The following is a 144,179-nucleotide window of genomic DNA, read 5'->3' as shown; positions in this document are numbered from 1 at the left end:
TTTTGATTTCATCGGGTTTTTATTATATTATTTTGTACAGCTTTCTTAGTGACTTTTCTTAGTATTACAATACACATACAGAATTTATTGTCTGTTGTTAACAGCATCTTAACAATTCAAGTGAAGTATGGAAACACTTTCATTTCAGTTCTTTTATCTTCACAACTTTTGAAATTTAATGATCTTAAAGTTTTCTTCTACATGTATTTAGCATCACAATAGGTAGTGTCCTAATTTTTTTTTTAATATCAAGTTTGATTATTAAAGAAACTCAACCCACTATTTTTTATCAATTTTGTTTTTCATCTTTCCTTTCTGGAGGTTCCAATCTTCTTCTGTTATCATTTACTTTCTAAATATATGTGCTAGTGGCAAATATTATTATTTTCCTTCATCTGAGAATACTTTATCACTTCTTTATTTCTGAAGGATACTTTTGTCAGATATAGAAATAACGATTGACAGCTCTTTTCTTTCAGCCCTTGAATGTATATCATTGCAATCTGACCTCCATTGTCTCAAGATAAATTCACTGTCACTCAAATTGATATTCCTTTATAGGTTTCTCTGGCTGTTTCAAATCCTTTTTCTTTAGATTTCAGAATTTGATGAAGATTGTCTTGGATTGAATTTATTTGAATTTATCTTCTTTTGGATTTACTTAGCTTCTTAAATCTTCAGGTTTTATATCTTACTGAATTTTGGAAGTTAGCATCCATTATTCCTAGAATATTTTTTCCATTCTACTGTCTTTCTCCTTTCCTTCTGTGATTCAGAGGTTATTAATGTTAACTGTTTTCTTGTTGTCTCACCCAACTTTAGGTCTCTGTTCTCTTTTTTCAGTCAATTTTCTCCCTGTCATTTTGATGGAGTAAATTATATTGATGTGCTCCTCCACTGTACTTTGTTGTTGTTCAGTCACTCAGTCATGTCTGACTCTTAGTGGTCCCATGGACTGCAGCAAACCAGGCTTCCCTGTCCTTCACTACCTCCTGGAGTTTGCTCAAATTCATGTCCATTGATGCCATCCAACCATCTCATCCTCTGTTGCTCTCTTCTCCCCCTGCCCTCAGTCTTTCCCAGCATCAGTATCTTTTCCAATGAGTCAGTTCTTTGCATCAGCTGGCCAAAGTATTGGAGCTTCAGCTTCAGTATCAGTCCTTCCAATGAATATACAGGGTTGATTTCTTTTAGGATTGACTGGCTTGATAACCTTGCAGTCCAAAGGACTCTCAAGTGTTCTTTCCAGCGCCACTGTACTACTGGACCTGTCTAGTGAGCTTTTTGTTTCAGCTGCCTTATTTTTCTGTTTTATAATTTTCATTTGTTCTTTCTTATACATCTTTGCTGAGTTTTTCTATTCTTAATTTGTTTCCAGGAAATTCATAACTGATTTTGAGACATTTTTATCATGACTAATCTTCTTTTCAGGTAATTTCTATATCTGGTTAATCTCGTTGTTGGCACTTGTTGATTGTCTTTTCTCATGCAAGTTGTGATTTTTTCTGGTTCTTGATATGATAAAGTATTTCCTATTGTTTTCTGGATACCTTCAATATTATGAGATCCTTTTTTGTTGAAAAAAAGAGCAACTTCTCATTATTCTTTTTTCTTCTTCCTTATCTCCATATCCTCCTCCTTCTCTTCCTCTTCATGCAGGGAGTCCCCTTGTTAGGCATAGTACGAGGGTGAGGTGAACGTTTATATTCATCTCTCCTCTAAGTACCACTGATTCCAGTCCTTAAAAGTAGAGCACAGCCCCATACAGCCTCATTGCTAAAAAGGGAGTGGAAATTTAGATCTGTACTTAGCCCTTCTTACACTTTCTTAATAAAAATGGATCACCAACTCCTGTCAATTTTTTAACCTCCACTTGGTTGTGTGAACAGCTCTATATTGAACCCTGTTGACATCAGATAGAACTAAATAACAGGGATAACTTAACTACCTTCTTGTTACACAGTGAGAGTGGGAGTTCATGTCCACTCTGGCTCACCTGAAACTGAGGATGGTGAGGATAAAGAAAAGTGGAAAGCAAACTAACCTCATCTCCCACCACCTCATTCTGTCTGGTTTTATCTCTTTGAAGCAGGTAGGCGTTATTCTCAGTTCTCCACTCAGCATGGTAACATAGGCAAGAAAGAAGTGAAATACAAATCTTACCATTTCATACAACCTCCTTCATTGAAGCCATATGATAGTGAAGGCTCAAGTTTCCACCTGATCCCACTGTATTTGGTATTTGGGATGGGAGGGCAATTTCTGACTAGTCCTGCATCACACTACCTGGTTCAGTCTTATAGCTGTCAAGTGGGTATGGAAGTTCATCTCCCTATTGATCCCTGCTAATACCAGGGGTGAGGGGAAAGTGGAAAGGTGACTAGACCTGACTCAGACAACCAGGCTCAGTCTTATTGAAGACCAATGGAGGCTGGAGAATCAGTTCACCCCTGAACCATGCTAATGCTACCCTGGCCATAGAATCAAAGCACCACCTGGTTCCATCAGAGGAGGATCTAAAATCAGATCTCTGCTCATATCTGCTGACTTTAAACTTGAAAGAGATTTGAAGCCCCATCTTATTATGCTTGAGTGGGAATGGAAGGTCAACTCTCTGCTTGGCCTGCAGACGCCACCCAGCTGAGGAATCAGAGTGCCGACTGCATCTGTAAGGTTAGGGATAGAATATCAACTTCTTGTCTGTTCCTGAAGGGAGAATCAGAGTAATATAATTTGGTTCCACAAGGAAGGGAGGGAAATCAACCCCTCAGTCAAAGCTCCTGAATTCACTAAGAGGGTGTGATGGTGGGGGAGTAGGGAGGGTTTGCCACTGGTATTTGGATGGAATAGGGTAGGTATTGTGAAAAACATTTTCTATTCTGTTAAGCCATCCTTTTCTCAGGGAAATAGGATCTTTTTTTTCTTCTTCTTCTTCTTTTTTTTTTTTGTTCTTGTTTGTTTTCGTCTGTGTCTGTTGGTGGTTTGGAATCAGAGACTTCTGAAGGGCCTTGTTTGGAATGTATGATAGACAACTGGAAACCCCATGGAAATTGTCACCACGTTATTCCTCGAGTTCTGAAGTCTCTGGACTGTCCACTTGCTTCTACTTTTCACAATGTCTGTTTGTTGTATTATTTCCAGATATTTTAAAAGATATAAGTTATAAAAGGGAAGATCTGTGAAGGATGTGGCCAAAATGAAGACAGAATCAGAAGGGTGCAGTCTATATTTAACCAACCAACCCGGGAGTTTCTAATGCACAATGACATTTGAAAACCATTAGAATAGCCTAGAAAATGGTGTTTTTAGAAAGATGGAACTCCTGAACAAAAGAAAAAGTATAAACTAGTTAATATGCTGGGGAGGGGGCAACTTGATGAGATTTCAGTGTGTAAAGTGAGGAATATGGGAAGATACGTTTCACTGGAAGTAATATGAAAACACACAGATAGAAAGGCTAGGTTAGTCAAAAGTTTTAGGCAAAAGCCTGGCATGTTGGCTAAGAAATGTTATGGTTAAGAGTACAAGCTCAAGCTCTAGTGCAAACTTCCTTTGTTTTAGGAAATCCCAACTCATTTAATTTTCACCTATAAGAACTTTGAACAAGTTGCTTAACTCATCTGAGGTTTTATTTCCTGAACTATAAAATAAGAATAATAAAGACACCTACTTCAAAGTGTTGTGAGGGTTATGTGAGGTAATATATACAAAATAGTTATTCAAGTAATTTGTACATACTGTGTGCCCAATACATGATACTTATTGTTAATATTTCAGTAATATTAGACTGTTACTATCATTCAGGATAATTTCATAAAGATGGTTCGTTTAGGTAGAATGTCTATTGGAAATTATTGCAAATGAGAAACGTTGCCTGCTCTATTAGTAAACAAAGGATTTTTAGTCATCAAATGATTATAGCCATCACTGATGGTAGTCCTGAGGGAACTCAGGATGGAGACAAATGGGCTGCCCACTGCCAAGCTCTTACCTTCTGCAACAACCCCAACAGTGCACTCTGAGGGGACTCAGGATGGGGAAGAACAGGATACTGGTCCTAGATAGCTAAAGTGCCTATCAAAAGAATAATTTTAATGAGCCCAGACTTTCGCATTTCCCATACATGGAAAAACACTGTCCTCATTAACTTGCAATATATGGTTGTCTTTAATAACAGCAACCTTTTAATGTTCCTACTATCTGGTCTTTGTTGCAATACTCCTATATATCCTGGCACCTTCCTTAACTCTTTAGAGCAGTCTCTCAGAGCTATCTGAGAAACTATCTTCCAGTCTTGAAGTCCTCAGAAACTCTGCCAAATAAAACATAACTCTTAACTTTTGCATTTTTTTCAATCAACACTGTAGTTCAAGTATCACTTATGTGAATTTCTTTTCCAGAGGAATACTGTAAAAATTGTGAAAAAGGTGCAGTGTTTGCTAAGCGGATCTTTGTATGTCATGTTTAAGAAGCAGGTTCTAGGAGAATTTTCTCAATTCTTTCCAGACTGGACAGTCTAGATTATATGTGTGGTTTCTATTTGCTCAGAGTTTAGTTTTTACTAGAATGGAGGTATGAGATGGGAGTGGGGGGCAATGTCGGATCAGCAAAGTATCATGTATTTCATCTGTGGAAACATATTGGTTTCCTTTATGGAAAGCTAGCTAAGAAAAGAAAATTAGGAGATACGATACACATAAGCAGGGAGAGAATTGACTTTATTATTGTATTAAGTCATTTAATGCTCACAACAATCATACGAGGTATAACAAGGAATAACAAATATGATTCCATGTTAGATCATTTAACCTTTGTTTTCTGTTTCTTTTACTACAAGTAAATCATAAAAGGATCTGCCTATAGCTTAAAGTAAACATAATTGTCCATCTCCAAGAACACTGTCCCTCATGCCTGAATGTAAAACTAAAATACTTTTGTTCAATTCATAGGAAACATCTTGACACTATTCTCCTGTGAATGGCTGAAGGAAAGAACAAATTAACATATCTCCTGGAGTGTGGCCAAAAATGAGATATTTGCAACAATGTATGGTGGTTCTGTGGTAAAGAATCTGCCTGCCAAGCAGGAGATGTGGGTGCAATCTTTGGGTTGGGAAGATCCCCTGGAGAAGGAAATGGCAACCCATTCCAGTGCTCTTGCCTGGGAAATCCCATGGACAGAGGCCCAGCCAAGCTGCAGTCCATGGGGTCACAAAAGAGTATGAAGACTTAGCGACTAAAAAAAAAAAAAAAATTACCTTTTGGCTTTCCTTCCACATAACTCTTCATCTTTGTTCTATAAAGTAAATTAGCATCCAGACCTTGGGAAGATGATTCTCTAAGACATTTGTCTGCCATCTTCTTGGGCTCCTGATTTTCTGAATAGCATCATTATTCCTTGACCCAATACCACATCTCCTGATTTTTTGGCCTGTTGTGTGGTGAGTAGACAAGCTTGGACGTGGTAACAGAGGCAGATGCTTTTATTGACCCCGAACTGTAGATAATGCACAGAGGATTTACAAAACTATCCAACAGCCACAAAGCTACTAAATAACCTGATGAAGCTAGAATTTGGGTGTTAGTTCTAAAAGGTCTTGGAGGTCTTCATAGAACCTTTCAACTTCAGCTTCTTCAGTATTACTGGTTGGGCCATAGACTTGGATTACTGTGATATTGAATGGTTTGCCTTGGAAATGAACAGAGATCATTCTGTCGTTTTTGTGATTGCATCCAAGTACTGCATTTTGGACTCTTTAGTTGACCATGATGGCTACTCCATTTCTTCTAAGGGATTCCTGCCCGCAGTTGTAGATATAATGGTCATCTGAGTTAAATTCACCCATTCCTGTCCATTTTAGTTCGCTGATTCCTAGAATGTCGAACTTCACTCTTGCCATCTCCTGTTTGACTACTTCCAATTTGCCTTGATTCATGGGCCTGACATTCCAGGTTCGTATGCAATATTGCTCTTTACAGCATCGGACCTTGCTTCTATCACCAGTCACATCCACAACTGGGTGTTTTTTGTTTTTTTTTTTTGCTTTGGCTGCATCCCTTCATTCTTTCTGGAGTTATTTCTCCACTGATCTCCAGTAGCATATTGGGCACCTACTGACCTGAGGAGTTCCTCTTTCAGTATCCTATCATTTTGCCTTTCATACTGTTCATGTGGTTCTCAAGGCAAGAATACTGAAGTGGTTTGCCATTCCCTTCTCCAGTGGACCACATTCTGTCAGACCTCTCTACTATGACCTGCCCGTTTTGGGTGGCCCCACAGGCATGGCTTAGTTTCACTGAGTTAGACAAGCCTGTGGTATTAGTGTGATTAGATTGACTAGTTTTCTGTGAGTATGGTTTCAGTGTGTCTGCCCTCTGATGCCCACGTGCAACACCTACCACCTTACTTGGGTTTCTCTTACCTCGGACCTGGGGTATCTCTTCATGGCTGTTCCAGCAAAGCGCAGCCACTGCTCCTTACCTTGGACAATGGGTATCTCATCACCGCAGCCTCTTCTGACCTTGAACGTGGAATAGCTCCTCTAGGCCCTCCCACCCGCACAGCCACCACTTCTTGGAGGTGGGGTTGCTCCTCCTGGCTGCGGTCCCTGGCCTTGGGTGTGGGGTAGGTCCTCCTGGCCGCCACCCCTGGCCTTGGGCATGGGGTAGGTCCTCCTGGCTGCTGCCCCTGGCCTCGGACGTGGGGTAGCTCCTCCAGGCCACCTCCCCTGGGGCATGAGGTCCTCCCGGCTTCTGCCCCTGACTCGGACATGGGGTAGCACCTCTCAGCTATTTTTGCTTTGGCTCCATCCCTTCATTCTTTCTGGAGTTATTTCTCCACTGATCTCCAGTAGCATATTGGGCACCTACTGACCTGGGGAGTTCCTCTTTCAGTATCCTATCATTTTGCCTTTCATACTGTTCATGGGGTTCTCAAGGCAAGAATACTGAAGTGGTTTGCCATTCCCTTCTGAGAAATGCAAATCAAAACCACAATGAGGTACCATATCACACCAGTCAGAATGACGGCCATCAAAAAGTCTACAAGCAATAAATGCTTGAGATGGTGTGGAGAAAAGGGAACCCTCTTACACTGTCAGTGGGAATGCAAACTAGTACAACCACTATGAAGAAGAGTGTGGAGATTCATTAAAAAACTGAAAATTGAACTGCCACATGAACAAGCAATCCCACTACTGGCCATACACACCAAGGAAACCAGAAGTGAAAGAGACACATGTACTCCAACGTTCATTGCAGCACTGTTTACAATACCTAGGACATGGAAGCAACCTAGATGTCCATTGGTAGATGAATGGGTAAGGGACTGTGTTACATATATACGATGAAATATTACTCAGCTATAAAAAAAGAATATATTTGAATCAGTTCTAATGAGGTGGATAAAACTGGAGCCTATTTTACAGAGTGAAGTAAGCAGAAAGAGAAACACCAATAGAATATATTAACACATATATATGGAATTTAGAAAGATGGTAATGATGATATTATATGCAGGACAGCACAGGGGAAAAACAAGTGTAGAGAACAGACTTTTGGACTCTCTGATAGATGGCGAGGGTGGGATGATTTGAGAAAGTAGCATTGAAACATGTATATTACCATATGTAAATTAGACAACCAATGCAAGTTCGATGCATGAGGCAGGGCACTCAAAGCCAGTGCTCTGGAACAATTCAGAAGGATGAGGTGGGGAATCAGGTGGGAGGGTGTTTCAGGATGGGGAAACACATGTATACCTGTGGCTGATTCATCTTGGTGTATGGCAAAAAACCCCCACAATATTGTAAATTAATAGCCTCAAATTAAATAAATTAATTTTTTTTAAAAATCTCTTGGTTTAATGATTTTTTTCCTAATTTTAAAACATTTCTATTCAGTTTATTTCCTCTGTGACCTTTATTACTTTCTTCCTTCTGATGAGTTGGGTTTTGATTTCTCTTTTTTTTTCTAATTATTTTTGGAGGTAGATAGGCTTTTTATTTGAGATGTTTCTTGTTTCTTGAGAATGCCTTTATCATTATCAGCTTTCCTGTTAGAATTGCTTACATTGCATGCTATAGATTTTGTAATGTTGTGTTTTCATTTTGTTTATCTTGAGGTATTTTCTGATTTCTTCTTTGATTGTACTAGGGACTCTGATGTTTTGGTACCACATTGTTTAGTCTTCATGTGTCTGTTATTTTCTTCACTTTCCTTCTGTGGTTGATTTCTAGCTTCCTACTACTTTATACAGAAAAGATGCTTGAAGTAATTTCTATCATCTTAAATTTGTTGAGGCTTGTTTTGTAACATAGCATGTAGTCTACCCTAAAAAAAATGTTTCAGGTACACTTGCAAAGAATGTGTTTTCTTTTTCTTAATCGTTCACTCTTCTATAGATATCAATTAAGTCCAAGAAATCTATTGTGTCATTAGGACCTCTGGTACTTAATTGACTTTCTGTAAGAATGATCTGTCCATTAATGTCAGTATATTATTTTATTATATTATTGTCAATTTCTCCTTTTATGTCTGTTAATAATTGTTTTATGTATTTATGTCCTCCTATATTGGGTGTGTTTGTTAAAAATACAATATTCCCTTCTTGTATTGATTCCTTTATTATTATATAGTATAATTCTTTGTCTTTTTTATGGACTTTGTTTTAAAATGTTTTGCTTGATATGAGAATTTCTAACCCTATTTTCTTCTTGTTTACATTTATATGGAGTATCATTTTCCATCCCCTTACTTTAAATCTATGTGTGACTTTAGCTTATAGATGAGTCTCCTGTAGGCAGCATATTGTAGGTTCTTTTTTAAATCTATTCTGCCATTCTATTTCAATGTAGAATTTAGTCTACATTGGCATTTAAAGTAATTATTGCGAGTATCTATCACCATTTTAATCCTTGTTATCCAGTTGCTTTTATATCTCTTCTTTGTTCACTTCATCTTTATATTTTTTCTTTTGTAGTTTAGCTATATCCTTTTATGGTATTCTTGAGTTCTTTTCTTTTTGGATTTTCTGAATCTGTTGTATATTTTTGATTTGTGGTTACCACAGAGTTCAGGGACTTCCTAGGTGGTGCTAGAGGTAAAGAATCTGCCTGCCTTTGAGGTTAAGTATGTCCCATTTATTTATTTTGTTTTTATTGCCATTACTCTAGGAAACGAAATATTGCTGTGATTTATGTCAGAGTGTTCTATGTTTTCCTCTAAGATTTCTATTGTTGCTGGTCTTACACTTAGGTTTTTAAACCATTTTGAGTTTATCTTTATGTGTGGTGTTAGGAAATGTTCTAATTTAATTCTTTTACACATAGCTGTCCAGTTTCCTCAGAACCATTTGTTGAAAAGACTATCTTTTTTCCATTGTATATTCTTGCTTCCTTTGTCAAAGACAAGGTGATGTGAGGATAAACAAGGTGAAAAGACAACTCTCGGAATGGGAGAAAGTAATAGCAAATGAAACAATTGACAAAGGATTAATCTCCAAAATATACAAGCAGCTCATTCAGCTCAATACCAGAAAAACGAATAACCCAAACCCCCAAAAAATGTGGGCAGGAGACCTAAACAGATACTTCTCCAAGGAAGACAAACAGATGGGTAATAAACACATTAAAAAGGTGATCTATATTGCTTATTAGAGAAATGCAAATCAAAACTATAATGAGGTATCACCTCATATTGCTCAGATAGCCATCATCAAAAAATCTACAAACAATAAATGCTGGGGCAAGTGTGAAGAGATGGGGAAAGTGTGAAGAGATGGGAATCTCCTTGCACTGTTGATGGGAATGTAAATTGATGCAGCCACTATGGAGAACAGTATGGAGATTCATTAAAAAACTGGAAATAAAACTACCATATGACCCAACAATCCCACTATTGGGCATATACCCTGAGAAAACCATAATTGAAAAAGACATATGTATCCCAACGTTCACTGCAGCATGATTTATAATAGCTAAGACATGGGAGAAACCTAGATGTCCATCAACAAGTGAGTGGATAAAGGTGTTGTGGTACATATATACAATGGAATATTATTCGGCCATAAAAAGGAATGCATTTGAGGCAGATCTAATGAGTTGGATGAACCTAGAGACTGCTGTAAGAGTGAAATCAGAAAGAGAAACATATATCTCATATATTAACACATATATATGTAATCTGGAAATATGGTACTGATGAGCCTACTGGCAGCACAGCAGTGGAGACACTGACGTAGAAAAACAGATTTGTGGACACAATTAGTAAAGAAGAGGGTGGGGTAAATTGGGAGAATAGCACTGAAACCCATATTTTACAACATGTGAAATAGACAGCCAGTGGGAATTTGCTGCACGATGCAAGGATGTCAAATCCAGTGCTCTGTGGGGTAACCTAGAGGGGCGGGATGGGGTGGGAGGTGGGAGGGAGATTCAAGAGGGAGAGGATGTGTGTATACCTATGGTTGGTTGATTCATGTTGATGTATGGCAGAAATCAGCACAATATTGTAAAGCAATTATCATGCAATTATTATTAAAAAATAATTTAAAAAGAGTAATTAAAGATCCTCTTGATGAGGGTGAAGAAGGAGAGTGGAAAAGTTGACTTAAAACTCAACATTTAAAAAACTAAGATCACGGCATCCAGTCCCATCACTTCATGGAAAATAGAAAGTGGAAAAGTAGAAGCAGTGACAAATTTTATTTTCTTGGGCTCAAAAATCACTGCAGACAGTAACTACAGCCATGATATTAAAAGACACTTGCTCTTTGGAAGGAAAGCTATAACAATCTTAGCACATTAAAAAGCAAAGAAAAGACATCACTATGCTGACAAAGGTCCATATAGTCAAACCTATGGTTTTGCTAGTAGTCACGTACAGATGTAAGAGTTTGACCACAAAGCAGGCTGAGTGCCAAAGAATTGATGCTTTCAAATTGTGGTGCTGGAGAAGATTCTTGAGAGTCCCTTGAACTGTAACAAGATCAAACCAGTCTATCCTAAAGGAAATCAACCCTGAATATTCATTGGAAGGACTGATGCTGAAGCTGAAGCCGTGGTACTTTGGCTACCGTATACAAACTGCCAACTCATTGGAAAAAATCCTAATGCTGGGAAAGATTGAAGGCAAAAGGAAAACAGGGCAGCAGAAGATGAAATATTTAGATACATCACTGATTCAATGGACATGAATTAGAGCACACTCCAGGAGATAGTGAAAGACAAGGAAGCCTGGCTTGTTGCAGTCCATGGGATCACAAAGAGTCAGACATGACTTAGCAACTGAACAATAGCAGTATTAAAAAAATATATATATTGTAAAATTAAAATAAATTTATATTTTAAAAAATGCATATTTAAAAAAAAGTCAGTCTGCCAATGCAGAAGACACAAGAGACTCAGGTTTGAGCCCTGGGTCAGGAAAATCCCCTGGAACAGGAAATGGCCATCCATGCAAATATTCTTGCCTGGAAAAAACCATGGACTGTGGAGCCTGATGACCTACAGTCCACAGGACTGGAAAGAATCAGATACAAATAAGCACACACACATTCACACACACACATGGAGTTCAAGTATACTGACCCATAAATATATTTTCTTGCTTTAAACTGATACTCATTCAAGTTGAGATTCATTCCAAAAGATCAAAAATTTTATACTCTCCCCAATGTTTTTTTTTTTCTAATGTCCTGTTTCACATCTTCATACATATCTTTTTGCTGTTAATTGTACTATACATCACAGGAAATTCTGTTCAGTGCTCTATGGTAACCTATATGGGAAGGAAATTAAAAATCAAAATATTAAAAATAAATATATATGTATTTATATATATTCTATATATATGTCCCCCTTTTTCTTAATTTGCTTCCCATATATATACATATCTGATTCAAATGACTGAATATATATATTCAGGGACTTGAATTTGAAGAATACATATGTGTGTGGGTATGTGTGTATATATATCAGCTGGCAAATAATCTGCCTCCAATGCAGGAAATCCTGGTTTAACTTCTGGGTTGGGAAGATCCCTGCAGAAGGGATAGGCCATCCACCTCAGTATTCTTGGGCTTCCCTGGTGGCTCAGATGGTAAAGAATCTGCCTGCAATGCAGGAGACCTGGGTTGGATCCCTGGGTTGGGAAGATGCCCTGAAGGAGGGCATGGCAACCCACTCCAGTATTGTTGCCTGGAGAATCTCCACGGACAAAGGAGCCTGGCAGGCTACAGTCCATGTAGACTCAAAGAGTCAGACATGATTGAGTGACTAAGCACAGCACAGCATATATATATATATATATATATATATATATATATATATATATATAATTCCCTTAATTGTAGTTATAATTGCTTCCACAATTTTTGCTGTTTTTAAATATATGTAATGACTTGATAAAATGATCTTCAAGCCTTTTATATATTTGCCTTTCCTGTTCCTATTGTCATCTCTCTTTTCTTGAGATTCTTGGTTCTTTTCTATTTAGATAAGGCCATTCAATATTTCTTTGAGAGTATGCTTAATACTGCTGGGTTCTTTTAGGTTTTGTTTGCTTAAGAAATTCTTTATCTCTCCTATTCTGAATGATAATCTTGCTGGTGAGAGGATCCTTTGTTACAGATTTTTCTGTTCATGTGTTTGAATAGATCATGCTACTTCTTTCTATGCTACAAAGTTTCTTCAGAGAAATCAGCTGGTAGCCTTATGGAGGTTGCCTTGTAACTCTTTGTTTCTCTCTGTCTTTCCTTTTTTCTTTCCAAGTTTTTAAATTGGAATACAGTTGTGTTACACTGCTCTATCAGTTTCTACTATACAACAAAGCGAATCAGATATATATATATATATATATATATATATATATATGATATATGATTGTTGTTCAGTTGCCCAGTTTTGTCAGACTCTTAGCAACCTCATGGACTGCAGCATGCCAGGCTTCCCTGTCCCTCACCATTTCCAGAAGTTTGCCCAAGTTCGTGTCCATTGCATCAGTGATACCATCCAGCCATCTCATCCTCTGACATCCTCTGACATCTTCTTCTCCTTCTGCCCTCAATCTTTCCCAGCATCAGGGACTTTTCTAATGAGTCACCTGTTCGCATCAGGTGACCAAAATACTAGAGCTTCAGCTTCAGCATCAGTCCTTCCAATGAGTATTCAGTATTGATTTCCTTTCGGATTGACTGGTTTGATCTCCATGCTGTCCAAGGGACTCCCAGGAGTCTTCATCAACACCACAGTTCGAAAGCATCAATTCTTTGGCACTCTGCCTTCTTTACAGTCCAGCTCTCACAATCATATGTGACCACTGGGAAAACCATAGACTTGACTCTATGGACCTTTGTCAGCAGAATAATAGCTTTGCTTTTCAATGCACTGTCTAGGTTTGTCATAGCTTTCCTGGCAAGAAGCAGTTGTCTTCTGATTTCATGGCTACAGTCACCATTTGCAGTGATTTTAGAGCCCAAGAAGAGGAAATATGTCACTACTTCCACATTTTCCCCTATTTGCCATGAAGTAAGAGGGCCAGATGCCATGACCTTAGTTTCTTTAATATTTATTTTTAAGCCAGCTCTTTCACTCTTCTCCTTCACCAGCATTAAGAGGCTTAGTTCCTCTTTGCTTTCTGCCATTAGATTGGTATCATCTGCATATGCAAGACTGTTGATTATATATATATATATATATATATATACATATATATATATATATATCTCCCAGCTTTTTTGGATTTCCTTCCCGTAAAGATGATCACAGAGCACTGAATAGAGTTACCTGTGATATATAGTAGTTTCTCATTAGTTATATATTTTATACATCAGTTCAGTTGAGTCAATCAGTCATGTCTGAATCTTTGTGACCCCATGAACTAAAGCACGCCAGGGTTCCCTGTTCATCACCAACCCCCAGAGCTTGCTCAAACTCATGTCCATCGAGTTCGTGATGCCATCCAACCATCTCATCCTCTGTCGTCCCCTTCTCCTGCTTTCAATCTTTCCCAGCATCAAAGTCTTTTCCAGTTAGTCAGTTCTTCACATCAAGTGGCCAAAGAATCCTGGACAATCATGAGCAAGTCTGGGTCAGTGTCTTGTGGGATCACTGCTCTTCTCATCTGGGTCTTGGTGCATGCAAAGTTTTGTTTGTGCCCGCCAAGACTGGAGTCTCTGTTTCCCTCAGTCCTCTGGAAATTCTATAATTAAATCCTGCTGGTCCTGAAGGCCAAATTTGGGATTCCCAGTCCCTTTTTTGTATCCCCAGGCTGGCATGTCTGACGTGGGGTTCAGAGCCTTTACAAGACTGTGAGAACTTCTTTGATATTATTGTTCTCCAGCCTGTGGGTCACCCACCTGGCAGGTATGGGATTTGGATTTATCATGATTGAGCCCCTCCTACGATCTTGTGGATTCTTCTTTGTCTTTGAATGTGGGATAGCTTTATTACTATTTTTTTTTTTTTTGGTGGGTTTCAGCACCTTCCTGTTGATGGTTGTGCAACAGCTAGTAGCAGTTTTGGTGCTCTCACAGGGGGAGATGAGTGCACATCCTTGTACTCAGCCATCTTGAACTGGAAGCTTCATTTGTAGACTTTTTGATGACAGCCATTCTGACTGGGCAGAAGAAGAAACCCCAATAAGACAGTAGGAGGGGTGAAATTGCATTTAGAATCAAACCCCATAACCACCAGGGATGCTCAGAGGGCTTAAAAAAAAAAAATCTTGTGCTTACCAAGACCCAGAGACCCCATAGAGTCTGAGCCAGACCTGTGTTCGAGTGTCTCCTGCAGAGGTATGGGTCAGCAGCGGACTGCTACAGGGACAGGGGCTCTGGGTACAGAAGACCTGGGTATGACATAAGTCCTCTTGGAGGAGGTCACCATTAACCCCACCATAGAGCCACCAGAACTTACACAAGACTGGGGATACAGTCTCTTGGAGGGCACAAACAAATTCTTGTGTGCACCAGGACTCAAGAGAAAGGAGCAATGACCCCACAAAAGACTGACTCAGAGTTGCCCATGATTGTCCAGGAGTGTCTGGCAGAGGCATGGGTCAGTGGTGGCCTGATACAGGGTTGGAGGCACTGAGTGTAGCAGTGTGCACATGGGACCTTCTGAAGGAGGTCGCCATTATTTTCATTACCTCCACCATAGTTTGGCTTCAGGTCAAACAACAGGGAGGGGACATAGCCCCACCCATCAACAGAAAATCGGATTAAAGATTTACTGAGCATGGCCCCACCCATCAGAACAAGACCCAGGTTCCCCCTCAGTCAGTCTCTCCCATCAAGTAGCTTCCATAGCCTCTTATCCTTCTCCATCAGAGGGCAGACAAAATAGAAACCACAATCCTAGAAAACTAACCAATCTAATCACATGGACCACAGCCTTGTCTAACTCAATGAAACTATGAGCCATGCTATGTAGGGCCACCCAAGACGGACAGATCATGGTGGAGAGTCCTGACAAAACGTGGTGCACTGGAGAAGGGAATGGCAAACCACTTCAGTATTCTTGTCTTGAGAATCCCATGAACAGTATGAAAAGGCAAAAAGATAAGACACTGAAAGATGAACTCGCCAGGTCGATAGGTGCCCAATATGCTACTGGAGATCAGTGGAGAAATAACTGCAGAAATAATGAAGAAATGGAGCCAAAGCAAAAACAACACCCACTTGTGGATACGACTGGTGATGGAAGTAAAATCCAATGCTGTAAAGAGCAATCTTGCATAGGAACCTGGAATGTTAGGTCCATGAATCAAGGCAAATTGGAAGTAGTCAAAGAGGAGATGGCAAGAGTGAACGTAAACATTTTAGGAATCAGCGAACTAAAATGGACTGGAGTGGGTGAATTTAACTCAGATGACCATTAACTCTACTACTGTGGGCAAGAATCCCTTAGAAGAAATGGAGTAACTATCATACTTAATTAAAGAGTCCAAAATGCAGTACTTGGATGCAATCTCAAAAATGACAGTATGATCTCTGTTCATTTTCAAGGCAATCCATTCAATATCACAGTAATCCAAGTCTATGCCCCTACCAGGAATGCTGAAGAAGCTGAATTTGAATGATTCTATGAAGATCTATAAGACCTTCTCGAACTAACACCCCAAAAGCTGTCCTTTTCATTATAGGGGACTGGAATGCAAAAGTAGAAAGTCAAGAAATACCTGGAGTAACAGGCAACTTTGGTCTTAAATGAAGTACAGAATGAAGCAGGACAAGGGCTAATAGTGTTTTGGCAAGAGAACACACTGGTCACAGCAAACACCCGCTTCCAAGAACACAACTGAAGACTGTATATACAGACATCACAAGATGGTCAATACTGAAATCAGATTGATTATATTCTTTGCAGCCAAAGATGGAGAAGCTCTATACAGTCAGCAAAAATAAGACCAGGAGGTGACTGTGGATCAGATCATGAACTCATTTTTGCCAAATTCAGACTGAAATTGAACAAAGTAGGGAAAAGCACTAGACCATTCAGGTATGACCTTAATCAAATCCCTTATGATTATACAGTGGAAGTGACAACTGGATTCAAGGGATTTGATCTGATAGACAGAGCGCCTAAAGAACTATGGTTAGAGGTTCATGCCATTGTACAGGAGGCAGTGATCAAGACCATCCCCCCAAAAAAGAAATTCAAAAAGGCAAACTGGTTGTTTGAGGAGGCGTTACAAATAGTTCAGAAAAGAAGAGAGGTGAAAGAGAAAGGAGAAAAGGAAAAATATACCCATTTGAATGCAGAATTACAAAGAATAGCAAGGAGAGATAAGAAAGCTTTCCTCAGAGATCCATGCAAAGAAATAGAGGAAAGCAATAGAATGGGAAAGACTAGAGAGAATGAGAGATACCAAGGGGATATTTCATGCAAAGATGGGCTCAAGAAAGGACAAAAATGGCATGGACCTAACAGAAGTAGAAGATATTAAGAAGAGGTGGCAAGAATATGCAGAAGAATTATACAAAAAAGATCTTCATGACCCAGATAACCATGATGGTGTGATCACTCACCTAGAGCCAGACATCCTGAAATGTGAAGTCCAGTGGGCCTTTTGAAGCATCACTATGAACAAAGCTAGTGGAGGTGATGGAATTGAAGTTGCGCTATTTCAAATCCTCAAAGATGATGCTGTGAAAGTGCTGCACTCAGATCAGATCAATTGCTCAGTCGTGTCCGACTCTTTGTGACCCCATGAATCGCAGCACGCCAGGCCTCCCTGTCCATCACCAACTCCCAGAGTTCACTCAGACTCATGTCCATCGAGTCAGTGATGCCATCCAGCCATCTCATCCTCTGTCGTCCCCTTCTCCTCCTGACCCCAATCCCTCCCAGCATCAGAGTCTTTTCCAATGAGTCAACTCTTCACATGAGATGGCCAAAGTACTGGAGTTTCAGCTTTAGCATCATTCCTTCCAAAGAAATCCCAGGGCTGATCTCCTTCAGAATGGACTGGCTGGATCTCCTTGCAGGCCAAGGGACTCTCAAGAGTCTTCTCCAAAACCACAGTTCAAAAGCATCAATTCTTCGGCGCTCAGCCTTCTTCACAGTCCAACTCTCACATCCATGTATGACCACAGGAAAAACCATAGCCTTGACTAGACGAACCTTTGTTGGCAAAGTAATGTCTCTGCTTTTGAATCTGCTATCTAGGTTGGTCATAACTTTCCTTCCAAGGAGTAAGCGTCTTTTTATTTCATGGCTGCAGTCACCATCTGCAGTGATTTTGGAGCCCAGAAAAATAAAGTCTAACACTGTTTCCACTGTTTCCCCATCTATTTCCCATGAAGTGATGGGATCAGATGCCATGATCTTCGTTTTCTGAATGTTGAGCTTTAAGCCAACTTTTTCACTCTCCACTTTCCCTTTCATCAAGAGGCTTTTTAGTTCCTGTTCACTTTCTGCCATAAGGGTGGTGTCATCTGCATAGGTGAGGTTATTGATATTTCTCCCGGCAATCTTGATTCCAGCTTGTGTTTCTTCCAGTCCAGCATTTCTCATGATGTACTCTGCATATAAGTTAAATAAACAGGGTGACAATATACAGCCTTGACGTACTCCTTTTCCTATTTGGAATCAGTCTGTTGTTCCATGTCCAATTCTAACTGTTGCTTCCTGACCTGCATCCAGATTTCTCAAGAGACAGATCAGGTGGTCTGGTATTCTCATCTCTTTCAGAATTTTCCACAGTTGATTGTGATCCACACAGTCAAAGGCTTTGGCATAGTCAGGAAAGCAGAAATAGATGTTTTTCTGGAACTCTCCTGTTTTTTCCATGATCCAGCGGATGTTGGCAATTTGATCTCTGGTTTCTCTGCCTTTTCTAAAACCAGCTTGTACATCAGGAAGTTCACGGTTCACATATTGCTTAAGCCTGGCTTGGAGAATTTTGAGCATCACTTTACTAGCGTGTGAGATGGGTGCAATTGTGTGGTAGTTTGAGCATTCTTTTGCATTGCCTTTCTTTGGGATTGGAATGAAAACTGACCTTTCCCAGTCCTGTGGCCACTGCTGAGTTTTCCAAATTTGCTGGCATATTGAGTGCAGCACTTGCACAGCATCATCTTTCAGGATTTGGAATAGTTCAACTGGAATTCCATCACCTCCACTAGCTTTGTTCGTAGTGATGCTTTCTAAGGCCCACTTGACTTCACATTCCAGGATGTCTGGCTCTAGGTCAGCAACCACACCATTGTGATTATCTGGGTCATGAAGCTCTTTTTTGTACAGTTCTTTTGTGTATTCTTGCCATCTCTTCTTAATATCTTCTGCTTCTTTAGGTCCATACCATTTCTGTCCTTTATCGAGCCCATCTTTGCATGAAATGTTCCTTTGGTATCTCTGATTTTCTTGAAGAGATCTCTAGTCTTTCCCGTTCTATTATTTTCTTCTATTTCTTTGCATTGATCACTGAAGAAGGCTTTCTTATCTCTTCTTGCTATTCTTTGGAACTCTGCATTCAGATGTTTATATCTTTCCTTTTCTCCTTTGCTATTTGCTTCTCTTCTTTTCATAGCTATTTGTAAGGCCTCCCCAAACAGCCATTTTGCTTTTTTGCATTTCTTTTCCATGGGGATGGTGATCCCTGTCTCCTGTACAATGTCACGAACCTCATTCCATAGTTCATCAGGCACTCTATCAGATATGACTGTATGATAGTCATATCTGATCTCCTGTACAATGTCACGAACCTCATTCCATAGTTCATCTTTCACTCTATCATATATGCACTCAATATGCCATCAAATTAGGAAAACTCAGTAGTGGCCATAGGACTGGAGAAAGTCAGTTTTCATTCCAATCCCTAAGAAAATCAATGCCAAAGAATGCTTAAACTACCACCCAATTGCACTCATCCCACACATTAGCAAAGTAATGCTCAAAATTCTCCAAGCTAGGCTTCAATAATATGTGAACCGTGAAGTTCCAGATGTTCAAGCTGGATTTAGAAAAGTCAGAAGAACCAGATATCAAATTGCCAATATCCGTTGGATCATCAAAAATGCAAAAGAGTTCCAGAAAAACATCTACTTCTGCTTTACTGTCTATTCCAAGCCTTTGACTGTGCGGATCACAACAAACTGTGGAAAATTCTTCAAGAGATCTCCCTAAAGGAGATCAATCCTGAGTATCCATTGAAAGGACTGATGCTGAAGCTGAACCTCCAATACTTTGGCCACCTAATGAGAAGAAGTGAATCTTTTGAAAAGACCCTGATTCTGGGAAAGATTGAAGGCAGGAGGAGAAGGGGACACCAGAGGATGAGATGGTTGGATGGCATCACTGACTCAATGAGCATGAGTTTGAGTAGGCTTCAGGAGTTGACGATGGACAGGGAAGCCTGGCATGCTGCAGTCCATGGGGTCATAAAGAGTCAGACACGACTGAGTGACTGAACTGAACTGAACTGATTCTGGCAGTTGTGAGGTGATACCTCATTATAGACTTGGTTTGCATTTCTCTAATAATTAGTGATGTTGAGCATTTTATCATGTTTGTTAGCCATCTGTACATCTTCTTTGGAGAAATGTCTATTTAGGTATTCTGCCCATTTTTGGTTGGGTTGTTTGCTTTTTTTCTTATTTAACTCCATTAGCTGTCTTTAAGTTTTGGAGATTAATCCTTTCTTCACTGCTTCATCTGAAAATATTTTTCCCATTTTGAGGGTTGCCTTTTCATTTTGTTATGGTTTTCTTTGCTTTACAAAAGCTTTTAAGTTTAATTAGGTCAGATTTGGGGAGTTTTGTTTTTATTTTACTGTAAGCAGTGGCTTGAAAAAAAGATCTTGCTATGGTTTGTGTCAGAGAGTGTTCCGTCTATATTTTTCTCTAGGAATTTGATAATATCTGACCTTACATTTAGGTCTTTAATCCAGCTCGAGTTAAGTTTTTTTTGTGGTGTTAGGGGGTGTTATAATTTTATTCTTTTACATGTAGTTGTCCAGTTTTCCCAGCACCACATATTGAAAAGACTGTCTTTTCTCCATTGTATATTCTTGCCTATTTTGTCACAGATTAGTTGGCCATAGGTATGTGGGTTATCTCTGGGCCTTCTATGTAGTTTGATCTATATTCTGTTTCTGTACCATTACCATACTTTCTTGATTACTGTAACTTTGTAGTATATTTTGAAGTCAGAGACCCTGAGTCCTCCAGCTCTATTTGTCTTTCTCAACATTTGGCTATATGGGGTCTTTTTGTTTCCATACAGATTATAAAATTTTTTGTTCTGGTTCTTTGAAAAAAGCCATTGGTAATTTGATAGGCATTACATTGAATCTGTAGATTGCTTTTGGAAATAGAGTCATTTTCACACTATTGATTTTTTCAGTCCAAGAACATGGTGTCTCTCCATCTGTTTCTGTCATCTTTGATTTCTTTCCTCACTATCTTTTAGTTTTCTGTGTATAGGTCTTCTGCTTCCTTGCTACGCTATGCTATGATAAGTTGCTTCAGTCGTGTCTGACTCTGTGCAACCCCATAGACAGCAGCCCACCAGGCTCCCCATCCCTGGGATTCTCCAGGCAAGAACACTGGAGTGGGTTGCTATTTGCTTCTCCAGTGCATGAAAGTGAAAAGTGAAAGTGAAGTCGCTCAGTCGTGTCGGACTCTTAGGGACCCCATAGATTGCAGCCTAACAGGCTCCTATTCCATGGGATTTTCCAAGCAAGAGTACTGGAGTGGGGTGCCATTGCCTTCTCCTAAGTAGGCTTATTCCCAGGGATTTTATTCTTTTTGTTGCAAGTTAAATGGGATTATTTCCTTAATTTCTCTTCCTGAACTTTCATTATTAATGCATAAGAATGTAAGGGATTTCTGCATATTAATTTTGTACCTGCAACTTTATTACATTCATTGATTAACTGCAGTAGTTTTCTGGTGGCATCTTTAGGCTTTTCTATGTATCTGAAAACGATGATAGTTTTACTTCTCTTTTTGTTCCCAGTTTGAATTGCTTTTAGTTCTCTGATTGCCATGGCTGGAACTTACAAAATTATATTGAATAATAGTGTTGAGAGTGGACACATTTGTATTGCTTTTTATCTTTGAGAAAATGCTTTCTGCTCTTCACCATTGAGAATGATAGTCATTGTGGGTTTGTCATATATGCCCTTTATTATGTGGAGGTATGCTCTGTCTATGACCACTTTCTGAAGAGTTGTGTTTTTTTTTTTATCATAAATGGGTATTGAATTTTATCAAAAATTTTATGCATGTATTGAAATGATCATATGGCTTTTGTTCTTCAAATTGTTAATATAATACATCCCTTTGATTGATTTGTATATATTAAAAAATCCTGCATTTCAGGGATAAATCTCACCTAAGCATCGTGTATGATCCTCATAATACGTTATTGAATTTTGTTTGCCAGTATTATGTCGAGGATTTTTGAGTCAATGTTCATCAGATATTGTCTGCAAATTTTGTGTGTGATAGCTTTGGTTTCAGTATAAGGGTGAAGGCAGCCTTGTAGAGTGACCTTGGCGGGTGTTCCTCCCTCTGGAATTTTTTGAAAGAGTTTGATAAGGATAGCTGTTAGCTTTTGTCTAAATGTTGAATAGCATTTGCCTTGTTTGTTGGAAGATTTTTTGTCACAGTTTCAATTTCATTACTTGTGATTGGTCTGTCAGTATTTTCTACTTATTCCTGTTTCATTCTTGGAAGGTTGCTCTTTTTCTAAGAATTTGTCCATTACTCCCAGGCTGTACAGTTTATTAGCATATAGTTGCTTGTAGTAGTCTCCTTTACTTCATATTTTTGTGGAGTCAGTTGTAATTCTCTTTTATTTCTAACTTTATTGAGTTGAATTGTCTCCCTTTTTTCTTGATGAGTCTGGCTAAATGTTTATCATTTTTTTTAATCTTTTCAAAGAATCCACTTTTAGTTTCTTTGATCCTTTCTATCATTTCCTTTGTATTTTTTTTTTAATTTCTTCTCTGATCATTATGATTTCTTTCCGTCTACTAAATTTTGGGTGTTTTGTTGTTCTTTCCACAGTTGCTTTAGGTTTAATGTTAGGGTGTTTATCTGAGATTTTTATTGTTTCCTGAGGTAGAATTTTATTGCTATAAGTTTCCCTCTTAGAACTACTTTTGCTGCATTTCATAGGTTTGGATCATCGAATTTTCATTGTCATTTTTTATAGGTATTTTTTAAAATTTCCTCTTTGATTTATTCAGTGATCTCTTCACTTTTTGGTAGCATATTGATTAGCCTCCATGTGTTTGTGTTTTTTTACATTTGTGTTTCCTTTAATTGATTTCTAATATCATAGTGTTGTGCTCATAAAAGATGCTTGATATGTTTTAAATTTTCTTAAATTTATCAAAGCTTGATTTCTGACCCAACATGTGTTCTATCCTCTAGAATGTTCCATATGCACTTGAAAACAAAGTGTATTCAGATGCTTTCAGATTGAATATAAATTAATTTAAAAAACAAAAAAGAAAAGCAGCAAAAAAAATTCTGCCTTGAGTAACATCAGAGGAGTGAATAAATATCTTTTTTCCTTGGAAAAAAATATCAATTGTCTGTTTGGTCTATTGTGTCATTTAAGACTTGTGCTTCCTTATTAATTTTCTGTCTTAATGATCTATCTATTGGTATAAATGGAGTGTTAAAGTCCCCCACTATTATAGTGTTACTGTTGTTTTCCCCTTTTATGGCTTTTAGCATTTGTCTGATGTATGAAGGTGCTCCTTTCTTGGGTGCATAAGTATTTATAATTGGTATATCTTATTCTTGGATTGATCCTTTGATCATTATGTAGTGTCCTTCATTGTCTCTTGTAACATTGCTTGAAATTTATTTTGTCTGATATGTGTTTTGTTACTGCAGCATTCTTTTGATTTTCATTTGCATGGAATATCTTTTTCCAGCCTTTCATTTTCAATCCGTATGTGTCCCTAGGTCTGAAGTAGGTCTCTTGTAGACAGCAGAAATAGGGGTCTTGTTTTTACATCCATTCAGCCAGTCTGTGTCTTTTGGTTGGAGCGTTTATATCTTTTAAATTTAATTATCAATATTTATGTTACTATTACCATTTTGTTAATTTGGGGGGGTTGTTTTTTAGATTTTTTTTCTCTTATATTTTTTGCCTAGAAATGTTACCTTAGCATTTTTGTAAAACTGATTTGGTGGTCTTGAATCTCTTAGATTTTGCTTGTCTTTAAAGCTATTGATTTCTCTATCAAATTTAAATGAGATCCTTGCTGGGTAGAGTAATCTTGGTGGTAGGTTTTCCCCTTTTATCACTTGAAATATATGCTGACACTCTTCTTGCCTGTAGAGATTTTTCTTTGAAAAATCAGCTGATAACCTTATAGAGATTCAGTTGTGTATTATTCATTGTTTTTCCTTTGCTGATTGTAATATTTTTCTTTGTATTAATTTTTTGTTAGTTTGATTGATATATGTCTCAGTATGTTTCTCCTAGGATTTATTCTGTGTTGGGCTCTCTCTACTTCCTGGACTTTGGTGACTATTTTCTTTTAGGAGGACTATTTTCCTCCTAAGGGAGCTTTAGACTATAATCTCTTCAAATATTTTCTCAGTTTCTTTTGCTTGTCTTCTTCTGGGACTCTTATAATTCAAATGTTGGTGCATTTAGTGTTGTCCCAGGGATCTCTGAGACTGTCTTAATTTCTTTTCATTCTTTATTCATTATTTCCACCATTCTGTCTTCCAGCTCACTTATCCATTCTTCTATCTCATGTATTCTGTTATTGATTCCTTCTAGTGTACTTTTCATTTCAGTTATTGTGTTCTTCACTTACTGTTCTTTAGTTCTTCTAGATTATTGTTAAACATTCTTTTATTTTCTGGATCTGTGCCTTCATTCCATTTCTGAGATCTTGGATCATCTTTACTAACATTACTCTGAATTATTTTTTAGGTAGACCGCCTATTTCATCTTCATTTATTTGACCTTGTAAGTTTTTACCTTGCTCCTTTGTCTCCAACATATTTATCATCTCATTTTGTCTAACTTATTCTCTTTAGGTCTCCTTTCTGCAGACTGTAGGATTATAGTTCCTCTTACTTCTTGTGTTTTCCCTCTGGTGGTTGAGTTTGGTTCAGGGGCTTGTATCAACTTCCTCATGGTAGAGACTGGTGTCTGCCCTCTAGTGGGTGGAATTGTGTCTTGTCCCTCTGATGCTCAGGACCATATCAGGTGGTGTGTTTTGGGGGTGTCAGTGAGCTTAGTATGTTTTAAGCAGCATGTCTGCTAATGGGTGGGACTGTGTTCCTGTCTTTCTGGTTATTTGACAGTGAGGTGTCCAACACTGGAGCCTACAGGCAGTTGTGTGGAGCCAGGTTTTAGTGTCAAGATGAATTCCAATGGGAGAGCACATACCAATTAGTATTTCCTGACCCCAGGAAGTCTCTGATAGTCCAATACCCTGGACTCAGTGCTCCCATCCTGGAGGCCCAGGATTGATCCCTGGTCAGGTAACCAAGTGCCCACAAGCTGTGCAGCATGGCCAGAGAATAAAGAGGAAAAAGGGAAAAGGAAACAAATATAGAAAACTCAAGACAAATAGCAAAAATAAAAACAAACAGCAACAACAATGCACACACATCACCCAAACTTACAAATCAAGCACAAGACAAATGACAAAACAAAACCAAATAAACAAAAACAAAGAAACAAACATAAAACAAAGAAAGCAAAAAATAACCAAAGAAAGAAGCAAATCAAAGAATTTAAAAATGAAAACAGTCAATAAAGACTAAATTAACAAGAGCAAAAATTGCAAATCAAAACCAGAAAGCAAACTGAGAAAAGCAAGGAAAATAGAAAACAAAGTCATAAAAATGATTTTAAAACAAAGCAAAGATCAAAAACAGGAAAATAACTAAAAAGTAAATAAAATAGAAAAATACAAAATATACATTAAGAAAACCTTTTAAAAATAATAAATAATAAAGACAACAGCATTGGGTAGGTCTCTGGACCTGCTGTGGACACTGGGAAGTAGCTCAGACTTTGGCCTGGCCCATTTCCTGTGTGTACTACTTCCCCAACTTCCACTGCTACTAAAGCTAGACCTGTCTCAGATTTGGCAACACTTGTTATATATTCAGATATTCCACAGACACAGGATTTAGCAAACTGATCACAGAAAAATTTTTTTTCAGATTCGATTTCACATCTTCCTGTTACCTTCCTATCTCTTTTTTGAGTTTCTGTATTTCTGTTTTATAATGGTTCCTCATACCTTTGGGCTTCCCTGGTGGCTCAGATGGCAAAGAATCTACCTTCAATGTGGGAGACCTGGGTTCAATCCTCGGGTTGGAAAGATCCCCTAGAGAAGGGAACAGCTACCTACTCCAGTATTTTTGCCTGGAGAATCCCATGGACAGATAAGCCTGGAGGGCTACAATCCATGGGGTAGCAGAGTCATGATCACAGAAATTTAAGCCACAGTTCACGCAGCTATATAGAGATTTCTATTCCTCTTCCTCAGTCATACCACCCAGGGACTTAGCTTTGATTTTGACTCCATCTTTACATGTGTGCCACCCTCTAGCATCTGTTCCCTGCCTTGGGCAGAGGGGGTCAAAGTGGGTCTGACTGAGGCACATTTGCTCACTCAGGCTGAATAGGGGTACAGTGGTCAAAACTGGGGTGTCTACCAAGTGCCTGAAGCTGTGGAGGCAAACAGGCAGTTTAAAAAGACAGAGGGGTGCTCCCTCTGGTAGTTCTTCCCAGTGCCTATGAAGTCAAGAGCTGGTGTGTGAGGGTGGGAGTGGCACCATCCCTTGTACACCACTAAACAATGTCACCTTATTTCCTAGCCAGACTCCACTTCCTCTAGGGGAATTCCTGGCCATGGAACCCTAATTCTCATCCTCTCTGTTGTAATATTAAGAACAAGCAGTGGTCTTCTCCTCAGATCCACTCTCCTAACCCCACACTTTAGCATTCAGCCCCTGTCAGTATTAGCAAAGTCCCATCTCAGGCAGGAGTGCCCGAGACTGATTCCTGAGGAGGCTTTGTCATGGGCAATACTCAGACCCCAGAGCCTATGTGGGCAGAGGAGTCCTTGGTTTGAAGGATGGACAAGCTTTCTCAGATGGGTGCCCCTCTGAGTGCCAACAGAAGCAGAAGTGGGCAGGTGGGGAAGGGGGTTGCAATGGCAACCCCACCCATTGCACACTATTCAACAATGACCACTTTCTTCTGTGGTGTCCCAGGCTCCTTTTGCAAATATTACTGGTTATGGAGCTCCTTACTCCTATCCCTTCCAGTTGTCTTTTTGGAACCAACAGCTGTTTCCACCCTGGTTCTGTGCTCCAAATCCCACTTCCCAGCAGCCAGCCCCCATCTGCAGCAAGAGACACATGACTCTGGCTGGGGTGTGCCAGTCTTTGCCATGGACCACATACACAGTTTTTTTTTTTTTGTCCTGCCTTCCACAGACCATCCACTGTGTTCCCTTTCAATCCCCTGAAGATCCCTTTCTGTCCCAGTTGATTTCCCCGCCATGAGAGGGGTTTTTCTGAGTTTTTCTCCTCACCTTTAGCTCTTTCCAAGTTTGCTAGTCCCTTTTTTGATGCTTCTTTTCTTTCTTTCACCCTGCCTGGTTGTAAGGGGATTTTTCTTGTCCTTTTAGATATCCAAGTCAGTCAATCGTCAGTTCAGTCGCTCAGCCATGTCCGACTCTTTGCAACCCCATGAAGCGCAGCACGCCAGGCCTCCCTGTCCATCACCAACTCCCGGAGTTCACTCAGACTCACGTCCATCGAGTCAGTGATGCCATCCAGCCATCTCATCCTCTGTCGTCCCGTTTTCCTCCTGCCCCCAATCCCTCCCAGCATCAGAGTCTTTTCCAACGAGTCAACTCTTTGCATGAGGTGGCCAAAGTACTGGAGTTTCAGCTTTAGCATCATTCCTTCCAAAGAAATCCCAGGGCTGATCTCCTTCAGAATGGACTGGTTGGATCTCCTTGCAGTCCAAGGGACTCTCAAGAGTCTTCTCCAACACCACAGTTCAAAAGCATCAATTCTTCGGCGCTCAGCTTTCTTCACAGTCCAACTCTCACATCCATACATGACCACTGGAAAAACCATAGCCTTGACTAGACGAACCTTTGTTGGCAAAATAACGTCTCTGCTTTTCAATATGCTATCTAGGTCATAACTTTCCTTCCAAGGAGTAAGCGTCTTTTAATTTCATGGCTGCAGTCACCATCTGTAGTGATTTTGGAGCCCAGAAAAATAAAGTCTGACACTGTTTCCACTATTTCTCCATCTATTTCCCGTTAAGTGATGGGACCAGATGCCATGATCTTCGTTTTCTGAATGTTGAGTTTTAAGCCAACTTTTTCACTCTCCACTTTCACTTTCTTCAAGAGGCTTTTTAGTTCCTCTTCACTTTCTTCCATAAGGTCTTCCACTAATATTTAGCAGGTGCTCTGTGAGAACTATTCCACTTGTAGATGTATTTTTGATGTACTTGTGAGGAGAGACAAATTCCACATCCTCCTATTTCACCATGTTGATTTCTCCCTCTCTTACTGAGTTTAGTATCCTTTCTTTAAAATTTTCCATTTTAATTATAAGTCTTGGTTGAGTCTGTTTGGGTTAATTTTGGAGGGACTCTCTGAGTCTCTTGTATCTCATAACCATAATTTGTTCAAACACATTTTCAGCTCACTTCTTTCTTTCTTCTCCTTCTGGAATCCCTATTATGCATATTTAATATTATCCCAGAGATCTCATTTCTTACACTCGTTTTTTGCTTGTCATTCTGTCGCTCTTTCAGAGAAGGCAATGGCACCCCACTCCAGTACTCTTGCCTGGAAAATCCCATGGATGGAGGAGCCTGGTAGTCCATGGGGTCGCTAAGAGTCGGACACGACTGAGCGACTTCCCTTTCACTTTTCACTTTCATGCATTGGAGAAGGAAATGGCAACTCACTCCAGTGTTCTTGCCTGGAGAATCCCAGGGACGGGGGAGCCTGGTGGGCTTCCGTCTATGGGGTTGCACAGAGTCGGACACGACTGAAGCAACTTATCAGCAGCAGCAGCTGTCGCTGTTTTGATTCTGTGATTTCCACTATTCTTTCAGATCACTTATTTTCTCTTTTGCGTAGTTTAGTCAGCTATTCATTGTTTCTAGATTGATTTTTACCTCTGAAAATAAATTATGTATAGTTTGGCTTCTATTTCTTGTTTCTTGCTCCTTGCTACAGTGATCTGCATTTATATCAATAATCTTTCTTAATTCAGTTAGCATTTTTATTACCACTTTTTGAACTTGGGGTCCAGTAGACTGGTGAGCACTGTTTCAGTATTTGTCCTTTCAGGGGATTTCTTTTACTCTTCTAATTGGGAATAACTACTCTGCCTTTTCGTTTTACTTAACTTTCTCTGTTCTAATATTTGGAGAAATGGTTACCTATTGTGGTCTTGAAGGGACGTTTTTATGTGGGAATATTCCTGTGTACACTGTGCGTGTCCAATGTTTTTGGTATGAGGGCTGGTTTTGATATGGATGCCAGTCACAACTTTCCTCATGAAATGCTGACCATTATCATCTTGATAGGGGGTGTGGTTGGTGTTGAGGAATCTAATGCCTGTGTAGGTTGTGTGGTGGGACTTCTCTGCTTCATGGCCATTGCAGCACTGTCATGATGAGGCCAGCTCCCCAGTTGTTGGAGTGGAAGCCCTGCATGTTGGATTCAATCAGGCTTCACTTCCTGAGTAGGTGCCTTACTTCAGGGAAATTATTGCTTAAGCAAGTGAGATCTGTGCACTCACAGAAGACCTGTGTGCCACCTGTGTAGGCTTCTGTGGCTCTGCTCAAAGGCAGCCTGGATTTGTATCTCTTACTCTGTTTTGTTCATCCCAGATCTAGCTGCAAGGCTGTGGTACTTCTTTAGTTTCCTTTAATATAAAATAGCATCACCTGAATTTTATTGTCTTTCATAATATTAACATTTTTCAAGAGCCCACATAGTTGTTTTGCAAAATAATTTTCAATTTGGATTAGTATAATTGTTTCATTGTGATTGTATACATCTTGTCAGCTATACCTCAAGGATACATTTTAATTAATCTTTGTCCATTAATTTTTGCCTTTATCTTTGGTATCCTAGCCCTATCCTTGATCTACTCTATTTTTCCAACAGCAGACTAATCATTTAAAAATGCCAACTGGATTTCATCACCCCATACTTAAAACCTATCACTAGCTTCTGCTCCTCTTTAGAAAAATATCCAAACTTCTTAACATTTTACTCACTACTCCCCTCCCCTAGGACCTTATTGCCATTTAAAATTATACCAGTTTATACATGCTTCGAAATCTTTTCATTAACTGTATGTTCTTTTTGAAATGTTCTTCCTCATTTTTTTACCTATCTCCTCCTCATCATTCATATTTCACTTTAAATATATCCTTAGTGTCCAGGTGGAGAAGGAAATGGCAATCCACTCCAGTACTCTTGTCTGGAGAATTCCAAGGACAGAGGAGCCTGGTAGGCTACAGTCCATGGGATCACAAAGAGTCGAACATGACTGTGCAACTAACTTAGTGTCAGGAAGAATCCTAACCCTGCCAGAGAAACAAGGTACTGATTTGTCTTATCTTGATACACTGATTATAACTTGGAAGTGTGTATTTGTGTAATTACTTATTTAATGTGTATTCCATGAGAGCAGTATGAATCTTTTATTCACCACTATATTCTCATGGTTTGCCAATGCCTAGTATGTAGTAGTGATCTCAGTAAATAGTTGTTAAATGAAGGGAAGAGTTTGGTGGGAAATGTTGTGGACCTTGAAATTGCTTTTAAGCACACAATTACGGTCATAAACATCACTCGATTTGTCCATGAGGTAGAAATATTTGAAGAATCCTGTTCACAAGTCTAGAATTTTCTATTGCACACACTCGTATTTTCTAAAAAACTTAAGTCAGTATCACAGTTACCGTTTGAAACCCAAAGGCCTATCTAGGTTATGTCAAAACTTTTTTTTTTTTTTTTTTCAAACACTTCCATGTGACTTTCAGACCTCCAAGTGCAATGTCTCCCAAACATCAATAATATCTGGACCCTCTTAAATTAAAAAAAAATATATTATAACACCACAGTTGACTTAAATTATTTTTATTATAATGGTATTTAAGGATGTACAAACATGAAACTATACACAAATTCTTTATGCTTTTAGTTCCAAAACTATAAACCAGATATATTTCTAAGTTAAATAAACCCTGCACAGTTAGTAAAATTCAAAACAACAATGTTATTTTTGTTTACAAATAATTTACCATTTGCAAGATGAATATATATTATTGACTATTATGGAGCATGTTACTTTGAATGCTAATCCCTGTACCACTGTACCACTGAAGCTCTATTTTCTCACTGTATTTTTCTATTCCAGCTATTGTGGCACTATTACTTGTATAGCCAGCTATCATGACATTTAGTCTTCCCTTGGTGAGACTATGTCATTTACATAATCACTTCACTGCCATTCTAATCTTATTCTACTATTAACATACTGAAATATATAATTAAAATAACATGTATAAAACAGATTTCAAAATTGATGGCAGTATTGGTTTGTGAAGTGGTCAACCAGATGATCCAGAATGTGAGTTTATAAAGCTATATTATTAGAATAAAAATACATGAAGATGAAATTATTATAGACAACTTGCTGCAACCTGTGATTGTGTTCATGGATCCCAAGATGGTCCTGAGCACTTCAGAGAAACAGAACATGTAAGGCTTATAGATTTTTATAATCCAGATGTAACATTTTAATAGATAAATTGATATTTTTGAAAAAAGATTGCTTTTACTATCAAACAGATCAGCCTTGATGATGGGTTGAGCATTTGGACCTGAGAGGGTAACAGGCAGGAAGGCCAGGGGTCTCCAAAGGGAGGATATGGGCTGCAAGTGTTAGACATTTCTATCTCTCTTAAGCGGCAGGAGGAAACAAACTAGCAATATTTTTTTGTCCTTCTCTATACAAATTTAAAAGGAGATTTCTCTTAAAATACTGTGTTGCCATAATGACACCTGGTTTCACCTGAAGTTAACTATTCTCAAACCTGGAGTTAACCAATGCATTTTTCTTATAGAGATGTTTGTCTTAAGCTATGGTAATGTACTGTGCATTTACCCCAGATTCTGTCTTCAAGTCGGTTCCACCTAATGGCTCAGAACCTACTTGACAAACCAGTATGTTATACTCAGATATTGTTTCCCTAATCTATGTAAACGAAACTACTTGTATGGTAATCTGCCCTTCTACAAGATTCAAGTCAATCATTTTCAGGCTCCGGATGACTCGTCTGGTGCCAAGATTATCCCAAAATACATCTTATGGATGAGGGGCCTGGTGCCATTCTGAGTTTTAAGATATTCCTCTCTTTCATTAACAAATAGCTAGTGACTGTATAACATTCAGCTGAAGACTAGCAAGGGGGTACTCTTTCTGCCCCCTTCTGATGCCTATGTCAGAAGCTTTCTTTATCTCCTTTATACTTTAATAAAACTTTATTACACAAAAGCTCTGAGTGATTAAACCTCCTCTCTGGCCCCAGATTGAATTCTTCTCCTCCGGAGGCCAAGAATCCCGGCATCTTTTTGTGTTTCAACAACAACCTTTCATCTTGGGGGCTTGTCCGGTATCCTTCAGGACAAAGTAAGGATGTTTGGAGCTCTAGTTCTTTGTTCTCCTAGCAAACACGTTTTCTGCTGTACTTTACTAACTCTACAGTGTGCTTGTGTGAATGAATGACACGCCCTGTGTGAAGGAAGTAAGGAGCCCTGCTCTGTGGTTCCATGGTGATCTCATACGGCTTATGGCAGAAACTTGTTGGGGGTTTATACCGACCTGCCAATGCCAAGAGGCACCCAACATCTCCTTCTGGGACCGACCAGAAATGGGCAAAGCATGTGGACTGAACTCTCCTTTCTTGGTCAAACTTTTTGGTCTCTTTGACCATTTCATAACGCCTTGGGAATTAGAAGTACTAACCTAATCTGTCAGATCATAGACTTTCAAGGGACTTGTGATCTATGCTGTTACTGTGTACTGTTACTTATGGCCCAAACTTAGATTGGTAGTCAGGAAGCATCTAGCCTTGCTAGGAATCGAAAGTTCGGAAATTAGATAGAGCTCTAGCTCCAAGAGCATATTTGAGGTTAAAGGTTACTCAGATTGGAATTACAATGTTTTTTTTTTTTCCCCCCTTTGGTAACGCTGGCTCTTAGTGGATCAGAGGAGGCTCTTATACTGATGTGGTGACACTTGGAAGGAACATTTCACTTTTATGTTCGTACCGATCTTATTGTGGTCAGGAATATACTCAGGGTCGTGCACAGGCACTCAGGTGACGAATGTTTCCCTCAGTGGTCTTAGCCTGGGAGGCATTCTGGAAGGTTACTCTGATTGCACCCCGAGTGGCATCAAAGGCAAGCAAGGTTTTAATGGTGAGGAGCTGGACGTCAGTCAGAGATGCCATCAGGTCTACCCCTGGTGCATCCCCACCACATCTTGGTGGTAGAACTGGGAGGGACGAGTATGACGCCTGCATCCATAAGGGACAGACTAAGTCTGACCAGGAAGGAAAAACTTTGGTGTAAAGTCTGTCTACACACCCATCTAGAGCAGGAAGGGATGCCTCCAGTAGAAAGATGGCGCTGGTCACTTTTTTTCTCTCTTACAGATCAGTCAGTTCAGTTCAGTCACTCAGTCGTGTCCGACTCTTTGCGACCTCATGAATCGCAGCACACCAGGCCTCCCTGTCCATCACCAACTCCCGGAGTTCACTCAGACTCACGTCCATCGAGTCAGTGATGCCATCCAGCCATCTCATCCTCTGTCGTCCCCTTCTCCTCCTGCCCCCAATCCCTCCGAGCATCAGAGTCTTTTCCATCGAGTCAACTCTTTGCATGAGGTGGCCAAAGTACTGGAGTTTCAGCTTTAGCATCATTCCTTCCAAAGAAATCCCAGGGCTGATCTTCAGAATGGACTGGTTGGATCTCCTTGCAGTCCAAGGGACTCTCAAGAGTCTTAACCAACACCACAGTTCAAAAGCATCAATTCTTCGGCGCTCAGCCTTCTTCACAGTCCAACTCTCACATCCGTACATGACCACTGGAAAAACCATAGCCTTGACTAGACGGACCTTTGTTGGCAAAGTAATGTCTCTGCTTTTCAATATGCTAACTAGGTTGGACATAACTTTCTTTCCAAGGAGTAAGCGTCTTTTTATTTCATGGCTACAATCATCATCTGCAGTGATTTTGGAGCCCCCCCCAAATAAAGTCTGACACTGTTACCACTGTTTCCCCATCTATTTCCCATGAAGTGATGGGACCAGATGCCATGATCTTCGTTTTCTGAATGTTGAGCTTTAAGCCAACTTTTTCACTCTCCTCTTTCACTTTCATCAAGAGGCTTTTTAGCTCCTCTTCACTTTCTGCCGTAAGGGTGGTATCATCTGCATATCTGAGGTTATTGATATTTCTCCCAGCAATCTTGATTCCAGCTTGTGCTTCTTCTAGCCCAGCATTTCTCATGATGTACTCTGCATAGAAGTTAAATAAGCAGGGTGACAATATACAGCCTTGACCTTTTTCTATTTGGAATCAGTCTGTTGTTCCATGTCCAGTTCTAACTGTTGCTTCCTGACCTGCATATAGGTTTCTCAAGAGGCAGGTCAAGTGGGAGTTAACAATTCCAGCCTCACTCCTTTGAACTGTATCCTGAAAACTGGGATAGATTTGATCCCCAGGACTTAAAGAAGACACACTGGTCTTCCTATTTGATACTGCATGGCTGTAGTACCCACTGGAGGATGACAAACGGTAGCCAGTTGGAGGGTCTCTTAAGTATATTAGAGCTTTTAAAGGTGTTACTCTGCTTTATGATCTTACTTGAAAGGATGTGATATGTGTGTCTGGGGACAAATGCTGACTCCTGACTCAAAAGTCGCATCTTGGGAAAAGTGGTTGCTTATGGAGATGAATGGCTTGGTAATGAATCAGTAAGGAAGAGGGAGGACGAGATAACCACCCTCCCCACTGGGAATCAGGTGGTCCATTTACAGAACCAGATTGGGATTACAACACAGCAAAAGAAAGATGGGATCAGAGTCATTTTGTCAGATATATTCTGGAAGGACTCAGGCAGGCGTGTGCTAAGCCTTTAAACTATGGCAAATTGGCAAACAGAACAGAAGGAGTAGGAAGCTCCTGGTAAATTCCTAGATAGACTGAAAGAAGCCCTTCATGGATTCACTGAGATTGATCCCAAAAGTGAAGAGGGAAAAGTGATCTTAAAGGTTAGATTTCTCACTCAGTCAGATCCAGATATCTGCCATAAACTATTAAAATGGGCATATGGACCAAATCAGTCTTAAATAATCTGTCACAACTGGCTCAGCCAGTCTATTACGGTAGGGAATATGAGGAAAAGAAAGAAAGGCAGAAAAAGACAAAGGAACAGGTGGAAGCTTTCGCAATGGCTGTAAGAACCGTTCTTAAACAGCCTCAAAAAACTGTCCAGAGGGACCCAGGTGAAAAGGGATGGGCTTGCTATTACTGTGGAAAGGAAGGGCACCTCAAGCAGGAATACCCTCAGGCATCTAAGCCAGTCCTGGCTCCATGTCCCATCTGCAAGGGACCACACTGGAAGAGAGACTGCCCCCAGAGGCGTAGGTTTCACAGGTCAGACACTCAAGGCAATCAGGTCTGAAGGTGCCTGGGGGTCCCCACACAAGCTCCCATCCTAATTACACCTGAGGAACCCCAGGCATTAATAACTGTGGGAGGCCAACCCATCGATTTCCTTTTAGATACTGGGACAACTTATTCTGTGCTTACTGAAGCCCTTGGCCTACTTTCTTCCTGATCCACTTCCATAATGGGACTGTCTGGACAAGTCAAAAGGTATTATTTCAGTTATTCTTTAAGTTGTAACTGAGATTCTGTGCTATTTTCACACAATTTTCTGATCATGCCAGAGTCTCCCTCATCCCTTTTCGGGAGGGATATACTGGGCAAGGTTCATGCCTCTGTTTTCATGAATATGGAGCCCTCCCTTTCTCTCCCTTTAATTGAACAAAATGTAAATTCTAGAGTATGGGCTGATGGAAAATCTGTGGGTCGAACACAAAATGCTATTTCTGTAGTTGTCAAGCTCAAAGACCCGCACTTATTTCCACACAAGAAGCAGTATCCACTGAGACCTGAGATTAAAGAAGGGTTAAAACATATCAAAAATTTAAAGGAGCAGGGACTATTAGTTCCCTGTAACAGTCCACGCAACACTCCTATTTTGGGTATAAAGAAATCCAATGGTAAATGGAGACTAGTTCAAGATTTACAAATAATAAATGAAGCTGTAGTTCCTTTACACCCCATGGTGCCTAATCCTTATATTCTATTGTCTGAAATTCCTGAAAGAGCCAAATATTTCTCAGTAATTGATTTAAAAGATGCCTTCTATTCAGTGCCCTTGGCGGAGAAACTCAATTTCCACTTGCCTTTGAGGACCCTAGGCAGCCATCTTCTCAGTTAACCTGGACAGTTTTGCCCCAAGGATTTTGCGACAGTCCTCACTTATTTGGACAAACTTTGTCACAGGATCTACAAAACTTTAATAACTCTGAAGCAGTGGTGTTACAATATGTAGATGATATTTTACTCTGTGCTGAGACAGAGGAAGCTTGATCATGAGCCTCAGAGATTTCTTAAACTTTCTGGCAGGCTGCAGTTAGAAGGAATCAAGAGAAAAGGTTCAGTTTTGTCAGCAATCTGTTAGATATCTAGGCCTAATCATATCAGAAGGGACTAGGACCATAGGCCCTGAGAGAATTAAACCTATACTAAATCATCCTCTACCTATGACTTTAAGACAATTGAGAAGATTTTTGGGAATCACAGGCTACTGTAGCATTTGGATTCCAGGTAATGGAGAACTTGCCCTGCCTTTATATAAACCTTTAGCTGAAACTCAGCAGGCCCAAACCGACAAACTGGTTTGGTCTCCAGATACTCAAAAGGCTTTTAAGGTTCTTCAGACCTCTCTCCTGCAAGCTTCCACTTTGAGCTTGCCCACAGGGTCAGAATTTAATTTGTTTGACACTGAAAGAAAAGGCACGGCCTTGGGAGTTTTGACACAACCCCGAGGGCCTCACCAGCAACCTATTGCTTATCTAAGCAGAGAATTAGATGTAATTTCACGTGGGTGGCCCCACTGCCTAAGAGTAATTGGGGCAGCAGCTTCATTAGCACCCAAAGCTTTAAAAATAATTAATGGATGAAACCTCACTGTACTGACTTCTCATGATGTGAGTGGAATCTTAAATTCTAAGGTTAATACTTGGATGACAAACAGTAGGCTTCTTAAATATCAGTCATTGTTGTTAGAAGGACCAGTAACTAAGCTTAAAGTTTGTGGAAATTTAAATCCCGCCACTTTCTTTCCTGAGAAGAAAAATGAAACACATGATCACGATTGCTCCCAATTTCTAACTTTAAACTATGCAGCTTGGGAAGATCTAATGGATACCCCATTAGACAATCCTGACATGGAAATATTTACAGATGGCATTTCTTTTGTTCGAGATGGAAAGCATAATGCAGGTTATGCCATGGTGAATGCTGTACAGGTTTTAAAAGCAAAATCTCTCCCCCCAGGTAACCAGTGCTCAGTTAGTGGAGCTTGTGGCACTGACCTGAGCTCTAGAGTTAAGCAAAGGCAGCGAGTAAATATCTACACTGATTCTAAGTATGCTTATTTGACTTTACAGGCTCATGTTGCACTATGGAAAGAAAGACAGTTTAAAACAGCAACAGGAGAACCTATTAAGCATTTCAGAGAGATCCAGAGACTTTAACTAATATATTTTCCTAAAAAAGTAGCTGTTATGCACTGCAAAGGGCACAGCAGGGATGGGAGTAAAGTTGCCAAAGGCAATCAGTTGGCTGACTGTCAAGCCAGAAAAACGGCACTTTACAAAACCCCTTCACTGCAGAGGCCTTTGATCTAGACAGGTCCTGTGGAACAGGAAAAACCACAATATAGTGAGGAAGAAATAGAAAGATATGAGAAAAGAGGAGCAAAGATTACTGATAAAAGATGGTTACAGTCCGAGGATGGACAATTAATACTTCCTGAAAATGCTCAGTGGAAAATTCTTAAGAGTTTACACCAGAGTTTTACTTTGGGTGCAGAGAGTACTTACCAGATGGCTTCTCATTTGTTTGAAGGTAAAAATGGAATGAAAACATTAAAGAACATTATCAAAAGGTGTGAGGTTTGTCAGAAAAATAACCCAAAGACTGAAAAGCTAGCAAAATCTGGATTACAACTAAGTGGGAAGTATCCTGGAGAGAACTGGGAAATTGATTTTACTCATATGCCAAAATCTTATGGATATTCTTGCTGACAAGTTTGGGTGGATACTTTTACTGGATAGGTTGAGGCTTTTCCCTGTCATAGTGAACAGGCTAAGGAGGTTATAAAGATTTTAATCCATGAAATTATCTCCAGGTTTGGGCTGCCACGGAGCCTTCAGAGTGACAATGGCTCCACCTTTAAAGCTGCTGTAACTCAGGGGGTATCTGAAGCTCTAGGGATAGAATATCACTTACACTGTTCCCGGAGACCCCAATCCTCAGAAAAGGTTGAAAAAGCTAATGACATTATCAAAAGACATCTGCACAAATTAATTCAAGAGACACAGGACAATTGGATTCAAGTTCTACCCATAGCTTTAATGAGGGCTCAAACTTCCCCCCAGAAGGAGGGACTGTCCCCCTTTGAATGTATTTATGGATGGCCTTTCTTACATACAGACATTGTTATAAACCCTGAATCCTTGGAATTAACTAATTATGTAACTCAGCTCTCAGCATTTCAACAGGCATTAACAGAACTCCGAGAGACGACTCCTGACCCAGCCTCTGAGTCAAACAAGCCTCTATTCGAGCCAGGAACCGAGGTCCTCATAAAAACTTTGGGGTTTGGGGGCCCATCCCTCGTGCCCCCTGGTAACCCTTACCAGGTTATTCTTTCTTCTCCCACAGCTGTCATAGTGCCAGGAATTGATTCATGTGTACATCACACTCGAGTTAAGAGGTGGCACCCTGATTAGAATTCAGTGACTTCATTTTAAGTCTTTCAGATGGGCCTGATAATCTATGTGAGTCTACTTCTGCTGACTCCAAAAATCCTGAGTCTGTTGTTTGATCCTCCAGACAATGCCTTCTTGTCCTGGGCTCACTCCTACACTGCATTCCACAATCAGTCTAACGGCTTAGTCTCCAGAGCACTCCCCTCTTCATCAGTGAAAGACTTCCCATGGTGGACATTTCCACTTCAAGGAAAAGACTTTCTCCAAGTCTGTGAATACCTTCTAGAACAATCATATGTGATGCCTCTTCATCTGATGACATCTAACAACCCTAAGATGGACAGGTGCAACACTTTGTATTTTAACTATGGACATAACGTGACTTTTAATTTTGATTATACACTGTCTCTGTTTAATGACTATTTTGCTACACATAAGACAATTAGGTCTAGAGCTAATGGTTTTTTACCTGAGGTTTATCAAACATGGGATGAGGTTATATGGGTAATTCCTGAAAAAGGACATCTAATGTATACTGCCCCTATATGCTGGGAACAAACAGAGCCATCCCCAGAAGTTAGCCAACAACTTAATTACAATGATTGGAAACAATTGAGATTTTTGCCTCAGAAAATATACAATGTAATCATTCCTGCGTTTTCCAACCCCAGTTCAGGTCCTCCCTTTGTCTGGCCAGGCACTGACTGGGACTAGATATCTCAGTTATGCTGGCTTGCTCCAAACAGGACTTATTGGATATGTGGCTCTTACCTATGGGCATGGCTTCCCCTTGGTTGGATAGGGAGATGCACCCTGGATCTAGCCTTTACTCATGGCTTTATATTTTCAGAGCTTCCAGAAGAGCCTGCTAATTTACTCCACCTTAAAACTCGGTGGGCAAGGTCTGTATTTCACTGGTATGATTATTTGGCTACAGTGTTTGTTCCCTCTTTGAGAACTACAGATGTTATGCTATGAGTGGATGCTCTGACTAATTTTACTCAACAGACATTACAAGATTCTCAAAAAGCTATTTCAGCTCTTAATGCTTAACAAGCACAAATTAGAAAGGTGGTTTTATAAAACAGATTGGCTTTAGATATTCTGACAGCTGCACAAGGAGGAACTTATGCCATATTCATACCCAATGCTATACATATATACCTGATATGAGGACTAATGTTACTCATTTTACTAAACACATGAACAAGATGATTGGGGATATGGCTACTCCTGAAGCCTCAATTGCCTCACTTTGGGAGACGTTAACTAGTTCCCCATGGTGGAAAACTATCTTAATTACAATAATTCTGATTGTTTTGCTTTTGCTGTTTGCTTCCTGCATCTGTAACTCTGTAACTGGATTTGCTTCTAGTTGCATGAAAGCTTTTAAGTTACAAATGGTTGCTCAAACTCCTGCTACTGCTGCAGCTTTTTCCAACTACTACTTGGGGCCCCTGGATCAGAAATCCTCAGTATGAGGGTTTGGAGAATATATTGCCTCATCAATTTGGGGACAATGCCCCTTGTCAGCTTGGAAGCAGTTACAGAACGAAAACGACGCCCGTTTTCCCTAGACAACACAATTCTCTTAAAAGAAAAGGGGGGGATGAGAGGGTAACAGGCAGGAAGTCCAGGGGTCTCCAAAAGGAGGAAATGGGCTGCAACTGTTAGACATTTTTATCTCTCTTAAGCGGCAGGAGGAAACAAACTAGCGATATTTTTTTTGTCATTCTCTACACAAATTTAAAAGGAGGTTTCTCTTAAAATACTGTGTTGCCATAATGACACCTGGTTTCACCTGAAGTTAACTATTCTCAAACCTGGAGTTAACCAATGCATTTTTCTTATGGAAATGTTTGTCTTAAGCTATGGTAATGTACCATGGCAAATGTTTACCCCAGACTCTGTCTTCAAGTCGGTTCCACCTAATGGCTCGGAACCTACTTGACAAACCAGTATGTTATACTCAGACATTGTTCCCCTAATCTATGTAAACGAAACTACTTGTATAGTTATCTGCCCTTCTACAAGATTCAAGTCAATCATTTTCTGGCCCTGGTTGACTCTCTGGTGCCAAGATTATCCCAAAATACATCTTATGGATGAGGGGCCTGGTGCATTCTGAGTTTTAAGACATTCCGTTCTTTCATTAACAAACTTCTAGTTTGTTTTATATATATATATATATATATATATATATATATATATATATATATATGCTTTCTATGTCAGAAGCTTTCTTTATCTCCTTTATAGTTTAATAAAACTTTATTTCACAAAAGCTCTGAGTGATCAAGCCTCGTCTCTGGCCCAGGATTGAATTATTCTCCTCCAGAGGCCAAGAATCCCAGCATCTTTTTGTGTTTCAACAACAACCTTTCAGACCTTACCTATAATAATTAGAAAAGTGACTATTAACAATTTAGTGATCATTGAAGTAGATCAAGAAGGTGGAGAAGTAGGATGTGAAACTCACCTACTCCCCACAGATACATCAAAAATACATCTACATGTGAAAAGACTCTCACAGAACACCTACTGAATACTGGCAGAAGACCTCAGACCTCTGAAAGGGCAAGAAAATCTCCATGTAGATGGGTAGGACAAAAGAAAAATGAAAGAGAAAGAAATTGCAATGTCATCTGTGCCCCTGAGAGGGAACTGTGAAAGATGAAAGGTTTCTACACACAGGGAAGTCCACTCATTGGTGGGGAGGTCAGTCCGTATGCGGGCATGTATTTTGGAGCCTCAGAAGAGAGCACAGTAACAGGTTTATGAAAGCAAAGCATAGAGAGACTTCATAGAGGATTTAGTGCTGACTGGCACTCCCTAGCCTGAGATGCTGGTCCGTTGGGGCAGGGCAAGCTGGGTAGTGAGACTGGGGCTTCAGAAGGTAGGTGAGGGGAGAGGACTAGGATTGGCTGTTCGAAGATAGCCTGAGGTGGCTGGGAGGTACTACACCACAACAGAGGAAGTCTGGGAAGAATCCTGGGCCCAGCAGAGATGCAAGGTACTGTTGTTGAGGGGCACATGAGGAGATGGGCAGGACCATCATAGGAGCTTCTTTTGTGGCAGGGCACTGCCTGAATGAACTATGGGGAGAGCATGAGCCACTGTTGCCATCTCAGAGTCCAGAGGTGACAAGGAATTCTGCCACCACTGAGGGTCCTGTGAGGAGGTACAGGTCACAGCCTTCACTGTCCCAGGAGTGTGCATAAACTGCCAAAATCAAGGGTCCTGTGACCTGGTGCCAATCTCTGTTCCCACCTGCTCAGGAGTATGTGCAGCCAGCTCCCTCTACCTAGGGACCCTCAACCAGCAGCCAACTGCTACCAGTACCTTCTTGAAAGCAAGTGTTCTGACCATGCACCTGCACACCCACTATTAAGGGGATAATGGCTAACACATGCTGAGGAAAGGGATGGCAAGCACCCAAACCAAAAAGAGCCCTCATGTCAAAAAATATTAATATTAAACTCACACAAGCTATTCAGGGATGCTGCTGCTGCTACTGTTGCTAAGTCGCCTCAGTTGTGTCCGACTCTGTGCGACCCCATAAGTGGCAGCCCACCAGGCTCCCAGGTCCCTGGGATTCTCCATGCAAGAACACTGGAGTGGGTTGCCATTTCCTTCTCCAATGCATGAAAGTAAGAAGTGAAAGTGAAGTCGCTCAGTCGTGTCCGACTCTTAGCGACCCCGTGGACTGCAGCCTATCAAGCTCCTCCATCCATGGGATTTTCCTGGCAAGAGTACTTGAGTGGGGTGCCATTGCCTTCTCCGTATTCAGGGATACTCACACATATAAATAGCCCTTCAGACTATAGTCAATGTTTGTTTTCTCCCAAACTCACAGAGTAGGAGAATAAGCAAAATAAAAAAGTAGAGGAATCACTCTCAGTTAAAAGACCAAAAGAATTCCTCTGAAGGAGCAAATAATGAAACAAACCTCTTCAATCTAGCAAAGTTGGCTAGATTGTTCAGCTGGCTGGCTGTAGTTGTTCAGGCACTAAGTTGTGTCCTGTTCTTTGCAACCTCATTGACTGCAGTGTGCCAGGCTTCCCTGTCCTTCACTATCTCCTGGAGTTTGCTCAAATTCATGTCCATTGAGTTGGTGATGCTATCCAATGATATCCTGTGTCACCCTCCTTCTCCATTTGCCTTCAGTCTTTCCCAGTATCAGGGTCTTTTCCAATGACTTGACCCTTTATATCACATGGCCAAAGTATTGGAGCTTCAGTGTCAGCATCAGTCCTTCCAACGGATATTCAAGGCTGACTTCCTTTTGGATTGAACGGTTTGATCTCCTTGCAGTCCAGATGACTTTTGAGGGTCTTCTCCAGCACAATAGTTCAAAAGCATCAGTTTTTCAGTGCACAGCTCTTTTTTTAGTTCAACTTTCACATGCATACATGACTACTGGAAAAAAACATGGTTCGACTATATGGATCTTTGTTGGCAAAGTAATGTCTCTGCTTTTTAATACACTGTCTAGGTTTGTCATAGCTTTCCTTCCAAGGAGCAAGCATCTTTTAATTTCATGGCTGCAGTCACCATCCGCAGTGATTTTGGAGCCCAAGAAGATTAAATCTGTCACTGCTTCTACTTTTTCCCCTTCTATTTGCCATGTAGTGATGGGACTGGATGCCATAATCTTAGTTTTATAATGTTGAGTTTTAAGCCAGCTTTTTCACTCACCTCTTTCACCCTCATCAAAAGGCTCTAACAGATATCAGTTTTAAAATGGAGGTAATTAAAATGAAAATACTGAATGAATTAAAAAAGGCTATTGACAGAAATACAAGTTACTGTAAAAATGAACTAGAAACTATAAGGAGGAGACAAGAACATTTTTAAAATTCATTTGCTGAGATGAAAGCTTAGCTCAAGGCAATGAATAGTAGAATGAATAATACAGAAGAAAGAATAAGTAACCGGGAAGATAGAATAATAGATAATACTCAGTCAAAACAGCAGCCTGAAAGCCAAATGAAAAATGACAACAATAGGAGACATACGAGATAATATAAAGTGGACCTATTTATTTGTAATAGGGATTTCAGAAGGAGAATAAAGAGAAAAGGGGATTGAAAATGTACTTGAAGAAATTACGACTGAAAATTTCTCAAACGTAAAGAAGGAAACAGTTATCCAGATACAGGAAGCATAGAAGGCCTCAGACAAAATGAAACCAAACGGGTCTACACAAAATATATCATAATAAAAATGGAGAAGGTTAAAAATAAGGAGAGGATTCTAAAGGCAGCAAGAGAAAAAGAGTTAATTATAAGGGAACTTCCATAAGGCTATCAGCTGATTTCTCTAGAGAAACACAGCAGACCAGAAAGGAGTGTCAAAATATATTCAAAGCCCTAAAAGAGAAAAATCTGCAACCTAGAATATTCTAACCGGAAAGCTTATCATTTAGATTAGAAGGATACATAAAGGATTTCTCAGACAAGCAGAAACTTGTCTGAGAAAAGAAAAGAGCAATACTAGGTTATCTCTAAATAGAAAAGAATCAAGAAGATATAAGAAGGAGGAAATCACAACAGGAAAGTAAATCGCTTAAATTAGCCAGTATACAGATCAAAAAAAAAAAAAAGCTATTTTTGAAAACAACAATGAACACAAGGAACAGCAAGAGGATAATTTGTATGGAAATACAAAAAACCTTGAATAGCCAAAGCTATCTTGAGAAAGAAGAATGGGACTGGAGGAATCAACCTACCTGACTTCAAGCTCTACTACAAAGCCACAGTCATCAAGACAGTATGGTACTGGCACAAAGACAGAAATATAGATCAATGGAACAAAATAGAAAGCCCAGAGATAAATCCATGCACATATGGACACCTTATCTTTGACAAAGGAGGCAAGAATATACAATGGATTAAAGACAATCTCTTTAACAAGTGGTGCTAGGAAAACTGGTCAACCACTTGTAAAAGCATGAAACTAGAGCACTTTCTAACACCATACACAAAAGTAAACTCAAAATGGATTAAAGATCTAAATGTAAGACCAGAAACTATAAAACTCCTAGAGGAGAACATAGGCAAAACACTCTCTGACATAAATCACAGCAGGATCCTCTATGACCCACCTCCCAGAATATTGGAAATAAAAACAAAAATAAACAAATGGGGACCTAATTAAACTTAAAAGCTTCTGCACAACAAAGGAAACTATAAGCAAGGTGAAAAGACAGCCTTCAGAATGGGAGAAAATAATAGCAGATGAAGCAATGGACAAACAACTAATCTCAAAAATATACAAGCAACTCCTACAGCTCAATTCCAGAAAAATAAATGACCCAATCAAAAAATGGGCCAAAGAACTAAATAGACATTTCTCCAAAGAAGACATACCGATGGCTAACAAACACATGAAAAGATGCTCAAAATCACTCATTATCAGAGAAATGCAAATCAAAACCACTATAAGGTACCATTTCACGCCAGTCAGAATGGCTGCGATCCAAAAGTCTACAAGCAATAAATGCTGGAGAGGGTGTGGAGAAAAGGGAACCCTCTTACACTGTTGGTGGGAATGCAAACTAGTACAGCCACTATGGAGAACAGTGTGGAGATTCCTTAAAAAACTGAAAATAGAACTGCCTTATGATCCAGCAATCCCACTGCTGGGCATACACACTTAGGAAATCAGAATTGAAAGAGACATGTGTACCCCAATGTTCATCACAGCACTGTTTATAATAGCCAGGACATGGAAGCAACCTAGATGTCCATCAGCAGATGAATGGCTAAGAAAGCTGTGGTACATATACACAATGGAGTATTACTCAGCATTAAAAAGAATACATTTGAATCAGTTCTAATGAGGTAGATGAAACTGGAGCCTATTATACAGAGTGAAGTAAGCCAGAAAGAAAAAACACCAATACAGTATACTAACGCATATATATGGAAATTAGAGAGATGGCAACAATAACCCTGTATATGAGACAGCAAAAGAGACACTGATGTATCGAACAGTTTTTTGGACTCTGTGGGAGAGGGAGAGGGTGGGATGATTTGGGAGAATGGCAATGAAATATGTATAATATCATATATGGAACGAGTCACCCGTCCAGGTTTGATGCACGAAACTGGATGCTTGGGGCTGGTGCACTGGGACAACCCAGAGGGATGGTATGGGGAGGGAGGAGGGAGGAGGGTTCAGGATGGGGAACACATGTATACCTGTGGCAGATTTATTTCGATATTTGGCAAAACCAATACAATATTGTAAAGTTTAAAAATAAAATAAAAATTAAAAAAAAAGATATAAAAAGGGATATCAAAATCATAATATATGGGGAAGAAGGGTAAAGAAAAGTCAAAGAATTTTTCTTTTTTCTTTTTAGAATGTGTTTGAACCTATATGACTATCAGTCTAAAGCAAGCAGATACAGGAGGGGGTTAACATACTTGAAAAACAGGGCAACCACAAATCAGAAACATACAGTAGATTCACAAAACCTACAAAGAAGAGAACACAAACATAAAATAAAAGGAAATCATTAAACCACAAAAAGGAAAAAAAAAAAAAGGAAAAAGAAGAAACAAAAAATCAACTAGGAAAACAAGGTTTGAAATATCAATAAATACGTATGTATCAATAATTACCTTAAGTGTCAATGGACTGAATGCTCCAATCAAAAAAGACATAGAGTGGTAGATAATATGCCAAAAATCACATAATGATACTTCTTCATAAATAACTTTACTCACTTATCAACTGACTGTTCAGTTCAGTCCTCCTTCAACTTTGTCCAAGATAAAGAATTGGAAATTACAGACTTGCAAAACAATTTATTACCTAGTGTTTGGAATCATTCACCTTCTCAACATGGACACAAATATATTTCAAATTTCCCCTTTATAAATAAACTCAAGGTTTTCATCCCCAGAGGCAATGCAACACTGTCAAATCTTAGATACATGATAGAAATATGCCTTTAATTTATAAAGTGGGAACAGGTAAATTGCAGAAAAAGGAATGCATTTAACTGAGGGGCATTTTCTGGCAGATTAATTTTAGGAAAGAAACCATATGGAAATTGAGTATCTAGAAATTGATTCTCTTTAAACTACTGTCTTTAATGTCCTACAACTTGAAAAGACTTTTTGTAGCCAAACTCAATTTGAAGCCTTGCCATAGATAATACTGCTACCACTACTATATCTGCTGTCACAACTGATTTTTACCATTGAAATCACGTAGAATCCTTTGGGGCTCTGGATCACAAAAGCCTTTCTGTGTCCCTTGTTTCTTTTTTGTAGAAAATAGGTTTCATTCCACCTCCATGGATTTCCCTGAGTTCCAAAGGGCTGATTCAAACAGATGCTAATCTGGCAAAGGAGAGGATGTAGAGACAAGGGAGAAACAGTCAAGGAACCATATGCAGTCTTAGGGCAGAGTCTTAGTTTCCCTAAAGAGATATACATAGCAATATACTTGAGATATTTTGCAGGTAATGAAATCCCTGCCAGGTGGAAGAAGTATGCTGCCCACAAGCACACAGACTCCAGACCAGTTGGAACCAGGTTGATGATGCTGACTCCCGAGCACCTCACAATCAACCAATTAGAAGAATGTCTATGAATTGATTGTGCCCTCCTCCTTGAACCATTACTATAAAGCTCCTCACTACCTCCTCCAGATTGGGACACACAGTTTTGAGAGCATTAGTTCATTGTTGTCTGCATTTGCCTGGCAAAGAAATAAAGCTATTATTTTCTACTTCACTTAAAACCGTCCCTGAGATAAATTTGATACCAGAGTATGGAGGCCAAGTTTTGGCTATACCATCAAAAATTGACCATACATTTGTAAGAGTTCACCTTTCTTAACTGTAGTATCTTTGTTTTATCCTCCAACCATCTACAGACCACAAAGTTTTCCTATAATCATTGCATTCTCTTTGATTTGTACTTGCAAAGTTTTGCTACTGAGTTCAAGCTTGCTCTGCTCACCACACAGCAGGCCATTTAACTGAAAAGGGAAGTGTTAAAGCAAGGAATAAGACTTTATTCTGAAGGCCAGTCAACCCAGAAGATGTCAGACTAATGTCTCAAAATAACCATCTTGTCTGAGTCTGCATGCCAGGTTCTTTTATAGAACAGAGTGGTGGGTAGTGGGAAGGTGAGGAAGCAAATAAAAAGGCCACTAATCTTGCAAATATCTCCTGGAATGGCAAGCCTCCGGGAATGGATGTGTTAATTTCTCCTTTCCAGTAATCATTCACAGGTTGACAGAGTTCTGAAAAAAGCCATTTCAGTTTAACATTCAAGCAGAGAAACAGGGTACCAGAGGCAGACCATTGTGTATAGACAATATCCTTTTATGAACAAAAGCAACAGAAAGCAAGATTAAAGTAAAACAAACAGATCCAACATGGAGTCATAATTGGCTCTTTCCTGTAACATTTTCAGTATCTGATGGATTTTTGACTGCAACATTAAAATCCACAAATAAATGTCATCTACAGATGTCAGTCTGAAGACTTTAGGCTATTTAAAAGTAAATACCCACAGTCTTCTTTAAAATTTACTTGTAATTGGAAGGTAATAGCTCTACTTCTGCTTGATTGACTATGCTAAAGCCTGTGACTGTATGGATCACAACAAACTGGAAAATTCTTCAAGAGGTGGGAATACCAGACAACATGACCTGCCTCCTGAGAAATCTGTATACAAGTCAAGAAGCAACAGTTAGAACTGGACATGGAACAACAGGCTGGTTCCAAATTGGGAAAGGAGTTCATCAAGGCTGTATATTGTCACCCTGCTTATTTAACTTATATGCAGAGTACATCATGAGAAATGCTGGGCTGGATGAAGCACAGGCTGGAATCAAGACTGCTGAGAGAAATATCAATAACCTCAAATATGCAGATGACACCACCCTTATGGCAGAAAGTGAAGAACTAAAGAGCCTCTTGATGAAAGTGAAAGAGGAGAGTGGAAAAGTTGGCTTAAAGCTCAACATTCAGAAAACTAAGATCATGGCATCTGGTCCCATCACTTCATGGCAAATAGATGGGGAAACAGTGACAGATTTTATTTTGGGGGGCTCCAAAATCACTGCAGATGGTGATTGCAGCCATGAAATTAAAAGACGCTTGCTCCTTGGAAGAAAAGTAATGACCAACCTAGACAGCATATTAGAAAGCAGAGATGTTACTTTGTCAGCAATGGTCCATCTAGTCAAAGCTATGGTTTTTCCAGTAGTCATGTGTGGATGTGAGATCTAGACAATAAAAGATGCTGACCACCAAAGAATAGAGGCCTTTGAACTGTGGTGTTGGAGAAGACTCTTGAGAGTCTCTTGGACCACAATAATTTCAAACCAGTCAATCCTACAGGAAATCAGTCCTGAATATTTATTGGAAGGACTGATGCTGAAACTCAAGCTCCAATACTTTGGCCACCTGATGAGAAGAACTGACTCATTGGAAAAAAACCCTGATGCTGGGAAAGATTGCAAGCAGGAGGAGAAGGGGACGACAAAGGATGAGATGGTTGTATGGCATCACTGACTCCATGGACATGAGTTTGAGCAAGCTTCGGAAGTTGGTGATGGACAGGGAAGCCTGGTGTGCTTCCATGGGTTCACAAAGAGTCGGGCATGACTGAATGACTGAACTGAACTGATGGCCTCATAATTTTCACAAATACACCATTATAATTAAATCAACTTACGGAATTCTTGTGTTCATGTTATCTTGTTGCTCCTTTCTTAAGTTTCAACTAATTAATGTTGTATTCTCAGTAACTGAGGCATGTTAATTTAACTGCTGAAATGTTCATTTTATTTAGTTGTAATTTAAAACATTAAAATTGATAGATTTTGGAATAAAATGGAAAAAAAAAAACATGATATTTAAGTTAAAGAAGAGAACTCAAGAAAATGTGCTTTTGGCCAAATGTGTTGAAACAGAGAGTTAGAATAATGGTTACCAGAGGCTAGCAGATGAGGGGAGATGGGGTGATAGTGATCAAAGGGTATGAACTTACAAGTTCCAAGGATCTAATTTACACCATGGTGATTATGGTTAATAATGCTATATTGTATATGTGAAAGTTACTAAGAGAGTAGATCTTAAGTGTTCTCTCCACAAACAAGAAAAGGTAATTGTATGATGAAAATAAACTAGAGTGCGTGTGCCTTTGTCTTTAGGGGCTTCCCTGGTGACTCAGTGGTAAAAATGTGACTGCCAATGCAAGAGACACAGGTTCGATCCCTGGGCTGAGAAGATCTCCTGGAGAAGGAAATGGAAATCCACTCCAGTATTCTTGCCTGGGAAATCCCTTGGACAGAGGAGTCTGGTGTACAGTCCATGGGGTGTAAAGAGTCAGAAACAACTGAGAAACTGAAAAACAATAGCCCTTCTCTTTGACCAACTTAGCCCGAAGCAAACAGGTATTGGGGAAATTTTCTGAAGACTCTAATAGTTTGTTGAAGTGTTTCAGGCCCTAACTCTGGTCTGTGATTTAATTTGGAAGGATGTTCAAGTATTTCTACCTACTTGTTTCACTTATGAGGAAAAACAGAGAATCTGCTCAGGGGAAGCTTGCCAGAGACCAACCCAAATGTTATGCTATGGGTGGAGATGCAGTCCCAAATAGGAATCCCTTTGAAATTATAATTCCCTGGAGGGAACAGAAGCCAGGAAGTACATGATCAAATGTGTATTAGAAGGTATGAGAAAGTGTATGAAAAAGTCAGTTAACTATGAAAAGGTTAAAGGAATGACCCAAGAAGAAAAAGAAAATCCAGTCCTTTTTCGCGGGTGGCTTGTGCAGGCCTTTAGGAAATATACTAATATAGATCTCTTCACTTCTGAAGGTCAGTGTCCTACTGGGACAGCACTTATTAGTCAATCTTCCCCTGATATTAGGCAAAAACTCCAAAAGTTATAATTTAGCACCCAAACGCCCATGCCCCAATTCCTAAATGTAGCCTTTGGGGTATTCAATAATTGTGACCAAGCTCAGCAGGAAGAGAGAGCCCAACGTGAGGAAGGATAGGCCAAGACTAATGAAAAGCTGATAGCTGTTGCTGTCAGCCATGCTTTGTGATCTCAGGACAACCTGAGGGAGCCAAGAACATCCAACTATCTGCATGGAGGTAAGCCCAATAAGAGGGAATGCTACTAATGCAAGTCAATAGGCCACTTGGTCTGAGATTGCCAGAAAGAACTCCCCAGGCTATGCCCAGCCTGCAAAGATGGCCATGCTGGACTACTGAGGCTGCCCAGGGATTCTGGCAGCTTCCCATAACAAGATGTCTATTTCTATCGAGGAGTTCTGGGTAATCTTTGATGTGGCAAGTAAGAAAATTGATTTTTTGATTGATACGGAACTCACTTATTCTGACTTAATTTCTCACGCTGAATCTCTCTCCTCCAAAAGCTGTACTGTGACTGGTGTCAATGGAAAGCCTCACACCCACCATTTTACTTGCCCTCTCATTTGCCAATTTGAGCAGAGGTTGATTACACATGCCTTTTTAGTTGTACCTGAGTAACCCACCCCACTACTGGGGAGAGACCTTCTGAGATCCCTCAGGGCCATACTCCAGTTAGGAGGCTCTAAGCAAGCCCCTTATCTTGACTCTGATTAAAACAGACCAGCTGGAAAAGCAAGGTCTTATTCCTAGCCATATTCTACAAGCAGTGAACCTTTCAGTATGGGACAAAGAAATCCCTGTAAAGGCCATAAATGCCCAAACTGTAAGAATTAGTCTTAGCCAGAAAATGCTTAACCTAAGACGAGACAATATCCCGTAAAGTTGAAAGTGAAAAAGGGTTTACAGCACCTCACAGATAAATTCTTAAGGCATGGCCTCTTAGTACTCTGCCAGTCTCCATGCAATTCTCTTATTCTGCCAGTTGTTAAGCCAAATGGATTGCTTAGGATGGTTCAAGACCTTAGAGCAGTGAATGCAGTGGTCCCTATATATTTCCTCATGGCCAATCCTTATAGCATATTAACCCAAATCTTAACCCAAATCCCTGAGGATGCTAAATGATTTACTCTACTCAACCTCAAGGATGTCTTCTTTTGGATCCAAGTTCATTTCTTATCACAATGTCTGTTTGCCTTCAAGTGGACTAACCCCAACTCAGGCCAAATGCAACAATATACCTGGACAGTATTGCCTCAGAGCTTTTGGGACAGTCCCACACTTGTTCACCCAGGCCCTAGGAAAGTAACAAAGTGAAATACACCTAAAAGAAAGTGCTATTCTACAGTATATAGATGATATTTCAATATTTAGTCCCTCCATAGAGACCTCCGGAGAAGGTAATGGCACTCCACTCCAGTACTCTTGCCTGGAAAATCCCATGGATGGAGGAGCCTGGTAGGCTGCAGTCCATGGGGTCGCTAAGAGTTGAGCACGACTGAGCAACTTCACTTTCACTTTTCACTTTCATGCATTGAACAAGGAAATGGCAGCCCACTCCAGTGTTCTTGCCTGGAGAATCCCAGGGACGGGGGAGCCTGGTGGGCTTCCGTCTATGGGGTTGCACAGAGTCGGACATGACTGAAGCGACTTAGCAGCAGCAGCAGCAGCAGTAGCATAGAGACCTCAGATCAAAATACCATTGAAATTCTTTATTTCCTTGGAACTCAGGGTTATAGAGCCTGTCAGACAGAGGTACAAATCTCAAAGCAGTGAGTTAAATATCTGGGATATATTATAAACCCTAGAAGTAGACAGTTATCTCCAAATAGAAAACAAGATATATGAGGCCCAAGCAACCCAAATACAAACAACTCCATACCTTTTGGGTATGTCAGGATTTTGTATAAATTAAACCTAAGCCAAGTCCAGAAAGCTATACAAGAATATGGCAAAAGAATACAGCCTGCTCTAGATGACAGTCCCAGTTAAAAACCCTGGGGACTAGGTATTTTTAAAGACCTGGTGGACAGCTGCTCCCAAAATAGAAGGGTCCTTACCATGTCCTGTTGAGCACCCCTACAGCAGTTAAACTCTAAGGAGTCACTAGCTGGATTCTTCTGTCCAGGATTAAACTTGTCTCCACTGATACGTTACAGGAACCTGAAGTTCCACATTCCAGCTATTTCTGTGAGTCCATCCCTTCCTCTGAGTCTCTACAGGACATGGAATTCACAGGACAGCCTGAAAATTCCCAGGTGAGCCACTACAAGACCTGAAGCTCCTATTCAAAAAGACAAAAGAAAAAAAAAAAAAAAAAACACCTTCTTAGACCCTAGGCTAAGTACGCATAGCTACTATTTTCCTTTTGCTTCTAAGTACTTTAATTAACGTACAGAATAATTGATATGCTCTGGTGCATGCATGCTAAGTCACTTCAGTCATGTCCAACTCTTTGTGACCATATGGACTGTAGCCTGCCAGGCTCCTCTGTCAATGAGATTCTACAGTCAATAATACTGGAGTGGATTGCTATGCCCTCCTCCAGGGGATATTACCGACCCAGGGATCAAATCTGCGTCTCTTATGTCTCCTGTGTTGGCAGGCTGGTTGTTTACCACTGGTGTCACCTGGGAAGCCCATGCCCTGGGCTTCAGTAGATTCAGATAACTACTGTCTTCTTCACTCTCACCCTTTCTCTTTGAATTCACTGAACTTCTCTGCTCACGCTAGGTGATTTATATATGACCATGATTGGTGTTACTATGAATCTATTAATTGCCTTAGCTTTTCTGGGCAGACTTCCTTTAGCCACAGGATGGGCAGACAACTCTCTGGTTTGCATTGCACAAACTCTTGCTTCCACCACTTGGTTGACAGAATGCTGGATTTGTTTACCCTGAGGTAAGACCATTATGGGTCATAGCGGCCCCATTTTCCATCCCATAAGGAATTTTAAACAAGTTCCTAATGGAAAAATGGTTTTCTACCAAGAATCCAAGGCTCAGGAACAGTAATGTACAGAGTCAGAATTGTTCATTTTCCTACTGAAGAAAATTCTAATGTCTCTTGCCTAACTCTCTCCTTGGAAACAGAAGGAGAATATGAAGTCAAATTGGAAGGATGAAGAATTGGCATTTAAACATCCCAGAGTTTTACAATGGCCCCTCATAAACAAGAACTCTAGTTACCTATTTGCACTCAAACTCTAACTTGCTACCCAATGGAAGAAGGATCCACATTTAAGGAACAGTTATCAGGATGGACATGGATGGAAAGTTTTCAGTATGTAGTTGAAGAACATTTTTAGAACTATAGCATTGAATGGCTAGGTTTTAAAACCTTGGGTGAGTTAGTCTGTTTTGTTCCACCAGGATACATGTTCTTATGTCAGATAGATAAGAAACCATGGCTAATAATTGCCTATGTAATAACTCTACTCTCACACAGTGTATGCTGGGAACCTTGATTACTTTTATCTTAATCCACTTCTTAAATGAATCCAAGTACTGGGCAAGTTCATTAAAACTGTTTACTCAATTAACCTGGTGGCATCCCAGACAGAGGTGCTTATTTCTTTGGGTACATCTTGTTATGATGGTAGGGGGTAGCTGCCCACCAACATGTTCTTCAAAATTTATCTCTTACTCTCACTGCTATAACTAATACTGCTAATTCTTTTACTAATTTACAGAAGTCTCTAGATTGTCTGTTCAAGGTGACACTTAACAACCATCTGCCCCTGGATTATCTGTTGGCAGAACAGGGAGGAGTATGTGCAATTGCCAACACTTCTTTTTGCACATACATTAACACCTCTTTCTAAGTAGAGACCAACACTGAGAAAACTCAACAAACCACCTGGCTTCAACAATTAACCATCAATCCTTGCAATTCAGTATGGGCTACGACATTGAAAACTGGTTCTCTAACTTGTTCTCCTTGATCCCAAAAGGTATTAAAAACTTTATTATGGGAGGTTTCCATTTTCTTATAACCTTCCTTTTCTCAGCCATACTGCTTTACGTTATATTTTGCCTAGTGCTTTCTTGTCTCCCATACTATTGCAAATCTGCAACTAATACCTTTCAGTCCAAGAAGGAGGTCTGGGACAAACAGGTTCAGACCTTCCATTTTAGACATAGAGAAATACACTAAATTTTAAGCTCGAGATTAACAAAGATATGCTGACCTTGTATAACCAGATTCCTACCCTTGCTTGAGCCTCTGGTTATAATAGTCTTTAACCAGTCTTCAGCTCCAGCTTCTCTAATCTAATTATTTAGTTTGTTTTCTCTAGGACATCACAGGACAATGGTAATGCAGGGACTCCAGCCACTCCCCACAGCAGATACTGCTGAAATAACAATAGAAATCACTATGGGGCCAATTTAAAGAGACAGGGTGAGAGCTCTGTGACTCCAGCTAGGTAGGATCTATGAGCCCCTGACTAGCTTGAAGAAGCTACAGAAGACAGACTTTCACTTTTCATTTTCCCAATAAATATTTCATGGCATCTATGTCTCTCAAGGGGGATTTGAGGCAAGAAGTAGCTGCCCCTACACCAGGGTAAAGTGATTGGAGATTCATTCCCTGTGAACCAAAACTCCAAAATATCAGTAGCAGGACAAGTGAGAGAGGAAGCTGGGCCTTGCCCAGATAGAAGATAAGAAACCACATATTTCTCATTCTTGAAGTCATGGGACCTCAACAACTATACATTCACAGAAAATCTTCTTGGAGTTCGGAAGAGGAGTGATGCCAAGCTACTTATAGGCTTCTTTGGTGGAACCCATCTTGTATAAGCAATGTGTGTGCACACATGGGAGGATCCTGAGATATACCAAATATGAACTTTGAACCAGGCAAATCAAAATGAGTGGCCAAAGGAAACCCAGAAGAAATGCCCCATAAAAACAATCCACACTATCACGAAAGCACAACTCTGCAATTCTCTCTCTCTTGGAGTCTGCCTGTGTGTCTATACACATGTACTGTGCTCTTTTTTCCACCTACCTAAGCACTTTACTTATTTCACTACCTTTTGTCCTTGTGGAAATTCTTTTTAGCAAAACCAAAGAGCCAGGACCTTGTCACTGACAATTGGTCCAGTGGCTAGGGATTCTGTGCTCTCACTGCTGTAACCCAACATCAGTCTCCAGTTGAGAACCAAAGACTCACTTCAATCTGTTGCAGGTTGAAACCACCTGAGATCTATCTGATTATGTTGCAATGGTAATCATTTTTCATTATATAGATATATCAAATCAATGAGTTGTACACTTTAAATTTACACAGTGTTATATATCAATTCAGAGAAGGCAATAGCACCCCACTCCAATACTCTTGCCTGGAAAATCCCATGGACAGAGGAGCCTGGTAGGCTGCAGTCCATGAGGTCGCTGAGGGTCGGACACGACTGAGCAACTTCACTTTCACTTTTCACTTTTCATGCATTGGAGAAGGAAATGGCAACCCACTCCAGTGTTCTTACCTGGAGAATCCCAGGGATGGGGGAGCCAAGTGGGCTGCCGTCTATGGGGTTGCACAGAGTCGGACACGACTGAAGCGACTTAGCAGCAGCAGCAGCATATATCAATTATATCTCAATGAATCTGAGGTGGAGGGAGAAAACAATGGCCAAAATAACACTAAATCTGTACCTACTGAGCCCAAACTGTGGTCCACCTCCGTCTCCCATGGGGAGAATCTCTTTGACAAAGTCTTTCAACTTCTCAGATACTACCCTCTATGGAAGAATTCAGGATGACTGCTATTTAACTATTTATTGTTATTTCTGCTCTCTAAGAAAAAGTTTACAGTAGGGGAAAAAAAAGAAATATGCTTATAAGAGAATTCAAGAAGAGAGTATGTTTCTGCTCCTATTCTGTGCTCCTATGTTTTGCTGTATTCTTGTGAGAGACTTCTAAGAGAATCACTTAATTATAATAGTTTATCTATTTAACTTGTTCTTCAAAGAACTTCTTAGATTTTCTTAACACATTTTATTTTTTGAATTTGTTAATTCATTAATGTTTGATTTTATCACTTTGTAGCCATCACCCTGCTTCTCTCTTTACTCTTTTTTTTTTTTTTTTTGGTCCTCTGTATTTGAATATCTAATTAATTTATTTTCTATCTATTCTTTGGAAGTTAAGATCTTTGAGTGCATAGATTTGACTCTGAGTTCATTTACATAGTACCCAGTAAATCAAATACCATTAAATTGAAGCTTGGTAAGAATGCAGATTTCTGAGCACCATTTATATTTTGATAGGTTTGGAGTGGGGTCTAGAAATCTGTATTTTTAAATGAGATCCTCAGATCACACATAGGGAAATCCCATCATATTATGAACGTTTATGTTCTCATTACTACTATTTTTATTACTACTATTTCCCTAAATTCACTCTAAGAACTTTCACTTGTATTTTGTCCCCAAAGTGTTTAATTCTGTTTTAATTTTCAAGTGGTTTTTCATTCACACTTTCATTAATGTCGAGTTTTATTCTACTGAGATCAAAGAAGATGACCTGTGATATTTGCTTAATTTTTCTTTTTTTTTTTTGAAAATTAAAAATCTAAAAAACACAACAGTTTAATCAAAAAATGTCCCTATCACCTAGAATTAACTCTTGCTTTTTTGCCATATCTGCTTCCATATAAAAGAGGAAATACATTTTTAGTGATTTAATTAAATTTCCTTTTAATTACTGTCCTGTGTACCATTTGATTCCCTCTTCCTCATGGGTGCAAATTTATGGTATGAACCATTCTAGTATATTTTCAATAGCTTCATATATATATATATATATATATATATATATATATACACACACACACACCATAGAATGTTGTTCTATTTAATTAGGTTTTTGAGATCTACATATATAAATTTATTTAGATCTAGTTCATTCCCTTTATCTTCTGTATTCTATTAATCAGACTATATTAATACATTCCCCTCTTGATAGACATCACATACCTATTTTTTTTTTTCTTGAAGGTTACTAAAGTATTTGTGTCCTAATGCTTCAAATGCTATTAAATGCTGGCAGAAAACTAGGGGGAAAAGTACTTTTTTGCATGGTATAAACCAGAATTAGAAATTTATACATAAATTTGAAGTTATTTGTTTTATTATTCAAGTGCTAGATCTTTATTTCTTCTACTTAATCTGTAATTAAGTTAGACAAATATGTTAATAGCTGCCACTACTATTGTATGCCTGTCAATTTCTACCTATAACTTCCCACCAAAATAACTTCTCATTTTTTAAAATTGTAAAGGCAAAGCATACTTATAAAAGCTGTCAGAAAATTAATACTTTTATTTTAAAAAAGGAACAATTATTCATAATTTCAGTACCAAGTAATAACCACCATTAACATACTGGTGTATAGTGTTTCAGGGTTCTTTTTACACATTCACCATCTTTAAAGACAGTTTACACATACTAACTGCTTAGAAATAGTTTTAAAATAAAAATATACTTGCTGTATTTTTTGGTATTGAGACATAATGATTGTATAATTTCTAACTGTACAGAAATATAAATATAAAGCTGACAGTGAAAATACTATGTACTTTCCCTATTTCATGTACAGTTTATATCATACAAATAACCACTTATTTTTTAAACAGTGCATATTTGTATGGTAATATAATATATCTGACCAATCCTGTGTAAAGATATACTGATTATCTTTTAAAATAATTTTTTGAATGCTGTAGTGCATGTACATTTTTACATATGTATTTTTGCATCCTTATCCAATTATTTTCATAGATGAGGTCTCTAAATGAGGCACTTCCAAATAAAGGTGGAAATATTTAAAATATTGATATATATGTTAAAATTGCCTTACACAACCTACACTTCAAAATTAACATTAGAGGACATTTTCTCAGTTCTCTCTCTCCTGAAGATAAGGCCTATTATTATTTTTCATCTTTTCCAATATAAGACAGAGGAAGAATCTCATTGTTTCAATTTAATTTCTTTGCTTGCCAGTGAGCTTAATGATTCTTTCATATGCCCATTGGCCATTTGCATTTCTTTTGTAAAATGCAGGCTCTGCCCAGTTCTCTTCCCTTCTAAGGGTAGTGTTCACCTTTCCCTTTTTGCTTTGTCAGTGCTCTTTATTTTTCATTTTTGATCTTTTAATTGGGGTCGGTTCGATTCAGGCTTTCACCTGTTCACTTTACTGCTTAATGGAATATATATATGTATATATATATATTTTCCATTAGCTTTTAATGTCCTTTATAGAAGCTGGCTTCCCTTCCTCTCTTTCTTTCCCTCTCTTTTCGCTTGTCTGCTGTTGTCCTTTCGTTTCTTTCTCTCTGTTTCTCTCCCTTATTTTCTTTTTTTACTACATAAGTTTTTAATTTTGACCGAGTTGCATCTATCATTCTGGGCCTGGCGCCGCCTCAGTAGGGGGGGCAGCGGGGAGGAGAGCGCGGAGCTGGGGGAGGGGAAGGGGCGGGGAGGAGCGGGCGGAGCAGTTGCAGAAGCTGCTGGGAGAGCGCGCGGTGGGATCACACGGCGGCCCGGCGGCGGCGGCGGCGGCGGCGGCCCAGAGACCGGAGCGCCGAGACCGCGGACCGCGGCCTACACGGAGCCTTCTTTTCACCGGAGGACCAGTGATCTGCAGTCTTCAACACAGAGGTACCGTGCTCCGCGCTCCCCGCCCGGTCCGGCCCAACCTGCAGTGGCAGTGCCTCCTTCTTTCCTCTCTCTCTCTCTCTCTCTCGCCTGCCGGCGCCTTCCCTGACTGCCTGCGTCACCGCGGCCGCCATGGCTGAGAATGGCGAGAGCAGCGGCCCCCCGCGCCCCTCCCGCGGCTCTGCTGCGGCCCAAGGCCCAGCCTCTACCCAGGCCGAGCCCAAAATCATCAAAGTCACTGTGAAGACCCCCAAAGAGAAAGAGGAGTTCGCAGTGCCCGAGAACAGCTCAGTCCAGCAGTTTAAGGAAGCGATTTCGAAACGCTTCAAATCCCAAACAGATCAGTTAGTGCTGATTTTTGCCGGAAAAATCTTAAAAGATCAAGATACCTTGATCCAACATGGCATCCATGATGGACTGACTGTTCACCTTGTCATCAAAAGCCAGAACCGACCTCAGGGCCAGTCCACACAGCCTAGTAATGCCGCAGGAACTAATACTACCACCGCGTCGACTCCCAGGAGTAACTCCACACCTATTTCCACAAATAGCAACCCGTTTGGTTTGGGGAGCCTTGGAGGACTTGCAGGCCTTAGCAGCCTCGGCTTGAGCTCGACTAACTTCTCTGAGCTCCAGAACCAGATGCAGCAGCAGCTCTTGTCCAGCCCTGAGATGATGATCCAAATCATGGAAAATCCCTTTGTTCAGAGCATGCTTTCGAATCCTGATCTGATGAGGCAGCTCATTATGGCCAATCCACAGATGCAGCAATTGATTCAAAGAAACCCAGAAATCAGTCACCTGCTAAACAACCCAGATATAATGAGGCAGACCCTCGAAATCGCCAGGAATCCAGCTATGATGCAGGAAATGATGAGAAATCAAGACCTGGCTCTCAGCAATCTTGAAAGCATCCCAGGTGGCTACAATGCTTTACGGCGCATGTACACTGACATTCAAGAACCCATGCTTAATGCTGCACAAGAGCAGTTTGGTGGTAACCCATTTGCCTCCGTGGGGAGCAGTTCCTCTTCTGGGGAAGGCACACAACCTTCCCGCACAGAAAATCGTGATCCACTACCCAATCCCTGGGCGCCACCACCGGCTACCCAGAGTTCTGCGACCACTAGCACAACAACTAGCAGTGGCAGTGGATCTGGCAGTAGCTCCAGCAGTGCTACCGGAAACACAGTGGCTGCAGCCAATTATGTCGCCAGTATCTTCAGCACCCCAGGAATGCAGAGCTTGCTGCAACAGATAACGGAAAACCCCCAGCTGATCCAGAATATGCTGTCTGCACCATATATGAGAAGCATGATGCAGTCTCTGAGCCAGAATCCAGATTTGGCTGCACAGATGATGCTGAATAGCCCTGTGTTTACTACAAATCCTCAGCTGCAGGAGCAGATGCGTCCACAGCTCCCTACTTTTTTACAGCAGATGCAGAATCCAGACACGTTATCGGCCATGTCAAACCCAAGAGCAATGCAGGCTTTAATGCAGATCCAGCAGGGGCTACAGACATTAGCCACTGAAGCTCCTGGCCTCATTCCAAGCTTCACTCCAGGTGTGGGGGTGGGGGTGCTGGGAACAGCTATAGGCCCTGTAGGCCCAGTCACACCCATAGGCCCCATTGGCCCCATAGTCCCGTTTACGCCCATAGGTCCCATTGGGCCCATAGGACCCACTGGCCCTGCAGGTCCCCCTGGCTCCACTGGCACAGGCGCACCCCCTGGGCCTACTGTGTCTAGCTCTGCACCCAGTGAAACCACGAGCCCAATATCGGAATCTGGACCCAACCAGCAGTTCATTCAGCAAATGGTGCAGGCTCTGGCTGGTGCAAATCCTCCGCAGCTGCCAAATCCAGAAGTCAGATTTCAACAACAACTGGAACAGCTCAACGCAATGGGCTTCTTAAACCGGGAAGCAAACTTGCAGGCTCTAATAGCAACAGGAGGCGACATCAATGCAGCCATTGAGAGGCTGCTGGGCTCCCAGCCATCGTAATTACATTTCTGTACCTGGAAAAAATGTATCTTATTTTTGATAATGGCTCTTAAATCTTTAAACACACACAAAATTGTGCTTTACTTTCAGTTTGATTCTTTCAACTTTGTCTAGTTATAAATTTAATATGCATTTTAAGGTGGAGTCCTTTCCTCCCTCTTTGTTTCCTCCCTCCCTCTCTCCTTCCTTCCCTCCCTTCCTCTGTTTTGAATGGTGAGAATCAATGCTGTTTTACTCAAAGGTGTTGCATGCAAACACTTCTTTATTCTGCATTTATTGTGATTTTTGGAAACAGATATCAACGTTTACAGTTGGGTGAACAAGTTTTGTCCTACAGATGTCCAATTTATTTGCATTAAACATTAGCCTATGATAGTAATTTAATGTAGAATGAAAATATTAAAAACAGAAACAGATTAATTGAAGCTCTATAATTTGTGGTACAATATTGCTTATTGTGACTTTGGCATGTATTTTTGCTAGCAAAATGCTGTAAGATTTATACTATTTGATCTTTTTTTGATATATTTATACACAGTACAGTAAGCACAATTGGAACTGTACATCTCGATAAATTGCAGCAGAATCTCTGAGCAGATATGTATAACCAAAATGAGAAAGAATATAAGAAATATTTCTGGAGCTCGGTATATCTCACAATTTTGTAGAATCTTACAGCATCTTTGATAAACTTCTCAGTGAAAATGTTGATTAGGTAAGTTCAGTTAAAATATAGTAGAAATGTTTATCCTGGTATCTCTAAGTATACATTTAATTGTACAGAAAACAGTGTGACGTGTCAACATTTGCAAATTGATTGTATATGAACTTAATCTTAGTGCAGCCTGAAGGATCAGTATAGTAATGCCAGGAAAGTGCTTTTTTAAGACTTCCTTCTCAGCTTCTCCCATAAAGAGATCCCAGTACGCATTTTGGTTTGTAATTGGAAATGTAACTTTCACTGAAAGTGTCATGTGATGTTTGCATTACTTTTAACTGCTGTGTATAAAGAAAACTGTATCTTTTGACTCCATCAGTTATTTCTCTTGTGCACAGGGAAAATGCATTAAAAATGACTAAAAAAATAAAAAATGAATAAATTTTTTTCTTTTTGCCTTCTGTCCATAGGATCATGTTTAGAAGGATTGCCCAACCCAAGGATTATATAAATCTTGTCCTGTATTTCTCTAATTTTAATGGTTTCATTTTTTATAAAAAAAAAAAAAAAGTACCTTTGCCCTGTCTGGAATTATTTTGGTGAATAGATTTACGTATTTTACCATTTTTCCCTCAAGTTTAGACTGTTGTTACCTAGTATTTATTTCATTGTCCACATTCCCCCTGCATTTGAAATGTCATACACACACACACACACACACACACTTTATTCTGTTTGAATTCTCTTTAGTACCACTGAACATTGTAGCCCCAGTACACCAGCCTGTAGTTATTGAGTTAGAAATATGACTTCATATCTCTTAGGGCACATCCTCCTTTTGATCTCTTTTATTTTTCACAATTTTCTACTGATTCCAACATGTTTATATTACCAGATGAACTTTATAGTTACTAGATAGCCACTCCCCCCAAATAAATTGGTGATTTGGTTAGGATTGTCTTAAATTGATAGGATAGTGAGAAGTACAGAATTACAATGCTTTCCAGAAACATGATATATTGCCTCATTAAAAAAAAAAAAAAACACTTTTTACATCCTTCAAGAGTTTTATTTATTTAAGCCCCATATAATTTGTAATAAATATATTCCTAGTAATACAGATATATAGGAAACAGTTGTGGAGTTGGGAGTTCTTAGTGTGTTATCCATGTTGTGCATTTTTGCTTTATAAGGGAAGAATGTATTTTCATAGATTAGTTTTAAGTTGACAGTTTACTGAAATCTATTAAAAGGTTTTCAGTTGATCCTTTTGAGTGTTTTCTGGTAATCATACCAATGGAAAATTTATAATGATAGATTATTTTCAAAATTTATAACATAGATTCTAACAGCATGGGTTAAACAATTCATGCTAAAGAAAAAATTAGTGGCAGTGACATTCTTGTATTATTTCTCATTTTAACCAGACTATGTTTGCTGCAGCAATTCTTTTTTTTTTTTTTAATTTTATTTTATTTTTAAACTTTACAATATTGTATTAGTTTTGCCAAATATTGAAATGAATCCGGCACAGGTATACCTGTGTTCCGCATCCTGAACCCTCCTCCCTCCTCCCTCCCCATACCCTCCCTCTGGGTCGTCCCAGTGCACCAGCCCCAAGCATCCAGCATCGTGCATCGAACCTGGACTGGCGACTCATTTCATACATGATATTATACATGTTTCAATTTTTGAAGAACTATTTCCCTGGGACATGGTCTAATAAGTTTGCAAAATGCTGTACACTATAGCCCCTCTTGGACAGTCATTATGTAGTAAATTTTGACCTAGTATTATTTTCTTAAAAGGAGTATGTTCTTCAGTTTAAAAGAGTAAAAACTATTTAAACTTTTACCTAACTCAACATTGCCTAAACTTACTTGAGTAAAGAACTACTTTTTCCCTTTTAAACACAATAACATCCGGCATATCAATATTGCTTAGAACACCAACTGAGGAAATGGTGTTTTATTATTTCACTGCTGTATGAAGCTGTATGTTTATGGTAATTATAATAACAAAATCTTCCACAGTAAATTAAAATTATGATGAATGATTTTATACATCGAATCATATCAGTACAAAAATAAGCCAATAACATAGAAAATAGCAATAAATCAATAGCCATAGGAAAAAGTGGATGGATGTTTTCTGAGGCCTGGCTCAGATAATTTACCAGGTAAAATTCTTTCAGGCGTTGAAGGAATTACTCTTACCAGATGTTTCTCTGCCTTTTAATATGTTTCGTTTTCTCCCTGAAAAAGTCCACGTCTTTTAATATATTAATGCTGTTTTTTGTTGTATTTTGCTTTCCAGTTTATTAATTCTTATTTGTAACTCTACTCCCTCTTTTAAAATTTTTTTATACTGTTCTTTCTCCATCTCTTACATGATATAATTTCCTCTTATTATCTTACAAGTTCATTTTATAGGCTCTGTTTTTGTTTTGGATTTTCTGTATTTACTATTAATTCATAATTTATCCATTTATTCACCATTGAATAAGAAGGGGATATCCTAACCTGCTTTCTGTCCCTCCAATAAGAGTGGGGTAATTATCTTATGCTTTCATTATTTAAGTGATTGTCACCCCCTCCCTAAGCTTACACTAGATGGCTAAATGGTACTGACTTTGTGATCCAGCAGGATGAAGTAGTGGGGAGGGAGATAGGCTCAGGGGCAATCCCAACAGGAAAGGTTCACCTTAAGATTGCATTCCTCATTTGTTCTTTTGGCCTCTACTTCAGGTGTGTGATGTCATGTACAGTCACCACTTGTGTGTGGCCAGTTGGGGATGGGGTCATGGAATGGATATACAACATTGAAATAAGTCCTGCTGGTTTATTAATGAGGACTCACATCAGGTTGAGACCATCTTGTTTAATGATATACCGTGGTCAGAGACACTGAATTTGCCTTCTGAGAAGGGGCAGCCTGCTCCAAAATCTCTTCATGTACAATGTCAAAATAGCAACAAGAGGAGTAATTCCTGTCAGAGCCTAGCCCAAGAATTGGGATTAGGGTATTAGGAGAGCCCTTTGGCCTGTGTTTCATGTCCACAAGAATACCTCAAATTCAGAATTTTAACATTATTCTCTAATGAATTTATTATTCTAGCCATACAACTAAGACTGACCTGATAGAAAATGTTCATAATATGGCTTAATTTAGTAAATATAAACTTTTAAAACTATGTGGCAATTTTTATATTCCCAACTTGGCATTATTTTATTAAAGAATACATTGGGAGATTTAGATAAAGGAAGTTACTCAGGCTTACCTCAATTTATGAGTGGTTCCCATGCCAATTTTTTCACTGCCTGCCCCCACCTTCATTCCTTGCTCCTTTAAGCTAGATTGTATTAGTGGTTTTCTGCCAGGATTTTCTTGATTTATAAATATATCACAGAACTTCAGATTGGTGATATCTTTCAATATGGCCCCATCAATATCATGTCTTAAAGATATTCCTTGAGAATTCTAATGCCCTTGTTGTTTGTACAAGTTTTGCTCAATTTTTGTTTGCCTATGGTAATTTCTATTGATTTTTGGGAGGGAGGCAAGAACTGGGGACCTGTTCCATTGCTACCATCTTCCCAGAAGTCTGTTAGGAAACTTAGGGGAAAAACAATTTTCTAAAAATAGAAAGGTGAAAAATGATTTGGCAGACATCAGACTGAAACCACCTCAAAGAACAACATTGTCAGGTGGTGTACATTCTTACCAAGGCTTTAAACATTTTGATATTAATTACCATTGGCAAAAGTTAATTCTAAACCAACACATCCAAAGTTTGAGTGAGCCACTCTCAAATAAGGAATTGTTTGTCCTGATGTACATAGACAACATTATTCATCAGATGGATATGTATTGATGCATATAGCTTCAGCTATACTGAGATATCTATGCACAGATTTGGATTCCCTAAACACTTCCAAAATTCAACTTCAGAACTTCTTAGCCCAATGTGAAGATTAGCGAGTTTAAGGTAATTTCAGGGAAGATGCTGTAATTTATTATTAAAAAATAGTTGATGAGCTTGATTACTCAGCTCTAGCATGGATTTCATAAGATTGTTTCTGTCAGATTAGAAGGACAATAATAGCTAATATATTCATGCTTATGTTCAATTTTCATAGCAATCCTATAAGATAGTACTACTATTATTTTCCCCAGTTTACAAATAAGGAAATAAACTAAAAGAGGTTAATTTTCTGGGGTCTCATAGCTATTAAGTGATAGAGTAAAAATTTGAGCCCAATTCTGAGATTCCAGAGTGTGTACTGAACCAATTGACTCTTTTGCTCTCCCCTGAACCTATTAAAATACACTAGCTTATTATTATAAAAGATTTTATTATAAATTATGTACTCACTTACCTCCTGGGTGTTGTGGCAACATATTAGTTGTTTTTAAATGAAGCATCTCTGCTGCTGTTCACCCTGGTACAGGTTACATAAAAATGCATGTGTGAGAATCAACTCTGTCATTATCAAAACTGCAGTTTGGAGGTTTGGCTTTCTGACTTTTGAGTTATGGCTAATATTTAAGACTATCCTTTAGTACATCTGTCCAGTGTCCTAATACATATGGTATGCCTCCAAATTGGCAATCACATGGGCCACTTGTGCTTCAGCTGCTCTGAAGGATGCCTGCCTTTTTGTTGAGCTGCCTCCCAGAGACCTCACAAGGCAGTAAACATTGTGTACCTCACCATGGTATTTGGCAGTTTCTCAAAATGCCCTTAAGAGCAAAAATATAGTAACATGAGCTAGATAATAACAGGCCAGTAGATGGGTTAGTAAATTGAAAGTGCCAAATGATGTGTCAATGTAAACAAGAGGTTTCTAACTTCAGTTCTGTCCCATTGAAGTTATTTTTCTATGACTAGGTATGAAAGTATAGCTTGCCCATCCAATGGCAAATAGTATAGCATTAGAAGGCAGAATGCACTGGATGTCACTAACAAGATCCAAAAGTCCTTAGTAGAATGAAAGAAATATAGACAAATTTAACAGGATTAAATTGAATAGGATAAAATGTAAAGCCCTGTGCTTGTATCAAAACTTCAGTTAATAAAGGAAAAGGATTATATAGCTTAAAAATAGCATTTGTGAAGAAGACTCAGTAGTTTTAATTTACTATAAGTTTAACATGAGCCCACCATGTGAGCACACAAATGTACTAAAGTCTCAGGCTTTATTAGTAGAGGCATGATGTCCAGCACAGGGAAGTCCTTCATAATGTTTTATTCTGTACTTGACCATTCATGTTGGGAGATTTGGATCATTTCAGAGTGCCACAATTAAGATGGACACAGATAACGTGAAAAGTGACCGAGATGGTAACTCATTTACAAATAGACCCAGAACAATTATAAAAAGCTTCACGAGTGCTTTAGTCTAAAGACTGGGGTTGTGGATATTTTTCTTTAAATAATTAAAGGCCTTGTCAGATAGAAGAGGGGTAACATTTACTTGGGTAGCTCCAGAGGGCAAATCATTTCAGATTTACAATAAGTTGGATTTTTGGCTTACTTTTAGGAACTTTCTAGCAATAAATTGAAGATAACCCTCTTCACTGGAGCTGTTTAAATGGAAGCCGATTTGCTGGAAATGTTCAAGAATAGTTTCATACATTAGGTAGAACTCTGGATTAGAAGACCTTCAAGATTCCTTCTAAAGCTAGTATTTTCCCAATGGACTCTTCAGCTTCTCACTGAATTTGCAAGGTCTGAGGTCAAAGTTGTTCCCAAATGAAGTCATGTTACAAACTTCTATCCCGAATTTCCTACTTTAATAAATACAAATCAGACAGCACATCTTTGTTGACAACAAATTTAGATAAACTCACTATTTTATTTCATGATGCTACCATGGGAAAAGGACTCAAATACAATCTTAAAATGAATATCGGAACATGCTGAGAGCTTGGGTGGAGGAAATAGGAGTGGATGCCTGAAGTTAAAGGATTCTGGTTTGAAAATGAAGATTACAGTGGCATTCTGACCTCCTGTTTCTCTTGATAATAAACACCATGGTGGTTAAAGTGATATGTGGAAGTTGAAATTAACAGTAGTATGTACGATGTGATATGATAGCAGTGTGTGTATCTCTGTGTGTGTGTGTGTGTGTATGTAATTCCATATATAATTCTTTAGTTAGAGTGATCCTTTTGGAGCATAAAAATGTTTGTACTGATATGTTTTACATGATACCATGGATTTTATTCCACAGATGAATGACATCAAGATTTTGAGTTATTATGCTTTGTATTCTTTATAAGTTAACCTAGGACTCCAAAAAGTCTAGAAAAGAGTATCCTCGTACTGGAAACACATCAGTTTCCTTATTAAACAAATGTAAATTGAATCTCAAATGTGTGTGTATGTGTAAAACTGCTTTTGCCAGCTAAATCAGGGTCCCCTCCACATATGCCTTTTCTGATAAATTCTCCTGATACATTCCCCATGTAGATGTTTGCCTTCTCCATGAGCCTTAACCTGGGTTAACCACATATCATGTGACCAGAAGCTATAGCAAAATTGTCTTGGCCTTCTTGCTTCCCTTACACCACTGCTTCCATTTCTGGATGTATTCCTATGTCTAGATAGTTTTTAAATAAACTTTTTATTTTAAAATAGTTTTCAATTTACAGAAAAATTAGGAGGACAACATAGAAAGTTCTTATATACCCCAGACTAAATGTCCCCTATTTTTCACATCTTATAGTATATTTGTTACAATTAATGAAGCACTAATGAAGCATTACTATTAACTCAAGTCCATACTTTATTCAGATTTTCTTAGTTTCTATATAATGTATTTTTTCTCTTCTAGTTATCCCATCCTGGATACCACATTGCATTTAGTCATTGTTTCCTTAGGCTGCTCTTGCCTCTGATATCTCAGACTTTCCTTGTTTTTGATGATCTTGATAGAATGAAGAGTACTAGACAGGCATTTTGTGGAGTATCCCTCAATTGGAATTTGTCCAATATTTTCCTCATGATCAATCTAGAGTTAAAGATTTTGAGGAGGAAGATCACAGCAATAGAGTACCATTTTCATCACATTATGTCAAATATACATATTATCGTTATGATGTATAATTTTTTATATGACCTGATCACCTAGCTTGAGTGAATGTGTATCAGTTCTATCCACTGCAAAGATACTTTGCCCCTCCTTTCAGTACTGTACACTTTGGAAGGAATTTATTATATGCAGCCCACACAAAGTTGAGAGTTGTGCTCCAACTCTCTGAAGGTGAAATATCTACACAGTTTATCAGAAATTATTCTGCATGAGAGATTTGTCTCTTTCCTAATTTATTAACTAATGTATTTATATCAGTACAGACTCATGGATATTTATTTTATACTTTGGATTATAATCCAATACCACTTTATCTTATTGGTCAAAATTGTTACAGCTTTGACCATTGAATGCTCTTGGGTTGACTCAAGGCCTTTTGACATACTTCCATCATTTTATTTTTGAGCATTTACTTTCTGGCATTGCAAGAAACTCTAAGCTCAATTATATATTTCTTGGGTCAACCTCTTCTGGGAACCGTAGTTCCATTTATTGGAGAATGATATTAAAAACCATGACATTGGTGCTGGATGTGCTCATTATTATTAGGACTCCATTGCTTTGAGGTCCTCTCAGCAGACTGAGCAAAGAAATGTGTGTGTATACTAAACCACGTATATATATGTATCTATAAATATTCGTTCCATATGTAAGAATTATATCTATATTAAGCTAAACATGAGATATTGCTGATATCTTCAATTCTAATCCATCATCAAAAGGAACATTAATAATCCATATGGATCATTCAAGTCTCCTCCTCTTACTTGTTTGTAACATTCCACTCCAAAAGTGAGAAACTTAGCTCCTACCATCTGCCATACATTTACACAGTTGTTTAATTCCAGTGTATATGTACATCACTATCTAAATTGTTAACCCCTACCCCAGTGGGGTCGTTTTTGGATATCCTGCCAAATGCCCTCTTATCTAGGAGTTTTGTTTAATTTTCTCTCTCTTTTTTTTTCCTTGTATTAAGACCATTGTTTCATGTTAATGCAACTGCTGACAATTTTTTTTTATGACTGAGAAAACTTGTTTACAGCTCCAGCATATAAGGAAAGTGTTCAAGGCCAGATATGCCTCAGATATTTAACCAGTAAGCCTTCAGATCAGATCAGATCAGTCGCTCAGTCGTGTCCGACTCTTTGTGACCCCATGAAGCGCAGCACGCCAGGCCTCCCTGTCCATCACCAACTCCTGGAGTTCACCCAAACTCATGTCCATCAAGTCAGTGATGCCATCCAGTCATCTCATCCTCTGTCGTCCCCTTCTCCTCCTGCCCCCAATCCCTCCCAGCATCAGAGTCTTTTCCAATGAGTCAACTCTTCGCATGAGGTGGCCAAAGTACTGGAGTTTCAGCTTTAGCATCATTCCTTCCAAAGAAATCCCAGGGCTGATCTCCTTCAGAATGGACTGGTTGGATCTCCTTGCAGTCCAAGGGACTCTCAAGAGTCTTCTCCAACACCACAGTTCAAAAGCATCAATTCTTCGGTGCTCAGCCTTCTTCACAGTCCAACTCTCACATCCATACATGACCACAGGAAAAACCATAGCCTTGACTAGACGAACCTTTGTTGGCAAAGTAATGTCTCTGCTTTTGAATCTGCTATCTAGGTTGGTCATAACTTTCCTTCCAAGGAGTAAGCGTCTTTTAATTTCATGGCTGCAGTCACCATCTGTAGTGATTTTGGAGCCCGGAAAAATAAAGTCTGACACTGTTTCCACTGTTTCCCCATCTATTTCCCATGAAGTGGTGGGACCAGATGCCATGATCTTTGTTTTCTGAATGTTGAGTTTTAAGCCAACTTTTTCACTCTCCACTTTCACTTTCATCAAGAGGCTTTTTAGTTCCTCTTCACTTTCTGCCATAAGGGTGGTGTTGTACATAAATACTTTTGTGTGAACAAAAACTCAGCTCTCACAGAAGACAGTTATTCAGCATTTTTTGATGTGCCACAGTTTCCAGTTTTTCAATATTTAATTTAATTTTATTTTGTTTTTTTCTTTACATCTAAGTTTGGGTTTGTATCTTTTCCTTCTAACTCTTCACGTGGCAGACTTTCTGTCGTCTCACAGCTTTCTCATTTACAGAAAAGAACACTTGCTCCTCTGAAGTCATTGTCATATATTAGGCTAATGCTGTTGTCCGCACCTGGAACTGAATTGCTTGTTGAAATATTTGCTTTCACTGTTTGTGAAATATGCATTTATTCCTTTTATGAATGTTTTAAAATTCAATTAAGATTAGATTCTTTTAAGTCCTATTTTCTGCCTTCATTGGTCACTTTTTTGTTTTTGTTTTTTATTATTGTAGTATAAGATGTTAGGTTCTGTAATTTTCACATTCATTTTAGCAGGTACTGAGTGATGCTGTATATATAAATAAGTATATTGTTTGATATTTAGACCACCACATGGCATGCTTGACTGTTATTTCAAATGTCTGTTAATGCAAGGTAGGCTACTCCATAATAGTGTTAAGAACAAAACTTACTAACAAAGTGATATAAAGACTTAAATTAACACATTATGTGGAGCCCTATCTTTACAAAAGTTTTCTACTGTAAAATGCTTTTACTTTTATTTTCAGTTTTCATTTGATAGTATTCAACCATAATTATCGGAGAAGGCAATGGCACCCCACTCCAATACTCTTGCCTGGAAAATCCCATGGACATGGGAGCCTGGTAGGCTACAGTCCATGGGGTTGCGAAGAGTCAGACACAACTGAGCGACTTCACTTTCACCCCAGTGGGAAACAACTCTTAGCTAGAATAAGATGCTTATATATACCTTATTTTGCCTTTAGTCTTACAGATGCTACCTATTTTCAAAGTTACTTGAGACAGCACCATTATCCCATACATTTCAGTGAGGTTTTTTCATACATTTGTAATACAGTTAATATTGTTTTGTCTCATTCTACATTCCATCCTGGCATGCCTCAACATCCTGAATGATTTTTTAAATTTATATGCATTAAGATTTACCATTACAGTAAAATGTAGAATGGTTTTCCTTCCCTAAAAATTCTCTGTGCATCATCTATTCACTCCTTTGAGCCCCTGGAAGCCATTGAACTTTTTTTTCCCACTGAATACGAGCTTTACTTTTTATCCTAATATTTGAACTCCTAGTATTTCTAAGCCCTGCCTTAAAAGAAGGGTTCTCCCAACTCAAACACTCTATGTACTAAATGTTACTCGAAATAAATGGGTCACTGGGTAAGGTTTATGAACCTTTTTGGCTATAAAGAGATTAGCTTGTCCTGCCCTTGTATGGTCCCATTGTTTATTCTCTTTTTAAAACTTAATTTATTTATTATAAGTGGAGGCTAATTAATTTACAGTATTGTGGTTTTTGCCATACATTGACATGAATCAGCCACGGGTGTACATGTGTGCCCCATCCCAAACCCTCCTCCCACCTCCCTCCCCATTCCATCCCTCTGAGTTGTCCCAGTGCACTGGCTTTGAGTGCTCTGTTTCATTCATCGAACTTGGACTGTTAATCTGTTTCACATATGGTAATATACATGTTTCAATGCTATTCTCTTGAATCATCCCACCCTCGCCTTCTCCCAGAGTCCAAAAGTCTGTTCTTTATATCTGTGTCTCTTTTGCTGTCTTGCATATAGGGTTGTCATTACCATCTTTCTAAATTCCGTATATATGCATTAATATACTGTATTGGTGTTTTACTTTCTGACTTACTTCACTCTGTAAAACAGGCTCCTGTTTCATCCACCTCATTAGAACTGACTCAAATGTGTTCTTTTTAATAGCTGAGTAATATTCCATTGTGTGTATGTACCACAGCTTTCTTATCCATTCATCTGCTGATGGACATCTAGGTTGCTTCCGTGTCCTGGCTATTGCAAACACTGTTGCAGTGAACATTGGGGTGCATGTGTCTCTTTCAGTTCTGGCTTCCTTGGTGTGTATGCCCAGCAGTGGAATTGCTGAGTCATATGGCAGTTCTATTTCCAGTTTTTTAAGGAGTCTCCACACTCTTCTCCATAGTGGCTGTATTAGTTTGCATTCCCAACAACAATGTAAGAGGGTTCAGTTTTCTCTGCACCCTGTCCAACATTTATTGTTTGTAGACTTTTTGATAGCCACCATTCTGACTGGTGTGAGATGGTACCTCATTGTGGTTTTGATTTGCATTTCTCTGATAATGAGTGATGTTGAGCATCTTTTCATGTGTTTATTAGCCGTCTGTATGTCTTCTTTGGAGAAATGTCTAATTAGTTCTTTGGCCCATTTTTTGATTGGGTCATTTATTTTTCTGGAATTGAGCTGCATGAGCTGCTTATATATTTTTGAGATTAATTCTGTCAGTCTCTTCCTTTGCTCTTATTTTCTTCCATTTTGAAGCCTGTGTTTTCACCTTGCGTATAGTTTCCTTTGTTGTGCAAAAGTTTTTATTTAGTCGCATTTGTTTAATTAGGTCCCATTTATTTATTTTGTTTTTATTTCCATTATTATAGGAGGTGAGTCATAGAGGATCTTCCTGTGATTTATATCAAAGAGTGTTCTGCCTATGTTTTCCTCTAGGAATTTTATAGTTTCTGGTATCACTATATATAATAACATAATTGTAATCATGCATTATGCAGACTTTTCAGAGTGGCTTTTTTCACTTAGCAATTTGCATTTAATTATCTAAGATTCATTGATGTCTCTTTTTAGCTTGATACCTCACTTTTTAAAAATCTCTGAATCACATTCCATTGTATTAGTATTCTAGAGTTTGTTTACCTATTTACCTGTTGAAGGAGACTTATTGGTTGTTTCTGGGTATGATGATCATTAATAAAGCTGCTATAAACATTTACAGTCTTTTTCATCTTATCTCCCATTTTCCAAATTCACACTTACTTTTTAATCTTTAAAAAATAATTACTTTTTTATGAAAGAAATATATACTCATTTTAAAATAAATCTAAAAGTTAAAATATAATGAAGGAAAATTTTTTATATACTATAAATACAATTTTTAAATATTAAATTTAGCTTGATGACCCAGAGGGATGGTATGGGGAGGGAGGTGGGAGGGGGGGTTCAGGATGGGGAACATGTGTACACCCGTGGCGGATGCATGTTGATGTATGGCAAAACCAATACAATATTGTAAAGTAAAATAAAAAAAAAAAAGAAACATTTTTCTTTCATTCCAAGATTTTCAGTTTTAAATTTAAAAAGTGCCTTATATTTCTTATGAAAACAAAAGCAGGTTCAGAATTGAATAAATGAGAAAATCCTATCCTTTGTTGTTGTTCAGTCACTAAGTCGTGTCCTACTCTTTGCAACCTCATGGACTGTAGCAGGCCAGGCTCCTCTGTCCTCCACTATTGCCTGGAGTTTGCTCAAATTCATGACCATTAAGTCAGTGATGCTATCTAACCATCTCATCCTCTGCTGCCCCCTTTCTCCTTTTGCCTTCAATCTTTTCCAGCAGCAGAGTCTCTTCCAATGAGTCGGCTCTTCCCATGAGGTGGCCAAAGTACTGGAGCTATAGCTTCAGCAACATCCTTCGAATGAATATTTAGGGTTGATTTGCTTTAGGATTGACTGGTTTGTCATATAGTCCAAGGGACTCTCAAGAGTCTTCTCCAGCACCACATTTTGAAAACATCAGTTCTTTGATACTCATTCATCTTCATGGTCCAACTCTTGAATCTTTACATGACTACTGGGAAAACCATAGTTTTGACTATATGGACCTTTGTTGGTCAAGGACAACAAGAATATGGGGAAACATGTTAACATTTTAGTTAATATATGTGATATGTATGATATATATATGCCATATTTACATTCCATTTTCCTATTAGGATATTATTTTTTCACATTGATAAAATGATATGAAAATAAAAATATAAAATTTTCCAAGTCAGAAAATAGAGTTTTACTTCCTTTTTCATCATTATTAATTTCTTGTTAATGGACCTTTAGGATGGTCTCGATTTTTCTGAATAAGGCTTGCTCTGGTTATCATGCATTTAATTTTGTTTGCCTCTCCAGTTATTTTTGTAGGATAAATTCCTAGATGTGGAATGACTGGGTAAAAAATGTTCATACATTTAAAAGATACACAGACAATACCATATTGCCCTTCAGAAAGACAGTATACACTTAGACCCCTACCAAAAACGTAGAATTTCTTTCTCCAGATTTGTTCTGCTTTCATCAGTGATCATTTTATATGTAAACAAATACATCTTTGGCATTTCACTTTCCATGTTTTTGATAATGTGTAAGATTAAGAATTTTCTATGTGTTTAATGACCATTTGTATTACTGTTTATATGAATAAGCTGTTCATACTCAGCCCGTTTGTCTATTAAGGGATTTTTTTTGCACTGATAAAAAGAGATCTTCATAAATTAAGTATATTAGTTCTTTCTTTTTGTTGTTGTTGCTTCAATTTTTAAACACTTCACACTACCAATTGTAGAAATAGTTTTAGTTTAGGCTTTTTAATGTTTAAATTTTTATTTATTCTATATTTTCTTTTTTTTGTACAGTAAGAGGTAGGGATTTAATATTTCTTTTAAATGTATAGTCAGTTTTATTAACATCATTTATTGGACAACCTATCCTTTCCCCACTCATTTGAAATCTCATATTCATCTTGTATTGAATTCCTATATATGTGTATCTGTTTCTGCAGTTTTTTTTTTTTCATTTAGCAAATATAATTTTTTTTATTTTTAAAATTTTAATTGGAGGCTAATTACTTTACAATATTGTAGTGGTTTTTGCCATACATTGACATGAATCAGCCATGGGTGTACATGTGTTCCCCATCCTGAACCTCTCTCCAACCTCCCTCCCCACCCCATCCCTCAGGGTCATCCCAGTGCACCAGCCCTGAGCACCTGTCTCATGCATCGAACCTGGACTGGCGATCTGTTTCACATATGATAATATACATGTTTCTTTTTTTTTTTTCATACATGATATTTTACATGTTTCAATGCCATTCTCCCAAATCTTCCCACCCTCTCCCTCTCCCACAGAGTCCATAAGACTGTTCTATACATCAGTGTCTCTTTTGCTGTCTCGTACACAGGGTTATTGTTACCCTCTTTCTAAATTCCATATATATGCATTGGTATACTGTATTGGTATTTTTCCTTCTGGCTTACTTCACTCTGTATAATAGGCTCCAGTTTCATCCACCTCATTAGAACTGATTCAAATGTATTCTTTTTAATGGCTGAGTAACACTCCATTGTGTATATGTACCATAGCTTTCTTATCCATTCATCTGCTGATGGACATCTAGGTTGCTTCCATGTCCTGGCTATTATAAACAGTGCTGCAATGAACTTTTTCCCAGATGAAGACTGTTGTAATTATTTTGATACTAGCTTTAACATATGGTAAGGGAAGTGCCCTCTCAACAGCTCATCTGCTAAATCTTCCTGGACAATTCTGCATTTTTTCTTGAATTATATTAAATATGTAGATTAATATCAGGAGAATTGACATTTTTGCAGGACTGGGTTTTCACCCCAGGAATGTGGTAAGTTTCTCCATTTGCCTTCTTTGTGTACCTCAGTTAAGTTTTATAATGCTCTTTATATATTTATTGTACTTTTACTGTTAGGGTTTGAACTTTCAAAACAATGTTGAATAATAGTGGGAATAGGAGACAGCCTGGTCTTTTTCCTGACTTTACTAGAAATGGATTTGATGTATCATCTTTAAATATACTTTCAGATGACTTCTTAAAATGGTATTTATCAAGTTAAGAAATTTGTCTTTTTAATTTCAGAATTTTTCTCAAGTCAGGGATAAAAGTTGAATATTGTTTATTTTGGGGATCTAAGAATAATCATATGGCATATTTTTACATACTAAATGTATTGAATTACATTATTGGTATGCTGACTCATCCTTATGCTTTTGGCCTAAACTCTACTTCACTATGGTGTATTCTTGAAGTATGCTCCTCGATTTGATTCACTAATATTTCATTTAGAATTATTTGCTTAATTTTTAATTCTCCTCAAATATCTGAATTTTTGTCAGTTACTTATATTCATACATCCAGAATAATTAGTATACAACTCTTATGGAAAACTCAGAAATTGTGAAAGTCAGTATTCAGGATCCTCTTCTCTTCTTCCTTGAAATGCAGCCAAATGGTCTAGGGAGAAGTATCAGGCAACAAACCTCACTTAAATAATTGAGACCAATTTGGGTATACCATGATCTACTGATGTACATGGAGCTTTCCTGGTGGCTCAGATGGTAAAGAATTTGCCTGCAATGTGGAAGACCCAGGTTTGATCCCTGGGTTGGGAAGTTCCCCTGGAGAAGGGAATGGCTAACCACTCCAGTCTGGCTTCCCAGGTGGCACTAATAGTAAAAAACCCATCTGGCAATGCAGGAGACAAATGAGACATGGGTTCTATCCCTGGGATGGGACAACCTCCTGGAGAAGGACATGGCAAACCACTCCAGTATTCTTGCCTGAAGAATCCCATGGATAGAGGAGCCTGGCAGGCTACAATCCATGGGGTCACAAATAATTGGACATGAGTGACTGACACTTTCACTGTCACTGATCTACATGTGATGTTTTAATGATGTCACCCATGTCCTGACATTTTTGTCTTTGTCCCTCTTATTCTTAGGCTAGTTCTAGGATGGAAACACGTCCCTGCTTAGTAAAATGTTTTCTCTTCTAATCTCTGGTCCACACTCTATCTCAGCTTTTCTTAAAGAACATTGCTGGGGCTGAGGGAGAGCATAGGGGAGATATTGTCAAACATCAAATTTAGTGTTCTCTGTTCTGTAAGCTCACTCAATCTTCTATCTCTCCCTCATCTCATTTAGGGGAATCAGTGGGATGTTTTAGTATTGTCTTCATTTATTACCTTCTACAGTTCAGTAGATGTAATTTTCCTTTCTCTTTTGGATTCTTATATATTGTTTTCCAGTAGAAACTGAGGAGTTAATTTGTTGTTCACCCCCTTCCTGTAAAACCTCTTTTTATTGAGGAAGGAAATTAGCATTCCCAGTTTGGCTTGTAGTGTTCCCTTGGTCTTGACTCATTACACTCCTGGTCATGTTGGATAGTTCATGTTACTCAACTTTGGCCACTAAGATCTCAACTCTGTTCATAGAGTACCTGGGTAATTCCCTGGTTGGGAAATAGCCTGAGAGATAAAGCTATAATAACAAAACACAATAGGTGAGATTGGATGGATTCCAAGGCTTCGATTAACTGAAGTCTTTAACATGTCTATAAAGTGAATGTATAACATGTCACTCAAATGCTTTGGTGAATCAAATAAACATTAAAGATAGATTAACTGAGGTAAGAGATGGTGCCCATTGGCAAATAAAATGCTTTTACCTGTAAATCTCTGTTTTGGCATTTAATGCTATTAGATCCCAATGATGTTAGATGTTAAAATCATATAATTCACTCCCATACCTCTGAATTCATACTCCCCAAGAATCTTTTAGACTAAGAAAAAGTTAACTGAGTGGGTAGGCTTAATAAGGATGCCCGCCAGTGAGCTATATTTCATGTGGTAAATTTGAAAACTGGGGTACTAGTGTAAATATATCACTATCCTCTAATTTCTCTCAGCTTGATAGACTTTTGAGGACCATGAAACCTAAAGCACTAACTCATTCAATCAAATATTCAGATATACATGGAGAAGAGAGACTCTTAATCTCAGTGAGTTCACCTAAACAGAGTCAGTCTGGGAAGCCTTGTGGAATAGGCTGACTATCCTTTCTTTCCTAAAGACATGCAGTATGCGTGCTAAGTTGATTCAGTTGTGTCCGACTCTATGTGACCCTATGGACTGTAGCCTGCCAGGCTCCTCTCTCCATGGGATTCTCCAGGTAAGAATACTGGAGTGGGTTGCCAACCATACTCCAGGGGCTCTTCCTGACCCAAGGATCAAACCGTGTCTCTCATGCCTCCCGCATTGGTAGGCAGGGTCTTTACCACTAGCACCACCTGGGAAACCCCCAAGACATGCAGACCTCACTCTAAATTTTCAAACTGTCATAGTTCTATGTCAGTGACTTGAAACAATTCACAGTCAGATTCCTTAGGCTATGAAAGATCATATTCTCAAAACACCCACCTGATGCTTCAATTTTTTTTGTTGTTCAGTCACTCAGTCATGTCCGGCTCTTTGTGACTCCATGGACTGTAGCACACCAGGCTTCCCTGTCCTTCACTATCTTCCAGAGTTTGCTCAAACTCATATCCATTGAATTGGTGATGCCATCCAACCATTTCATCCTCTGCTGTCCCCTTCTCCTCCTGGCACCAGTCTTTCCCAGCATCAGGTTCTTTTCCAGTGAGTCGACCCTTCCCATCAGGTGGCCAAAGTACTGGAGCTTGAGCTTCAGCATCAGTCCTTCCAATGAATATTCAGGACTGGTTTCCTTTAGGACTGACTGATTTGATCTCCTTGCTGTCCACAGGACTGTCAAGAGTCTTCTCCAGCTCCACAGTTCAAAAGCATCAGTTCTTCAGTTCTCAGCCTTCATTGTGGCCCAATTCTCATATACATACATTACTACTGGAAAAACCATAGCTTTGACTATACAGACCTTTATTGGCAAAGTAATGTGTCTGCTTTTTAATATGCTGTCTTGGTTTGTCATAGCTTTTCTTCCAAGGAGCAAGCATATTTAATTTCATGGCTGCAGTCAGTTTGCAGTGATTTTGGAGCCCAAGAAAATGAAGTCTGTCACTGTTTCCATTTTTTCCCCATCTATTTGCCATGAAGCAATGGGACTGAATTGCATGATCTTTGTTTTTTGAATGTTGAGTTTTAAGCCAGCTTTTGTCATTCTTCTCTTTCACCTTTACCCAGAGGCTCTTTAATTCCTCTTCACTTTCTGCCATTAGGGTGTTGCCATCTTCATATCTGAGGTGGTTAATATTTCTCCCAGAAATCTTGATTCCTGCTTGAGTTTCTTCTACCCTGGCATCTTGCATGATGTACTCAGAACTTAAAAAAAACTCCAGTTTCATGTAACTCACAATCTTTGTTTAGGCACAATTTAAATTGAGGTATAAACATACATACAGAAAAATACACATGTCATGACTCTACAGCTCAATGGATTTTTAAATTTTTATTATTTTTTTTTTTACTGAAGGCTAATTGCTTTACAGAATTTTGTTGTTTTCTGTCAAGCCTCAACATTAATCAGCCATAAGTATACATTTATTCCCTCCCTTTTGAAACTCCCTCCCATTGCCCTCCCCATACCACACTTCTAGGTTGATACAGAGCCCCTGTTTGAGTTTCCTGAGTCATGCAGCAAATTCCTGTTGGCTATCTATTTTACATATGGTAATAAAAGTTTCCATGCTACTCTTTCCATACATCTCATCCTCTCCTTCCCTCTCCCAATGTCCATAAATCTATTCTCTATGTTTTTCTATTGCTGCTCTATAAATAAATTCTTCAGTACCATTTTTCTAGATTCTGTAGATGTGCTTTAGAATGATGTTTATCTTTCTCTTTCTGATTCACCTCACTCTGTATAATAGGTTCTAGGTTCATCTGTCTCATCAGAACTGACTCAAATGTGTTCCTTTTTGTGGCTGAGTAATATTCCATTGTGTATATGTACCACAACTTCTTTATCCATTCATCTGTTGATGGACATCTAGGTTGATTCCATGTTCTAGCTATTGTAAATAGTTCTGCAGTGAACTATGGAATACATGTTTTTTTTTTCAATTTTTGTTTCCTCAGGATATATGCCCAGTAGTGGGATTGCTAGGACATATGGTGCTTTTATTCCTAGTTTTTTAAAGAATCTCCATACTGTCTTCCATAGTGGCTGTATCAATTTACATTCCCACCAACAATGCAAAAGGATTTCCTTTTCTCCACACCCTCTCCAGAATTTTATTGTTTGAAGACTTTTTGATGATGGCCATTCTGACCAGTGTTAGATGATATCTCATTGTGGTTTTGATTTGCATTTCTCTAATAATGAGTGATGTTGAGCATCTTTTCATCTGTTTGTTAGCCATCTGTATGTCTTCTTTGGAGAAATGTCTGTTTAGGTCTTTTTCCCACTTTTTGATTGGGTTGTTTGTGGTTCTGGCATTGAGTTGTATGAGCTGCTTGTATAATTTGGAAATTAATTATTTGTCAGTCATTTCATTTACTATTATTTTCTCCCATTCTGAGGGTTGTCTTTTAACCTTGCTTATAGTTTTCCATGCAAAAGCTTTTAATTTAATCAGGTCCCACTTGTTTACTTTTGTTTTTATTTCTGTTACTCTAAGAGCTGGGTCATAGAGGATCTTGCTTTGATTTATGTCATCGAGTGTTCTGCCTATGTTTTCCTCTAAGAGTTTTATAGTGTCTGATCTTACATTTAGGTCTTTAATCCTTTTTGAGTTTGTGAATGGTGTTACAAAGTGTTCTAATTTCATTCTTTTACATGTAGCTGTCCAGTTTTCCCAGCACCATTTTTTGAAGAGGCTGTCCTTGCCCCATTGTATATTCTTGCCTCCTTTGTCAAAGATAAGGTACCCATAGTTGCATGGGTTTATTTCTAGTCTTCCTCTCTTGTTCCATTGGCCTATATTTCTGGTTTTTTTTTTTTTTTGCCAATACCATACTGTCTTGATGACTATAACTTTGTAGTATAATCTGAAGTCAAGAAGGTTGATTCCTCCAGCTCTATTCTTCTTTCTAAAGACTGTTTTGGCTATTCAGGCTCTTTTGTGTTTCCATATGAATTTTGAAATTTTTTGTTCTAGTTCTGTGAAAAATGACATTGGTAATTTGATAGAGATTGCATTGAATCTGTAAATTGCATTTGGTAGTATAGTCATTTTCACAATATTGATTCTTCCTACCTAGGAATATGGAACACCTCTCCATCTGTTTATGTTATCTTTGATTTCTTTCATCAGTGTCTTATAATTCTCTGTGTACAGTTCTTTTATCTCCTGAGGTAAGTTTATTCCTAGGTATTTAATTCTTTATGTTGCAATCGTGAATGGGATTGATTTCTTAATTTCTCTTTCTGATTTTTCATTGGTAGTATATAGAAATGCATTTTCTGTATAATCACTTTCTAGAAAGTGATTTCTGTGTATTAATTTTGTATCCTGCAACTTTTCTAAATTCACTGATTAACTCTAGTAATTTTCTGATGCTATCTTTAGGGTTTTCTATATACAGTATCATGTCATCTGCAAACAGTGAGAGCTTTACTTCTTTTCCGATCTGGATTCCTTTTATTTCTTTTTCTTTTCTGATTGCTGTAGCTAGGACTTCCAGAACTATGTTGAATAATAGTGGTGAAAGTGAACACCCTTGTCTTATTCCTGATCTTAGGGGGAATGTTTTCAGTTTTTCACCATGTTTACAGTAGGCTAATGTTTACTGTAGGCTGCCTCTTGAGAATCCTGTATGTTTACTGTAGGCTGCCTCTTGAGAATCCTGTATGCAGGTCAGGAAGCAACAGTTAGAACTGGACATGGAAAAACAGACTGGTTCCAAATATGAAAAGGAGTACATCAAGGCTGTATATTGTCACTGTGCTTATTTAACTTATATGCAGAGTACATCATGAGAAATGCTGGGCTGGATGAAGCACAAGCTGGAATCAAGATTGCTGGGAGAAATATCAATAACCTCAGATATGCAGATGACACCACCCTTATGGCAGAAAGTGAAGAAGAACTAAATAGCCTCTTGATGAAAGTGAAAGAGGAGAGAATGTTGACTTAAAGCTCAACATTCATAAAACTAAGATCATGGCATCCAGTCCCATCACTTCATGGGAAATAGATGGGGAAACAGTGTCTGACTTTATTTTTTGGGCTCCAAAATCACTGTAGATGGTGATTGCAGCCATGAAATTAAAAGACGCTTACTCCTTGGAAGGAAAGTTATGACCAACCTAGACAGCATATTAAAAAGCAGAGACATTACTTTGTCAACAAAGGTCCATCTAGTCAAGGCTATGGTTTTTCCAGTAGTCATGTATGGATGTGAGAGTTGGACTGTAAAGAAAGCTGAGTGCTGAAGAATTGATGCTTTTGAACTGTGGTGTTAGAGAAGACTCTTGAGAGTCCCTTGGACTGCAAGAAGATCAAACCAGTCCATCCTAAAGGAGATCAGTCCTGGGTGTTCATTGGAAGGACTGATGTTGAAGCTGAAACTCCAATATTTTGGCCACCTGATGAGAAGAGCTGAGTCATTTGAAAATATCCTGATGTTGGGGAAAACTGAAGGCAGGAGGAAAAAAGGAGAACAGAGGATGAGATGTTTAGATGGCATCACTGACTCAATGGACATGAGTTTGGGTAAACTCTGGGAGTTGGTATTGGACAGGTATGCCTGGTGTGCTGTGGTTCATGAGGTCACAAAGAGTCGGACATGACTAAGTGACTGTACTGAACTAAACTATCATATATGGCCTTTACTATGTTGAGGTAGGTTCTTTCTATGCCTATTTTCTGAAGAGTTTTAATAACAAATGGGTGCTGAATTTTGTCAAAGGCTTTTTCTGCATCTATTGAGATGATCACATGATTTTTATCTTTCAATTTGTTAATATGGTGTATCACATTATTTGCATATATTGAAGAATCTTTGCATTCCTGTAATAAACCCAAGTTGATCATGGTGTATGAGCTTTTTGATGTGTTGCTGAATTCTGTTTGCTAAAATTTTGTTGATGATATTTCCATCTGTGTTCATCAGTCATATTGGCCTCCAGGTTTGTTTTTTGTGTTGTCGTTGTCTGGTTTTGGCATCAGGGTGATGGTGGCCTCATGGAATGAGTTTGCAAATGTTCCTTCCTCTGCAACTTTTGGAAATAATTTTAGAAGGATAGACATTAGCTCTTCTCTAAATGTTTGGTAGAATTCTCCTGTGAAACCATCTGGTCCTGGGCTTTTGTTTTCTGGGAGATTTTTGATCACAGCTTCGATTTCAGTGCTTGTAATTGGGTTGTTCATAATTTCCATTTTTTCCTGGTTCAGTCTTGGAAGATTGAACTTTTCTAAGAATCTGTTGATTTCTTCCAGGTTATCCATTTTATTGCCATATAGTTGTTCATAATAGTCTCATAATCCTTTGTATTTCTGCATTGTCTGTTGTAACCTCTCCTTTTTTTTTTTTTTCCTTTTTCATTTCTAATTTTGTTGATTTGATTCTTCTCTCTTTTTTCCTTGATGAGTCTGGCTAAAACTTTGTCAATTTTGTTTATCTTCTCAAAGAACCAGCTTTTAGTTTTATTAATCTTTACTATTGTTTCTTTCATTTATTTCTGCTCAGATCTTTATGATTTCTTTCCTTCTACTAATTTTTTGTTGTTGTTGTTGTTCTTCTTCTTTTTCCAGTTGTTTTAGGTGAAAAGTTAGGTTGTCTCTTCTATGTTTTTCTTGTTTCCTGAGGTAGCATTGTATTGCTATAGACTTCCCTCTTAGTACTGCTTTTGCTGCATCCTATAGGTTTTGAGTTGTCGTGTTTTCATTGTCGTTTGTAGAAATTTTTTGATTTCCCCTTTGATTTCTTAAATAACCTGTTGGTTATTTAGAACATGTTGCTTAATCTCCATATGTTTATGTTTCTTACATTTTTTTTCTTGTAATTGATATCTAGTCTTATAGCATTGTTGTCAGAGAAGATGATTGATACTATTTCAGTTTTCTTAAATTTACTGAGGTTTGATATGTGACCCAAGATGTGGTCTATCCTGGAGAAAGTTCCATGTGCACTTGAGAAGAAGGTGTATTCTTCTGCATTCAGGTGGAATTTCCTGAAGATATCCATGAGATCCATCTCATCTAATGCATCATTTAAGACTTGTGTTTCCTTATTAATTTTCTGTTTTGATGATCTGTCCGTTGGTGTGAGTGGGGTGTTAAAGTCTCCTACTATTATTGTGTTACTGTCAGTTTCTCCTTTTATGTCTGTTAGTGTTTGTCTTATGTATTGAGGTGCTCCTATGTTGGGTGCATAGATATTTACAATTGTTATGTCTTGCTCTTGGATTGATCCCTTGATCATTATGTAGTGTCCTTTCTTATCTCTTGTAATCTTTATTTTAAGGTCTTTTTGTCTGACGTGAGTATTTCTACTCCAGCTTTCTTTTGCTTCCCATTTGCATGGAATATATTTTCCATCCTCTCACTTTCAGTCAGTATGTGTCTTTTGGTCTGAAGTGGGTTTCCTGTAGACAGCATATGTATGGGTCTTGTTTTTGTATTCATTCAGCCAGTCTCTGTCATTTGGTTGGAGCATTTAATCCATTTACATTTAAAATAATTATTGATATATATGCTCTAATTGCTATTTTCTTAATTGTTTCAGGTTGATTTTGTAGATCTTTTTTCTTCTCTTGTATTGCTTGGTTATATAAGCCCATTTAACATTTGTAAAGCTGGTTTGGTGGTACTGAATCCTCTTAACTTTTGCTTGTCTGAAAAGCTTTTTATTTCTCCATCAATTTTGAATGAGACCTTTGCTGGGTATAGTAATCTTGGTTGTAGATTTTTCCCTTTCCATACTTTAAATATATCCTGCCATTTTCTTCTGGCCTACAGAGTTTCTTCTGAAAGATCAGCTGTTAAATGTATGGGGTTTCCCTTGTTTGTTACTTGTTTCTCCTTTGCTGTTTTTAATGTTCTTTTTTTGTGCTTAGTCTTTGTTAGTTTGATTAGTATGTACCTTGGGGTGTTTCTCCTTGGGTTTGTCCTTTATGGGACTCCTTGTGCCTCTTGGGCTTGATTGACTATTTCCTTTTCCATGTTGGGGAAATTTTCAACTATAATCTCGTCAAAAATTTTCTCATACACTTTCTTTTTCTCTTCTGCTTCTGGGACCCCTATAATTCGAATGTTGGTGCATTTGATATTGTCCCAGATGTCTCAGAGACTGTCCTCAGTTCTTTTCATTCTTTTTACTTTATTCTGCTCTTCAAAAGTTATTTCCACCATTTTATCTTCCAGATCACTGATTCGTTCTTCTGCTTCAGATATTCTGCTATTGATTCCTTCTAGAGTGTTTTTAATTTCAGGAGTTGTGTTGTTTTTCTCTGCATGTTTATTCTTTAATTCTTCTAGGTCTTTGTTAATTGATTCTTGAATTTTCCCTATTTTGTTTTCAAGGTTTTGGATCATCTTTACTATTATTATTCTGAATTCTTTTTCAGGTAATTTGCCTATTTCCTCTTCACTTATTCGGACTTCTGTGTTTCTAGTTTGTTCCTTCATTTGTGTAGTATTTCTCTGCATTTTCATTATTATTTTTTTTAACTTGTAGTGTTTGAGATCTCCTTTTCCCAGGCTTCAAGACTGAATTCTTTCTTCCTTTTGGTTTCTTCCCTCCTAAGTTTGGTCCAGTGGTTTTTATTAAGCTTCCTATAGGGTGAGATTTGTGCTGAGTTTTTTTTTGTTTGTTTTTCCTTTGATGGACAAGGCTTTTTTGAGGTGCTAATCCTTTCTCCTGATGATTGTGTTTGTATTTTTGTTTTGTTTATTGCTTAGATGAGGCATCCTGCACAGGGCGCTACTGGTGGTTGGGTGTTGCTGGGTCTTGTATTCTAGTGATTTCCTTTGTATGAGTTTTCACTATTTGATACCCCCTAGGGTTGGTTCTCTGGTAATCTCGGGTCTTGGAGTCAGTGGTCCCACTCCAAAGGCTCAGGGCTTGATTTCTCAAGAAGAGTTTAGTTCTGTGATGTCTGAGGTTTGACTGTTCTGTATCTTCTGAGATTGAAATTCAGGGGATCTTCAACAAGATGACCTGGGTTTATTAGCAAAACCTCTTTTCTTATCCAGTTTTCCTTTTTTTTTTTTTTTTCCAACTTTACCTTTGTGCTTCTTGTAGTTTCACTTGCTCATAGGGTGCTGCATGCAGTGACCTCCACCTTGTGCTCAGACCACGAGTGTGAAGGGCCGAGGCTGACCCATGCAGTTTGGGTGTGTGCTGAAGCACTGTGCATGGCACTGCAAATCAAGATAGCAATGGCAGGCCTTGCACCAATGAATTTTTTAAAAATGAACAGTTCAGTTCAGTTCAGTTCAGTCACTCAGTCGCGTCCGACTCTTTGTGACCCTGTGAAGTGCAGCATGCCAGGCCTCCCTGTCCATCACCAATTCCCGGAGTTCACTCAGACTCACGTCCATCGAGTCGGTGATGCCATCCAGCCATCTCATCCTCTGTTGTCCCCTTCTCCTCCTGCCCCCAATCCCTCCCAGCATCAGAGTCTTTTCCAATGAGTCAACTCTTCACATGAGATGGCCAAAGTACTGGAGTTTCAGCTTTAGTATCATTCCTTCCAAAGAACAAATCCACATAAACGAGCCCACAGATAAAGAAGCAAACATTACTACCTACCCAGAAGCCTCTCATGCCCCTTCCAGTCATTGTCTCCTGTGTTAGCTCTATTTTGATCTCTAACCGAAGTTTTGCCTGTTTTTGAACTTTATATAAAAGGAATAATCAACTGTTTATTTTTGTGTCTAGCTTTGTATAATAACCATTATGTTTGTGAGATCATCCATGTCGTTGAAATTGGCTGCATTTACTTTTATTGAGATGAAAATCACATAACATAAAACTGACCATTTTAAAGTGCCATGTGTGTCAGTGATATTTAGTGTGTTCAATATTATGTAACCATCTTATCTATCTCATTCCAAAATATTCTTGTCACTCCAAAAGGAAATTCTCTATCCATTAACCCGTATCTCCCCCTTCCCCACTCCCCTCCTACCTCTGGCAGCTATTGGTCTGTATCCAGACTCTATGGATTTGCTTATTTTGGATGTTTTATATCAACTTTTGGTTAGTTGCTAAGTCATGTCTGACTCTTTCGTGACCCCATTGACTGTAGCTTGCCAGACTCCCCTGTCCATGTGATTTCCCAGGGAAGAATTCTGGAGTGAGTTGTCATTTCCTCCTCCAGGGGATCTTCCTGACCCACGGATCAAACCTGAGTCTCCTGCAGTAGGAGGTGGATTCTTTACCACTGAGCCACCAGGGAAGTTCTTCATATCAGTGGAATCATATAAAATGTGACTTTTTATGTTTGGCTTCTTTTCACTTAATGTTTCAAGGTTCATTCATACTGTAGCAAGAATTCCTTTTTATAGCTAAATATATCATCATTTGATGTATAATACTTTCTTTGTATATGAATCAGTGTAATGATGGGAATTTGGATGGTTTCAACCTTTTAGCTATTGTGAATAGTGCTGCTATGAACATTTGTGTGCACATTTTTATTTGAACACTTGCTTTAAATTCTCTTAGGTATATAACTAAGAGTGGAATTCTTAGCTCAACTTGTTGGGAAGCTACCAGAATATTCAACAGTTCCTGCATCCATTTACCTCCCCAATAGCAATGTCAAGGGTTCAAATCCCTCCACATCCTTGCCAATATTTGCTATTTTTCATGGTTTCTGTTTTTTAACAATCCTAAGGGATATGAAAGGTATCTAATTGTAGGTGTGATTTGCATTTCCTTAATGACTAATGATATTGAACATTTTTTCATGTGTGTTTTGGCAAAACTAGACAGTGTATTAAAAATCAGACATTACTTTGCCAACAGAGGTCCATATATTCAAAACTATGGTTTTTCCAGTAGTCATGTATGGATGTGAGAGTTGGACCATAAAGAAGGCTGAGTGCTGAGTGCTTTGGAACTGTGGTGTTGGAGAAGACTCTTGAGAGTCCCTTGGACTACAAGAAGATCAACCCAGTCAATCCTAGAGGAAATCAATCATGAATTTTCATCAGAAGGACTGATGCTGAAGCTCCAATACTTTGGCCACCTGATGCGAAGAGAAAATTCATTGGAAAAGACCCTGATGCTGGGAAAGACTGAAGGCAGAAGAAGGCAATGACAGAGGATGAGATGGTTGGATGGCATCACCAACGCAATGGACATGAGTTTGAGCAAGCTCTGAGAGATGGTGAAGGACAGGGAAGCCTGGCGTGCTGCAGTCCATGGAGTCACAAAGAGTCAGACACAACTGAGCAACTGAACAACAACAGCAATATCCTCTTCACAGAAACATCTATTGATGTCCTTTGCCTATTTTTAAATTTGATTCTCTTTTGTTTTTGAGTTGTAAGAGTTCTTTGTATATTCACTGAATATGAGACCATTGTTAGACATTTGATTGTATTAGTTTGCTAGTGCTGCCATAATAAAATAATACTACAGACTAGGTAGTTTAAAGAACAAAAATTTATTTTTTCACAGTTCTGGAGGCTTGAAGTCTGAGATCAAGATGTCAGGATGTTTGATTTCTTAAGGCCTCTTTCATCGGCTTACAGATGGCTACCTCCTCACTGTATCCTCACCGTATACTTCCTTGTATGCTCACATTCTTGTTGGTTCTTTTTATGTGTCCTGGTCTCCTTTTATAAGGACACTAGCTATATTGGATTAGGACATACTTTAAAGGCCTCAATTTAAGTCAGTCATGACTATAAAGGCCCATGGACTTCCTTGGTTGCCCAGTGGTAAAGAATCCGCCTTCCAATGAAGGAGACATAGGTTCGATCCCTGGGTCAGGAAGATCCCCTAGAGAAGGAAATGGGAACCCACTTCAGTATTCTTGCCTTGGAAATTCCATGGACAGAGGAGCCTGGTGGGCTATAGTCCATGGGGTCATGAAAGAGTGAAATATGACATAGTAACTGAATAACAACAACAATAATGTAAACTTACTGTTATGTCAGCATTATTAATTTAAGAGATAATTCTTCCCTGATTGAATAACCTTGACACTTTTGTCAAAAATCAGTTCTGTTCCCTTGGTTCATATGTCTGTCTTTATGTCAGTATCACACTGTTTTGATTACTGTAGCTTTGCAATAAATTTTTTGTTTCTTTTTTTGCGGGACTTTGAGTAAATAATTTATTTTTTACTGTTGACAGAGATGTTCCTTTTTATTTGTAAATGAATACTCCTATGTGTCCACTTTGTATTGTCTGGTTTTTTTAAATCACATTGCTTTTGTTGTTGCTTTAGTTGTAGATGTTCTTTATATAGTCTAGATATTAATCTTATCAGATATGATTTGAAGATATTTTCTCCCATTGTATAGGCTACCTTTTCACTCTGTTGATAGAGCCTGAAAGTTGTTGTTGTTGTTGTTTTTAATTTTAGTGAGCTCCAATTTATCTATATTTTTCTTCTCTTGTCTGTGTTTTTGTTGTTATGTACAAGAAATTATTGCCAAATCTATTGTCATGAAGTTTTCTCCTATGTTTTCCTCCAAGAGTTTTACTTTTAGCTCCTATGTTTAGGTCATTGACCTGATTTGAGGTCATTTTTTTTTTTTTTTGGAAATAAGTAAGCATTGATTTATTTTATTTTTTTTAATTTTATTTTATTTTTAAACTTTACAATATTGTATTAGTTTTGCCAAATATATATTAATATGATGTCAGGTGAATTTCCAACTTCATTTTTCTTTATTTTTTCTTGAATTTGATTATCTAGCTTTCCCTGGACAATTTGTTGAAAAGACTATTCTTGCTCTATTAAATGGTCTTGATACTTATGTTGAAATTATTTGACTAGTGTGTGAGATTTAATTTTGGTCTCCTTTGTTAAATTAATGTATTTATTTTAATTGGAGGCTAATTACTTTACAGTATTGTAGTGGTTTTTGCCATACATTGGCATGAATCAGCCATGGGTGTACGTGTGTTCCCAGTCCCATTCCTCAGGGTCATCCCAGTGCTCTGGCCCTGAGCACCCTGTCTCATGCATCAAACCTGAACTGGTGATCTATTTCACATATGGTAATATACATGTTTCAATGCTAGTCTTTCAAATCATCCCACCCTCGCCTTCTCTCACAGAGTCCAAAAGTCTCTTCTTTACATCTGTGTCTCTTTTGCTGTCTCACATATAGGATCATCATTACCATCTTTCTAAATTCCATATATATGCATTAATATACTATATTGGTGTTTTCTTTCTGACTTACTTCACTCTATATAATAGGCTCCAGTTTCATCCACCTCATTAGAACTGATTCAAATACATTCGTTTTAATAGCTGAGTAATATTCCATTGTGTAGATGTACCACAGCTTTCTTATCCATTTTTCTTCAGATGGACATCTAGGTTGCTTCCATGTCCTAGCTATTGTAAACAGCACTGCAATGAACATTGGGGTACACGTGTCTCTTTCAATTCTGGTTTCCTTGGTGTTTATGCCCAGCAGTGGGATTGCTGGGTCATATGGCAATTCTATTTCCAGTTTTTTAAGGAATCTCCACACTGTTCTCCATAGTGGCTGTACTAGTTTGCATTCCCACCAACAGTGGTGACTTTACTGTAGTCTATTGGCCTATTTAGGAGTCTTTGGTGCCAGTTGTTGCTGTTGTTTCTGTTCAGTCTCTTAGTCGTGTCCAAATCTTCGCAACCCCGTAAACTGCAGTACGCCAGGTTTACCTGTCTTTCACTTGTCATCTTTTTGCCTTTTCATTGTGCTCATGGGGTTCCCAAGGCAAGAATATTGAAGTGGTTCACCATTCTCTTCTCCAATGATTGGTGCCAGTACCACACTGTTTTGATTACTGTAGCTTTGTAGTAAATTTTAAAATTAAGAAGTGTTGACATCTCCAGCTTTTCTAAAAAATTGTTTTGACTATTTGGGATCCTTTGAGATTCCATATAAATTTTAGGATGTGTGTTTTTATATATATATATATATATATATATATATATATATATATATATATACACACACACACACAAAGATGGCATCATTAGGAATTTTATAGGAATTACTTTTAATCTACAGATAGCTTGGGGTAGAATTGACATCTTAACAATATTAAACCTTCTAATCCATAAGAATGGAGTGTTTCCTATTTATACAGGTTTTCTTTAATTTCTTTCAGCAATGTTTTGTATGTTTTGGTGCACAAGTCTTTCACTTCCTTGGTTAAGTTTATTCCCAAGTATTTTATTATTTTCTCTGTGTTTCTAAAAGGACTTGTATCTTAATTTTATTTTTGGATTCTTCATTGTTACTGTATACATCCTGTGTCATTTTCTGAATTCACTTATTAGCACTACTAATCTTTTAATGAAATCTTTGTTATTTTCTCTTTGCAAGATCATTGTCTTAAGTGCATATAGTTTTACTTCTTCCTGTCCAATTTGGATATCTTTTATTTCTTTTATTGCCTAATTGATCGAGCTAGAACTTCAATACTGTGTTTAATGGAAGTGAAGAATTAGTAATTCTTATCTTGTTTTTGACTATGAGGTTACTTGCAGGTTTTTATATAATTTCTTTATCATGTTAAATAAGTTTCCTTCTATTCATCATTTGTCACATACTTTTATTATGATAGAGTGTTAAATTTTGTCAAATACTTTTTTCTGAAACAAGTGAGATGATTGTGTTTGTTTCACATAGACCTCCCCATTTTCTTAGCATATTACTGTCTAATTTTGTATTTTTAAAAATTAATTTATTTATTTTAATTGGAGGATCATTGTCATCTATTTACATTTAGCAGTATACATGTTTCAATGCTATTCTCTCAAATCATCCCACCCTCACCTTCTCCCACGTAGTCCAAAAGTCTCTTCTTTACATCTGTGTCTCTTTTGCTGTCTTGCATATAAGATCATTTTTACTTGTTTTGTATTTGAATCAATATTGTGTTCTGAAGAGAAACTCCACTTGGTCTTCATCTGCAGTTTCTTTGATATGCTGTTAAATTTGCTTTGCAAGTATTTGGTTTAGGATTCTTCTATTAATATTCGTAAGGTATATTAGTTTATAGTTTTTATTTTCTTCTGATGTGTTTATCTGACTTTGTTATCAGAGGAATACTGGCTTCATAGAATGAGTTAGGAAGTGTTCCTTCCTATTCAATTTTTTTGAAAGAATTTGAGAAGAATTGATGTTAATTTTCTTTAAAATTTTGGTAGACTTCACATGTGAAGCCCTGTGGTGCCCAGTTTTTTTTGTTGGTGGGTTTTTGACTAATGACTCAATTTCCTGTTATAGGCTTATTTACATTGACTATTTTTTCTTGAGTCAATTGTGGTAGTTTCTGTGTTTTAAGAAATTTATTCGATCATCTATGTTATTTAAAATATTTGTATACAATTTTTTCATTGTATTTTCATAAGCTTTTAAAAATATATATATAATATTTACAGTAATGCCCCCGTTATGTTCAGTTGCTCGGTTGTGTCTGACTCTTTATGACCCCATGGACTATAGTATGCTAGGCTTCCCTGTCCATCACCAACTATTGGAACTTACTCAAACTCATGTCCATCGAGTCAGTGATGCTATCCAACCACCTCAACCTCTGTCGTCCCCTTCTCCTCCTACCTCAAATCCCTCCCAGCATCAGAGTTTTTTCCAATGAGTCAACTCTTCGCATAAGGTGTCCAAAGTACTAGAGTTTCAGCTTCAGAATCATTCTTTCCAAGGAAATCCCAGGGCTGATCTCCTTCAGAATGGACTGGCTGGATCTCCTTGCAGTCCAAGGGACTCTCAAGAGTCTTCTCCAACACCACAGTTCAAAAGCATCAATTCTTCGGCACTCAGCTTTCTTCACAGTCCAACATGACCACTGGAAAAACCATAGCCTTGACTAGACGGACCTTTGTTGGCAAAGTAATGTCTCTGCTTTTCAATATGCTGTCTAGGTTGGTCATAACTTTCCTTCCAAGGAGAAAGCGTCTTTTAATTTCATGGCTGCAGTCACCATCTGCAGTGATTTTGGCGCCCAGAAAAATAAAGTCTGACACTGTTTCCCCATCTATTTCCCATGAAGTGATGGGACCGGATGCCATGATCTTTGTTTTCTGAATGTTGAGTTTTAAGCCAACTTTTTCACTCTCCTCTTTCACCTTCATCAAGAGGCTCTGTAGTTCTTCATTTTATGCCATAAGTGTGGCATCATCTGCATATCTGAGGTTATTGATATTTCTCTCGGCAATCTTGATTCCAACTTGTGCTTCATCCAGCCCAGCATTCCACATGAGGTACTCTGCATATAAGTTAAATAAGCACAGTGACAATATACAGCCTTGACGTACTCCTTTCCCTGCTTGGAGCTAGTCTTTTGTTCCATGTCCAGTTCTAACTGTTGCTTCTTGGACTGCATACAGATGTATCAAGAGGCAGGTCAGGTTGTTTGGTATTCCCATCTCTTTCAGAATTTTGCACAGTTTATTGTGATCCACACAGTCAAAGGCTTTGGCATAGTCAGTAAAGCAGAAACATATGTTTTTCTGGAACTCTCTTGCTTTTTTGATAATCCAGTAAATGTTGAAAGTTTGATCTCTGGTTCCTCTGCATTTTTAAATCCAGCTTGAGCATCTGAAAGTTCACGGTTCACATACTGTTGAAGCCTAGCTTGGAGAAATTTGAGCATTACTTTGCTAGCGTGTGAGATGAGTGCAACTGTGTGGTAGTTTGAGCATTCTTTGGAATTGCCTTTCTTTGGGAATGGAATGAAAACTCACCTTTTCCAGTCCTGTGGCCACTGCTGAGTTTTCCAAATTTATTGGCATATTGAGTGTAGCATTTTCACAGCATCATGTTTTAGGATTTGAAATAGCTGACTGGCATTCCATCACCTCCGCTAGCTCTGTTCGTAGTGATGCTTTCTAAGGCCCACTTGACTTCACATTCCAGGATGTCTGGCTCTAGGTGAGTGATCACACCATTATGGTTATCTGGGTCATGAAGATCTCTCTTGCATAGTTCTTCTGTGTATTTTTGCCATTTCTTCTTAATATCTTCTTCTTCTGTTAAGTCCATACCATTTTTGTCCTTTCTTGAGCCCATCTTTGCATGAAATGTTCCCTTTGTATCTCTAATTTTCTTGAAGAGATCTCTGCTGCTGAGTCACTTCGTCATGTCCGACTCTGTGTGACCCCATAGACGGCAGCCCACCAGGCTCCCCGTCCCTGTGATTCTCCAGGCAAGAATACTGGAGTGGGTTGCCATTTTCTTCTCCAATGCATGAAAGTGAAAAGTGAAAGTGAAGTTGCTCAGTTGTGTCTGACCCTCAGTGACCCCATGGACTGCAGTTTTCCAGGCTCCTCCATCCATGGGATTTTCCAGGCAAGAGTACTGGAGTGGGGTGCCATTGCCTTTTCTGGAAGAGATCTCTAGTCTTTATCTAATGTTTAGTAATTTGAGTCTTCTCTCTTTTTGGTTTCTGGTGTTGTTCAAGTCCTTTATTTCCTTAAGAAATGTCTTCATAGTTGTCTTATCCATTATTATAAATGGAATATTGAAGTCTCGAACTATTATTTTATACCTCTCTATTTTTCTTTTCAGTTCAATTAGTGTTTGCCTCATGATTTGGATTTCTGATATTTAGTGCACATATAATTTTTTTTTTATTTTCTGGTACATTGATCCAATTATCAATATATTATGTACTACTTAGACTTTTGAGACAGTTTTTGAGTTAATATTTTTGTCTAATATTAATATAGCCATCACAACTCCCCTGTGGTTACTATTTGCATGGACTATATTTTTCAATCTTTTCACTTTCAACTTATGTACCTTTTTATTCATTTACTTAATTTTATTTTTTACTTGGAGGATAATTGCTTTATAATGTTGGTTGTTTTTTGCCATACAACAATGTGAATTAGCCATAATTATATTATGGGTGTCTGTGTGTGTGTGTGTGTGTATCCCCTCCCTCTTGAGCCTCCCTCCTCATTCCCTTCCTGAGGTAGGAAACAGTGGGCCTCTGAGCCAGATTCCTGTTGGTTGTCAAATGGAATAAAACTGAGCCATTTTTTTTTTTAAACTGAGGCTTTTTGTCACCCAGATACTCCAAGGACAAAACTAATGGTAAAAACTGAGCTCTGCTAAAGCAAGGAGATAAGGTGTCCACTCCTGAGATCAAGGAAACTTCCTTGTCTCCACATGCACAAGGTTTTTTGAGGATCGAAAAGGGAGGGGGCCCCACCCCATAATAAGCATGAACATGCACCCATAGACCTCTACACAGTGAGATCCATCGTAGCAAAATATTGCACATGCATCTTGGGGAGGATCCATGGACCAGTCAAGTGTGAAGAAAGAAACAAGATAATTCACCAAAGGTAAACAAAGACCCAAGAGGACTGTCCTATATTAGTGATTTATGTAACCTCCATACCATGTTCCTCTTCACTCAGGACACCTGCACTCCTCTCCGGGTGTGTGTCTCTGCCTAGTTTCTGATGTACTGTGCTCATCCTCTTCCACAACCCCTGCACTCCTCTCTGGGTGTATATTTCTGCCTAGTTTCTGACCTACTGCTCTCCTCCTCATTAGAGAGAATGCCTATACCCTTTCTTTCTGGGTGTGTATCTCTGCCCTGCTTCTGAGCTAAAAAAAACTTTTTTGTGTGCTCTCCCCAAAGCTGTGCTATGTCTCTAATAATAAACTTTGTACCTGCTTTTACAGTTTTTACCTCTTTGAAACATTCTTGCTTTCAAACAAGGGCAAGAGCCAAGATCACTTTGCTTCTAGCCTCTAGCTCCTGGTGAACCGGTGGCTAAGACTCTTGCTTTGCATCCAGGCTACCCAGGTTTAATTCCTGGACAGGAAACTAAAATTTCTCTTCAGGACTGCTCACTGTTCTCCCCTTGAGAGCAATCTCACCAATCTAGGTCATCACAGAGCACCAGGCTAGGCTCCCTGTATTATATAGCAGATTTCCACTAGCTGTTTTACATATGGTAGTGTATATATGACAATGCTACTTTCTCCATTCATCTTACCCTCTCCTTCCCCCACTGTGTCCACAAGTTCATTCTCTAGATCTATGTCTCCGTTGTATCCCTGAAAATAGGTTCATCAGCACTATTTTTCTAGATTCCATATATATGCATTAATGTATGATATTTGTTTTGTTTTTCTTTCTGATTTACTTCACTCTGTGTAACAGGCTGTGGGATCATCCACCTCACTATAAATGACTTAAATTCATTCTTCTTATGGCTGAATAATATTCCATTGTACATACATATAACATCTTCTTTATCCATTCATAAGTCAATAGACATCTAGGTTGCTTCCATGTCATGGCTATTGTAAATAGTGCTTCAGTGAACATTGGGGTACATATGTCTCTTTGAATTGTGGTTTTCTCAGGGTATATGCTCAGTATTGGGATTGTTGTGTCATATGGTAATTTTATTCCTACTTTTTCAAGGAAACTCCATATTGTTCTCCATAGTGGCTGTATCAGTTTACATTTCCACCAGCAGTGCAGGAGGAACACTTGTATATGACATTTGCTTTTTTTCTTACTGCTTTCCAAATTGTCTCTTTGTCTTTCAGTAATTAGATTTTAATGGTTCAATGTTTGTCTCTTTGGTTTTATCTTATTTGGAGTTATTAGGTTGGTGCAAAAGTGATAGAAGTATTGGACCCTGAATTTTAAATCATTATAACTAGACTCAAGCACATTTTTATTAATAAAAATAAGAACCATTACAATCAACCCATTTTTGCCAATGAGAAATAAGTTTGTTCCTGTAGCAAAAAAAAATCCATGCTTTGGGATTTGATGAACTCTTGGAAAACATTTTCTGTGTCTTGCTGGTTGTGAAAGCATTTTCCCTGCAAAAAGTTTTTGAGATGATTGAAGAAGTGGTAGTTGGTTGGGGAGAGGTCAGGTGAATGTGGAATATGAGGAAACATTTCATAGCCCAAATCACTCAACTTTTGAAATATTATTTGTGTAACATGCAGTCAGGCATCGTTGTGGAGAATTTGACCCTTTCTGTTGACCAATGCTGGATGAAGACATTGTAGTTTTCAGTGCATTTTATTGATTTTCTGAGCATACTTCACAGGTTTAATGGATTACCAGGATTCAGAGAGCTGTAGTGGATCATACTGTCAACAGACCACCAAACAGTGACCATGGCCCTTTTTTTTTGGTGCAAGTTTGGCTTTGGGAAGTGCTTTGGAGCTTCTTCTCCATCCAACCACTGAGCTGGTTGTTGTATAAAATCCAGTTTTTGTCACAATCCAATTGAGAAATGTTTCATTATTTTTACATAGAATAAGAGAAGACAACACTTCAAAATGATGGTTTCTTTTGATTTTTGGTTAGTTCGTGAGACATCCATGTATCCAGCTTTTTCATCTTTCCAATTTGCTTCAAGTGCCAAACAACCACAAAATGGTTGACATTGAGTTCTTCAGAAACTTCTCATGTAGTTGTAAGAGGATTAGCTTCAATGATACTCCCAGTTCGTCATTGTCAACGTCCAATGGCCAGCCACTACACCATTCATCTTCAAGGCTCTCATCTCCTTTGCAAAACTTCTTGAACCACCACTGTACTGTATGTCTGTTAACAGTTTCTGGGCCAAATATTTTGTTGATGTTTGTGAATTTTCTCTGGTGATTTATGACCCATTTGAACTCTAGTAAGAAAATTGCTCGAATTTGTTTTTGTCTAACGTCATTTCCATAGTCTAAAATACATAGGGGTACTCTTTCTACCCCCTTCTGATGCCTATGTCAGAAGCTTTCTCTATCTCCTTTATACTTTAATAAAACTTTATTACACAAAAGCTCCAAACGATCAAGCCTTGTCTCTGGCCCCGGATTGAATTCTTCTCCTCCGGGGGCCAAGAATCCCAGTGTATTCGTGTGATTCAACAACAACCTTTCAGAACTAATGTAATGTTAAACATGTGTCAACTATTTTTGACCTACTGAAGCACATAAAACTTTCCCTAACCCCACTCCAGTACTCTTGCCTGGAAAATCCCATGGATGGAGGAGCCTGGAAGGCTGCAGTCCATGGGGTCGCTGAGGGTCAGACACGACTGAGCAACTTCACTTTCACTTTTCACTTTCATGCATTGGAGAAGGAAATGGCAACCCACTCCAGTGTTCTTGCCTAGAGAATCCCAGGGATGGGGAAGCCTGGTGGGCCGCCGTCTATGGGGTCGCACAAAGTCGGACATGACTGAAGCGACTTACTTAGCAGCAGCAGCAAGAGTCATAGAGATTGTTTGTTTCTGAGTCTATCACCTAACAGGCTTTACTAAAGCCTGTTAGGCTTTAGTACTAATGGAACTCATGGAACTATAGCTTGGTCTTTGAAGAATTTGATCTTTGAAATTAGCAATGTAATGAGAAGAACCAGATTGTTAATTGCACTTACTCTGAAATAAGCAAATAAGAATGTCTTCATACTTTGTAACTATTACATCTGCTAGAATTGAGAAAGTGAAAGTGTTTGTTAGTATCTCAGTCATGTTCGGCTCTTTGTAGTCCACCAGGCTCCTCTGTTCATGGAACTTTCCAAGCAAGAATACTGGAGTGGGTTGCCATTCCCTTCTCCAGGGGATCTTCCCAGCCCAGGGATTGAACCTGGGTATCCTGCATTGCAGGCAGATTCTTACCATTTAGCCATCCAAGGACTCTAGAATTGTGAATGTTATGTCAAATGTTTTATTATTTAGATCTTACTCTGAACTCTCTTACCTGTATCATTTGAATTTGGTCTCAAAAAAAAAAAAAAATAAAATAAAATACATATAAAATAAACAGCAAGTAACAATTCATTAGGAAAAAAATTAAGCAATAAATGGACATTAAAATGATGTATAACATAACCACATGTATTTAAAATGTATTCCAATATCAAATGGTAAATTTCAACAATGCGGAACTGAAATTACTTTGTCACCAACCTAATAATTTAGCTCCTTGGATTTATATAGTCATATATTTCATGAAATTTGGGGTATTTTCAGCCAACATTTCTTGAAATAATTTTTCTACTCTTTTCTCTTTCTCTTCTCCTTTTTGAGATTCCCATACTGAATGTTATATTTCCATTTTTCTTGTTGTCCCACATAGTCCACTGGCTGTGTTCACTTTTCTTCATCCTTTTTTTCTTTCTCCTCCTCAGACTTGATAAATTTAATTGACTTGTCTACTGATTCATTGATTCTTTCTTCTGCCTGCTCAAATCTGCTCTTGAACCTCTCTAGTAAAATTTTTATTTCAGTTATTGTACTTTTCAACTTGACAACTGCTGGGTTTTTTTTTTTTATCATTTGCATCACTTTGTTGCTAGTTCTACTTTTTCTATATGTCAATTTTCTGATCTGTTTAGTTCTTTCTCATGGCTCTTTGAGCTCTTTAAGAAATATATTTTAAAGTTTTTATCTAGTAAGTCCGATAGCTAGCCTTCCTTAGGGATGTTTCCTGTTCTTTTCCTTTGAATGAGCCATCTTTTCCTGTTTTTTTTTTTTTTTTGTACCCTTGTTATTTTGTGGAAGTTGGATATTTAATACTCATAATGTGGTAACTTTAGAAATCATATTCTCCTCCTTTCCATGATTTTCTATTTATTGTTTGATTGTTGAAGGCTACAATAGTTTGTTTTGAGACTTTTTCAAACACTCTTATAAGATTATTCCTTTTACTGTGTGCTCAATGAAGTAGCACTTCCTTTAAGACAGTTAATCTTTTGAGAGATTTTCAGATTTCCCAGGAGCTGGAACACATAACCAAGTTTTAAAAAATACCAAAAATGTAAAAGATAAAACAATCTTTTTTTTTTTTCAAATTTTTGCAGACTGACTCTGCTTGGATGGTCCTTCACTGTCTAGCTAAGCTTGCCCTGAGCCCAAGAATCTGCATGGGGTGAAAGATTAAGTCATTCTCAGTACTTTTCTGTGTTCCTCTTGCCTAGACATGTCCTTAGCTTTCTTAATTTTTTCTGAATTCTCCTATATAGGTTATATTCTCAGTCATATGTGATCACTGAAGTCTATATTTTATTGCCTTAGTTGTCAGTTAGTATTTTGACAGAATTTCCTTAAATAGCTGAAGCCAAAACAAGAAAAGAAAAAAAGATAAAGAAAAAGGGGGAAATACTCTCTCAGTCTTTGTAGATTGGATATTTGTTTTGGGGATACTCCTTCAACATTTACCCTGTCCATTTACAACTCTGCCTTAGGCTTTACTTCCTGCATGCCTAGAGCATTAAGGTTAACCAGAGATGAAAAATGGGGATTTCTCAGGCCTTTTCTGAACATGCATCCAGCTGTGGTCATGTGCATGGCTTCATGATTCCTCAGTATAACAGAGGAGCTTTTCAAAACCTTTATTTCACCGTATATTTCCTCCCCAAACCTCTTCCCTTCTAGATCCTTCGTAGTTTCATTGCTTCTTTGACTGTTAGCCGTAGTCTCAGTTTGCTTGGCCAATGGTTTTCCCTTTAAATGTTTTGAACACATGCTGCTAGGGAAGGTGCCTCAGTCTTGGGAACGCTCAGAGTGAGATGAAACAAGGCAAACCCTTTTACTGTTTTTTTCAGGTTTCCACCAGACAGGCCAAAACAAACACAGTTCTTTGAGAAAATGTCTTTATTACTTCCTTTGGCACTAGCAACTTGCACCATGAGTGCAGTCTACTAACTCCATAGACACCACAAATCTGAAGTTGTAGGACTTTGTTACCACAATGCAAACACTTTTATCTTCATTAAGCTTTTGAAAACTTAAGGTCGTAAGTTTTTGGCTAGATCCCAGAGTCCTGGAAAAGTTGATTCTAACAGTTTTTTTTTTTTTTTTTTTCCCCACTTTATTAATTGGTGTTGTATTGCTCTGGCATTTTTGGTAATATAACCTCCTGGAATTTGTTATGTTTTAAAACAGCTTTAATTATTGGGAAAATCTTCCTTGGGTCAAACTTAGGTAGGTTTTGTAGTTTTCTACTGTATATTCAAGTTATGCTATTTAGGTAGTATAAAGTACATCTCATTTCTTTCCCTTTGTCTGGCAGACCTCCTAATTTTTGAAGTCAGTAATTATGTACATACTAAAATTTCTGCTTTGCAGTCTTGGCAGAATACAGTTCCTTTCACTGTTGCTCCTAATGCTGTGGTTTCAAATGTATTTCTATCCTATTTCTGCTACTCTGTTTTTCCTTAGTGTGACATCTTAAAGAACAGAACACAATATTCTAGGTGTGGTTGACAAGCAGGGTGAAACTTCCACTAGTTTTATTGAAGTTACTCAAGATCACATTAACTTTTTGGTAGCAAAATTACACTATTGATTTACATTAAATTTAATCAAGTAAACCCCTAAGTATAATTCATACATGTTACTGTTAAATTCAGCCCCACTTCCATTGACTATGTGTCTATATGTCAAGTTGATTGGTCTAGTCTGAATTTCCTTGCATGAAACATAGGGATAGTCATATTCATTGTTTCATTGCTTGCCATATGAAATACTTGGAACACATATAAAGTATTTTTTTTCTGTCTTTCCTTTACCCTCACCTAATTTCTTTACTTTCTTAATCCCTACCTAATCTCTTAATTTAAAAATTTTGATGACTAGGTACAACCCCAAGATTCAGATTTTTTTTTTTGTCTGAGGTGTGTCATGATTTTTTTAATTACTTCATATTATTCTAATGTACAACCAAAGTTGAGACTCACTTGCCTTGCTGTGCTGTGCTCAGTCACTTCAGTCGTGTCTGACTCTTTGTGACACTATACACCATAGCCTGCCAGCCTCCTCTGTCCATGAGATTCTCCAGGCAAGAATCCTGGAGTGGGTTGCCATGCCTTCCTCCAGGGGAATCTTCTTGACCCAGGGATCCAACCCACATCTCCCGTGTCTCTTGTGTTACAACAGATTCTTTACAGCTGAGTCACTGGGGAAGCCCCAGTTGCCTTGAGGAAGAGAGAAACAGAAAACCAAACAAAAGAAATAGCTAACATTTACCATGTACTCCAATGTATTAATCTTCCAACTGTTTTTGAAAGTGGATACTACTTGTTGTTCTCATCCACATTTTATACTCAAGAAAGCCACAGCACAGAAAGGTTAAGAAAATTGCTTGTGTATGTCATACAGCAGGTAAGTCCAGAATCCAGATTCAAATTTAGGGAGTCTGATTCTGGAGCCCAAGAGCTTAATCACTCCTCTAGGGTATCTCCTTCTGGTCTCCAGTGTTGATTTCTGTCACTGCTTCTCTGGTGTGTGTGATTCTCAGTTAGCTTTGGGGCCTATTATTTATTGGACATTCATCAGATAGGGCTTGTATGCATGCATCTCAGTCATGTCTGACTATTTGCGACCCCATGTACTGTAGCCCACAAGGCTCCTCTGTCCATGGGATTTTTCAGGCAAGAATACTAGAGTGGATTGCCATTTCCTTCTGTAGGGGATCTTCTCATTCCAGGAATTGAACCCACATCTCCTGTGTTTCCTGCATTGGCAGGTGGATTATTTACCACTGAGCCACCTGGGGAGCCCCCATATAAGGTTTAATATAGTCTAAAATGCCTGTCATAAGTGCGTAAACAGCCAGACAGTTAAACTGGGAGAACAGTCTCACAAGCTCAATGAACAGCAGTAAAAGGGACTAGCAGGGGATTGGATAACAGAAAAACCATGCAAATACTATGATGTCCAAAAAAATGATGATAGGAAAAAAAGGTATAGTAAGATCTAGGAAAAGCAATCAGGATTCCTGAAATTGTAGGAAGCAAAGAGTCGCTGTACCAGAAAAAAATTATATACCTTTGTTCAGGATTTACAAAGGAGATTAAAAGCAGATTAATTTCTGTGAGTTGGGCAAACTATGCAAGTACAGACTAGAGGCTAGAAACTTAGAAAGTTTGAGTGAGCCCTAGCATTCTGACTCCTAAGAAGAAAAGAGTAAGGGAGATATGACTATGAATTGCAGAAAAAGGAAGTGTTCTATTGTACTTAATTTTTTATAGTAAAATACATATGACATAAAATTTCCCATTCTAACCATCTTAATCAGTAACATTAAGTACAATCACAATGTTGTGCAACTAGCACCACTATCTAGTTCCAGACATTTTTCATAACCCCAAAGAGAAACACCATAATCATTAAGCAGTCACTCTCCCTTCCTCTGTGTCCCCAGCCACTGGAAACCATAAATCTACTTTCTGTCTCTGAAGAATTGCTTACTTTGGATATTTCACATAAATGGAATCATTTATAATGTGGCCTTTTGTGTCTGGATTCTTTCAGCATAATGTTTTCAACATTTATCCATGTTGTAGCATGTATCAGTATTTCATTTTATAGCTGAATAACTTTCCATTCTATAGATATATCAGTACAACACTTTGTTTTTTCACTCATCCATTGGTGGAAAATTTGATTGTTTTAACTTTTGGGCCATTGTGAATAATACTGCTATGAATATTCATGTAAAATATTTGAATACTTGTTTTCAGTTATTTTGTGTGTATACCTGGAAGTGAAATTGCTGGATTATACAATTCTATTTTTAACTTTAAGAACCACCAAAATTTTTTCCCCCTTTTACATTTTCACCAGCAATGTAAAAGTGTGTCATTTTCTCTGCATCTTGCCAACATTTTTCAATTTTTAAAATGATAGCTATCCAACTGTGTATAAAATGTTATCTCACTGTGACTTAGATTTATATTTCTTGAATGATAAATGGCATTTATCATTTTTTGTGTGATTACTGGCCATTTGTATAACCTCTTTGGACAAGTATCTATTCAAGTCCTGTGTCCATTTTTTTGTTGGACTTTTTCTGGTTTAATTGTTGAGTTTCAAGTAATTTTAAATATATATTTTGGATAGTAGACCTATATATATATATAGTAGACCATATATATATATGGTTTGAAACTGCTTACTGCCATTCTGTTGTCTTTTCATTCTCTTGAAATATCCTTTGATGTACAAAAGCTTTTAAGTTTTATGAAATCCAATTTATCAATTTTTTCTTGTTACTTTTGATTTTTAGCCCCTTACAAAGCCAAGATCATAAAAGTTTACTCCTGTGTAAAGTTCTTAGAAGAAAACATAGACAGTACACTCTCTGACATAAATCACAGTAAGATTCTGCCATTTACTTTATTGTTTGGGGCTTGTTTTTGTTGGTCTTTTCTTTTTTTGTGTTTCCTGTATAGAGAAGTTCCTTCAGCACTTGTTGTAAAGCTGGCTTGATGGTGAATTTTCTTTTGCTTATCTGTAAAGCTTTTGATTTCTTGGATGGATATGAATGAGACTGTTGCTGAGTAGACTAATCTTGGCTGTAAGTTTCTTTTCCTTTCATCACTTTAAATATATCCTACCACTCCCTTCTGGGCTGTCATGTTTCTGTTGAAACATCAGCTGTTACTCTTATGGGAATCCCCATATTTGTTACTTATTGCTTTTCTCTTGATGTTTTTAATATTTGTTCTTTGTGTTTAATTTTTGTTAATTTGATTAATATGTGTCTTGGTATGTTTCTCTTTGGGTTTATCCAGTATGCAGTTATCTGAGCTTCCTGGACTTGGGTTGCTGTTTCCTTTAACATATTATGGAAGTTTTCAACTGTAATCACCTCAGATATTTTCTCATGTCCTTTCTTTTTCTCTTCTTCTGGGACCCTTATAATTCTAAGGTTGGTGCATATAATTTTATTCCAGAGAATCTCTAAGACTGTCCTCATTTTGTTTCATTCTTTATTTTACTCTACTTAGTTCCGTGCAAAAATAATTTCAGTTTTTCATTGTTGAAGTTTGCCATTTGATATTGGAATACATTTTTAAATAAATGTGGTTATGTGATACATCATTTTATGAACATTTCTTGCTTTATGGGTTTTTTTGTTGTTAATGAATATTGCTGTTTATTTTATATGGATTTTAGACTATTGAAATGATGTTAGACAAAAAATATATTCAAGCAATTTTCTTACTAGAGTTCAAAATGGGTTGTAAAGCAGTGAGACAATTCACAATATCAAAACGCATTTGCCCCAGAAACTGCTAATGAACATACAGTGCAGTGGTGGTTCAAGAAGTTTTACAAAGGAGGTAGTGTCCAGTCATTGGTAGTTGACAACGACCAGCTGAGAGCATCATCAAAGCTGATCCTCTTACAACTACACGAGAAGTTGCCAAAGATCTCAACACCAACCATTCTGTGGTCATTTGGCATTTGAAGCAAATTGGAAAGGTGAAAAAGCTCGATAAGTGAGTACCTCATGAACTGACTAAAAATTAAAAAAAAAAATCATTTTGAAGTGTCATATTCTGTTATTCTATGCAACAACAATGAACTCTTTCCCAATCAGATTGTGACATGTGATGAAATGTTGATTTTATGCAATAACCAGCAATTACCAGCTCAGTAGTTGGACAGAGAATAAGCTCAAAATAATTTCCCAAAGCCAGATTTGCACCAAAATAAAGGGTCATGGTCACTGTTTGGTTGTCTGCTACTGGTCTGATCCACTATAGCTTTCCAAATCCCAGTGAAACTATTACATCTGAGAAGTATGCTGAGAAAAATCAATGAGATGTACTGAAAATGCAACACTTGCAGTGAGCACTGGTCAACAGAATGGGCCCAAGTTTTCTCCACAACAATGCCTGACCACACGTCACACAACCAGTGGCCATGGAGCCAAATTATCTGGAGTGGAGTCTTAGCTGGACCATTTACCATCTATGTGACCTTGGGCTAATTATAACTTCTTTGTATCTCAATGTATTTCATGTAAATTAGAATAATAATATTACTGTCTACAAAGGATTGCTTTTTTTCATTTTTGCTTTCATCTTGTTCTTTTTATGTTGAGGTATAGTAGATTTACAATATTATATGAGTTTCAGGTGTGCAACATACTGATTCACAATTTTAAAAGATTATATTCCATTATGGTTAATGTAAAATATTGGCTATATTCCCTGTTTTGCACAATTGATCCTTGTAACTTATTTATTTCATACATAGTAGTTTGAACCTCTGAACTCCCTACCTCTATCTTGCCGCTCCTCCATTCTTTGTTCTCCATATCTGTGAGTCTATTTCTTTTTTTTTTTTTAATTTCTTTTTTTTTTAAATCTTGGCTGCACTCAATCTTTGTTGCAGAATGGGGGCTTCTCTTATTGCGATGCTTGGGCTTAATTGCCCCATGGCATGTGCGGTCAGAGTTCCCTGACCCAGAGATCAAATCCATGTCCCCTGCATTGGAAGGCAGATTCTTAACCACTGGATAAGCAAAAAATCCCCCTATTTTTGTTGTTGTTATACTCACAAGTTTATTTTTTATATTCCACACATAAGTGATATCATACTGTAATTGTCTCTCACTGTCTGACTTATTTAACATTATACCCTCAATGTTAATCCATGTTGTACAAATAGTAAAATTTCATTCTTTCAGAATTGCATTGCATTGTGTGTATATATATTATATATATATATATATATAATATATATATATCAGATCAGTCGCTCAGTCATGTCCGACTCTTTGTGACCCCATGAATCACAGCACGCCAGGCCTCCCTGTCCATCACCAACTCCCGGAGTTCACTCAGACTCATGTCCATCAAGTCAGTGATGCCATCCAGCCATCTCATCCTCTGTCGTCCCCTTCTCCTCTTGCCCCCAATCTCTCCCAGCATCAGAGTCTTTTCCAATGAGTCAACTCTTCGCATGAGGTGGCCAAAGTACTGGAGTTTCAGCTTTAGCATCATTCCTCCCAAAGAAATCCCAGGGCTGATGTCCTTTAGAATGGACTGGTTGGATCTCCTTGCAGTCCAAGGAACTCTCAAGAGTCTTCTCCAACACCATAGTTCAAAAGCATCAATTCTTCAGCACTCAGCTTTCTTCACAGTCCAACTCTCACATCCTATATATATATATACCAAATCTCCTTTTCCATTCATCTGTTGATGGACTCTTAGGTTGCTTCCATATCTTGGCAATTGTAAATAAGGCTGCTATGAACATTGGAATGCATGTATCTTTTTGAATTAGTGTTTTTTTTTTTTTTCAGATATATTCCCAGAAGTCCAATTGCTGAGTCATATAGTAGCACTAATTTGAGTTTTATTAGGAACTTCCATTTTGTTTTCTGTAGTGGCTGCACCGATTCACATTCCTACCAACAGCTCCCTTTTCTCCACATCCTCACCAACATTTCTCATTTGTATTTTGTTATTGTTGTTGATAACCATTCTGACAGTTTTGAGGTGATATCCCATTGTGGTTTTAATTTTCATTTCTCTTATAATTAATAATATTCAGCATCTTTTCATGTGCCTGTTGGTCATCTTTGACATCTTCTTTAGAAAGGACTTCTGCTCATTGTTTATTCAGCACTTTTTTTTTTTTTTTTTGAAGTTGAATTGTATGAACCACTTATATATTTTGGGTATTAACTTCTTATTGGACATGTCATTTGCAAAATTTTCTTCCATTCAGTAGGTTGTTTTTTTGTTTTGTTTTGTTTTGTCAATGTTTTTCTTTGCTGTGCAAAAGTTTTTATGTTAATTATGTCCCATTTATTTTTGCTTTTTATTTACTATTTATTTATAGTTGATTTGCAATATTGTGTTAGGTACACATCAGAATGATTCAGTAACTTTTTCCCTATTATATACCACTATATGTTATCATAAACTATTCAGTAAATTCTTATTGCTTATATATTGAATATATAGTAATTTGTGTTAATCTCTTACTCCTAATTTATTCCTCTCCCTCCTTCACCCCTTTGGTAACCAAAGTATTTTTTCTATCTAAGACCTTCTTGCTCTTTTGTATATAGATTCATTTATATTGTTTTTAGATTCCACATGTAAGTGAAATAGTATTTGTCTTTCTGTATGACATACTTCACTAAGTGTAATATTCTCTAGCTTCATTTATGTTTCTGCAAATGGCACTATTATATTATTTTATAATATTCCATTATATATATTCCACATCTTAAGCAGTCATCTTTTGATGAGCACCTGAGTTGTTTACATTTCCTGGCTCCTGTAAGTAGTGATGCTAGGAACATTAGGGTGCATATATCTTTTTGAATTAAGGCTTTGTCTTTTCCAGATATATGCCCAGTGGTTGGATTGCTGGATGATATGGTAGCTCTATTTTTAATTTTATGAGGAACTTCAGTAGTTCCTTCCACAGTGGCTGCATCAATTTATATTGCATTCCCACCAGTAGTTGGGAGGTTTCCATCCATTTTCTCCACACCCTTTCCAACATTTATCTGTAGATATTTTGATCATAGCCATTCTGACTGTTTTGAGCTGATATTATGGTTTTTGATTTGCATTTCTCTAAGAGGTAGTGAAATTGAACATCTTTCCATGGGCTTATAGCACATCTGTACATATTCTTTGGAAAAATGTCTATTTAGGTTCTATTCATTTTTTTTTAAATTGGGATGTATGTTATTTTGGTATTGAGTGATAAAAAGAGTTCTCTGTATATTTTGCATATTAACCACTTGTGTATTGCATCATTTGCAAATGCTTCTCATTTTCTCTGTTATCTTTTTATTTTGTTCATGGTTTCCTTAGCTGTACAAAAGTTTTTAAGTTTGATTATGCCCCATTTGTTATTTTTTGCTTTAATTCCTTTTGCCTTTGGAGACTGATCTAAGAGTAAAGTTAAAAAATAAAATAAAATAAAAAATAAAAAAAAGAAATTATTGCTATGAAGAATGTCAGAGAATGTTTTGTCTATATTCCCTTTTAGGAATTTTATGGTGTCATGTCCTACATTTTTTTTTCTTTTAAATTTTATTTTATTTTTAAACTTTACATAATTGTATTAGTTTTGCCAAATATCAAAATGAATCTGCCACAGGCATACATGTGTTCCCCATCCTGAACCCTCCTCCCTCCTCCCTCCCCACACCATCCCTCTGGGTCGTCCCAGTGCACCAGCCCCAAGCATCCAGTATCGCGCATCGAACCTGGACTGGCAACTCGTTTCTTACATGATATTCTACATGTTTCAATGTCACTCTCCCAAATCTTCCCACCCTCTCCCTCTCCCACAGAGTCCATAAGACTGTTCTATACATCAGTGTCTCTTTTGCTATCTCGTACACCAGGTTATTGTTACCATCTTTCTAAATTCCATATATATGCGTTAGTATACTGTATTTATGTTTTTCCTTCTGGCTTACTTCACTCTGTATAATAGGCTCCAGTTTCATCCACCTCATTAGAACTGATTCAAATGTATTCTTTTTAATGGCTGAGTAATACTCCATTGTGTATATGTACCATAGCTTTCTTATCCATTCATCTGCTGATGGACATCTAGGTTGCTTCCATGTCCTGGCTATTATAAACAGTGCTGCGATGAACATTGGGGTACACGTGTCTCTTTCCCTTCTGGTTTCATGTTTTTAAACCATTTTGATTTTATTTTGTATAATGGCATGAGAATGTGTTACCTTTTTGTTGATGTATAAGTACAGTTTTCACATACCACTTTTTGAACAGACTGGCTTTTCTCTATGTATATTATAGCCTCTTTTATTATAGATTAATTGATCATCTGTGAGTGAATTTATTACTGGTCTCTCTGTTCTGTTCCAATTATCTACATGAATGTTTTTGTGCCAGTTTCACGTTACTTTTCTGTAGCTTTCTGTTATAGTCTGAAGTCTGGAAAGATTATGCCCCCAGCTTTGGCCCTTTTCCTCAGGATTGCTTTAGCAATTCTGCGTCTTTGTAGTTCCATATAAATTTTAGAACTATTCATTTTAGCTCTGTGAAAAAGGTCATTGGAATTCTGATAGAGGATAGCATTAAAACTGTAGATTTATTTGAGTAGTATGTCCATTTTAACAATATTAATTTTTCAGATCCAGGAACAATGCATAGCTTTTTATTTCATTGAATCATCTTCAGTTTCCTTTATCAGTGTTTTATAGTTTTCAGCAGATGGGTCTTTCATCTCTTTGATTAAGTTTATTTCTAGATATTTTATTATTTTTGATGCCATTTTAAATGGAAATTTTTTCTTCATTTTCTCTTTCTGATGAAATCCAAGAGACTTCTGTATATTAACCTTGTATCCTGTTACCCTGCTGAATTCACATATTAGATCTCACAGTTTTTGTGTGACAGCTTTAGGGGTATTTATATAGAGTATTATGTCACCCACAAATAGTGGCAATTTTGCTTCTTCTTTTCCAGTTTATATAACTTTTGTTTCCTTTTCTCATCAGGTTCCAATACTATGTTGAATATAAGTGGCAAGAATAGGCATCCCTGTTATGTTCCTGAATTTAATGGGAAGGCTGATTGTTTAATACTGAGTATGATATTAGCTGCAGCATTGTCGTATATGGCCATTACTGCATTCAGGTATGTTCTATCTATGTTCACTTTCTGGAATTTTTAATGTAAGTGGAAGGGTGTTAAATTTTGTCAGAAGAACCTTTCTGCCAATGCAGGTGATGAAGAAGACTGGGTTCAATCCCTGGGTCAGAAAGATCCCCTGCAGTAGGAAATGGCAACCTACTCCAGTATTCTTGCCTGGAAAGCTCCATGGACAGAGGACCCTAGTGGACTACAGTCCATGGGGTCACACAAAGTCAAACACGACAGAGTGACTAAACACATACTGAAACAATCACAAGGTTTTTATTATTCAGTGTGTTAATATGGTATATCCCATTGATTTGTCAATATTGAAAAAGGTATACATCCCTGGAATAAACACCAGTTGATCTGGGTAAACAATTGATTTGATATATTGTTGGATTTGGATTACTAATATTTCTTGAGGACTGTTGCATATATGTTAATAAGTGATATTTGCCTGTGATTTTCTTTCTGCTTTTGTTATGTCTTTGGTTTTGATATTGAAAGAGTTAAAAATTAAGGCCCTTTAAGGAGTAGGTGAATATTCTCACTCATGCTTTCCTTAAATCTTGTGCAACAATGTATCTTGCTTGAGAACTGACTTTTCTTTAGGAGCTAATGATCACCCAGCACAAGGTCTTACTCATGAAAATGCTTTTCTTAGATTCATGTTAATAATTTTAATTGTAACAAATCTTGCCTTGAAACCTGTTTCTCAAGACTTGTACCCCTGATTACATAGCAACAGTATATCTTGCCCAGAGACATTGCCTAGAACACATTCTCCCAGGCTAATCTTGTGTCAAAGTTATCTCAGGATGTATGCCTTGGGAAATGGTCTAGTGTCACTCTTACAACCTTGATATATTCTTTTTATCTGTTTTCAGCAGCTAGCAGAAGAGTATATACTGCCCTACTCAAATTAGCAATGTGGATACTCTCTTGCTCCCTTCTGATGTCTATATCAGAAGCTTTTTCTGTCACTTTCACTTTAAATAAAAATCTACACAAATCTCTGACTGAGACTGTCTTTGGTTCTGGAGTTAAATCTTCTCATTCAGAGACCACTAATCTGGCAGCACTATTCACCATACACATAAGCTATCAATATCAGGGTAATGCTGGCCTCATAGAAAGACTTTGGAGGCATTGTTTCCTCTGTATTTTTTTTAATCATTTGAGAAAAATAGGTTTTATCTCTTCTCTAAATGTTGTACTCACAGATAAGTACAGTCTCTAAAGAATGGGCCAGTGAGCAATAGAAAATATGAACATAACAATGGCTAGTAATGAAATCAAATCAGCAATTATAAAAATGCCCCCAAAACAGAAGTACAGGAGGAGATGGCTTCACAGGTGAATTCTGCCAGCATTTAGAGTTGTTCAGCTTCTTTTCATTTGTTTATTAGCCATCTATATGCCTTCTTGGGAGAAATGTCTATTTAGGGCTTTTGCCCACTTTTTGATTGAGTTGTTTGTATTTCTGGTATTGAGTTATATGGGCTATTTGTGTATTTTGGAAATAAATCTTTTGTCAGTTGTTTCAATTGCTATTATTTTCTCCCATTCAGAGGGCTGTCCTTTCACCTTGTTTATAGTTTCCTTTGCTGTGCAAAAACTTTTAAGTTTAATTAGGTCCAACTTGTTTACTTTTGCTTTTATTTCCATTACTCTAGGAGGTAGATAGAGGATCCTGGTGTGATTTATGTCATAGACTGTTCTGCTAAGAGTTTTCTTCTAAGAGTTTTATAGTATCTCATCTTACATTTAGGTCTTTAATCCATTTTGAGTTTATCTTTGTGTATGGTGTTAAGAAGTGTTCTAATTTCATTCTTTTAACATGTATCTGTCCAGTTTTCCCAGCACCAATTATTGAAGAGACTATCTTTGCCCCATTGTATATTCTTCCCTCCTTTGTCAAAATTAAGGTGCCCATAGGTGCATGGGTTTATCTCTGGGCTTTCTATCTTGTTCCGTTTGTCTCTATTTCTGTTTTATGCCAGTACCATACTGTCTTGATGACTGTAGCTTTGTAGTATAGTCAAAAATCAGGAAAGTGGATTCTTCTGGTTCCATTCTTCTTTCTCAAGGTTGCTTTGGCTATTCAGGGTCTTTTCCATTTTCATGTGAATTATGAGATATTTTTGTTTTGGTTCTGTGAAAAATGCCATTTGTAATTTGAAATCTGTACTTCTTGTTTCAAAATAACAAAGGATCTCTCCAATGCTGCTGCTACAGTGATTTTGTTAAAATGCTATGGTCAATATGCCAGCAAATTGGGAAAACCCAACATTGGCTACAGGACTGGAAAAGGTCAGTTTTCATACCAATCCCAAAGAAAGCCGATGCCAAAGAATGTTAAAAGTAACACATAATTACACTCATTTCACATACTAGAAAGTAATGCTCAAAGTTCTCCACACTAGCCTTCAACAGTATGTGAACCAAGAACTTCCAAATGGTCAAGCTGGATTTAGAAAAGGCAGAGGGACCAGAGATCAAACTGCCTACATCTGGCGGATCATAGAAAAAGCAAGAGAATTCCAGAAAAACATCTACTTCATTGACTACTCTAAAGCCTTTGACGGTGTGGATCACATCAAACTGTGGATAATTCTTCAAGAGATGGGAATACCACCTTACCTGCCTCCTGTGAAACCTGTATGCAGGTCAAGAAGCGACACCTAGAACCAGATATGGAACAAGGGACTGGTTCCAAATTGGGAAAGGAGTACATCAAGGCTGTATATTGTCACCCTGCTTATTTAATTTATATGCAGAGTACCTCATGCAAAATGCCAGAGTGGATGAAGTACAAGTTGGAATCAAGATTGCTGGGGAAAGTATCAATTAACTCAGATATGCAGATGGCATCACCCTTATGGCAGAAAGTGAAGAGGAACTAAAGAGACTAGTGATGAAGATGAATGAAGAGGTTGAAAAACTTGGCTTAAAACTCAACATTCAAAAACTAAGATCACAGCATCCGATGCCATCACTTCATGGCAAGTAGATGGGGAAACAATGTAAACAGTGACAGACTTTATTTTCCTGGGCTCCAAGGAAAAGCTTTATTTTCCTGCAGTCACCATCACTGCAGATGGTGACTGCAGCCATGAAATTAAAAGATGCTTGCTCCTTGGAATAAAAGCTATGACCAAACTAGACCGCATATTAAAAAGCAGAGACATTACTTTGCCAACAAAGGTCCGTCTAGTCAAAGCTATGGTTTTTCCATTAGTCATGTATGAATGTGAGATTTGAACCATAATGACAGTTGAGTGCCAAAGATTTGATGTTTTTGAACTGTGGTATTGGAGAAGACTCTTGAGAGTCCCTTGACAGCAAGGAGATCCAAACAGTCCATCCTAAAGGAAATCAATCCTGAATATTCATTGGAAGGACTGATGCTGAAGCTGAAGCTCCAATACTTTGGCCACTTGGTGAGAAGAGCTGATTCATTAGAAAAGACCCTGATGCTGGGAAAGATTGAATGCAGGAGGAGAAGGGGATGACAGAGGATGAGATGGTTGGATGGCATCACCAATTCCATTGGCATGAGTTTGCACAAGTTCCGGGAGTTGGTGAAAGACAGGGAAGCCTGGCGTGCTGTAGTCCATGGGGTTGCAAAGAGTTGGACATGATTGAGTAACTGAACAACAACAGTGCATTTAACATTTCTTTTAATGATGACTTGATGGTGCTCATGTCTTTCAGCTTTTGTTTATCTGGGAGGCGTTTTACCTTTCCAACAAATCCAAATGAGATCCTTGCCACATAGAGTGTTCTTATTTGTACATTTTCTTCTTCCATTACTTTAAATATATTTTGCCACGTACTTTTGGCTTGTAGATTTTCTGTTGAAAAGTCATCTGAAAGCCATATGAAAGTATTTGCATATGTCGTGTGTTTCTTTTCTCTTGCTGCTTTTAATATTTATTCTTTATCTTTTGTTTTTGCCATTTTAACTACAGGGATTCTTGTTGATTTCCTTTTTAGGTTAATCCTATTTGTCACTCTCAGTGCTTCTTGGACTTATATCTGTTTTTGTTTTTGTTTTGTTTTCCCATGTTAGGGAATTTTTCAGGTATGTCTTCAGTTATGTTTTCAACCCATTTGTGTCTCTCTTCTCCTTCTGAAACCCCCCTAATGCAAATATTAGGGAGGTTGTGCCCTTGATGTTTTCCCAGAGGTCTCTTAAAAACACCACCTTTCTTTTCATTTTTTAAAATACCTCTATTCAGCGTCAGTGTTTTCTGCTATTCTATTCCACCTCACTGGTTGGTTCCTCTATACTATTTAAAGTACTATGGTTTCCTCCTAGTGTATTTTCCTTTGCATTTGTTGTATTGTTCATCTTTGGTTGTTCTATATGTTTTCTAACTCATTGTCAAAATCTACTTAGCTACTTTCTCTGTGCATCCATTCTTCTCCTGAATTTTTTGTTCACCATTGTGATCACCATTCTGAATTCTTTTTTGGGCAGATTGCCTATGTCCACTTCACTCATCATTTTGAGTAGGTTCCTCTGTAAGCAAACTTATAGGTTACACAAACTTCTAATTGCTCTTAAGGGAAGGTTAAGTAGAAATACACAGGTGAGACACTGTGGTGAAGATGAGTAGCTGCAGTCTTTGGACATTCAGCAGAAAGTCCACAGAACATTCTCCAGGAGGACTGGTAGTGATATTGGTGAATCAGGCCTCAGTGCCCAATGAAATTTGCAAGATATAGCAATACAAGGTATCTGGTCAAGGTAGTACTATAAGAAAGAGTATTACTGTAGCAGCAGCATTGCAGAGATACTTTGTTATTTTGAAACAAGAAGTACTTCAGGATTTCAAGTCAAAAGGCACTGTTTTACAAAATTCCAATGGGATATATTGTATTATTTTATTGGAGACATTAATGTGTGTGGTGTGCATGGTATGGTGTAAAAGGGATTATGTTTCCTGCAGTTTGTGAGCAGAGTATCCATTTTTATTTTCTTTTTAAGGACAGGGTCTTGGTAGGGAAGACCCTGAGAACCTAAGTCAAATAAGTCTGTCACTGCACTTCTTATGAATAAGGCTGCCTATTTTATCCTATACATGTGAGTGCCTTGCCTGGGAAAAGAATTTGTGTTGGTAGCTAACTTAGATATGCATAAACTCAATTTATATGGAAATCCACCTAACTCATTTAACAGAGAACTAAAGAATGAACCTATTTTGTAAACATTAGTATCAGTTGAGGTTTACATGGTATATTACAATTTTGGAGACTTTCAAGTTGGCAGAGGAGTAAGATGGGAAGATCACCTTCAGCCCCACAAACATAAAACAAAAATTTATCTGCATGTAGAACAACTACAGAACACCTTCTGAATGATGGCAGAGGACCCTAGACTTCCAAGAAGTCAAGCCAATCTCATCAGAATGAGGTAGGGCAAAAGATAAAGATTAAAAAAAAAAAAAAAGGACAACAGATTTCAGGAAGGAGACCTGAGCCCCAAAAGGTGGTCATGAAGCAGGAAAAGTTTCCACATACTTGGAAACCTGCTCACAGATGGGATCAGGGGAGCTTGGGAATCTCAGAGGAGAGCATAGCGACAGTTGCTCTAAAGGCAAACTCGAGAGAATTAATGACAGAGATAATTTGTGAATGGCACTTCCCAGCCATGAAACAACTTGCACACTTGCAGCAAGTGGTGGCTTGGAGCTCAGGCTCATGCTTCGGGGGTCAGACATCAGGAAGAGGACTGGGGTTGACTGCCGTGATGATACTCTGAGAGGGCTAGTATGACATATCTGAGGGAGTCCAGGGAAAAGCCTGGGCCTGTCAGAGAGGCAAAAGATCATTGCCACAGGAATATTCTGACACAGTAAGCCCACAGAACATAGGACTCTGCATTCACAAAGCCTGTAGTGAGATGAGCCACCTGTGGTCTGCAACTCCAGATGTAAGAAACATGGCATCGGTCCCACAGGCAGAAGACCGGAGGCCACTATGGTCTTGACCTCAGGGCTCTCAGCAGCAACCAAGCTATGAGTGGGCATGGGCCACTGCCCACATCTTCCTGGGAGTCAGATCAGCTTGGCTCTGCCAAGAGACCTACAACCAGGAGCCAACTCCCTGGGGAAGGCACACGAACCATCTTGGGCTGTAGCAACTTAACTGCAGGTCTCAGCTGGAGCAGGGACTCCTGATATATCCCAGCTGTATCTGCCATACCTTTCCCTCTCCCCAGCCCAACTGATCAAGTGAGCCCAAAAAGCTGCTACATTCCCTCCCTCATGTCTGCACTGAGAATAGACAACAGAGAGTGGCTGACAAGCAAAGGCAAGCTGAAAGCCAAAGTGTAGTACCAGGGGCTGCATGAGTAAAGGAGAGATTGTGGAATTTAGGTGCAACTGTGGACTTTGGGAAAAAGTACAAACTGGTGTCAGGCAAGATGTGAGTCTGTGCTGAACCCACACTGCCCACAACAGGTCCAGAGACCTTCCTAAAAATACTGGAGGATGTTCTGAGGAGGCAGATTGACTGGAGCACACTGTGTGAAGAGGAAAAGAAAGGAATCACAAGGACATTCTTACTACCAGTCTGTCTCTATATTTCTTTCTTTTTTTCCTCTATCCAGTAAAGATCGTTATCCAGATTCAAAGGAGAAATAAAAAACTTTATAGGTAAGCAAAAGTTAAGAGAATTCAGCACCACCAAACCAGTTTTAAAACAAATGGCAAAGGAACTTCTCTAGAAAGGACATATAAAAGAAAGAAAAGGCCTACAAAAACAAATAAAAAAATAAAATAAATGATAATAGGATCATACATATAAAGAATTACCTTAAAATACTAGTGAACTAAATGCTCCAACCAAAAGAAAGACACAGGTTGTGTGAATGGACACAAAAACAAGACCCCTATATATTCTGTCTAAAAGAGACCAACCTCAGACCTAGGGACACATACAGACTGAAAGTTAGGAGCTGGAAAAAGATATTACATTCAAATGGAAATCAAAAGAAAGCTGGGGTAGTTATATTCATGTCAGATAAAATAGAGTTTAAAATAGAGACTGTTACAAGAGACAATGAAGGATATTACATAATGATCAAGGGATCAATCCAAGGAGATATAAAAAAATATATAAATATATATGCACCCAGTGTAGGAGCACCTCAATACATAAGGCAAATGCTAACAACTATTAAAGGGGAAATCAACAGTAGCACAATATTATTGGGGGACTTTAGTACCCCACTCACACCAATGGACAGATCATCCAGATACAAAATAAATGAGGAGACATGGGCTTAACTGATACATTGGACTAAGTGGACCTTTGCGGCATTTCATCCAAAAACGGTAGGTTTTGCGTGTGTGTGTGTGTGTGTGTGTGTGTGCACATGGAGCACTCTCCAGGATAGTTCACATCTTGGGTCACAAATCAAGCACTGGTAAATTTTTAAAAATTGAAATCATCTCAAGCATCTTCTCTGACCACAGTGCTGTAAAATTAGATATCAACTACAGGGGGGAAACAAACAAACAAACAAAAATACATGGAGGTTAAACAATACACTTCTGAATAAACAAGAGGTCACTGATGAAATAAAAAAGGAGATAAAAAAAAAATACCTAGAAGGAAATGACAATGAAAACACCACAACTCAAGACCTATGGGATGCACTGAAAGCAGTGCTAGGAGGGAATTTTGTAACAATATAAGCCTATCTCAAGAAAGAAGAGAAATAGCAAATAAATGACCTAACCTTAAACCTAAAGCGACTAGAAAAAGAAAAACAAAACAACTCCAAAGTTAGTAGAAGGAAAGACATCATAAAGATCAGAGCAGAAATAAATGAAAAAGAAATGAAGGGAACTATATCAAAGATCAGTAAAACTAAAAGCTGGTTCCTTTAGAAGATAAGCACATAAGACAAATCATTAGCCAGACTCATCAAGAAAAGAAAGAAGACTCAAATCAATAAAATTAGAAATAAAATATAAGTTACAACAGACAATACAGAAATAAGGACCATAAGAGACCAACTACTATGAGCAACTATATGCTGATAAAATGGACAACCTGAAAGAAATGGACAAATTCTTAGAAAAGTATAACCATCCAAAACTGAACCAGGAAGAAAGAATATTTGAGCAGGTGATCACAAGCAGGGAAACTGGAACTGTAATGAAAAGGAAAAAAAGAAAGAAAGAAATACTCAGGGCCATATGGCTTCATAGGGAAATTCTACCAAAATTTCAGAGAAGAGCTAATACCTATCCTGCTCAAACTCTTCCAGAAAATTTCAGAGGAAGGAAAATTCCAAAACTCATTGTATGAGGTCACCATTACCCTGATATCAAAATCAAATAAAGATGCCCCCCACACACACAGAAAATTACAGGCCAATATCACTGATGAACATACATGTAAAAATCCTCAGCAAAAGTCTAGCAAACAACACATTAAAAAGACCATACATCATGATGAAGTGGGCTTTATTCCAGGGATGAAAGCATCTTTCAATATAGACAAATCAATCAATGTGATACACCATATCCTCTGTCCATGGGATTTCTGTCCTCCATCCATGGGATTTTCCAACAAGAGTACTGGAGTGGGTTACCATTTCCTTCTCCAGGAGATCTTCCAGACCCTGGGATTGAACCTAGGTCTCCCAAATTGCAGGCAGACTTTAATGTGTGAGCCACCAGGGAAGCCCCGAAGAAGGAATGTACCTCAACACTGTTGTTCAGTTGCTCAGTCATATCCAACTCTTTGCAACCCCATGGACTGCAGCACACCAGGCTTCCCTGTCCTTCACCACCTCCTGGAGCTTGCTCAAACTCACGTTCATTGAGTTGGTGATGCCATCCAACTGTCTTGTCCTCTGTCATCCTCTTCTTTTCCTGCCTTCTAATTTCCTAATATCAGGGTCTTTTCTAATGAGTCAGCTCTTCTCACCAGGTGGCCAAAGTATTGGAGTTTCAGCTTCAGCATCAGTCCTTCCAATGAATATTCAGGACTGATTTCCTTTAAGATGGACTGGTTGCACCTCCTTGCTGTCCAAGGGACTCTCAAGAGTCTTCTCCAACACCACAGTTAAAAAGAATCAATTCTTCAGTGCTCAGCGTTCTTTATGGTCCAACTCACATCCATATATGAATACTGGAAAAACCAGAGCTTTGATTAGATGGACATTTTTTTGCAAAGTAATGTCTCTGCTTTTTAATAATGTCTAGGTTTGTCATAGCTTTTCTTCCAAGGAGCATATGTCTTTTAATTTCATGGCTGCAGTTGCCATCTGCAGTGAATTTGGAGCCCAAGAAAATAAAGTCTGTCACTGTTTCCATTCTTTCCCCATCTGTTTGCCATGAAGTGATGCAACTGGATGCCATGTTCTTAGTTTTCTGAATATTGAGTTTCAAGCCAGCTTTTTCACTTTCCTGTTGCACCTTCATCAAGAGGCTCTGTAGTTCTTCTTCATTTTCTGCCATAAGGGTAATGTCATCTACATATCTGAGGTTATTGACATTTCTTCTGGCAATCTTGATTCCAGCTTCTGCTTCATCCAGCCTGGCATTTTGCATGATGTACTCTGTATATCAGTTAAATTAGCAGGGTGACAATATACAGCCTTGACGTACTATTTCCCCAATTTGGAACCAGTCATTTTTTTTCCATGTCCAGTTCTAGCTACTTCTTCTTGACCTGCATGCAGGTTTCACAGGAGGCAGGTAAGGTGGTCTGGTATTCCCATCTCTTGAAGAATTTTCCACAGTTTCTGAAAATCCATACAGTCCAGGCTTTAGTGTAGTGAATGAAGCAGAAGTAGATGTTTTCCTGGAATTCTTGTTCATTTTCTATGATCCACCAGATGTAGGCAGTTTGATCTCTGGTTCCTCTGCCTTTTCTAAATCCAGCTTGAACGTCTGAAAGTTCTTGGTTCATGTACTGTTGAAGCCTGGCTTGTAGAATTTTGAGCATTACTGTACTAGCGTGCGTTCAGTTCAGTTCAGTCGCTCAGTCATGTCCTACTCTTTGCGACCCCATGAACCACAGCATACCAGGCCTCCCTTTCCATCACCAACTCCCAGAGTTCACCCAAAGCCATGTCTATTGAGTCACTGATGCCATCCAACTGTCTCAACCTCTGTTGTCCCCTTCTCCTCCTACCCTCAATCTTTCCCAGCATCAGAGTCTTTTCAAATGAGTCAGCTCTTCACACCAGGTGGCCAGAGTATTGGAGTTTCAGCTTCAGCATCAATCCTTCCAATGAATATTCAGGACTGATCTCCTTTAGGATGGACTGGTTGGATCTCCTTGCAGTCCAAGGGACTCTCAAGAGTCTTCTCCAACAACACAGTTCAAAAGCATCAATTATTCAGTGCTCAGCTTTCTTTATAGCCCAACTCTCACATCCACACATGACCACTGGAAAACCATAGCCTTGACTAGATGGACCTTTGTTGGCAAAGTAATGTCTGCTTTTCAATATGCAGTCTAGGTTGATCATAACTTTCCTTCCAAGGAGCAAGCGTCTTTTAATTTCATGGCTGCAATCAACATCTACAGTGATTTTGGAGCCCAGAAAAATAAAATCAGCCACTGTTTCCCCATCTATTTGCCGTGAAGTGATGGGACCAGATGCCATGATCTTAGTTTTCTGAGTGTTGAGCTTTAAACCAACTTTTTCACTCTCATCTTTCATTTTCATCAAGAGGCTCTAGTTCTTCTTCACTTTCTGCCATAAGGGTGGTGTCATCTGCATATCTGAGGTTACTGATATTTCTCTCAGCAATCTTGATTCCAGCCTGTGCTTCCTCCAGCCCAGTGTTTCTCATGATGTACTCTGCATATAAGTTAAATAAGCAGGGTGACAATATACAGCCTTGACGTACTCCTTTTCCTATTGGAACCAGTCTGTTGTTTCATGTCCAGTTCTAACTGTTGCTGCCTGACTTGCATACAAGTTTCTAAAGAGGCAGGTCAGGTGGTCTGGTATTCCCATCTCTTTCAGAATTTTCCACAGTTTATTGTGATCCACACAGTCAAATGCTTTGGCATAGTCAATAAAGCAGAAATAGATGTTTTTCTGAAACTTTCTTGCTTTTTCAATGAGCCATTGGATGTTGGCAATTTGATCTCTGGTTCCTCTGACTTCTAAAACCAGCTTGAACATCTAGAAGTTCAAAATTCATGTATTGCTGAAGCACGGCTTGGAGAATTTTAAGCATCACTTTACTATCGTGTGAGATGAGTGCAATTGTGGAGTAGTTTCAGCATTCTTTTAAATTGCCTTTCTTTGGGAATGGAATGAAAACTCACTTTTTTCTAGTCCTGTGGCCACTGCTGAGTTTTCCAAATTTGTTGGCATATTGAGTGCAGCACTTTCACAGCATCATCTTTCACGATTTGAAATTCCATCACCTTCACTAGCTTTATTCGTAGTGATGCTTCCTAAGGCCCATTTGACTTCACACTCCAGGATGTCTGGCTCTACGTGAGTAATCACACCATCACGATTATCTGGGTCGTGAAGATCTTTTTTGTACAGTTATTCTGTGTATTCTTGCCACCTCTTCTTAATATCTTCTGCTTCTCTTAGATAACTACCATTTATGTCCTTTATTGAGCCCATCTTTGCGTGAAATGTTTCTTTGGTATCTCTAATTTTCTTGAAGAAATCTCTAGTCTTTCCCATTCTATTGTTTTCCTCTACTTCTTTGTATTGATCCCTGAGGAAGGCTTTATTATCTCTCCTTGCTATTCTTTGGAACTCTGTATTCAAATGGGTATATCTTTCCTTTTCTCCTTTCCTTTTTGCATCCCTTCTTTTCACAGCTATATGTACGGCTTCCTCAGACAGCCATTTTGCTTTTGTGCATTTCTTTTTCTTGGGGATGGTCTTGATCCCTGTCTCCTATACAATGTCACGAACCTCCATCCATAATTCATCAGGCACTCTGTCTATCAGATCTAGTCGCTTAAATCTATTTCTCACTTCCACTGTATAGTCATAAGGGATTTGATTTAGGTCATACCTGAATGGTCTGGTGGCTTTCTCTACTTTCTTCAATTTCAGTCTGAATGTGGCAATAAGAAGTTCATGATCTGAGCCACAGTCAGCTTCCAATCTTGTTTTTGCTGACTGTACAGAGCTTCTCCATCTTTGGCTGCAAATAATATAATCAGTCTTATTTCAGTGTCGACCATCTGGCGATGTCCATGTGTGAGATGAGTGAAATTGTGCAGTGATTTGGACATTCTTTGACATTGCCTTTCTTTGGGATTGAAATGAAAACTGACCTTTTGCAGTCTTGTGGCCATGGCTGAGTTTTCTAAATTTTCTAGGATATTGAATGCAGCACTATAACAACATCATCTTTTAGAATTTTAAATAGTTCAACTGGAATTCCATCACCTTTACTAGTTTTTTTCATAGTGATGCTTCCTAAGTTCTACTTCACTTTACACTCCAAGATGTCTGGTTCTAAGTGAGTGAGCACGCTATGGTGGTTATCTAGGTCAATAAGATCTTTTAAAAATATTTCTTCTGTGTATTCTTGCCACCTCTGTTTAATATCTTTTGCTTCTAAAGACCATATACTAGGTGGCACTAAAGTAAAGAACCCAGTGCCAATGCAGGAGACATAAGAGATGTGGGCTCGATCCCATGTCAGGAAGATCTCCTTTAAGAGGGCATGGCAATCCACTCCAGTATTCTTGCTTGGAGGATCCTACAAACAGAGGCGTCTGGCAGGCTAAAGTCCATAGGATTACAATGAATTGGACATGACTGAAGCAACTTTGCACAGCACAGAACAGTACATGAAAAACCCATAGCAGACATCATCCTTGATGGTGAAAAGCTGAAAGCATTTCCTCTAAAATCAATAACAAAACAAAAGTGACCACTCTTGCCACTAGCATTCAACATAGTTTTGGAAGCCCTAACCATGGCAATAAGAAAAGAAAAACAAAAGTAATCAAGATTGGAAAAGAAGAAGTAAAAAACTCTCAGTAGATGATATTATAGTATACATAGAAAACCCTAAAAATGCCACCGCAAATTTTCTAGTACTTATCAGTGAATATAACAAAGTTGCAGGATATAAAATTAACATACAGAAGTCTCTTGCATTCCTATATTTTAATAATGAAAAATAAGAATCAGAAATTAAGGAAAGAATCGCATTCACCATTGCAATAAAAAAAGGAAATACTGAAGAATAAATCTACCAAAAGAGACAAAAGACCTGTATGCAAAAACTAAAACACTGATGAATGAAATCAAAGATAACACAAACAAATGGAAAGGTATACCATGTTCTAGGATTGGAAGGCTCAATATTGTGAAAATGGCTATTCTACCCAAAACAATCTACAGATTCAATGCAATACTTACCCAACTACAAATGGTATTTTTCACAGAACTAGAATGAAAACTTGCACAGCTTGTATGGAAACACAAAAGGCCCTGAATATTCAAAGTGTCTTGAGAAAGAAGAATGGAGCTGGAGGAATCGACCTTCCTGACTTCAGACTCTACAAAAAGCTACAGTCATCAAATACAGTGCTGGCACAAAAACAGAAATACAGACCAATGGAACAAGCTAGAAAGCTCAGAGTTAAACCCACACAACTGTGGGCACCTTATATGTGACAAAATAAGAAAGAATATACAGTGGAGAAAGACAGTCTTTTCAATAACTGGTGCTGGGAAAACTAGAATTAAAATTAGAATCCTCCCTAATACCATACCGAAAGATAAACTCAAAATGTGTGGTTAAAGACCTAAATGTAAGACCAGAAACTATAAAATTCATAGAAGAAAACTTAGGCAGAACTCTTTTTGAAATAAATCAAAGCAAGGTCCTCTATGACCCATATCCTAGAGTAATGGAAATAAAAACAAAAGGAAACAAATGGGACCTAGTTTAACTTAAAAGCTTTTGCACCACAAAGGAAACTATAAACAAGGTAAAAAGACAACCCTCAGAATGGGAGAAAATAACAGCAAATGAAACAACTGAAAAAGGATTAATCTTCAAAACATATAAGCAACTCATTCAACTCAATAGTGGAAAAACAAACAACCCAATCAAAAGTGGACAAAAGACATAAACAGACATTTCTCCAAAGAAGACACACAGATGGCTAATGAACATTTGAAAAGGTACTAAGCATCAGCATCACTCATTATTCAATTCGTTTCAGTTCAGTCACTCAGTCGTGTCCAACTCTATGCGACCCCTCTTTGAATCACAGCACGCCAGGCCTCCCTGTCCATCACCAACTCAAAAGAGTTCACCCAAACTCATGTGCATCAAGTCGGTGATGCCATCCAGCCATCTCCTCCTCTGTCGTCCCTTCTCCTCGTGCCCCCAATCCCTCCCAGCCTCAGGGTCTTTTCCAATGAGTCAACTCTTCACATGAGGTGGCCAAAGTATTGGAGTTTCAGCTTCAGCATCAGTCCTTCCAATGAACATCCAGGACTGGTCTCCTTTAGGTTGGACTGGTTGGATCTCCTTGCAGTCCAAGGGACTCTCAGGAGTCTTCTCCAACACCACAGTTCAGAAACATCAATTCTTCGGTGCTCAGCTTTCTTCACAGTCCAACTCTCACATCCATACATGACCACTGGAAAAACCATAGCCTTAACTAGACGGACCTTCATTGGCAAATTAATATCTATGCTTTTTAATGATATCTAGGTTGGTCATAACTTTACTTCCTCATTATTAGAGAAATTCAAATCAAAACTACAATGAGGTATCACCTCACACCTGTCAGAGTTGACACAATCAAAATCTCTACAAACAATTGAAAGGTTGTTGCTGAACCATGAAAGACTCTGGGATTCTTGGCCTCTGGAGGAGAATTCAATCCAGAGCCAGAGACAAGGCTTGATCACTTAGAGCTTTTTGTGTAATAAAGTTTTATTAAAGTATAAAAGAGATAAAGAAAGCTTCTGACAAAGACATCAGAAGGGAAAAAAGAGTGCCCCCTCGCTAGTGTTAGAAAGGGAGTTATATACTTTTTAATTAGTTATTACAATGAATCAAAAGAATGTCTGGAGATTTCCTTTAGGATGGACTGGTTGGATCTCCTTGCAGTCCAAGGGACTCTCAAGAATCTTCTCCAACACCACAGTTCAAAAGTATCAATTCTTTGGTGCTCAGCTTTCTTTATAGTCCAACTCTGACATCCATACATGACTACTGGAAAAACCATAGCTTTGACTATGTATTTAAAATAGATAGCTAGTAGTAATTTGCTGTATGATGCAGGGAGCTCAAATCCAAAGCCCTGTGACAACATATAGGAGTGGGACAAGGTGGGATGTGGGAGGGAGGTTCAAGAAGTGGAGGACATGTATATCTGTGGCTGATGTATGGCAAAATGCAACACAATGTTGTAAATAAATTAGTTATTTAAATAATATGTTTCAAGAAAATATTCTAGGATGAAAAACTTGAATTTCAATATTTAAAGATCATCATTTAAAGATCATCTTATCCATTAATGATGGATAAGAAGAAACTCTCTACACATGTATGATTATTAATTCTTAATAGAAATTCTAATGAAATAAATGCAAATGAAAAGCTTAGAAGTCTTCAGAGGGAAAAACATTTCACATACAAAATATTTCCAATATGCATAGTATTGAAATTCTCAGTAGAAATTCTAAATGCTAGAAGAAGATAGAGTGATCTCCTAATAATCCAGAGGAAGAGTGATTTCAACTCAAAAGCTCACCTTTATCAAATGGGAAGATAAAGTTAACCTCAGACATGTAATGAAAATCTGAATAATTCCCATGAACCTTGGGAATATTAAAGGGTATGCTCCATTAAATTAGGAAGTAAACTGAGAAATGGAAAGTCTTGGGTTTCAGACAACAATAGATCCATGGAAGAGGGAGAAGGGGTGAAGGAGAGGAGACATTCAAGATGAGATTTGTGCAGCTAAGCAGGCAATTAGTGTGAATGGAAGTGGAGGACAGAGACTGAAGCTGGGATGGCCTAACAAGGAAAACATGGCAGAATTCTGAAGTATTTGCAATTTCCATAGGATATTTATATGCCACAGGAGCAAATTAAACAACCAAATAATACGTTAATATTAGAAATTAGACCTGATTAATCCTAGGGGTGGGGTGGGGAAAGAAAGCTGTGTCTCTAATAAAGAAGTGTAACCACAGTTTTACTGATAAGTCAGTTCTCAATATTTATACTGTTGTAGTAATATAAATATTGAATGTTGGCTTAACACCTTTCCTGTATTAATTTCCTTCTTTGTGGAAAAAATGAATAATCTTTACATGTGCCTGCTAAGTCACTTCAGTTGTGTACGACTTTGCAACCCCATGGACTGTAGCCTGCCAGGCTCCTCTGTCCATTGGCTTCTCCAGGCAAGAATACTGGAGTGGGTTGCCATGCCCTCCTCCAGGGGATCTTCTCAACCCAGAGATTGGACCCATGTATCTTAAGTCTCCTGCATTGACAGTCAGGTTCTTTACCACTAGCGCCACCTGAGAAGCTCCTATTTTAAACATAACCATGTGGCTTCCCTTGTAGCTCAGCTGGTAAAGAATCTGCCTGCAGTGGAAGAGACTAATTCGATTCCTGGTAAAGAATCTGCCTGCAGTGCAAGAGACTCTAATTTGATTCCTGGTAAAGAATCTGCCTGCAGTGCAAGAGACTCTGATTCGATTCCTGGGTAGAGAAGATTCCCTGGAGAAGGGATGGGCTTTCCTGTTGGCTCAGACAATAAAGCATCTGCCTGCAATGAGGGAGACGTGGTTTCAATCCCTGGGTTGGGAAGATCCCCTGAAGGAGGGTATAGCAACCCACTCCAGTATTCTTGCCCAGAGTATCCCCATGGACAAAGCAGCCTAGCAGGCTACAGTTCATGGGGTTTCAAAGAGTCCGACATGATTCAACTACTAAGCACACACACACTCTTTGTATGCCATGTGAAGAAATAAAATTTGTTTTGTTTTTCCCCTATACTATAATCTCGTCCCTAGTAGACTGTTTACATCAAACATACACACACACACACACACACACACACACACACACACACATATATATATATATACACATAGCTTTCTAGAATAATATGCAAGTAAGTGTATTTTATAGCTTGGTTATATTATATGTAATTATGCACTTTCTGTATGTATTTTTTAACTGTAAATTTAATGATTCATGCTTTTCAACAAAGTAAGAAAATTCAGGTTACCATTTACATATTTGGCACTCAGGGTGTATTTCTTGTCATTTTGTCTTTTAAGAGTGATTTGTATGTTTGTGAGCTCAGTGTACACGGAGCCCTATACTCTTAAATGTGTACTATAAGTACAATGATCATAATCAAGTCATTTCTTCAGTGTGTCATTACAATGCAGATATCTGATTAAGATTAAATATTTAAAATGTCAAAAAAGTTTTGTGTGTTGTAACAATGGAATTGGGGCATAAAAATAATAAAACAGGAATTTTATATTAAGGTGCTCTGGGACAATCCAGAGGGATGGGGTGGGGAGGTGGGAAGGGGGTTCAGGATGGGGGGACACATGTGCACCTATGGCTGATTCATGTCAATGTATGGCAAAAACCATCACAGTATTGTAATTATCCTCCAATTAAAACATTAATTAATTTAAAAAAATAAAATAATGTTCTATATAATGTATATTGATACGTTTTTTTTCCTATTCCTTTAGAGAAATTGAAACAAATGGAGTACTAACAAATAGATACAATAGGAGGCAATTTCTCAACTTACAATGCATTTGCTCAATTGCTGAGGCTGAGGAATGACTGTTATGATAAAGTATGAATGAACTAATCTTTTCTTGAATAAGAAGAACAGTTCTGGGTGAAAATGCTTTCATTTTTCCTCCTCACTTTTTCTAAGCTCCATTGACAATGACAACAAATGAAAAATATTGTGGAAAAGCCGAGACAAACAACTTCTTTAAAAACAGCTGTGTGAACTTTTGTACTAATGACTCCCTACCCAGCTCCTTCTCCTTGAGAGGGAGACATTTCTCATTTTATACAAGACAGCAATTTGTCGTAAGAGTCCTTGAATTAAACCTTCAGAATAAAAGGAAGTTCAGAAACTATTTGAAGAGTCTTAGAAGCAATGCAAGCCACACTCTCAGGTTTATGTCAATTGATGTGGTAACAAATTCCCAAGAGCTCTTTCCCAAGACCTCTGATTGCAGGCAGCATTCAGTACTGAAGGATGATGACACACCAGCATTACAAGCATCCTAGAAGAATATGGGGGCAAGCTGTTGGCAGCAAACTACACCTACCTGGTTCAGTTCATGAACTGGCTGAACCCATTTGAAGCTTTTTATACTTGAGTTTAGCACAAAAAATGGTACATCGAAGTGAGGTCAAGGAAAACAGCCATTTCCAAAATTAAAATGATAATTTGGACTTGCTAATATGCCTTACAAGTTAACCGATAGTGTTTCCTGACCTGGATTTTTCATATATAAGCTTTAGATCATAAGGTCCAAATAAATTTATAATTATAAGACAAACTTATACAGCTTCTGTAAGGACTTAGATGACCATGAACACATACCAAAAAGAACAAGGAACAAGTTTTGAAATGAGAATGAGACAGTGACAAAAAAGTAATAAGATTGGTTTTTATATATTTATGAAGACCTAAGTTTATCAGATAAACTTAAAGCTATGCTTTATACACATCTGTTTTGTAGACAATGTAGATGACTAAAAAGTGAACTAGAATTGCCATAAAAAGAAAAAATGAACATAAAACTTAACTGCTACTGCTAAGTCACTTCAGTCGTGTCCAACACTGTGCGACCCCATAGACGGCAGCCCACCAGGCTCCCCTGTCCCTAGGATTCTCCAGGCAAGAGTACTGGAGTGGGTTGCCATTTCCTTCTCCAATGTGTGAAAGTGAAAAATGAAAGTGAAGTCACTCAGTCATGTTCGACTCTTTGCGACCCCATGGACTGCAGCCTAAGCGGTTTCTAAAACACTATTGGGATAAATAGATTGCCAGATAAAATACGGGGTGCTCAGTTCAACTTGAGTTTCAGAGAGACAATAAATATTTTTAGTATAAATATGTTGTAAGTATTGCAGTTTTTAGTCTGTTAAATTTGTATATTTTAGTGTTTAGTATCACATAATATGTATTATGTATATTGCACATGTATGTCCTAAATATTGCATGGAATATAGTTAAACTAAAATGTTAGTTGACTGTTCCATACATCAGCGTCACTTTTGCTGTCTCGTACACAGGGTTATTGTTAGCATCTTTCTAAATTCCATATATATGGTATGGGGAGGGAGGAGGGTTCAGGATGGGGAGCACATGTATACCTGTGATGGATTCATTTTGATATTTGGCAAAACTAATACAATTATGTAAAGTTTAAAAATAAAATAAAATTAAAAAAAAATAAAATAAAATGTTAGTTGATATCTATATGAGATTCAAATTTAAACGACTGTACTTTTGTTTGCTAAATCTGCAAATCTAGATGGAGAGAGATCATTCTGAATAAGCCAGCAAGGTTTTTGGGAGAATATATTTTCCAAGAATTTGGGAAACTTTTGAGTCTTCAATCAGCTGTGCGATTTTGAGCTTGTCTGATTCTTAGTTTTCAGTTGTCAGTTAAATCATTTAAAGTATTATTGGTTTCACTTTTATGATTTATAAATATTCAAAATTAAAATGTCTTATTATTTGAAAAAAAAATTCAGAGTTAATAGATTAAATAAGTTTTGGATCAAACTATATTATACCATGTATCAAAAATAATATGGTCAATATAACCCAGACAGTAAAATTGCTTATTTCTTCTATTTATATAATAAGTTGTATTTAGCTCTCCTTACCTTTATGGGCTTTTATGGAAATATGCTTATGAGAGATATACCTACCACCTACCTCCCTGTTTCAACCTCCCACTGACATTAACACCCTAGGAGGAGAAGGACCAAAGAGAAGCATGCTTTTTTATATACATAGGAGATGAAGTCAGTTGAGGTGATGGGGAGAGCACTATAAGAAACGACGACCAAGCTGGCTATTGGAGGGAAGCTGTAGTTTCTTTACTTCTTCTTATTATGTTTGTACAGCTTTATTTCTTATTATATTTTGAGACCCAATTTAATCACTCATGGCTTTGAACAAATTGAAAAACCAAAGATGTGTTTTTGGCATCAGTCAAGTCTTGGTCTGTTGAGATTATATTAGCTGCAGGTCATATTCATCCTGAGGATGATCCTCCCATTTAGGAGATTTTTATAACTTGAGGTCAGGAATATCTCCCAGATACATTGGCTCAGGCTTTTACTTCTGTGTGTGTGTGTGTGTGTGTGTGTGTGTGTGTTTATGTAAATACTTTTAGTCACAGTTCACAGACCCCGTGTGTGTGTGTGTGTGTGTGTTTATGTAAATACTTTTAGTCACAGTTCACAGACCCCTACTGTCATTCATTAGGAGCTCTGAATATTTGTTATCTGTTCTACTCCTGAAGTGATTTAAGTTTGAATTACCTCTTTCAGGCACTAAAAAAGAAGCAAAAATCATATTTAAGCATTCTCTTTGATATTTTTACTTATGTAGTAAGATATAGAAATAAAGGAGAATGAGCTGAATCAGAAACCCACCACTGGCTCTTGTACTTGTATGTACAGTACTGGATGGAGATAAACTATTATCAATCAGTCATTAGTTCATACTATTCTGAATATTAGTTAACAATTAACAAGAATCTCTAAAAAAGTTTTGCTACATCCTTCAGTATAAGTGAAGTTTTTTCTTGAGAAGAGAACTTTTATCAACACCTATACATTAAACTTTGAGCATCACTGATACCACCAAAGAAGATTCTGTAATCTCTTTGATAATACTGTCTTATCACCTGAATATAATAGGGAAAATGTTACTATATTATATCATCTGAATATTATAGGGGAAAACAACATGGAGAGAAAACCGATTCTAGGTCTGTAACAGCTTACTTTTAGTATTAAAATTTATTTACTCAATTAAATTTTCTTTTAATATCACCCAATCCTGACCATGCACAAAACTCTTGTTTCAGATTTCTTTTCCAGCAAACCTTCTACAATTTTCCTTTTTACTTTCAAATTTTGTCCTATTAACCCTTTTTTTGTTTGTTTGTTTTCTTTCCAGGAAAAAATTACTTTCTTTTCCCTTTAAACTGCATTTCTATTCCTTGTATCTTTCTCCCTTTCATACAAAGATGTGACCCTTATTAATTTTATTACTTTTAATTACATATAATATCTAGAACTCTTAACTTTTAAAGACTTTTCCCTTTCTTTTTCTTCTGGTTTTGAATCTACTTGATTGAGTTAATTAGACTTTCTCAAGTCCTTGTGGGTTGTACTTACATTTCTGCTTTGTAGAGATTTGTAAAACAAAAATAGTTGCTTTTAATTTCCCAAAGAACATTTCTGCTACCTAAATTCTATAAAAAGATTGATTTGTATAGCTACATTTTCTTTAATTTGTCTCTTTATATCTTCAAGAAGATTTCCAACTAAACTAGAAATCAAGAATTCTACGAGAACTTTAGAGTTCAATTTATAATGCCTTTAAAAGTTTGGACCAAGTCCCTTTTTCTGTATACACAAGTTAAACCCAGTGCAATTTACCCTAGAGGCAAAGAAAAACTCCATTATTGGTAGTATTAGCTCCTTGATATTAGCTTCATGTTGTGTGAGTTCAGGTAAGCCTGATGGTTTCCTTTAGCATTGAGAAGTGGAGTATTTCTGCAATGTCAGTAAACAAGGATGGTAAAGCCATCAGCAACCCTCCAAATGTGAATTTATGAGCCCTGGAGGCACCCAGGAAGAAGAAAAAGACCTGCTGTCTGGAAGTAATAAGGTTGCAGGCACTACCTGTGGTGAGCACTGAGGGGCTCAGGATGTGAAAAATGCAAGATTCTGGCCCCAGATAGCTGAGATGCATACGAAAGGAATGATTTCAGTGAGTCCAGACTCATGCATCTTCCCATACATGGAATAGCACTAAATTCCTTGATACTTGTTTTTCTTTAATTCACAAAGATACTTTTGATGTTAAAACTACCTGTCCTTTGTTGCAAACTTCTATATAACCTGACTCCCCCCTGCCCCTTTCTCCTCAGAGCAATTCTCTGAGGGCTACTTGAGATGCTGCCTCCTGGGCTTAAGACCTTAAAATTTCCACTAAATAAAACATAACTCTCAACTTTTAGGATGTCACGATTTTTTAAGTGAACAGCTATGGCAACCAATGAAGGCAGCAGAGCAGATTCTTTTCCTCCACCTGAACTCTACAAGGATCTAGAGCCTTGATACCAGCAGTGGCCCCTTTTGCCCATCTGCCTCCTCTGGGAGTCCAGACAGATTTAAGTGAGGCTCTCCTGGTTCTCAGATCTTCTGTACTGGTTGATGATCCTGAGTTTTATTTGATGGAGTATAGCAGGTACCTACCCTCTCTCACTTGAAAGACACTGGGGCATACTCACTCAAGGTCTAGATACTGGGTGGGGCTTGCTTAAAAGATACCAGGAATATCCACCCAGTTGAAAGATATTGGGAGGAGGTTGATTGAAAAATACCAGGAAAAAAAAAAAAAAGAGAAAGATACCAGGGAATATCCACTCAGTGGAAAGGTGGGGAGGGCTCAGTTGAAAGATACAGAGGAATACCTGGGGCTTGGTTGAAAGATACCAAGGTTGCTCCATTGTAGGAGACTGTGTGGTCTGTGCTGGGTAGTTAGGTAAGAGGCTGATCTTATCTGATGCTTTTCCTCAATTCGGCTGCCTTCACAGAATTTATTGGACAAAAAAAAAAAAAGTGAAGATACTGCATGAGAGCTTTGCTCTAAAGTAAAGGGACAAGACTCCTCCCAGCTAGTTATGGTTTTCTCAGGTGACTGAGAAATTTACAGTGGTGGTGGAGGCTGAGTCCTCTTACCATGAAATGGTCCCATAGGGAAACTTACTTATTAATTAAAACACTTGCTCATCCAGGGGTCACAAATAAGAACTGGCAATTCAGTGATCTGAGCATCCTCTATGGTCTTAGACCACTGGAGGGAGAATTCAAGACATGTAAAATGAGCTGAAATGACTCTGGGATGACTCCTGGAGGAGTTAAGCCCACAAGCACCATATAGGCCCACCAAAAAATCTCACTAGTAAAATTTATTCCTGCCAAGTTCAACTTAAAATGGGAAATAAAATCTCTCAAAAACAAGGGGCATCAGAAAGTCAACTTCCAATTAACACCCTAGCCAGATTCACATACAGTGAGTACAGAACTCATACCTAGTTAATTGGGGGAATTATACTAAAGTATCAGTTCAGTTCAGTTCAGTTGCTCAGTCATGTCCGACTCTTTGTGAGCACATGAACCACAGCATGCCAGGCCTCCCTGTCCATCACCAACTCCTGGGGTGTACCCAAACTCATGTCCATTGAGTCGGTGATGCCATCTAACCAAGGATATCTTGCCCTAAAATGAGGGGGCTCTTTTATTGGGTAAGCACTCAATAAAGGTTAACAACCTGGCTTGATAAAAATATCTTCAGAATTCTGATTTAAATAAAGGCTTTCTAAGAGGAAATTTGCATTTTTCTATGTCTTTTACATGTTAATACAGTTCTACCTGATCTCCCTAGGTCACTCTGTGTTTGTGCATTTTGTTTGTTCACGTTTTTAAAAACTTGTCCTTTGCTACACTGTTTTTTAGAATAAACTCTCCAAATTTAGGTAACATCCTCCCCCAGTGACTTAGGGGGTGGTCTACTGAGTCTTAATGACTTGAATATCTATTGACATATATTTTATTGGTGTCCAAATGATGGACCCTTTTAAAACTGGAGAAATACATTATCAGAGAAATGCAAATCAAAACCATAATGAAGTACCATCTCACGCCAGTCAGAATGGCTGCTATCCAAAGGTCTAAAAACAATAAATGCTGGAGACGGTGAGGAGAAAAGGAAACCCTCTTACACTGTTGGTGGGAATGCAAACTAGTACAACCACTATGGAGAACAGTGTGGAGATTCCTTTAAAAACTAGAAATAGAACTGCCATATGACTCAGCAATTCCACTGCTGGGCATACACACCAAGGAAACCAGAATTGAAAGAGACACATGTACCCCAATGTTCATCACAGCACTGTTTACAATAGCCAGGACGTGGAAGCAACCTAGATATCTATCAGCAGATAAATGGATAAGAAAGCCATGGTACATATACACAATGTACTATTATTCAGCCATTAAAAAGAATGCATTTGAATCAGTTCTAATGAGGTGGATGAAGTTGGAGCCTATTATACAGAGTGAAGTAAGTCAGAAAGAAAAACACCAATACAGTATACTAACGCATATATATGGAATTCAGAAGGACGGTAATGATGACCCTATAGGTGAGACAGGAAAAGAGACACAGATGTAAAGAACAGTCTTTTGGACTCTATGGGAGAAGGTGAGGGTGGGATGATTTGAGAGCACAACCTTGAAACATGCATATTATCATATGTGAAACAGATCGCCAGTCCAGGTTCCATACATGAGACAGGGTGCTCAGGGCTGGTGCACCGGGATGAACCTGAGGAATTAGATGGGGAGGGAGGTGGGAGGGGGTTCAGAATGGGGAACACATGTACACCTATGGCTGATTTATGTCAATGTTTGGCAGAAAGTACTACAATATTGTAAAGTAATTAGCCTCCAACTAAAATAATTTAATAAATAAATAAAATCGGAGAAACTAAAAATTGGTAAACCTTGTGCCCTCTCAATGTAAACAGCTGTTTTATTGGTACCTATAAAACAAAAAATCAAGTTAAATGTGAAAAAAAAAATCTGATATTAAATAGAACAAGTAAGAACAACTTGTTTGGGAAGCTTATATTGTGGACGTTACTTCTCCTCAATGAGTTTTACAGTTGCCAGTAAGAACATTAGAATAATTAACATTAATAAAACACTTGTAAGGAAAGTCTAGCAATATTTGCAACAAGGTAAAAAACGTTTTAAGAGAAATTATATTAAATGAATAAAGAAATCTATAAATGCTTATTCAAAATGGGATAAGTAAAATGGATATCTATGTGATTAAAAACAAGATTTGATATTATTACACTGTTCAGTGCAGTTCAGTTGCACAGTTGTGTCAGACTCTTTGTAACCCCATGGACTGCAGCATGCCAGGCTTCACCAACTCCCATAGCTTGCTCAAACTCATGTCCACAGAGTTGATGCTGCCATCCAACCGTCTCATCCTCTGTTATCCCCTTCTCTTCCTGCCTTCAATCTTTCCCAGCATCAGGGAATTGCCCAAAGAGTTAGTTCTTCACATCAGGTGGCCAAAATATTGGAGTTTCAGCTTCAGCATCAGTCCTTCCAATGAACACCCAGGACTGATCTCGTTTAGGATGGACTGGTTGGATCTTCTTGCAGTCCAAGGGACTCTCAAGAGTCTTCTCCAACACCACAGTTCAAGAGCATCAATTATTCGGTGCTCTGCTTTCTTTATAGGCCAACTCTCACATCCATACATGACTACTGCAAAAACCATAGCTTTGACTAGATGGACCTTTGTTGGCAAAGTAATGTCTCTGCTTTTTAAAATGCTGCCTAGGTTGGTCATAGCTTTTCTGACAAGGAGCGAGTGTCTTTTAATTTCATGGCTTCAGTCACCATCTGCAGTGATTTTGGAGCCCCCCAAAATAAAGTCTCTCACTCTTTCCACTGTTTCCCCATCTATTTGGCATGAAGTGATGGGACTAGATGCCATGGTGTTAGTTTTCTGAATGTTGAGTTTTAACCCAGTTTTTTCACTCTCCTCTTTCACTTTCATCAAGAAGATCCTTCAGTTCTTCTTCACTTTCTGCTGTAAGGATGGTATCATCTGCATATCTGAGGTTATTGATATTTCTCCTGGAAATCTTAATTTCAGCTTCTGCTTCATTCAGCCTGGCATTTTGGATAATGTACTCTGCATATAAATTAAATAAGTAGGGTGACAATATACAGGCTTGATGTATTCTTTTCCCAATATGGAGCCAGTCTGTTGTTCCATGTATAGTTCTAATCGTTGCTTCTTGACCTGCATACAGATTTCTCAGGAGGCAGGAAGGTGGTCTGGTATTCCTATCTCTTGAAGAATTTTTCACAGTTTGTTGTGATCCACACAGTCAAAGACTTTGGCATAGTCAATAAAGCAGAAGTACATATTTTTCTGGAATTGTCTTGCTTTTTTCATGATCCGACGAATGTTGGCAATTTGATCTCTGGTTCCTCTGCCTTTTCTAAATCCAGTTTGAACATCTGGAAGTTCAGGTCATGTACTGTTGAAGCCTGTTTTGGAGAATTTTGAGCATTACTTTGCTAGTGTGTGAGATGAGTGCAATTTTGTGGTAGTTTGAGCAGTCTTTGGCATTGCCTTTCTTTGGGATTGGAATGAAAACTGACCTTTTCCAGTTCTGTGGCCACTGCTGGGTTTTCCAAGTTTGCTGGCATATTCAGTGCATGAGCTATACAAGGGAGCAAAAACTGAGAACTAATATGAAAGGACTAATAAAAATTTAAAAAGTAATTTGGCTTTGGGTTTAATCAGTAAGCTCAGGTCTTTGCTGAATGCTTTAAACAAATCTTTGACGGTATGATAAATTAAAGTTACAGAACATAGAACTTGTAAAATTTCAGTTTAGTTAAAATCTTGTCACTAATTTAGTATTAGGTAATAGAACTGTTTTTTGGGAAACTAAAAGTAATTGACTTTCTCTTGCAAATCTCTAAAACCCAAAATGTAAATTCAGGCCATAAGGACCTGACACTGAACCTAGTTACCTCAATCAGGCAAGACTTGAAACCAAGGGGATAAAAGTGGTAGTTTTAAAATTCAAACTGCTGGGAATGCTCCCTCAGCCAAAGCTTACAGATGGTAAGTCTAAATCATCTGAGCAAGCAACTTTAATTCCAACTTTGTATTCCAACTCTTTTTAAACTACTAAGTTTATATTGCAAAACCTGGCTTGCAACTAAGCTTTTAAGTAAAGCCATGAGATATGTAGTCTTGTAGCATGAGATAGCATGGCTTCAGGTCCCATTACTTCATGGCAAATAGATGGGAGAAAGAATGGAAACACCGATAGGCTTTATTTTCTTTGGCTTCAAAATCACTTCAGATGGTGACTGCAGCCATGAAATTAAAAGATGCCTGTTTCTTGGAAGGAAAACTATGAAAAACCTAGAAAGTATTAAAAAGCAGAGACATTACTTTGCCAACAAAGGTGTGTCTAGTCAAAGCTATGGTTTTCCAGTAGTCATACATGGATGTGAGAGTTGGACCGTAACGAAGGCTGAGCACTGAATAATTGATGCTTTTGAATTGTGGTTTTGGAGAAGACTCTTTAAAAAAAATAATTTATTTATTTTGATTTGAGACTATTTACTTTACAATACTGTAGTGCTTTATGCCATACATTGACATGAATCAGTCATAGGTGTACTTGTGTTCCCCTTCCTGAACCACCCCCCCCCCCCCATCTTCCTTCCCCATCCCATCCCTGGGGTCAACCCAGGGCACTGGCCCTGAGCACCCTGTCTCATGCATCGAGACTGGATTAGTGTTCTATTTCACATATGGTAATATACATCTTTCAGTGCTACTCTGTCAAATCATCACACCCTCGCCTTCACCCACAGAGTACAAAAGTCTATTATTTATGTCTGTGTCTCTTTTGCTGTCTCGCGTATAGGGTCATCGTTACCATCTTTCTGAATTCCATATATATGTGTTAATGTACTGTATTGGTGTTTTTCACTCTGACTTACTTCACTCAGTATAATAGGCTCCAGTTCCATCCACCTCATTAGACCTGATAAAAATGCACGCTTTTTAGTAGCTGAGAAATATCCCATTGTGTATAAGTACCACAGTTTCTTATCCATTCTTCTGCAGGTAGACATGTAAACAGGGCTGCGATGAACACTGGGGTACACTTGTCTCTTAATTCTGCTTTCTGCGGTGTGTATGCCCAACAGTGGGATTGCTGAGTTGGATGGCAGTTCTATTTCCAGCATTTTAAGGAATCTCCACACTGTTCTCCATAATGGTTCTACTAGTTTGCATGCCCACAAACAGTGTAAGAGGGTTCCCTTTTCTCTGCACCCATTCCAGCATTTATTGTTTATAGACTTTTTGAATGCAACCATTCTGACTGGCATGAAATGGTACCTCATTGTGGTTTTGATTTGCATTTCTCTGATAATGAGTGATGTTGAGCATCTTTTCATGTGTTTGTTAGCCTTCTGTATGTCTTCTTTGGAGAAATGTCTGTTTAGTTCTCTGGCCCATTTTTTGATTGGGCCATTTATTTTTCTGGAATTGAGCTGTGGGAGTTGCCTGTATATTTTGAACACTAATTCTTTATCAGTTGTTTCCTTTAATATTATTTTCTCCCATTACGTAGGCTGTCCTTAAACCTTGCTTATAGTTTCCTTCGTTATGCAAAAGCTTTCAAGTTTAATTAGGTCCCATTTGCTTATTTTTGCTTTTATTTTCCTTATCCTGGGAGGTGGGTCATAGAGGATCCTGCTGTGATTTATGTCAGAGAGTGTTTTGCCTATGTTCTCCTCTAGGAGTTTTATAGTTTCTGGTCTTATGTTTAGATTTTTAATCTATTTTGAGTTTAATTTTGTGTATAGTGTTAGAAAGTGTTCTAGTTTCATTGTTTTGCAAGTGGTTGACCAGTTTTCCCAGTACCATTTGTTAAAAGGATTGTCTTTCCTCCAATTTATATTCTTGCCTCCTTTGTCAAAGATAAGGTGTCCATAGGTGCATGGATTTATCTCTGGGCTTTCTATTTTGTTCCACTGATCTATATTTCTGTCTTTGTGCCAGTGCCATACTGTCTTGATGACTGTGGCTTTGTAGTAGAGCCTGAAGTCAGGCAGGTTGATTCCTCCAGTTCCATTCTTCTTTCTCAAGATTGCTTTGGCTATCCGAGGTTTTTTTTTTTTTTATTTCCATACAAATTGTGAAATTATGTTTTATAGGTCTCTGAAAAATACCATTGGTAGCTTGATAGGGATTGCATTGAATCTATAGTTGACTTTGGCTAGGATACTTATTTACACTATATTGATTCTTCCAATCAATGAACATTCTATATTTCTCCATCTATTTGTATCCTCTTTCATTTCCTTCATCAGTGTTTTATAGCTTTCCATATATAGATCTTTTGTTTCTTTAGGTAAATTTATTCCTGAGTATTTTATTCTTTTCATTGTAATGGTGAATGGAAATGTTTCCTGAATTTCTCTTTCTGTTTTCTCATTTTAAGTGTATAGGAATGAAAGGGATTTCTCTGTGTTAATTTTATATCCTGCAACTTTACTATATTAATTGATTAGCTTTAGTAAATTTCTGGTGGTGTTTTTACGTTTTTGTGTAGAGCATTATGTCATCTGCAAACAGTGAGAGTTTTACTTCTTTTCCAATCTGGACTCCTTTTTTTTTTTTTTTTTCTTCTCTGATTGCTGTGGCCAAAACTTCCAAAACTATGTTGAATAGTAGTGGTGAGAGTGTACACCCTTGTCTTGTTCCTGACTTTAGGGTAAATGCTTTCAAGTTTTCACCACTGAGGATAATGTTTGCTTTGGGTTTATCATATATAGCTTTTATTATGTTGAGGTATATTTCTATGCCTGCTTTCTAGAGAGTTTTAATCATAAATGGATGTTGAATTTGGTCAAAGGCTTTCTCTGCATCTACTGTGATAATCATATGGCTTTTATCTTTCAATTTGTTAATGTGGTGTTTCACATTAATTGATTTGTGAATATTGAAGAATCCTTGCATCTCTGGGATAGAGCACACTTGGTCATGATGTATGATGTTTTTAATATGTTGGTGGATTCTGTTTGCTAGAATTTTGTTGAGGAGTTTTGCATCTATGTTCATCAGTGTTATCGGCCTGTAGTTTTCTTTTTTGTGGCATCTTTTCCTGGTTTTGGTATTAGGGTGATGGTGGCCTCTAAGAATGAGTTTGGAAGTTTACCTTTCTCTGCAATTTTCTGGAAGAGTTTGAGTAGGATGGGTGTTAGCTCTTCTCTAAATTTTTGGCAGAATTCACCTGTCAAACCATCTGCTCCTGGGCTTTTGTTTTTTTAGAAGATTTCTTATTACAGTTTTGATTTCCATGTTTGTGATGTCTCTGTTAATATTTTCTGTTTATTCTTGATTCAGTTTTGGAAGGTTATACTTTTATAAGAATTCGTGCATTTCTTTTATGCTGTGCGTTTCATTGGCATATAGTTGCTGACAGTAGTCTCTTATGATCCTTTGTATTTCTGTGTTATCTGTTGTGATTTCTCCATTTTCATTTCTAATTTTCTTGATTTGATTCTTCCCCCTTTATTTTCTTGATGAGTCTGGCTAATGGTTTGTCTATTTCACTTATCTTCTCAAAGAACCAGGTTTTAGTTTTGTTGATATTTGCTGTAGTCTCTTTTGTTTCTTTTTCATTTATTTCTGCCTTAATTTTTATGATTTCTTTCTCTCTACTAACACTGGGGTTCTTCATTTCTTCTTCTTCTAGTTGCTTTAGATGTCGAGTTAGGTTGCTTATTTGATTTTCTCTTGTTTCTTCAGGTAAGCTTTTATTGCTATGATCCTTCCCCTTAGCACTGCTTTTACTGAATCCCATAGGTTTGGGGTTGTTGTGTTTTCATTTTCATTTGTTCCCGTGCATGTTTTGATTTATGTTTTGCTTTGTTCAGTGATTTGTTGGTTATTTAGAAGCGTGTTTGCCTCCATATGTTTGTATTTTTAATGGTTTTTTCCTGTAGTTGACATCTAATCTTACTGCATTGTGATCAGAAAAGATGTTTGAAGTGATTTCAGTATGTTTTAATTTACCAAAGCTAGATTTATGCCCCAGGATGTGGTCTATCCTGGAGAAGGTTCAGTGTGCACTTGAGAAAAAGATGAAATTCATTGTTTTGGGGTGAAATGTCCTATATATATTAATTATGTCTAACAGGACCATTGTATCATTTAAAGTTTGTGTTTCCTTGTTAATTTTCTTTTTAGTTGATGTATCTGTAGGTGTGAGTGGCATATTAAAGTCTCAAAATATTATTGTGCTACTGTTAATTTCCCCTTTCATTCTTGCTAGCATTTGCCTTACATATTGTGGTGCTCCTTTGTTGGGTGCCTATGTATTTATAATTGTTATATCCTCTTCTTGGATTGATCCTTTGATCATTATGTAGTGTCCTTCTTTGTCTCTTTTCATGGCCTTTATTTCAAAGTCTATTTTATCTGATATGAGCTTTGATACTCCTGCTTTCTTTTGGTCTCCATTTGTGTAAAATATCCCTTTCCAGCCCTTCACTTTCAGTCTGTATGTGTCCCTTAATTTGTCGTGCGTCTCTTGTAGACAGAATATATAGGGGTCTTGTTTTTGTATGCATTCAGCCAGTCTTTGTCTTTTGTTTGGGACATTCAACCCATTTACATTTAAGGTAATTATTGATAAGCAGGCATAGAAGGAACATACCTCAACATAATAAAAGCCATATATGATAAACACACAGCAAACAGTATCCTCAATGGTGAAAACTAAAGCATTACCCCTTTAGTCAAGGGTGCTCAACTCTCACCACTACTATTCAACATAGTTTTGGAAGTTTGCACCACAGCAATCAGAGAAGAAAAAGAAATAAATGGAATCCAGATTGGAAAAGAACAAGTAAAACTCAGTTTCCAGATGACATGATCTTCTACATAGATAAGCCTAAAGACTCCACCAGAAAATTACTAGAGCTAATCAATGATTACAGTAAAGTTGTAGGATATAAAATTAACACACAGAAATCCCTTGCATTCTTATACACTAACAATGAGAAAACAGAAAGAAAAATTAAGGAAACAATTCCATTCACCATTGCAACAAAAAGAATACAATACTCAGGAATATATCTACCTAAAGAAACAAAATATCTATATATAGAAAATTATAAAACACTGATGAAAGAAATTGAAGAAGACGCAAATAGATGGAGAAATATACCATGTTCATGGATTGGAAGAATCAATGTAGTGAAAATGAGTATACTACCCAAAGCAATCTATAGATTCAATGCAATCCTTATGAAGCTACCAATGGTATTTTTCACAGAACTAGAACAAATAATTTCACAATTTTGTATTCGAGGAAATACAAAAAATCCTCTAATAGCTAAAGCAATCTTGAGAAAGAAGAATGGAACTGGAGGAATCAACCTGCCTGACTGCAGGCTATACTACAAAGCTACAGTCATCAAGACAGTATGGCTCTGGCACAAAGACAGAAATATAGATCAATGGAACAAAATAGAAAGCCAAGAGATAAGTCCACGCACCTATGGACACCTTATCTTTGACAAAGGAGGCAAGAATATACAATGGAGAAAAGACAATCTCTTTAACAAGTGGTGCTGGGAAAACCGGTCAACCATTTGTAAAAGAATGAAACTAGAACACTTTCTAACACCATACACAAAAATAAATTCAAAATGGATTAAAGATCTAAATGTAAGACCAGAAATTATAAAACTCTTAGAGGAAAACAGACAAAACACTCTTAGACATAAATCACAGCAGGATCCCCTATGACCCACCTCTCAGAGAAATGGAAATAAAAGCAAAAATAAGCAAATGGGACCCAATTAAACTTAAAAGCATTTGCACGATGAAGGAAGCTATGAGAAAGGTGAAAAGACAGCCTTCAGAATGGGAGAAAATAATAGCAAAGGAAGCAACTGAGAAAGAATTAATCTCAAAAATATACAAGCAACTCCTGAAGCTCAATTCCAGAAAAATAAACAACCCCATCAAAAAATGGGCCAAAGAACTAAACAGACATTTCTCCAAAGAAGACATACAGA

The 144,179-nt window shown here is 38.1% G+C and overlaps 1 protein-coding gene and 1 long non-coding RNA gene across 2 annotated transcripts; both read left to right on the top strand.

Annotated features, from left to right (window-relative positions):
* Positions 1 to 59,044: 59,044 nt before the first annotated feature.
* Positions 59,045 to 62,333, top strand: UBQLN2 (ubiquilin 2). The gene has a single exon (XM_086390157.1). The coding sequence runs from the start codon at positions 59,355 to 59,357 to the stop codon at positions 61,227 to 61,229; it is 1,875 nt and encodes a 624-aa protein (XP_086246283.1). The 5' UTR covers positions 59,045 to 59,354; the 3' UTR covers positions 61,230 to 62,333.
* A 13,675-nt stretch (positions 62,334 to 76,008) lies between these two features.
* Positions 76,009 to 135,313, top strand: LOC147340287 (uncharacterized). Its single transcript, XR_015159942.1, has 2 exons — positions 76,009 to 111,198; positions 128,927 to 135,313. It is a non-coding gene; the product is annotated as an uncharacterized LOC147340287 (long non-coding RNA).
* Positions 135,314 to 144,179: the final 8,866 nt, after the last annotated feature.

This window comes from Bos grunniens, chromosome X (assembly GCF_055505025.1).
Source record: "Bos grunniens cultivar Pamir isolate PY7600 chromosome X, Bosgru_T2T1.0, whole genome shotgun sequence".
NCBI lineage: Eukaryota > Metazoa > Chordata > Mammalia > Artiodactyla > Bovidae > Bos > Bos grunniens.
This window is presented reverse-complemented; position numbering and strand designations above follow the sequence as displayed.

Excerpts from the sequence above, each read along its gene's own strand:
- UBQLN2 (XM_086390157.1), top strand. The coding sequence starts at position 59,355 with ATGGCTGAGAATGGCGAGAGCAGCGGCCCCCCGCGCCCCTCCCGCGGC.